Source organism: Oncorhynchus masou, chromosome 5 (genome assembly GCF_036934945.1).
Source record: "Oncorhynchus masou masou isolate Uvic2021 chromosome 5, UVic_Omas_1.1, whole genome shotgun sequence".
Taxonomy (NCBI): Eukaryota; Metazoa; Chordata; class Actinopteri; order Salmoniformes; family Salmonidae; genus Oncorhynchus; species Oncorhynchus masou.
In genome coordinates, this window is record NC_088216.1 from 35,423,554 (window position 1) to 35,550,505 (window position 126,952).

Below are 126,952 nucleotides of genomic sequence, written 5' to 3' on the forward strand. Positions count from 1 at the left end.
GTGAAATAATCTATCTTTAAACAATTGTTTGAAAAATTACTTGTGTCATGCACAAAGTAGAACTATAGTTTGTTAACAAGAAATTTGTGGAGTGGTTGAAAAATGAGTTTTAATGACTCCAACCGAAGGTGGCTCCCCTTCCCGTTCGGGTGGCGCTCGGCGGTCGTCGTCACCGGCCTACTAGCTGCCACTGATTATTTTTTCCCCTCCTTATGTGTTTATTGATTACACCTGTTTTGAGTTGGTTGTATTAGTTAGGCTTTATTAGTCAGCCGGCCCGCCCGTTTCTTTGATCATTGTAACCCTGGTGTTTGCTACAGACGAACGTGTTTGTGTATTTAGTGCTGGACTGTTTTCGTTCCCCGTGTCTGGGACATTTTGTTTGAGGACCCATAAGTGGGGTGGCTGTGGTTCACCGTGTGTGCATTAAAGGAGCACTATATTGAACTCTCTGCTTTTCCTGCGCCTGACTTCAACTTCACGACACCCAGCACCTTACAGGAAGTTAAAACTTGGTCGCAAATGGGTCTTCCAAATTGACAATGATCCCAAGCATACTTCCAAAGTTGTGGCAAAATGGCTTAAGGACAACAAAGTCAAGGTATCGGAGTGGCCATCACAAAGCCCTGACCTCAATCCTACAGAAAATTTGTGAGCAGAACTGAAAAAGCGTGTGTGAGCAAGGAGGCCTACAAACCTGATTCAGTTACACCAGCTCTGTCAGGAGGAATGGGCCAAATTTCACCCAATTTATTGTGTGAAGCTTGTGAAAGGCTTCCTGAAACATTTGACCCAAGTTAAACCATTTAAAGGCAATGCTACCAAATACTAATTAAGTGTATGTAAACTTCTGACCCACTGGGAATGTGATGAAAGAAATGAAAGCTGAAATAAATCATTCTCTCTACTATTATTCTGACATTTCACATTCTTCAAATAAAGTGGCGATCCTAACTGATTTGACGACAAGGAATTTTTACTAGGATTAAATGTCAGGAATTGTTAAACTGAGTTTAAATGTATTTTGCTGAGGTGTATGTAAACTTCTGACTTCAACTGTGTATATATATATATATATATATAATTTATAAATCCAAAAATGGATGGAGCAACTACAGATTGCCTCTTTAGGTCTATCAAAATGGTATGAGTTTGAGCATGTGTCCATCAGGTCTATGGATTTTTTTTTATCAGCATGAATTGGATTGAGCAATAAAAGCCCCACTTTTATTCCATAGGCTGGGATCCGCACTATGCAGCTGTTGCATGGCTGTCCATTGGTTTAAAAAACATTGATTGATAGGCAATTTAAACTTATTGAATTCAACCATTATTGGGTTCCAATACACATTTAGATGTGTGAACAGCCATCCAAAACAACCACAATCAGTAAGGCCCAAATAGCTAAATGAGAGCGCAGCAGTGTGAGTCACGTCAATGTGGTAAGTAGATATCAATAATAAGTGATATCCGTATCGCCGTAGACTATACCACTGCTGTCTCCAAGCGTTTATTCAAGTTGGATAATTTTTGGATGCCGACAGCAGTCACACCATTTGAAGACATAGCTTGGACTGTAGCCTACAAAAACATATTATTGCTCTTTTCCAGCAATCCATCAAACACATTTGGTGTGTCATCATAATGGTCTCTGACTTGTGGTCAGACTCGCTCAGGTGAATTTCTTTTACATTTGCACCTTTTTTCAATGCTGATTCGATTGTCATTGAGAAAACAGAAGTGTCAAATATGTTTTCTTCGCAAACATCCTTTATGAATTTAAAAGTAATCCTGAAGTAATTATCTAGTTTTTCAAAAGTATCTGTAATCTTATTACAATATTTTTGCTGGTAGTGTAACAGATTAGTTACTGTTTTTTTTCTCTAATGCCTTACATGTAACGGATTACATGTCATTCGATACTCCCCAACCATGTATATAAATGGTGGCAACATTATGTGTGAAGTATTTATGTAGTGCTTATGAATACTTTAAGAATGCCCTTGCTATCAAGCTTGTTTTTGCCTTAACGAACCAGGTAAGTCATTGAGAACACATATTTTATAAGAAAACCTGACCAAGAAGAAGCACTGTTATTGTGACATCATGAAAAGTGGTAGAGATGTTAAAATAACTGTTATTGTTGCATTATAAAAGTTATAGCAAAGTTACAATACCAAAGCATATTGTGACATAATGAAAAGTGGTAACAATGTTACAATAACAATGCTTATAGTGACATTCTGTAACAGCTACCCAATATTTAAGATTTTAATTAAGCAATTTTGTATAACTCCGGCATCCTTTGATGGAAATGAAGTCATTTATTTTCAGAAGAGACATCTCATTAGGGAAAGGGCTTCTGTGTGGGGAGGTTGGTAGCACTTCATTTTACAGGCCTACTGTTTCCACTTAGTTTATCTAGTTAGTAGGTGGTTATGCATTAACAATGGATACTTTCATATAGGCCTAGAATTCAGCACAATAATTGTTAACCTGGTACCAATGGTGCATGTGGTGCTTGATTGATTGAATCCCAGAGGAAGTTAGTCATGTGCTACAGTACCAGGATTTGGGATATCAGCAGTGGCTGGATCATGGATGCGAAGGGGGACTGAGCTTCCCCCCCCCCAAAAAAAAGAATGTGTCTTTAGTCTCTCTGTTTCATAATTTTCCTTCATGAATGCAAGGGAAGTCAGCGAGCATCTGGCCTTACTTGACCAAAAAAAGTATCAAAAATGTGCCAATCAGCATTGAGCTAAACTTAGCGACCTCAACTGTGAATGGTCCTGGTGCATCAAAAAAAACTGTCAAGGGAAGCCAGCTTGGCTTTGACATCACTCCTATCAAATCCCATTGAGAGCACATGTCATTCACAAAAAAACTTGAATTGTTGCATCTCATTGTGCTGTTGCCCTCCAGTGGCTAGCTAGGCAGCTAGCTAAAATTGTCCCTTTCCTAAATTATCCATGGATGGAGATAAGAGATTTGGACATGTGGTTCAGATCCAATCGATAATTAATACATTGTTGTGTTTTTGGCCTGAGACGATGGAAGTTCAATATGTAGCTAGATGTAGAAGGCTAATGTTAACTAGCTAAAGTTGCCCATGAATGGAAGTTAGGCTAACGAGCAAGCATTTTAGACAGCTAGCTTAGGACAACAACAAATAAAAGAGTGTACTGTATGACAGAGTGATAGAGTGATAGACCGTTTCATCAACATGAAAGAGAGGAGGGTGGCATTGGCTTTTCTCTACAAGTAGGGTGACTCAACATGTTTTTCAACTTGCACGAACGCGCCCACACAGATATAGGAACCATGGGCAGCCACATCATATTTAGCTTACGTTGATTGGACTATATTGAAATGTTGAAATTAAAATTATGCTGGAATAGTGGAGGCAGCTCCTGTTTTCTTTGCGACTTGTGGTAACTCTGTGTGTTTCTAAATCAAAAGTTCTTTAGTGGTCCGAAGATGTCAGAAACATTAACTTGCTTGATGTCTGTTACTGTACATGCAATGTCCTTTGTAGATATCACTGGAAAGTGGTTACTATCCGGTTTTGTGATTAAACAAAGGTGTGGTTGAATTGATCCTGTCACTGTGTCTGTCTTCTTATTGTCTTGACCTGTAAGCCGATATATCACGGTCGCAAGGCATATGAATTAACAGGTTATAGCGCATACAATGCAATTATCACAACATGTAGGTTGTAATATGTATTTGGGTGGGGGGGGGGCTTGCTACTGAATACCAGTAGAATGGAGAATGAAAGCTGGAATAGGACTACAGACTTAAATGTACTATCCACCTGTAGTCGAGAGGGGCATGGGCAATAAATAATCTTACCTCACCCGTCTCACCTGGTTTATTCATTGTATTCAACTGGTTTTTTCACCTGACTCTATAGCATAGCCAAGAGAAAGTGACAGACAATAATCGAGGTGAACTGTCCAAGCCACTGAATATCTCCCTTGTACAGTAAACCCTAGCCTACAGCAAGGGGAGGCTAAGAAACGAGACAGTGACCTACCTGAGCATTAGCCAGGTAAACCAGGACACCTCACCATACATATGTCCCTATACAAACATGTTTCAAAACAAAGTGTTATGACTGAATGATACTTGTAGGTTTAACTCACAGCAATCTACAACCACCCCATATGGGGAATCACAAAATGTGTCACTAACTCTGAAGACTTCACAGCAGTTAACGGACAAAATACATTTTGCTGATTAAATACTGAAGAATGCCAACGCGTTATAATCCAGGAAATTTCACATCCGGGAAATTAAACATGAGCAAAGACGTGGAATGTTACATTTTTTTTCCTTCAACGAAAGCACCATGATTGGTGAATGCAAGGAAGAAGAAATATAAAACCACCGGAGAGCCGTACAGCAATGAAACCATTAGATTGAGACCACGAAAAAAAAACGTGTTAAACGAAGGACCGAAAACCGAGTGACTTTCATGGCCGAAAAAGGAGGTTTTCGTGCGGTTTTATGGTAAGCGAATTACTACTATACAACCAGTCACATAAAGGGTGCACATCAACGCAAATAACTAAAAGTGCACAATGGTGCTTGCAATATGGGTTAGTGCTATATTAGATCATTGGGACGTCCATATCCTAAATCCTAACCTCATCCCCTACCCTTACCTTAAACATAACCTAGCCATAACCCTAAACATTTACAATTTATATGGTGGTATGGACGTCCCAGTGATCCCAAATAGCAAAGATATGCAATATGTAGCTCTCAGACAAACGTAGAACGGCACTCCTTGTTTGACAGCTGGAGAACCAATGGAAATATCCATCGACCCAGCTGCGCTATGGTGCAGCCAATGAAAAATAGAATGTTACGGGTCCAATTAAGGTTAGGCTGTTGTAGCAGGCGGCCAGTGCTAAACTTCACCAAATAATAGCTGTTTGTATTTTGGCTGCAGCAGTAGCCATTTTAGGTAAGTAGGTTTTTTAACTTTTTTTTTTTTTACTCTGTGTTGTATTGCTGGGTCTTGTGTTGTGGTATGGTTGGGGAGTCTCGAACTCGTGCATCCCTCATGAATGAACTCCTCTGCTCTTGTGCTTTAAGAGGATTAAGAAATTGTACGGAGTTTTTTTCCGCCGTCTCCCACCCCCCCTCAAATTTTGTATGCATTTTTCTAAACTGTCATGGCGTTTTGTGTCCTTGGAAATAAATGCGGGGGTAAAACCCAGTGTTCGGCAGCTGATGGCCTGACTGGTGAGTGTTGCCCGGGTAGGTGAGGTCTTATTGAGGGGTAGCGGCGGTGTCCCTGCGAGGAGTTTAAGGGGGTGTTAACACGTGTAAGGACTGGAATATATAACATCATTGCAGTGACATTAGAGTTAGCAGACTGGCTAGCTCGATAGATTGCTAATATAAATAGGACACGGTTCCCGCCGATGTAGTTTTTTTTTTTGCGGAGATGTTTTGATGATTAACGTGGTCTTAATCATATAAGAACGATCAATTTGCTAGCCAACTTGTAGCAATTATGCTCTATAGGCTACTACTTAATGATAGCCAGCACAAGTCCTTACCATTAAAGGCACGTTCCCAACGGTAGGTACATTATTCCTATGGAATTTTTTGTAGGCGATCTACACCAGGTGCGCCTCTGTGCAACAGAAAACAAAGACCCTGGTTGCACAGGTAAAATAGCCCCCTGCACCACTTAAGGTTCCTTTTGTAAACTTATAAACAAAAAAGCTATCCCCAAATAAGAGCTCGCTATGAGCGAATACATTTTTGTCTGAGTTTAGGGGCAAACTTAATTTAGAAAGCAATAGTGCATTTGGTGGTTATTTTAATCCGATAGTTTGTTTCCTAGTTTGGCTCACTACTTTCAAAGTGTTGTGCTGTAATTTACAAGTGTCTAACTTAAGTTGCACATTTTATTTCACATATAGCCTAGACAAGTTGACACATGAGTCAGACTTGCAGTAATTACATTGTAATTATTCATGGTGCCCAATCATGGAGGCCTAGATTTAATGTCTCACAAAAAGGGCATGGTGTAGTGTAACACAAATCTATCGATGGAGAAATGTGACAAACCAATGATCACCTGTTTATTGTATATTACCTTCAGCTGTGTTTCATTTACATTTTAAGATTACTAATATCAATGATCTTTTATGCAGAAGAACTTTCTACAGGACTAGTCAACTAGAAATACCCCCCCACCCCCTTTGCAAATAATTTGACCAGGTCCTATTAAGGTTAGTGTGTTTTGTTTTTCACTTTAATAAATAAATATATTTCTGTGTCATAGATGCAGCGACGGTGAAGAGAAACATGAAGATACAAAATAAGGACAAACAGGTTTGTATCTTTTTGACCTGCATTGTTGTCTTGTGTCTTTACACGCATATTAAGTTGTAAACAAATGTCTTCAGCAACCTTGAAATATAAAAATCAGGAATAGCACTGCCACTCAGCTCAATTCTGCCTTGAGTTGCCATAGTGTGTGGGTCGATATTTATGATCCTAAGTTCCTTCACAGATGGAATTGAAGGATGAGTCAGTCCTATGTGTCTGACGCATCACACGCGTTACCATACAATGAGTATAGTCTCTTGGTCTCTGCTCATTTCTCACTGAGTTGTCCATGTTCGATGTTGAACCCAGGCCACACACAACTCTGTTCATTAGCCCTAGGGTCCTCAGGGCCTGAGGTGCTGGTTCGTGAGGGCCTTGTTAATGGCAGAATTTCATTCTAAACCATGGCGATAGGCCTATTTGAAGACTCATTCTGTAATGATAGATGCTATTTGTTTTAAAGCCACAGTTTGCAATATGTCCTAAAGTTCAATGGTCATTTCGTAGATGATATACAGATTGTTCCTTGAACGATAGTCCCATTCCTTACCAAACAAGGTGAAGGATCAGCCTTTAGTCAAGTGTGTTATCTGACTATGACAGCTCCAAGTTCCTCCATTCTTCAACAGAATCAATGTGCAGTGTTTCCCCTTTTTGTTCATGTAAATTGTTTAAACAATTTAAATTTTTGCCGCCACCCCAGAAAATATATAGATTTTTTATTTCAGAATGACAAAACATATTTTCAATGTAAACTTAAACAACTAAAACCAGATCTAGATATTGGAGTGCTGTATTTATCTTTGAGAACTAACAACCACCAAATTAAAAACTAGACTTAAATGTAAATGTAGACAGTCCTGGAGAATCTAACATTCCAAAAGTGTCATGTCATGGCCCATTGATTTTGTTTTTATGTTTGAGGGACTTAGCATAAGAACACTGCATAAGCCATGGCAAAATGTGCACAATTGTAGGAAATTAGCTTTTAAACTGTACATCTTTCTCTTTGCCCCATGGCAAAATGTGTAGAATAGCAGGAAAGTAGATTTAAAACATCATAATGTAGTCTCTGCGGCCAAGAGTAGGGCCTCAAATGTTTGGTCAGAGACCGTGCCATTGGCATGCCCGCAATTTCTTATCCTGAGCAGATGATCACACCAACAAGTTGAGATGGGTTAGTGGCTGCTGGAATTCCCATGATACTGCTTATTTACATAGTTGTTTCTTCAAAAGAATATTAACCAAAATCATGAATTTACCTCAGTGGCTGAATAAATATTGTACAATGAGATAAATAGGAAAGTGGCCAAACCTTAACAATTTCGCTTATTGAATTAAAATTAGTAACTGACAACATTACACAACAATGCAATGCCTCTTGCATTTTATTCATCAATCTCACATCCAGTTACTGTAACTCCTGGATTATTATATGTGACTGACCGCCTTGATTCGGTCTTATGTAGCAAAATTTGAAATGGTGTTTTTTTTTTACATTGGATAAAGCAGAGACACAGAGCTGCAAAATGATATATCATACACTGCATTTGAGGAACAATGGGAAAGTCATTCTGCTTTGAAAGTTGATGAACTTGTAACTTCATTTTTGAGAAAATGGCCTTTGAATGTTTTAGTACCTACTGGAGAGCTATTCTTTGTCTACACCCATTCAGCATCATTCACATCCTCTGAAGTGTGGCCTTCAAGGCAGAGTTGCAAAGAAAAAAACTCAATCTCCGATTGCCCAATAACAGTAAAAGATTAAGATGGGCAAAAGAACACAGACACTGGACAGAGGAACTCTACCTAGAAGAAAAGCATTCCCGGAGTCGACCTCTTCACTATTGACATTGAGACCGGTGTTTTGCGGGTACTATTTAATGAAGCTGCCAGTTGAGGACTTGTGAGGCATCTGTTTCTCAAACTAGACACTCTAATGTACTTGTCCTCTTGCTCAGTTGTGCACGGCGGCCTCCCGCTCCTCTTTCGTTTCTGTTTAGTCAGTTTGCGCTGTTCTGTGCAGGGAGTAGTACACAGTCTTGTACGATCTTCAGTTTCTTGGCAATTTCTCGCATGGAATAGCCTTCATTTCTCAGAACAAGAATAGACTGACGAGTTTCAGAAGATAGTTGTTTGTTTCTTGCCATTTTGAGCCTTTAATCGAACCCACAAATGCTGATGTTCAGATACTCAACTAGTCTAAAGAAGGCCAGTTTGAATGCTTCTTTAACCTCTCTGGCCCACCCGACACGCTAGCGTCCCACCTTGCCAACAATAAATGCAAATGCACTACGCCAAATGCTAATAGCACTCGTTAAAACTCAAACGTTCATTAAAACTCACATGCAGGGTACTCAATTCAAGCTACACTCGTTGTGAATCTAGCCAACGAGTCAGATTTGTAAAATGCTTTTCGGCGAAAGCATGAGAAGCTATTATCTGATAGCATGCATCACCCCGAAATACCAGAAGGGGACGTAAACAAAGGAATTAGTGTAGCCGGCGCTACACAAAACGCAGAAATAAAATATAAAACATTCATTACCTTTGACGAGCTTCTTTGCTGGCACTCCTATATGTCCCATAAACATCACAATTGGGTCTTTTTTTTGATTAAATCGGTCCTTCTATACCCAAAATGTCCATTTATGAAGACCGTCAGATCCAGGAAAAACACCATTTTTAAATGCAACGTTATTTTTTTTAAATTAAAAAAGTTGCCTATAAACTTTGACAAAACACTTCAAACTACTTCTGTAATCCAACTTTAGGTATTAGTAAACATTAATAAATGATCAAATTGATCACGGAGCGATCTCTATTCAATAGGCACAAGTTTGGAAAACGTAGCCAGCTTTTCCGGTTCCATTTTTCACAGCTGTGGACCTGAAAACCGGATGTGGCTATTACTCAGATGATCAAGGATTTAGGATTTAGTTGAATCGAAATCACAACACTGGCGACGACATGTGGAAGCTGTAGGAACTGTAATCTCACCCTTTAAGTATTTTTCCTTCCAATAGACAATACATAGACTGGCGGATGGATTTTTTCTCAGTCGATTTTGTGATCAGGTTTCCTTGCGATTTTGACCACGGAACTCGTTCTGTTATAGTCACAGACACCATTGAACCAGTTCTAGAAACTTCAGTGTTTTCAATGCACGCATACTAATCATATGCATATACTATATTCCTGGCATGAGTAGCAGGACGTTGAAATGTTGCGTGATTTTTAACAGAATGTTGAAAAAAGTAGCCCGATCTCTAAGAGGTTTTAATCAGCACAATAGTTTTCGGCTGTGCTAACAGAATTGCCATTGGAACACAGGAGTGATGGTTGCTGATAATGCCTATGTCGATATTCCATAAAAAAACAGCCGTTTCCAGCTATAGTAGTCATTTACAACATTAACAATGTCTACACTATATTTCTGATCAATTCTTTAATACTTCTTATGGTATAGGGAAAATGCAGCGCGGCAAATTCAAATAATGATATAAAATCAAATATTCATTAAATCACACATGTAAGATACTCAATTAAAGCTACACTCGTTGTGAATCCAGCCAACATGTCAGATTTTAAAAAGCCTTTCGGCGAAAACATTAAGAAGCTATTATCTGATGATAGCACTATGTCAATAAAGAGGGTAGCATATTTCAAACCTGCAGGCGCTACACAAAACGCTGAAATAAAATATAAAACATGCATTACCTTTGATGAGCTTCTTTTGTTGGCACTCCAATATGTCCCATGAACATCACAATTGGTCATTTTTTTTTCATTAATTCCGTCCATATATACCCAAAATGTCCATTTATAAAGCGCGTTTAATCCAGAAAAAAACAGCTTACAAAAACGTGACTACAAAATATTTCAAAAGTTGCCTATAAACTTTGCCAAAATATTTCAAACTACTTTTGTAATACAACTTTAGGTATTTTTAAACGTTAATAATCAATCAAATTGTAGGTGGGGCTATCTGTGTTCAATACAGCAAGTAAACAAACCATGCTCCTTTTTACGTCTTGTGCAACTCTCAGTAGGGTAACCCTGTTCCAGGATGTTCTTCTTCTTCTTTGCACAAATGAATAACCTCAACCAAATTCCAAAGACTGGTGATATCCAGTGGAAGTGGTAGGAACTGTAAAATGGTCCCTATCAAATATCCCTTGGCAAAGACAGAGGGAACGGTCAGAGGCAAAAAAGAAAAAAATTCTGAACAGTTAGTCCTCTGGGTTTTGCCTGCTACATAAGTTATGCTATAGTCACAGACATGATTGAAACAGTTTTAGAAACTTCAGAGTGTTTTCTATCCACATCTAATAATCATATGCATATCATATATTCCTGGCATGAGTGTGGCAGGATGTTGAAATTGGGCACGCTATTTATCCAAAAGTGAAAATGCTGCCCCCTATACCTTAATTGATACTACCCTTCCCGGATCCAGGTGCGTAATCATCGCCTGAAACTAATTAGCATAACGCAGCGGACATAAATATCCCTAGAAAATATTCCTATTCGTGAAAATCACAAATTAAATATATTGAGACACAGTTTAGCCTTTTGTTAATCACATTGTCATCTCAGATTTTCAAAATATGCTTTACAGCCAACGCCAGACAAGCATTTGTGTATCATAGCCTAGCATAGCATTATGCCCTGCTAGCAGCAGGAAACATTTTCACGAAAATAAGAAAAGCAATCAAATTAAATCATTTACCTTTGAAGAACTTTGGATGTTTTCACTCACGAGACTCCCAGTTAGATAGCAAATGTTCCTTTTTTCCCAAAATATTATTTTTGTAGGCGAAATAGCTCCCGTTTGTTCTTCATGTTTGGCTGAGAAATCGACCGGAAAATGCAGTCACTACAACGCCAAACTTTTTTCCAAATTAGCTCCATAATATCGACAGAAACATGGCAAACATCGTTTAGAATCACCCTCAAGGTGTTTTTCACATATCTATTTGATAATATATCCACCAGGACAATTGGTTTCTCATTAGAAGCGATTGGAATAATGGCTACTTCTGTACTTTACGCAAGATTTTCTGCGGGAGCCATCATGTGACCACTTGCTCAATGTGGTCCCTTACGGCTATTCTTCAACATAAATGCGTAAAAAGACGTCACAATGCTGTAGACACCTTGGGGAATACGTAGAAAACGTAAGCTCATTCGTAGCCCATGCACAGCCATATAAGGAGTCATTATTGGCATGCAGCGCTTTCAAAATATGGGGCACTTCCTGATTGGATTTTTATCTGGGTTTCGCCTGGAACATCAGTTCTGTTGCACTCACAGACAACATCTTTGCAGTTTTGGAAACGTCAGAGTGTTTTCTATCCAAAGCTGTCAATTATATGCATAGTCGAACATCTTGTCGTGACAAAATATCCCATTTAAAACGGGAACGTTTCTTATCCAAAAATGAAATACTGCCCCCAGAGTTTCAAGATTAAGAGGTTAAAAAACAAGTACATTTCTAAATGAGCCCAAACTTTTGAACGGTAGTGTACATCATGGACGGACGTCTCTCACTGTCTCGGATGCAATGGTTGCCCTTACTTTGAAGATGTATTCCAGAGACAGGCGTTTTCTCCTTAGCTATCATGCTCAAATTCCACTGATTTCAAAACTCGGTCCTCCAGAAAGTGGAGAGGAACACTTGTGTAGTTCTAAAAATAAAAAAAAGCTGCGTTAGACAGGATTACCTACACATACTGACCAGCTCAAATAGACAGAAGCGTGCTATATGGCAGACCAATCCAAACTCATCTCTCGGCATGTCCAGCCCACTCGTTATCTCAGCCAATCATGGCTAGTGGAAAGGTTTCTGCATTTCTGTGGCTAAACCAACTAGGCTCGTAATTTAAAAAAATATATATTCGTAGTTACAGATGGCATACAAGTCTGTAATTAAGGCACATGAAAGTTCACATGTTCCAGAAGGAAAATAAATACATTTACGTTCAAATGTTCTTTGTTTCTTTCTCCTGTAATGTAGTGACCCGCGGCATACGCCTAGTTTCCTGAAATTAGGATAGAAAACTTAGTGAAACGAGAATGGAAATGTTAGTTAGGTTGACAGAAGTGGCACATACCTGATTCTGACAAGTCCATGCTTGTGTCTGGTCCACCATCATGCTACCTCAATGGACTAGACTCGTCTCGAGACTTGACCATAGAGTTTCTAAAAGGACATCCTAGATTCGAGCCAATGTCTTAAGTAGTTGAACATGTTATTACTCTAATTTTGTGAAAGTGACGAACTGACACGTTTTCATTTTTGTCAAAAACAACTATATATCGAAGGAGTGCCTTTGATTTGATGGCCTGCACAAGACGAATGTTAGACCCGGTGATGTGCTCCTACCCATGAAGTTAGCTAGCCAAAATCACCATGACATCGCCTACAAGCTTGATCGGGGATTTCTATTGGAGAAGCAGTTTCTGCCCCTCTTCTTACTCTGTCTTTGACTAGATATCCCATTCAGAAGAATGTCTTAGAAGGACAAGGACATTCTTCACACCCCTGCTATGCCAGATGGTTAGTTAGGCGATTTAGTTAAATTTCAATTCATGTTTCATTGGGTTTTCAGCTGGAAACAGAGCGAGAACAGGGAATGGAAGTCATGATTATGGCTCGGACAGAAAATGTTGCACTTTGTATGGACTAATCTACTGTAGCCCATGGTGATGAGTAGGGACGGGGGACGCTAGATCAGGCTGAAAGATGTGCTTGCTTCTTCATGGAGCACTGTCGCTTGGTTTTGACCTGTTGGACTGTGATGCGGGCAGATGCCCATTAGAATGGGAACTATACACTTGGCCTGTTCTGCCTGTACACATGCACCATGATGAATGCTTTAATGCCGAAACACATTGGTTTAATAAAGGAGCACTTTTATATTGAACTGATATTTTCCTCAGTAGCTGAATAACTATTGCACAATGAGGATAACAGGATCTACGCTATTTTGCTTTTTTGTAATTCATAAGTGGCAACATTACACAACACACTGGCATGGATTAATTCAAGTACATTACACTTACGCATATTTTACAATTTTATTTATTTCGCCTTTATTTAACCAGGTAGGCCAGTTGAGAACAAGTTCTCATTTACAACTGCTACCTGGCCAATATAAAGCAAAGCAGTGTGACAAATACAACACAGTCACACATTCGAACATACAGTCAACAACACAATAGAAAAACCGATGCACAGTGTGTGCAAATGTAGTAAGATTAGGGAGGTAAGGCAATAAATAGGCCATAGTGATGAAATAATAACAATTTAGCATTAACACTGGAGTGATAGATGTGCAGATGATGTGCAAGTAGAGATACCGGGGTGCAAAAAAATAAACGCAATATGGGGATACGGTAGTTGGGTGGGCTATTTACAGATGAGCTGTGTACCTGTGCTGTGATCGGTAAGCAGCTCTGGCAGCTGATGCTTACAGTTAGTGAGGGAGATATAAGACTCCAGCTTCAGTGACTTTTGCAATTCGTTCCAGTCATTGGCAGCAGAGAACTGGAAGGAAAGGTGGCCAAAGGAGATGTTGGCTTTGGGGATGACCAGTGAAATATACCTGCTGGAGCGTGTGCTACAGGTAGGAGTTACTATGGTTACCAGTGAGCTGAGAGAAGGCGGGAGTTTACCTAGCAAAGACTTATAGATGACCTGGAGCCAGTGGGTTTGGCGACGGATATGTAGCGAGTGTCAGCCAACGAGAGCATACAGGTCGCAGTGGTGGGTAGTATATGGTGCTTTAGTGACAAAACGGATGGCACTGTGATAGACTACATACAATTTACTGAGTAGTGTTGGAGGCTATTTTGTAAATGACATTGCCAAAGTCAAGGATCGGTAGGATGGTCAGTTTTATGAGGGTATGAGTGAAGGAGGTTTGTTGTGAAATAGGAAGCCAGTTCTAGATTTAATTTCGGATTGGAGATGCTTAATGTGAGTTTGGAAGGAGAGTTTACAGTCTAACCAGACACTTAGGTATTTGTAGTTGTTCACATATTCTAAGTCAGAACCGTCCAGAGTAGTGATGCAAGTCGGGTGGGTGGGTGAAGAGCATGCATTTAGTTATACTAGCATTTAAGAGCAGTTGGAGTCCACGGAAGGAGTGTTGTATGGCTTTGAAGCTCGTTTAGAGGTTTGTTAACACAGTGTCCAAATAAGGGCCAGATGTATACAGAATGGTGTCATCTGCGTAGAGGTGGATCAGAGATTCACCAGCAGCAAGAGCGACAACATTGATATGTACAGAGAAAAGAGTCGGCCCGAGATCTGAACCCTGTGGGACCCCCATAGAGACTGGCAGAGGTCCGGACAACAGGCCCTCTGATTTGACACACTGAACTCTGTCTGAGAAGTAGTTGGCGAACCAAGCAAGGCAGTCATTTGAGAAACCAAGGCATTGAGTCTGACAATAAGAATGCGGTGATTGACAGAGTCAAAAGCCTTGGCAAGGTCATTGAAGACGGCTGCACAGTACTGTCTTTTATCAATGGCGGTTATGATATTGTTTAGGATCTTGAGCGTGGCTAAGGTGCACCCATGACCAGCTCTGAAACCAGATTGCAAAGAGGAGAAGGGTGGGATTTGAAATGGTCAGTGATCTGTTTGTTAACTTGGCTTTCAAAGACTTTAGAAAGGTAGGGCAGGATGGATTTAGGTCTCTAACAGTTTGGGTCTAGAGTGTCTCCCCCTTTGAAGAGGGGAATGACCGCGGCAGCTTTCCAATCTTTAGGGATCTCAGAGATATGAAAGAGAGGTTGAACAGGCTAGTAATAGGGGTTGCAACAATTTCGGCTGATAATATTGGAGAGGGTCCAGATTGTCTAGCCCAGCTGATTTGTAGGGGTCCAGATTTTGCAGCTCTTTTAGAATGTCAGCTATCTGGATTTGGGTGAAGGAGAAGCGGGTGGGGGGGACTTGGGTAGGGGTAGCCAGGTGGAAAGCATGGCCGACCGTAGAAAATGCTTTTTGAAGTTCTCAATTATCCTAGATTTAATCTAATATGTTTTTGCACTATTGGTTAGAGCCTGTAAGTAAGCATTTCACTGTAAGGTCTTCACCTGTTGTATTCGGCGCACGTAACAAATTAACTTTGATTTGATTTATTTAGTTTCTTAGTCTCAGTGCAGTGGGCAACTGGAAGGAGGTGCTCTTATTCTAAATGGACTTTACAGTGGCCCAAATCCTTTTGTAACTAGTGCTACAGGATGCAAATTTCTGTTAGGAAAGCAAAGACTAGATTTTTCTATCTGACTGTGTATATTGGTTCCTGACTTTTCTGAGAAGTTTCATATCACGGGGACTATTCGATGCTGACACCACAGGATGTTTTTGTGCTGGTCAATGGCAGTCAAGTCGAGTGAACCAGGGGCTATATCTGTTCTTAGTTCTAAATTTTTTGAATGGGGCATGCTTATTTAAGATTGTGAGGCAGTGATTGCTGAGATCCTGGTTGAAGACAGCAGAGGTGTATTTAGAGAGCAAGTTGGTCAGGAGGGTGACCATGTTTACAGATTTGGGGTTGTACCTGGTGGGTTCCTTGATAATTTGTGAGATTGAGGGCATCTAGTTTAGATTGCCGGGGTGTTAAGCATATCTCAGTTTACCTAACAGAACGAACTCTGAAGATAAATGGGGGGCAATCAATTCACATATAGTGTCCAGGGCACAGCTGGGAGCAGAGTGGGGTCTATAACAGGCGGCAACAGTGAGAGATTTATTTCTGGAGAGATTCATTTTTAAAATTAGAAGCTTGAACTGTTTGGGCATAGACCTGGAAAGTATGACAGAACTTTGCAGGCTATCTCTGGAGTTGATAGCAACTCCTCCCATTTTTGGCAGTTATATCTTGACGGAAAATGTTGTAGTTGGGTATGGAAATCGCAGAATTTTTGGTGGCCTTCCTAAACTGGAATTCGGACACGGCAAGGACATCAGGGTTGGCGGAGTGTGCTAAAGCAGTGAGTAAAACAAACTTAGGGAGGAGGCTTCTGATATTAACATGCATGAAACCAAGGCTTTTTCAGTTACAGAAGACAACAATTGAGAGTTCCTGGGGACACGCAGGGTCTTGGTTAACCTCCACATCACCCGAGGAACAGAGGAGGAGTAGGATGAGGGTACAGCTAAAGGCTATCAAAACCGGTCATCTAGTGGGTTTGGGACAGAGAATAAAAGGAGCAGATTTCTGGACGTGGTAGAATAGATTCAGGGCATAATGTACAGACGGGTATGGTGGGGTGTGGGCACAGTGGAGGTAAACCCAGGCACTGGGTGATGATAAGAGAGGTTGCATCTCTGGATGCGCTAGTTATGCTGTGTGAGGTCACTGCATGTGTGGGAGGTGGGACAAAGGAGATGTCTGAGGTATGTTGAGTGGGACTAGGGGCTCCGCAGTAAACTAAAACAATGATAACTATCCTAAACAACAGTATACAAGGCATATTGACATTTGAGAGAGACATAAAGCGAGGCATAAAGCAATCACAGGTGTTGATTGGGAGAGGTATGACAACGGGTAAGACAACATCAGCTAATCAGCTAAGACAGCCACGACAGGTGGTGAATGGGCAGGGAGGGCCGGTTAACTACACGCAGGGCCTGAGTTCGGGGCTGTGGCCGACAGATAAACTCCAAAAAATAAACAAAATGTAGTACTGTGATTAATGAACAGTCCAGCAGGCATCAGCTATGCAGTTATGTAGCCAAGTGAACAGCAATAGATGGAACAGGTAAGCCGCGGGGTAGTCATTACTACGCTAGCACGCGGGAGACACAGCGTTTAAAGTTAGAAGGCCGGTGTTAGTAGAAGCGTCTGTTCCGACGTCCGGCAAAGGCCAGTTGATGGCACAGCGGATGAAGTTCTGTCGGCAGACCAGTTGTGGTGGTACAGTGGGGCGCCGTGTCGACAAAGGGTCCAGGCCAGATGGCGAAAGAGGTATTGTAGTTGTAGTAATTTCGTTTGCTAGCCGGGCTCACAGCTAACTTGTGCTAGCTTTGGGGCAGGAGCGTTAGCCACTATAGCCAATCGGTGGCAGCTAGCTAACAGCGATGATCCGATGCAGAACTTACGGCAAGGATCCGGTGGAGTAGTGGATTCTAGCCGTCTTGGGGTAGAGTCCGCGAGGCATCAGCTGTGTAGCCGAGTGATCACTGAGTAGGCCGGGAGGTGGGCCTGGCTCAGAGCTAGCTTCGGGGCTGGGTCACTCGGTAGCAGGTAGCTAGCTAGCTGTGGTGATCAGGAGTAATGGTCCAGGGCTTACGGCAGGAATCCGGCGTTGTAGTGGAGAGTCTGATACTGGCAGGCTGGCAAGTATTATCCAGGCTAAAAAACGGCAGGTGTCTGTGTGGAGGGTAAAGGCCGCTGGCAGTGGCTGACAATGACTAAATAGCTAGTAGCTAATTAGCTGGTTAGCTTCTGATGGCTAGCTCCCGATGGAGGTTCTGGCTATAAGGTCTAAAAAAAATTGCAGATCCGTATCACATTGGGTGAGGAGGGTTACCGGAAGGTATATTTAATTTATAAATGGAAAAGAGATTGAAAAGAAATGACAAACCACGTCTGCACTGCTACAGCATCTTGGATATTACACAATGAAGTGTAATAAATGAGAACATGGCTACTTAATGGAATAAATCCAAATACTCCTGATACCGTTCTTAAAATATAATTGGAGGAACAATGTTTTTAAGTGTAGGAACAGATTTTTTTTTTTGACAACCTTACAGGTACATTAAGACTAATTTGTGGAAAACATCATCTCATCTCGCTGCAAGCTCATCAAAAGTGCACCATCTTTACATTTTTGTACATTTATGATCAACTATTCAATCTGTGGACCATCTGTTTAGTAGTCCTTTATGTAACATAAAAGAGAAACTGAATATGATGTAGCCTATACCTCATCACTGCACTGATTGTGCTAGCTAGACGCTCCTGTGACCATGTCTGTTTATTTTACCCAATCTTCTAACATTGGCACTAGGTGTACAGTAAAAGGCAATAGACTGGTTGACAAAACACCCAAACGTCATATTGTGGTTTGTCGGTACAGGGCCGGCGCTATGGAGATGACAAAGCTGGAAATGCACTTAACCCTAAATCTTGAGCAAGGCACTTAACCCTAATTGCTCCTGTTGCTGTGTCATGGGGAGTTTGGATATGCTAAAAACACATTTCCATTATACTTGTGTGTAACAAGACAAATATAAGCACCCACACTAAAAATAATAATAATAATTATTGTTAACCTTTTGCATACGTAAGTTCCAAGTATCTTAACGGTTGCCCCAGCGTGAGTTGTTTTATGCACAGGATTTCAGAATGCACTCAATGTTCCAAAATGTGATTATTACAAAACAGAACAGTTAACACGTGCTGCCAGCTAATTATTTATAGGCTATGTTTCAACTTGTCAATTTCAAATGATTTTCTAACAAGTTGTATTTTCTAACAATAGTTTGAATTGAGTTGTGTTCCGCCTCCTCATTAATTCACATAGAAGTAGCCCATTTCAGTGTTGCGGACAATTTGTTTGAAGTTTTACTGACCCGGACAAACCTCCCTCTTCGAGGAGAGCCCTTCCCCATTTTTTCCACACATATAGTATGCAGATATTTGCGCAGTCCTGCACGAATTGGTACATTTTCTGGCTGGTGCTCGCATTGCCTCCATTGTTGTTTCCCTTACAAATAATAACTTTGGACATGTGTGCATTCCTATCAAAGTGACTGGCTTATTTTCTGTATATCATGTAGTTGTTTCTACTGTAGCATGATGTATATATGGAGCATAATGTATTTACAGTTTTATTCACATGTTTTCATGTACCGGTGAGAAATAATGCATTCCTATTATAATGGCAACCTATGTGTTTAAAATACTTTTTTTAAGGTTGTACTGATTATGATGAGCTAATGCTAAGCTATTTGCCAGCTATATGTGTGGTGCCATTATGCAATGCATTCTGGGTGTCACGTAATCTGCGAGACCACCACCTTATAATGAGGTGAAGGAATGGCTCACTCATCTTTCAAGTAAACTTCCGGAAGTGAATGAAGGGAAGTGAATGATCGTAGACGACACCCCCTCCAACATGCAAACTGCAAACAGACCAAACTCATCTAGTCTCTTATTTTTTGTTGACGGGAAAAACCAACAAGGCTGCGCACACTAACTACCCATTGTCAGATTACTTTAGATTTCTATAAAGTGTTTTACTCAATTATTTTGATCAATGTTGAGCTCACCTGTGATGTGATTAATTATAAATAGTAATTGCTATTAGCTAATTAATATTGTGGTTTCTGTCAGCCGAGAGCTGTCTAAATATGACTGTTTGTGTTACGTCAATATTTACTCAGCTTACAATATTTCCTATTGTAGCTTACATTTTCCGGTTTCAAATCAAATTTTATTTGTCACATACACATGGTTAGCAGATGTTAATGCTAGTGTAGTGAAATGCTTGTGCTTCTATTTCAGACAATGCAGTAATAACCGACGAGTGATCAAACCTAACAATTTCACTACAGCTACCTTATACACACAAGTGTAAAGGGATGAAGAATATGTCCATAAAGATATATGAATGAGTGATGGTACAGAACGGCATAGGCAAGATGCAGTAGATGGTATTGAGTACAGTATATACAGTGCCTTGTGAAAGTATTCGTCCCCCTTGAACTTTGCGACCTTTTGCCACATTTCAGGCTTCAAACATAAAGATATAAAACTGTATTTTTTTTGTGAAGAATCAACAACAAGTGGGACACAATCATTGTTTAAAGTGGCTAGTGATACCTTTTTTTATTTTTTACATGTATGGCAGCAGCCACACAATGTTAGTGGTGGCTGTTTAACACTCTGATGGCCTTGAGATAGAAGCTGTTTTTCAGTTTCTCGGTTCCTGCTTTGATGCACCTGTACTGACCTCTCCTTCTGGATGATAGCTGGGTGAACAGGCAGTGGCTCGGGTGGTTGTTGTCCTTGATGATCTTTATGGCCTTCCTGTGACATCGGGTGGTGTAGGTGTCCTGGAGGGCAGGTAGTTTGCCCCCAGTGATGCGTTGTGCAGACCTCACTACCCTCTGGAGAGCCTTACGGTTGTGGGCGGAGCAGCTGCCGTACCAGGCGGGGATACAGCCCGACAGGATGCTCTCGATTGTGCATCTGTAAAAGTTTGAGTGCTTTTGGTGACAAGATTTTACAAAATGAAATCATGACGTGAGCATTTAGGAGACAATGGACATATAGGCTTATTGAAAGAATCAACGAACTCGCACACCCCAGTAAAAGCACCTGTCAATCAAGGCCACCAGGGTATGTCAGGCACAAGCAAATATTTCTCCTGTCCTTAAAATGTATTTAAAAAAGCAAGGCCTACCTTAGGCTTAGCTGAAAGTAGGCTATAAGATAATGAATTGAAAAGGAAAGTTTGAATGGGACAGCTATGCTAGTATGAAGATGAAATTTACAATCATTAAAATGGAAACAAATACTCGTAACATGTCCATAACCTTTTTATCAGCTGATTATCGAGGAGAGAAGTGTTGGAAAGATTTGGGGAAGGGTAACTAAACATTTCTGCAGCGTTGAAGGTCCCTAAGAACACAGTGCCCTCCATCATTCTTAAATGGAAGAACTTTGGAACCACCAAGACTCTACCTAGAGCTGGACGCCCAGCCAAACTGAGCAATTGGGGGAGAAGGGCCTTGGTCAGGTAGGTGACCAAGAACTCGATGGTCACTCTGACAGAGTGACAACCATCTCTGCAGCACTCCACCAATCAGGCCTTTATGGTAGGGTGGCCAGACAGAAGCCACTCCTTAGTAAAAGGCACATGATAGCCTGCTTGGAGTTTGCCAAATGGCACCTAAAGGACTCTGACCATGAGAAACAAGATTCTCTGGTCTGATGAAACACCATCCCTGTGGTGGCAGCAACATGCTATGGGGAAACAGGAAAACGACCCTAAGCACACAGCCAAGACAATACAGGAGTGGCTTTGGGACAAGTCTCTGAATGTCCTTGAGTGGCACTCAGCCCCGGACTTGAACCCGATCGAACATCTCTTGAGACCTGAAATAGCTGGGCAGTGATGCTACCCAGCCAACCTGACAGAGCTTGAGAGGATCTGCCGAGAAGAATGGGAGAAACTCCCCAAATACAGGTGTGCCAAGCTTGTAACGTAATACCCAAGGAGACCCAACGCAGCAATCGCTGCCAAAGGTGCTTCAACAAAATACTGAGTAAATGGTCTGAATACTTATGTAAATGTGATATTTCAGTTGTAATTTTTTATACATTTGCCAAAATGATAGCGTATTGTGTCTAGATTGAGGAGAAAAAACTATTTTAATCCATTTTAGAATAAGGTTATAAATTAACAAAATATGGAAAAGTGAAGGGGTCTGAATCCACATTCAAAGTAAGCTGTTCTCTTCTTCCTCTCCATGTTCCTCTCCCTCTACTTTCCTCTCGCTCCACTCCTCCCTTGAGAATTAAAAAAGGGTATCGTTAGAAAGGTTAAAAAATCACAATCAAACAATTACTTCGATCAGAATTGGATCAGGCTGCCACAGTTCAAGGTTGACATTCTGAGTATATTGCCCATATATTTACTATAGCCTATTTCAATTAATATGTTGTTTTACACAAAGCAAGAGTACAATGTATACAGAGCTAAGTTTCACCAAAGCAGCACAACATAGCTGGTCAGAATGATTATTATATTATATATTTTTCTCTGGTAAATGATCTGGGACAATAGCCAAAGTCCAGTTTTATAGCGGACACTCCGGTCTTATTGTTTGTTGTAGAAGCCCAAATGTTTTATTTTCTCGAAATTTGTTATGAATGACTTGGCATATTAACACTAGAATGGCCACTGACATTTTGATTTTGTACAACAACAAAAAAATCACCCCCTTCCCTGACTGTTCCTAAATGTTTGTATTTTACACTGCTTATTTGTCAGAATTTTGAAATCACAAAGTATTTAGAGCCTTTTTACCTGCTCACACCTATTCCTAACTTAACCTGCCAACCCAATGTGCTGTAGGCTGTGGTACCCAGCCAGGGGCTAATTCATCTCTCACTCCTCACTGAATGAATGACAAATAGATGAATGGGAGATAATTTTGCACCTTATTTCACAATTTAATTTAAATTAGGCATAACTGAATGATAAGGAGGGTGAAGAGGTTGATTTTAATTTAGAAAGACAATAGTGTAATAATGAGTTTATGCCTTCATCAGCAGCAAATAATTTGAAACGCGCCTTGGGGGTTGATACCATTCTCTTTTACATTTTACTTTGTAAAAATAAGCTGTTACAGGACTGTTTTAATTACTGTAACTCTTTAATAATATAATTTATTGTAAGGTAAACAAAAAACATGGTATGTGTTAGAGTGGGCCTTTAGAATAATGCAAAACATATCCTTGACTCTATCCAACTTGATTTGTGGGAAACGAACGATGCCAGTCAGCCTGCGCAGCCGGCCCGTCGAAACAACACCTAAACTATATCACAACTAATTTCACTCATAATAAGAGTTATAGACAATATTTAAATGGACAATCAGTTGTCAAATTGTACATGAAAAGATGGGGGCATCTTGTTATTTACAGATGCAGGGAAAGGGTCATCACTTTGATTTCTATAAAGTATGTGAAAGAGCACATTCTGCTGTTTCTATTACACTTACTTTTGTCAAATAACTCATAATTCAAGAGGTGAGCAGTTTTATTTCTAAATGTCACTTTTTCCAAGGATATCCGTGCTGTCCATGCTTTCAGCACGTTACCACTCACACGGCAGCATTGACATTCGTGTTACACTGTACAGCTTTACCCCATTTCATTGAGCCCCAATCTGTAGGTAAAGCTGTACAGTGCAATATGAATGTCAATATGTGCCTGTACTGTGTCCCTGCCCTCTCTCTCTCTGTCCCTAGCTAGCTCGCTATGAAAGATGCAAGTATCTGTGTTCTCGGAAATATGGCAACTAATCATTCTCATCCGCTCCAAAAATACTGAATCTTAGGAGTCGATTCCGAGTGGAATGAAATCTTGACACTCAGAAATGAGAGTCGAGGAATCAATTATTTTGGAGTTGACTCTACACCACTACATCATCATCATTAACACTGCTGGAAAAATGGCAGATGAAGGCAAGCAACAACAGCAAAGTCCTTTATGGCAATACTTTGAGAAGCAAAATGAGAAGGAAATCCAAACTTTGCGAGGTGGAATTTAGGTACGTTAATGGTAACACATGCAGTGCTTAACCATCTGAAAGGGATGAGACACAAATCATTGCTGGCAGCAGCACAGCTGCATTGTGAATTCATACGGAAAACCGATGGCTTTTTAAACAGGGTCTCAAACCTGAAGGGCTTTCAAACCATGAGAAAACAAGATTCTCTGGTCTGAATAAACCAAGATTGAACCTTTTGGCATGAACGCCTAGCATCACGTCTGGTGGAACCCTGGTACCATCCCTACTGTGAAACATGGTGGCAGCATCATGCTATGAGGATGTTTTTCAGCGGCAGGGACTTTCAGGGTTGAGGGAAAGCTGAACAGAACAAAGTACATAGATCCTTGACGAAAACCTGCACCAGAGCGCTCAGGACCTCAGACGGGGTCAAATGTTCACCTTACAACAGGACAACGACCCTAAGCACACAGCCAGAGCCCTGACTTAAACCAGATCAAACATCTCTTTAGAGACCTGAAAATAGCTGTGAAACGACGCTCCCCATCCAACCTGACAGAGCTTTAAAGGATCTGCAGAGAAGAATGGGAGAAACTCCCCAAAAACAGGTGAGCCAAGCTTGTAGCGTCATTCCCAAGAGACAGCATTCAAACCATGAAAAGATGTCTGGGAATATGGCTGAATATAAACAGTGTAGTTATTCAATCGCTCCCTATCCCAGTCTGCTGTCCCCACATGCTTCAAGATGACCACCCTTGTGTCTTTATCCAAGAAGGCAAAGATAACTGAACTAAGTTACTATCGCCCCATAGCACTCACTTCTGTCATCATGAAGTGCTTGGAGAGACTAGTCAAGGATCATATCACCTCCAGACTTACCTGCCACCCTAGACCCACTTCAGTTTGCATACCCCAACAGGTCCATAGATGATGCAATCGCCATCGCTATCATTGGCCACTTTAATAAATGGATCACTAGTCACTTTAATGACACTGTAATAATGTTTACATATCTTGCATTTCTCATCTCATATGTTTCTACTGTATTTTATACCATGTATTGCATCTTGCCTATGCCGCTCGGCCATCTCTCATCCATATAAATATATGTACATATTCTTATTCCATCCATATTTGTGTGTATAAGGTAGTTGTGAAAATGTTAGATTACTTGTTAGATATGACTGCACTGTCAGAACTAGAAGCACAAGCATTTCGCTACACTCGCATTAACATCTGCTAACCAATAATTTTTTGGGGTGGCACAGCTAGCACTATGACCACTGCGCCACCCGGGAGGCCCCGTGACCAATGCATTTTGATTTGCATTTTGATTTGATTTTGATTTGGACTTAATAGGCTGCCTGTGAAGGGTTTGAATATTTATGTAAAATGATATATTTCAGTTAATTTTTTATTTGTTTTTGCTTTGTCCTTATGGGTGTATTGTGTGTAGATTGATTGCGGGAATTAGTTTTGGGTATAAGGCTGTAACATAACAAAATGTGGAAAAAGTCAAGGGGTCTGAATACTTTCCGAATGCGCAGTAGTAGAATTCGATGGACACTTTTCCACAATGCATTAGAAGAGGTGTGCTGCGAGTGATAGGCCCTAGTTCTCTTCAAGTAGCCAAACTTATTTGGGGAGATACCCAAAGCTTCTACCTTGGTGTTCAAATGTAGGCTAAGTAGCTTTTGTTTTCTTTAAAATGATCACGAGTATTGCATCACAGGCTAGCTTCATCTTTGAAAACAGAAGTGTTATTTTCTTTTTTTCTCACTGAAACGTATTCCTTGTTCTCTTGTCAGAGTTTTAAAACTAAATACTAAAACATCTTTTGATTTCTGAATGTGTCGGCACCAGTGACTCGGGATGTGGCTGTGTTATTGATGTCATGTTAATCAGGCGTATGGATTGTTTTAGTTTGGTAGCCTAATCTACCTATTTCATTTATGGATCAAGCCTCAGCAGTCGTTCTGATCTTGTTTCCAATGATCAGTGCTTTACTTTTTTATTGGGTTGCAGTCTGGCGGTTCTGAGTTTGCGATGCACCTGACTATCAACATTTTTCTGTGCAATAGCATTATGATTTTAATATTTTAAAAGTTTTGGTGTGTGTACTAGGCTTTGATTTAATTAATATGTTGTAGCAGTTTGGTTTCACTAATAAATATGTTGAAATGGAACCAAATGATCTGTTTCTGTCTTCTATCCTATTTTTAAAAAAAATGACTGATGGGATTCATGGTCTGCTACGTTATAGGTCAAATGTGTAATTATGCCTATAACTCCATTCCTATTCTATTCAAAGTTTAGAGAAATTAATCAAATTGGAAATTAGCTATTTTCAGGCTGGTTAGTGCGATGCATGTCTGTTGAATTTGGGAAACTCCATCCACACCCGGCCGTGCCGCAACTACTTAGCCGATCAGAAGCCGCTACTCCGTGATGTATTGTTGTCTCTACCTTGCCCTTTGCTGTTGTCTGTGCCCATTAATGTTTGTACCATGTTTTGTGTTGCTACCATGCTGTGTTGTCATATGTTGCTGCCTTGCTATGTTGTTGTCTTATAGGTCTATCTCTTTATGTTGTGTTGTCTCTCTTGTCGTGATGCTTGTTTTGTCCTATATTTTAATTTAATTGTATATTTTTTTTTATCCCTGTCCCCGCAGGAGGCTTTTTTCCCCTTTTGGTAGGCTGTCATTGTAAATAACAATTTGTTCTTAACTGACTTGCCTAGTTAAATAAAGTAAAATACTGCAGTGCAGGCCGTGGCATACTGTATAATTTTTACTAAACTGTACGTGCTAAATAGTGTGCAACAATGAGTAAATAGTATGTAGTATGGGTATTCGGACACGGCCAATGTCTTTAGGGAGGTAGCATGGGGGAAACATTGACCTGGCTGCAGTTGTGGCGATCGACAGCTCAGAAGGCTGTATTGATTCATAGGGAATTTGATTGCAGGCAGCTTCTGTGTGGTCGACAGAGTTGGCTTGCATGCGAGTACACTGCAGCACGTCACTAGGGGCTGCGTGTGCGTGCCGCCGTGCGTTTGTTTGTGTGTGTGTGTGTGTGTGTGCAGTCGCTAGTACATGGGATACGTAGATCCATGAAGCCTCAGAACAGTGTGCCGGCAGCTTTGTGGTTCTAGAGAGCCTTGCCCATTGTTTGCAAACTGGTGAACGTTCTATGAGTGGGTTAAGACCTCAGTTCGGCTGGCGCCTAGTTGAGCTTGGCTAGGCGAACCGAACGAGTGTACTCGTATCTTTGCTTGAAAAATTTGAAAAAAGTGACAATCTGTCATTCATTTTGACGTTTTTGCCCGAGGAGATCTTAGTCACGCAATTTTGCATCTGACTTGGATGTTTTTGCAGTTTTTCTCAAAAAAATATTTGCACGAGGTCGAGTCATCTCTCATTGAATAACAACAGGCACTTCATTGAGGAATCCCTACTGTTTGTTTAAAAATAATATTTAGGAGATTTTGATTTTCGTACAACGTGATCGGTCGGGAGTGGGCTACACTACTACAGTAAGAGTAAAATAATAAAAACCTTATTGTAACAACAGTTTTGGTAAGTAATACTGAAGTCGTGCACAATTATCAGTTTCTGTTTTAGGTTTATGTCGCCCATTCATTGTCAGTTAGACACAGTAGACCCAAAAGCATAATCAGTGCTCCCCCTTGTAATCAACTCCCCCTTGCGCTGGTCTGGAGCAATGAAGTGGTGACACACAGGGTACCGTACTAAATCACAAATGACCTCAAAGTACCGCAGCATAGTCGCAAAACTTTTAGAGGAGCAACCACTGTACCATGGTATGTTTTCATGTCCTATTAATGACTTTCTGTCTAGGCTATATGAATTGTAGAAAACCCTTACAGTGCTCCTGGGCATTTTCTCTCCGCTCTCTCTAACTCACAAACTCTGGGACACCTTTTCACTTTGCAGAGGAAGGGTAACAATTAATTTTTATTTTTTTAGTACCCTTCCCCAGATCTGTGCCTCGACACAATCCTGTCTCAGAGCGCTACTGACATTTCCTTTGACCTCATGGCTTGATCTTTGCTCTGACATGCACCGTCAACTGTGGGACCTTTTATATAGACAGGTGTGCCTTTCCAAATCCAATGTCCAATTAATTGAGTTTACCACAGGTGGACGCCAATCAAGTTGTAGAAATATCTCAAGGAAGATCAATGGAAACAGGATTCACCTGAGCTCAATTTTGAATCTCATAGCAAAAGGTCTGAATACCTTTGTAAATATGTTATTTCTGTTTTTTATTTTAAAATTTTCAAAGAAATCTAAACCTGTTTTCACTTTGTCATCATGGGGTATTGTGTGTAGAATAATTATTTAATCAATTTTAGAATAAGGCTCTAATGCAACAAAATGTGGAGGGGTCTGAATATTTTTCAGAATATTTCCAAATGCCCTGTATCAGGAGTTCACTTGCTATCGAATGAAGCACATGCAACCTTTACCGTCGATTCATTTCTTTCCTCTCCTTGTCTCTTTTGACCTCACAATCACAAGGCAGGCAATACGCTTGACCTCCTCTTTTACGACAGACTGTTCACCTACTAATCTCACCCCCATCCAGGTCTCTGATCACTACTTTGTTTCCTTTTCTGTCTGCCTCTAGCTACTCAGCCTATAACCCATATGGCCATGCCCCATTGCAATCTTTGCTGTCTCTCTCCCACTACTCTTCTATCTCCCGTCTGCTATATCCTTCCGCCTCTTCGACCCTACTCTCCTTCCTTTCCGCGTCCTATGACTCGCACTGTCCCCTTTCCTCCCGGACAGCTCTGCTCTCCCCTCCTGGCTGAGTGACTGTTTGTGAGTTTACAGAACAGGGCTACAGGCGGCTGAGCAAAAGTTGAGAAAAACGAAACTTCCGATCAACCTTCCACTCCCTCTTCTCAACCTCTGTATGCGCTGCTAAAGCCACTTTCTATCGCTCTAAATTTCAAGCTTCTGCCTCCGAACCTAGGAAACGTTTTTCTTCCGTCTCCCTCCTTAATCCTCTACCCCCCTCCTCCCGTTCTGCGGATGACTTTGTCAACCACTTTGAGAAGAAGGTTGACGACATCCTTTCCTCATTAACTCAGCCTATTGAGTCCGTTTGTCCCATTCACATAGAACTACCCTACGCCTTGACTTCTTTCTCCCCTCTCTCTCTCTCCAGATCCTGCTACTAGTGAGGTCCGGACGCCTGACAACTTGCCCGCTCGACCCCATCCCCTTCTCCCTTTTCCAGACCATCTCTGGAGACCTTTTCCCAATCCTTACTTCCCTCATCAACTCATCCCTAACCACTGGCTGTCTCCACTCTGACTTCAAAATGGTCCAGAGTTGCTCCCCTTCTCAAGAAACCAACACTCGACCCCTCTGACATCAAAAACTACAGACCATTATCCGTTCGTTATTTTCTTACCAAAAAAACGTGACACGTGCTGTCTGACCAACTCTCTCACTCAGAACGATCTTCTTGACCCTAAGCAGTCAGGTTTCAAGCTGGGTCATTCAACCGAGACTGCGCTTCTCTGTGTGTCGGAGGCTCTCCGCACTGCCAAAGCTGACTCTCTCCTCTGTTCTCGTCCTCCTAGATCTCTATCTTCTGCCTTCGACACTGTGAACCATCAGATCCTCCTCTCCACCCTCTTAGGGCTGGGTGTCTCAGGCTATGCACACTCTTGGATTGCATCCTACCTGGCAGGCTGCTCCTACCAGGTGACATAGAGAGGATCTGTGTCTGCACCACGTACTCTCACTACTGGTGTCCCCTAGGGCTCAGTTCTAAGCCCTCTGCTCTTTTCTCTATACACCAAGTCAATCTGCTCCATCATATTCTCACATGGTCTCTCCTATCATTGCTATGCGGATGACACTCAACTTCTTTTCTCCTTCCCCCCTGCGTGCCTGGCAGATATCTAAGCTTGGACGTCGGCCCTCAAGCTCAACCTCGACAAGATGGAGCTGCTCTTCCTCCCTGGGAAGGCCTGCCCGATCCAAGACCTCTCCAACACTCCAGGGTGTCCCCCTCCCAGAGTGCAAAGAACCTTGGCATGACCCTGGATAACACCCTGTCGTTCTCTGAAAACATCATAGCATTGACTCTCTCCTGCAGGCTCATTCTCTACAACATCCATAGAGTATGACCCTACCTCACACAGGAAGCGGCGCAGGTCCTAATCCAGGCTATTGTCCTCTCCCGTCTGGAGTGCTGCAACTCGCTGTAGACTGGGCTTCCCGCTTGTGCCATCAAACCCCAGTAACTTAGGCTGCAGCCCACCTGGTGTTGAACTTTCCCAAGTTCTCCCATGTCACCCCGCTCCTCTGTACACTCCGCTAGCTTCCAGTCTCGCATCCACTACAAGACCATAGTACTTGCCTACGGAGCAGCGAGAGGATCTGCCCCTCCCCACCTTCAGGCTATGCTGAAACCAGAGTTCCCCGTTCTGCCACCTCTGGTCTCATTACGTTTTTCCTTCTTACTAGATCTGGCTTTGCTGATAGCTACTTTATTGAGTAACAATTTACATTTTTTTTTATTTTTTTACCTTTATTTTACTAGGCAAGTCAGTTAAGAACAAATTCTTATTTTCAATGACGGCCTAGGAACAGTGGGTTAACTGCCTGTTCAGGGGCAGAACGAGAGATTTGTACCATGTCAGCTCGGGGATTCGAACTTGCAACCTTTCGGTTACTAGTCCAACGCTCTAACCACTAGGCTACCCTGCCGCCCCATAATATGACTGTGAGGTGTGGTTGTCCCACTTAGCTATCTTAAGATTAATGTACTAACTGTAAGTTGCTCTGGATAAGAGTGTGCTAAATTACTAAAATGTAATGTAGTGTATGCTATTGCCTACTGCTATGGCCTAGCCTTATAGCAGGCCCTGTTCATACTGTGTAGATCACTGTGTTGCTACCACCAGGTACTGCTAATGTCTATACATATTGCATACTATGCTAGTTCACTGCTAATGTACATAGTGTGATTACGGTGCTACGTCCTGCTCGCTAGCCCAGTGCTATTATCCGCTACATGCTAATCCGTAGTCATTTATATTGTGTTGCGGTGCTATTACTGTTAGCCTGTGCTACATGCCTCATTGCTATTAGCCTTTGCTGATGTGTAATAGATTCCCTGTTCTATTCCATTACAGAAAACCACTTCACTTTCATCTATTCCATCAGTCTACTTTCTATTGCCGAGTGTGTATGTGTGTCTGTTTGTTGTGTGGTAATAAATGTGTGTTCTGTACATCTGTCTCCTACTGGTCATTCACCCTTCTAACCCGAGGGCCCAGGCCGATTTGTACCTATAATTTAAACTTTTGAGACCTCCACTATTTGGTGGCACTCTTTCATGAAGGCTGATCCTGTGTGTTTTCCATCTCACAATCCTAAGAGCTCCATTCAAGGTGTGTGTGTGGACAGTGGTTGGCCTTCTCTCTTTCGATGGTTCAACCAAGCCTGAGGACTGGAAAAAGCAGCCGTTGACCGATGCAGGCGATCGGGTAGCGTCTGTCCAATCAAATGCTAAATGGGGGAAATGCCAAATAGTCCCGCGAGCTGGCAACGAAAGAGTTACCACAGAGACTGCGTGTTTACGTTGCTGCTTCCCGCAGCTTGGTACAGACCCTGTTTCCGTGGCAACAGCCCTGATTCCAACTGGCGCTTGGGAGTCTGTTTCATTGACATTATCCTCATACCTGCATGAGGCAGGCTGCAAATAAACGCAGCGCGGCAGAAATTGCATGTCTAAGTCGTCCCATATACCCCTCCACATGTGCTCTGCCTTGGTTTATAAATAACATGTTGCTCAAAATGGGCCCGCGACGATATTAGCCCATATCACATGAATCGTGCCATATCTGCCTTCTCTACACACAATTCTCTGCTGGAAGTGCTCATTCAGTGCTCATGGATACAATTGGTGAAGCTATAAGAACATCATATTGTCACTATATTAAAACTCTCTAACCTTATGTGTCCTTGAGTTTTTATGTGTCCTTGAGTTCTGGGTCTGCTTTTGTATCTTTGTAGCTGTAAAAGTACACCTCTTGGCATGAGTCTTGACTAAAGTTATGGTTTCATGTGATCATAATTCTGTAACAATATTAACACAAAAGCATTGAGGAACAGATTTAGTCAAATTGGGTCAGACTCCAACACCCTGGTGATGCATGCCTATTTCACCTGTGTGTTTGACCTTCACTAATGGATTGATTCATCTCGTGTACAGATGACTATGCATGCCAAAATCATGTTTAATATCTGGACACGCCCATAACAAATAATGCCACCCCCCTCCCACACAACGTCAGGGTTGTGCACATCTTTACTATATCACAGAATTGGTAGACCAGCGCAGGCCCTCTTGACTGACATCTTTCATTTCAAGGGCTAGTCATAATGTGTCATGGGAAGGGTATAGATTTTATTTCTCTGTATAATTAACTGCATTATGACAGCCCAGCAGTGCATTTGAGGAAGGGAGAGGGGAACCTGGAAATGCAGAGGATTGAAGAAATTCAGAACCGTAAAGGAATTCTGAGAATGGAATTAAATATTCCAGAGGATTTGCAGGCTTTGTGGTTTTAACCTCTAATTTGATACATGAACATTTGTCATGTGCCAAATTTTACTGAGAAAGACTACACTTAAAGAAAGCGCAGTGGTAAAATCTGGTGATTTAGTTATTTTTCTAAAGCCATTGTGTATTGATTCTGAACAATGACTGGATTTGCATTTGCAGTAAGCCCACAGTTGTGTTTACTCTCATTATGAGTGGAAGATGGAGGCATGACACCCATTTTATTATTTTATCTTGGGTATTTTCATTGAGTCATTAACACATCTTCTTGTTTTCTTCCAGATGTCTACCATCCACTTACTAAAGCACACTCCAGCTACAGCAGCCTCTACTGCCACTGACCAAAATGCACAAACTCCATTTCCCAGCGGACCTTTAGGCTCCAAGGACCAGATCAGGGTCCTAGGAGGCGGGCAGATCAATCACTGCATGTCCCACGCCAAGCACCCCAGGATGGGCGAGGCGGGCACTAGTTCAGGCAGCCTCAGCCCCTGCGCCCCCTCGTCACCCCTCAATAGCGAGGAGGACGATGGAGGAGGCGGGCGGCGGGCGAAGAAGAAGAAACGAAAGAAAAAAGACAAAAAGGGCGAGCCTGGTGCCGCCTGGCAGCACAAGGGCTTGGAGAAGGACAACAAACCAAAGAAAAAGAGGCAGCAGAAAGAAGGGAAGGAGCTGCTGCCATGCAAGTCTAAGGCGCCCAAGAAGTTGGAGGTCAAGGTGAAGGAGGTGAAGTCGCCGAAAGAGGCACCAAAAGAGGTGAAGAGAGGGAGGAAACCCAAGGTGCAGGCCCCGCCCCTGGCCAAGCCCCCTGCAGAATGCAAGAGCGCCCCATCTCCTCCCAGGCAGAGGGGCCGCAAACCCAGGTGAGGAGCTTTTTACCACTAGTGCTTTCACTCTGTTTCTCGATTGATGGGTCACAACCAGGTTCTCTTGGGTGGGTTGTGGTTAAAGACTTGGTTGTATTTAGTTAGAGACATGGTTGTGTTTTTCTAGTGGGGCGTAATACAATTACATTCATTTAGGTGGGTTATAACTCCATGTTTGGAAGTCAGACTCACTGCTGTAACTCTGCTTCATCTCCCCTCAGTTGGAGAGATTGGATTTTCCCCAAAGGGGGGATTTTTCCAGGTTGTACCATGTCCTTGAACTTTTGTTTTAGCTGATGTAGTCGTGGGAGTTGGGAGTTAATATTTGTCCGGTGCTAATATTTAGCAAAATTCTGTGGTCTGTTTGGAATTTCCATAGCAGAGTGAGGGGCATTTTCATAATCACTCTGCAGGATGGATAGATTTGAGAAATGAATACTGTGGGTAACCTTTTTTTAAACCTATGCACTCTTATCTACACACTAAAAAAAAATGTCCCACTCATCCAGCTGTGGGTATTCTCTGCTAGTATAGCTGCTGAGATGTGAGGAGATAAGGCGGAAAACACACATTGCAGGCATGACCCACTGGTCAGCTGAGTACGGATTACAAACACTCCCTAGTTCCGACCATAGAAATAAAATGACTAGAATAGACATTCTCTAGTATTTATATGGTGCCAACCCTGCTGTGCCTCTACAGAGAGCAAGTCCTACAAGGGCCGGTACCAGTGGAGAAGAAGAAAAAGGGCAAGAGGAAAAGCGTGGCTGTCCTCCAGGAGGCTGGAGAGAGCGACGACGCGGCCTCCCTGTCCACGCTGGTCGTGGGGGGAGAGGAGAGCATCGACCCCCTTGACAACACTGTGAGGAACTGACTAACAGCATGAGGGCTGGGGGAAGGGCAGGATAGGCTGAGTGATACTTGCTTCTCTAAAACCTCACTATTACAATGTTTTTATGTAGTAGTGTACATTAGTATAACTGTGTGTGTATAATTTGTGTAGCCTGTACTGTATTCTTAGATTTTCAGTTTACTTGAAAGTGGTGGTTTGTTTAACACCACAATCTACTTACTTATCATGCTGACACTCCCCAAGTAATACTTTTTATCTGTATACAGTATTTATCTACGTAGTACAGTAGCTATTGCTTGAATCGATTACACTAAGTTAACCCAAACCACCCCTCAACCACCCTCTATCTTTTTTCTCTGGTAGAAGCGTCGCTCAGGGCGACAGGTGAAGCGCAGAAAGTACAACGAGGACCTGGACTTCAAGGTGGTAGATGATGACGGGGAGACCATCGCCGTGCTGGGGACAGGCCGTATCCCTGCCCTCAACGCTGCCACTCTCGCCTGGCAGGCTGAGGTAGCAATCTTGTTCTTTGTCTTTGGCCATGTCTGAATAATTGTACTATCATCCTAATAGGCCTCTTGTGTATGCCAAAAAGTTTTTTTGTTACATTTTGAAAAACTCATTCAGACTTCCTCTACTATGAATTTGTTGCACTATTGAGGAAGAGAATTGTCTTTTCGGACATACGTGTTTGACAACAGCTGATTATGTCATACTCATTTAGACTTTTCATCTAGTATGAATTCGCTGCGCTATTGACGAGGAGAATCATCCTTCGACAACAGCTGATTATCAGATAAGAGAAGGAGCTGTGCCAAAATGAATGAATGGAGGGGAACAACCCAATGGCGCATTAGATGATGACTTCTCATTGTGGATGACTGTATGTTTGTTGCTTTTTGCAGTGGTTCTTAAACCAGTCCTCGGGGACGCCCAGACATTCCATGTATTTGATCTATTCCAGAGCTAGCACACCTGATTCAACTTGCCAACTAATGATCAAGCCCTTGATGAGGTAGTTGAGGGGGTCCCCGAGGAGAGGTTTGAGAACTAGTAGCTTACCGCATACGATTTTACATTTAGTAAGTAGTTGGCTGCAAAGATTTTGGACACAGCCACAGTCTCTCCTCTCCCCCTCTCTCTGCTGTGCCCAACTTCTGTCCCCCTCAGTAAGGTCAAACACACTCTTACCCTGCATAAGTAATCCCCTCTCTCCCCTCTGTCACAGGAGCCCCCTGAAGATGAGGCAAACATCATTGAGAAAATCCTCTCGGTTCGAACTGCGAAGAAAGAGGTACACCGCCCGACACGTTTCCCCTATAACTATTTTCAGCAGTGGATGCTGAGATTTATTTTGTTGAACAACTGAAGGTCATTTCTGGTGACTTTAAAAAATAAATGACATTCTACTCAAGTTTATCTTCCTTTGAAACTCTTCTGAAAATCATGGACAGTTTAATTGTATATCTTGAGCTCAATGACATTACCAGCCAGTTAATCTGTATATTAACCCAAAAAACTATTTAGCTAGCGTAACTTTACTGTATCTTAGCTAACAATTATTGCATACATCTATTAAGAAGGTTAGCTACACTTGCAGGATTACAAGCTAGCTAGCTACCTTGGAGGCTTCTCGGATGATCTGATGAGAATCTGAGCAAGATATGTGACTTGTCTCTCGGATCTTAAACGAAGGTCTCTTGCAAAAAATAATTATATTCAGTACCAGGTAAAAGTTTGGACACCTACTCATTCAAGTGTTTTTCTTTATTTTGACAATTTTCTACATTGTAGAATAATAGTGAAGGCATCAAAACTATGAAATAACACATATGTAATTGTGTAGTAACAAAAAAAGTGTTAAACAAATCAAAATTATATTTTATGTTTGAGATTCTTCAAAGTAGCGACCCTTTTCCGCTTTTCACACTCTTGGCATTTTCTCAACCAGTCTCGGAGGTAGTCACCTGGAATGCATTTGAATTAACAGGTGTGCCTTGTTAAAAGTTAATTTGTGGAATTTCTTTCCTCAATGCGTTTGAGCCAATTAGTTACTTTAAAACATGAAGGTCAGTCAAATGCGCAGTCGCAAAAACCATCAAGCGCTATGATGAAACTGGCTCTCATGAGGACCGCCACAGAAAAAGAAGATCCAGACTTATCTCTGCTGTAGAGGATAAGTTCATTGGAGTTACCAGAAATTGAAGCCCCAAATAAATGCAGAGTTAAAGTAACAGACACATCTCAACATCAGCTGTTCAAAGGAGACTGCGTGAATCAGGCCTTCATGGTCGAATTGCTGCAAAGAAACCACTACTAAAGGACACCAATAAGAAGAAGAAGAGACTTGCTTGGGCCAAGAAACGCGAGTAATGGATATTAGACCGGTGGAAGTCTGTCTTTGGTCTGATTAATCCAAATTTGAGATTTTTGGTTCCTACCACCGTGTCTTTGTTAGATGCAGAGTAGGTGAACAGATCTCCACATGTGTGGTTTCCACCGTGAAGAAAGGAGGAGGTGTGATGGTGTGGGGGTGCTTTGCTGGTGACACTGTCGTGATTTATTTAGAATTCAAGGCACACTTAACCAGCAAGGCCACCACAGCATTCTGCAGCGATACGCCATCCCATCTGGTTTTCTCTTAGTGGGACTATCATTTTTTTTTAACAGGATAATAACCCAACCCACCTCCAGGCAGTGTAAGGGCTATTCAACCGATAAGGGGAGAGATGCATCAGATGACCTGGCCTATACAATCACCTGACCTCAATCCAATTGAGATGGTTTGGGATGAGTTGGACCGCAGAGTGAAGGAAAAGCAGCCAACAAGTGCTCAGCATATGTGGGAACTCTTTCAAGACTGTTGGAAAAGCATTCCTCATGAAGCTGGTTGAGAGCATGCTAAGAATGTGCAAAGCTGTCATCAAGGATTTAATGCTTTTTTGGTTACTTCATGATTCCATATGTGTTATTTCATAGTTTTAATGTCTTCACTATTATTCCACAATGTAAAAAAAAAAAAATGAAAAATAATGAAAAACTTTACAATGAGTAGGTGTGTCCAAACCTTTGACTGGTTGTGTGTGTGTGTGTGTGTGTGTGTGTGTGTGTGTGTGTATATATTTATGTATCACACTCTAACAACAAGGTGCCTGTGGATTAGCAACATGTTTGTATACTTTAGTTGATGTTTTAGTTTTTCTCTATTTTTTTCTCTTTTCTTTTCAGGCATCCCCTGAGGAGGCACCTGAGGAGTCAGAGGAGTTCTATGTCAAGTACAGAAATTTGTAAGTGTGCTTAGCAAGGTGGAAGGTGACATTGGTTATCTGATAACAGATATTCTGTAGCATCAAATAGTCCCAATTCCTTTTGAAGTATTCTTTGTGTATGACATATTATGATGGTATAGCTCTCGAGAGGTTTTCAAAGCTGCGCCCAATCAAAAGGAGGATTTTCTCATGTTGATCTATGTCATACGATGTATTTCCATGTTCTTAAACCCGTACATGTTGTTAAGATACTATGGCCTGTGGGATTGCTTCTTAAATGGTGGACTAGTTTAATTTAGTGCATTGTGTACACACTACTTGAGATGCTTTTCCCCTTGAATTCATAACTTGACCCCCCCCCCCCTTTTACTCTTGCTCACAGCTCCTACCTGCATTGTAAGTGGGCAACCTTAGAGGATTTGGAGAAGGACCCTCGCATACACCAAAAAATCAAGCGCTTCAGGACTAAGCAGGCCCAAATGAAGCACATATTTGTTGAGGTGAGCCTATTCACATCTCACATTTTTCTGAATTTTTGGGGGGGATATTTTTAGTTTGTATATAAAAAATATACTGTTGGCTACTCTGGGACAGTTTTTTTTTATTTGTGGTTATGCACATTTTGTACTTTGCATAAAACATTTATAGCTATGTAAAGTATCACATGAAACACATTTATATTGATTGACGTCTACTCCTCCATGTAGCCTGATGAAGACCTCTTTAACCCTGACTACATAGAGGTGGATCGAATTCTGGAGGTGGCCATCACTACAGACACAGAGACAGGAGAGGTGAGACAGGGAAAGCCAGTTACTCACCACCATTGACCTTTTTTATGCAAGTGTGTGTGTGTGTGTGTGTGTGTGTGTGTGTGTGTGTGTGTGTGTGTGTGTGTGTGTGTGTGTGTGTGCGCGCATTTGCTTCAGTCAGTGTATCTGACTCACTGGCTACATTCTGTATGTATCCGTGTCTGACTGACTCATTGACTGACTGTCACTCTATATCCGTGTGCGTGTATGTTTACAGGAGGTGACACACTACCTAGTGAAATGGTGCTCCCTGTCCTATGAGGAGGCTACATGGGAGCTTCAAGAGGACGTGGACCCGGGGAAGATTCGGGAGTTTGAGGAGATCAAGAGGATTCCTGAATACAAATTTGTGGTGAGTGTAATTAGAAAGTCCCTCACGTGTAATCTACACAATGTAGATTACTGGTTCAGTCGACTTCTCTGTGTGTGTGTGTGGCTCTTATTTGAGATGGGTAGTCATGTCTGTGTGTGTGTGGCTCTTATTTGAGATGGACAGTCATCCCTGTGTGTGTGTGTGTGTGTGTGTGTGTGTGTGTGTGTGTGTGTGTGTGTGTGTGTGTGTGTGTGTGTGTGTGTGTGTGTGTGTGCTCTGAGCAGGAGAGACCGCAGCCAGACAAGTGGCAGAAGCTGGACAAGTCCAAAGACTACCGAAATGGGAATCAGCTGAGAGAGTACCAGCTGGAAGGCATGAACTGGCTGCTCTTCAACTGGTACAACAGGTAGGACACCTATCCCCCTCTTCCTCCTCAAAATCTTGACATCGTCCCAGTGGAGACATGTATAGTAGACTTGCTGTCTTGTCTTAAAGGGATACTTTGGGATTTTAGCTTCTCCAGAGTCAGATGAACTCATGGATACCATTTTTTTTCTGCATCCAGTATGATGGAAGTTAGTGGTAGTTTTGCAAGCTAATGCTACAGTGCCTTGCAAAAGTATTCAGCCCCCTTGAACTTTGCAACCTTTTGCCACGTTTCAGGCTTCAAACATAAAGATATAAAACTGTATTTTTTTGTGAAGAATCAACAACAAGTGGGACACAATCATGAAGTGGAACGACATTTATTGGATATTTCAAACTTTTTTAACAAATCAAAAACTGAAAAATTGGGCGTGCAAAATTATTCAGCCGTTTCTTTTTTTTTGCTGAGTTTAGTTAGCAAGCTAAAAGTTCCCAGATGTCGTACTAAATTCACCAAAATACGAAGTATACAAGCTGTGGACACTGTGCTTTTCTGCAATTCTTCAGAAAATGAGCATAGCTTCACAACGTTTTCAGATTTAAAGAAAAAGGCAGAAAATCTGCAGACGAAGTCCGACTAGAGCGGATACAAATTCCAATACGTAAATTTAAACAAACAAGATATTTGAAAGGATTTTTCTTTTACTTTGATACTTACGTGTATTTGAGCAATTACATTTACTTTTGATATTTAAGTATATTTCAAACCAAATAATTTATTTATTTACGGATAGCCAGGGGCACACTCCAACACTCATCATGTACAAACAAAGCATGTGTTTTTTATTGAGTCCACCAGATCAGAGGCAGTTCGGATGACCAGCAATGTTCTCTTGATAAGTGCGTGAATTGAACGATTTTCGTGTCCTGCTAAGAATTCAAAATGTAAAGGGTACTTTTGGGTGTCAGGGAGTTCATTCTTTTCTTTAGGAATGTAGTGAAGTAAACGTAGTTAAAAATATAAATAGTGAAGTACAGATATCCCCAAAAATGACTTGGAATATTATTTTTTACTGAAGTACTTTACACCACTGACTGGCCCTGAATAAAATAAGTTGCGTCGTGTTTCGGCCAAGGCAATTCCTGTAAAGGCATATTGTTGTTTTCCCTGATCAAGTGTGGAACCTGTGATATTTTTTTTTGTCCACATAAATGACTACGGTAAGTTGTTAAGGTGAAACTCACTTGACTGTCTTGCAATGTTGAACACAATTTAACTTGCAATTGTGCTTCCTGCCACACGCCGTTCTGCATGTCTCTTTCATTGTTGCAAAATGTTAAGAAATAACTTTTTATTGCCCGGAACTGTAAGTCTTAGGAGTTTTTTTTTTTTTTACCATGTTGCCTACATATTGAAAAGTGTCTTAAGAACCTGGAGTGGATTTCATTACTCAAAAGAAAGGCTACAGCTGCTTCTCTGGTAGTGTAACGAAACATCATGTTTGATTTTCTAACGATGAACACAAATCAGATCGAATCTTCAAATGCAGAGAAATTGGTCTGTTTGGGCAGTTGTGTTGGAGTATAATTTTTATGACAGATTTGAGTAGCTCGTTCAAAGTAATTGCCGTGTATCGCTTTTTCTTTTGTTGTTTATCCACTCTGATGGACAATACAGTGGTGTTGCATCCCTTACAAGAGGCTCAGACAGCTGTTCAGTTTGTTCACATCAAAATCACATGGTGATTTGGTGGTTTGTTGTGCCCGGAAATAAATAACACATATTGAAACCATGCAAGATCAAAAGGCGAGATTAGGTGTTCAAATAACCAAATATTTATGGTACACTGATATCAAACAATATTTCCTTGACTGGAGGTTTTTGGGCACAGCCAGTCTTTACGCTAAGCTAGCGCTAACGCTAGTTAGCATTGGCTCACAAAGCGACCTTGAACGTCCATCATACTGGACGTTGTAGGTAAATCATGTAGGTAAATTGTTATTGTCCCGAACTATCCCTTTAATCATTCAAGGCTGAGATGGAGGGTATGACAACTTTTGGTGTGGTGGACTAACTTTAAATTGCTAACCTGTGAAATATTTGCATCAAAAACATTTGTTAGATAACATATAGGTATCATTCAGTGCATCGTGTTTCGCTTGGATTGTAAAACAGGTGGGTTATTGTGAATGGGAGGGGCTGGGGACTGGCTTTGGCAGAGGCTTATTGAGGATTGTTACTTCCGCTCAGAACAGATTTGAAAGCCTTAACTGAGTTGGACAACACATGTGCACACACAGCTGGACAGCACATGTGAGATTTGGTTCTATTTTCCGAGATGATCTTTTACTCGCCTTCTATGGTAAAGGTCATCCCCCGCACCTTTTGTCTTTTTTGATGACATTTTGATTTTGTGTTTGACACCAACGTGATTCCTGCATCTTCCTGTTTATCACAACAGTTTTCCCACCTCTTCCCATACAGGAAGAACTGCATCCTGGCTGACGAGATGGGCCTGGGGAAGACCATCCAGTCCATCACCTTCCTCTTCGAGATGTTTTCCATGGGCCTGCGGGGGCCCTTCCTCATCATCGCCCCCCTCTCCACCATCACCAATTGGGAGAGGGAGTTCCGTACCTGGACGGAGATCAATGTCATCGTCTACCACGGCAGCCAGATCAGCCGCCAGATGATCCACCAGTACGAGATGTACCACAAGGACCAGCAGGTGAGCCAACATGGAGGATGTTTGTGTGATGATGTGTGAGTGCAAGGGTTAAACCTCTTCTTCACTGTCACGGATTTCCGTAAAATGTTTTCTTTGGGGGGGTAAATTAAATGAAATTAGTCAAATACGCAGTTTAATATGTTTACAAAATGATCCTCTTTCCCTAAAAGCATGACGCCCTGGCAACCCCAAGCTTAAGCCAATTTTTTTATGAGATGCTATGCTGCATCTGTTATGCTACATGTTATAACGATTTTAAATTAATTCTATTTGGGGCTCCCAAGTGGTGCATTGCTCTAAGACACTGCATCTCAGTGCAAGAGGCGTACCTGGTTTGAATCCAGGCTGTATGACATCCGGCCGTGATTGAGAGTTCCATCGGGTGGCGCCCAGTGTCGTTCGGGGTAGGCCGTCATTGTGAATAAGAATTTGTTCTTAACTGACTTGCCTAGTTAAATAAAAAATAAAAATAATATTTAATTATTTTAATACATTTTGAAGTAGAATATCCTTTTAAAAAGTCACCCAAAGTGACTTTGTTAAGCAAAAAAATCTGACCAATTCCTGTCCTTTTCAATAAAAATATTAATTAAATTAAAAAATAAGATTCCATATGACGGAAATACGTCGCAGTGATGGAGAACTTTAACTCTGGGTTTCCCATCCGGAGTTACCTAATTGAAACCCCCCAAAAGACTGAATGCATCAAATGCTACAAGTATACGTTGTAACTTGTCACTGATCTTAAAAGTGTATCTCGCTTTTTGTTTACTTTTTAAAATCAGATTGTTTTTTAGGGGCGCCGCTACTAATTAATATAGGGTAAACACTGACGTATGTTTCAATCTACACAAGATATGCAGATGTACTGTGTGTTTTTGTATGAGCCTGCATGGGTCAAACATAAGCTGTGTATGTATGAATCTACAGTAGACAAAAGGGTGAGCCATTGACTGTCTATAGTGTTGGTTTCATGAGCTGAAAAAAGATGGACAAAATGCTTATTTCTCTCCATTTTGTGCAACAAATTTGTTTACATCCCTATTTGTGAGCATTTCTCCTTTGCCAAGTTAATCCATCCACCTGACAGTGTGGCATATCAAGAAGCTGATTAAACAGCAAGATCATTACACAGGTGCACTTTGTGCTGGGGAGAATAAAAGACCACTCTAAAATGTGTAGTTTTGTCACACAACACAATGACACAGAAGTTTTGAGTTAGCGTGCAATTGGCATGCTGACTACAGGAATGTCCACCAGAGCTGTTGCCAGAGAATTTAATGTTAATTTCTCTCAAACATTGTTTTAGAGAGTTTGGCAGTTTGTCCAACCGGCCTCACAACCGCAGAACACGTGTAACCACGCCAGCCCAGGGCCTACACATTCGGCCTCTTCACCTGCGGGATTGTCTTGAGAACAGCCATCCGGACAGCTGATGGAACTGTGGCTTTGCACAACCAAAGAATTTCTGCACAAGCTGCCCGAAACCGTCTCAGGGTTGCTCATCTGCGTGCTCATCGTCCTCACCAAGATCTTGTCCTGATTGCAGTGCGACGTTATAACCGACTTCAGTGGGCGAATGCTCACTTCGATGGCCACTAGCATGCAGCAGCAGTGTGCTCTCAACGGATTTATCCTGGTTTCAAATGTGCTGGGCAGATGGCAGACAGCGTAGTGTGTATGGCGTTGTGTGGGTGAGTGGTTTGCTGATGTCAACAGAGTGCCCCAGGGTTATGGTATGGGCAGGCATAAGCTACAGACAACAAACAATTGCATTTTATTAATGGCAATTTGAATGCATAGAGATACCATGACTAGATCCTGAGGCCCATTGTCGTGCCATTCATCCACCGCCATCACCTCATGTTTCAGCATGATAATTCACGGCCCCATGTCGCAAAGATCTGTACACAATTCCTGGAAGTTGAAAATATCCCAGGCTTGCATACTCACCAGACATGTCACCAATTTAGCATGTTTGGGATGCTCTGGATCGGTGTGTACGACAGCGTATTCCAGTTCCCGCCAATATCCAGCAACTTCACACAGCTATTGAAGAGTGGGATAACATTCCACAGGCCACAATCAACAGCATGATCAACTCTATGTGAAGGAGATGTCGTGCCGCATGAGGCAAATGGTGGTCACACCAGAAGGACTGGTTTTCTCATCCACACCTCTACTTTTGTGATCTTCTAATGTTACAAGATATTTGAATGAGTTCTAATATCAACCCTGCAAAATGTGAGGATTTCATACGAACGACTTCAACGTTTTGATATTTGATCGAATAGGACAGTTGCCATGGCATTGTTTTTAATTTACTGTGGTAGGATTAAATGTTTCGGACAACATAGCGGTTTTCATCCAAGTGTTAAAGCAGTGTTTTAAAGAATGGCTCTAAAAAGTGTGAAAGGTATTCTTAATTATTTAATTTTATTCAAACTTTTGTCTTTCTCTGTGTCTAGGGAAATATAGTGTCGGGCGGGTACAAGTTCCACGGGGTGATCACCACCTTTGAGATGATCATGGCCGACTGTCCAGAGCTGAAGAAGATCCACTGGCGCTGCGTGGTCATCGACGAAGCCCACCGCCTCAAGAACCGCAACTGTAAACTCCTGGAGGGCCTCAAGCTCATGAACCTGGTGAGGGGGTAGCTAGCTAACTCTCTTGCGCGTCTGCATTGTCATTGTAGTCCAATTCAGTGCAGCACCGGCCAAGGCTGATGGTAGCATGGATGCCCTCCCTTGGTCAAGAGGAACATTCCTGCAAATAAATAAACATTGTAATGAGCCAGACTAGCGAGTGGGCATCTCTGAGTTACATGGATGATATGCGTCTTTGAGTGGCATGAAAAGCTCTATAAATGTTTTTATGTATAAAATACTCAAATCTGTGTACCATTTTGTTGTGAAATACACGCATTGTAAATTTGTTGGGCTCTTCCGGCTCTTCCACCTCTACCACCCCCTGTAGGAACACAAAGTCCTCCTGACGGGTACCCCTCTGCAGAACTCGGTGGAGGAGCTCTTCAGTCTTCTCAACTTCCTGGAGCCCCTACAGTTCCCCTCAGAGAGCCTCTTCCTAGAGGAGTTTGGAGATCTGAAGACTGAGGAACAGGTGATTTTTTTTTATTTGTTTATTTATTTTTTCTCTGAGATACCCTTTTCGTGTCGCAAAGTGGGAAACGTACATTTTGGAATTTATGGGAATGTTGATTCTTTCTCAGACACCCTTCAGGAATTTCCTTTTTAAACATTGTATCGTATACTTAATGGCAGTTAACATGCTTCTGAACAAAACGGAAAGCCTGCACTTTACATCATCAAGCAGTTGTTGAATCTGTGTCGGTATCAAGTTGTTGCATCTGCAGTGCAGGTGTGGGCAATTTAAACATATTGTTATGAATAGCGCCACAGTAAACATAATGTTGTGTCCAGGCCAGACTAAACAAACAATTGAATTGTCTAAGTCCAAACTGTATGCTGTTAAGTCTGTAGCTACGCTAGACATTCTAAGTCTCATTACTGCAGACCATCAGATCCTGACCTCTGTCCTCCTTTGACCCCAACCCTGCTCTCCTCTACCCCAGGTGAAGAAGCTGCAGGCCATCCTGAAGCCAATGATGCTGCGGCGGCTGAAGGACGACGTGGAGAAGAACCTGGCACCCAAGGAGGAGACCATCATTGAGGTGGAGCTCACCAACATGCAGAAGAAGTACTACCGTGCCATCCTTGAGAAGAACTTCACCTTCCTGGCCAAGGGGGCCAACCAGCATAACATGCCCAACCTCATCAACACCATGATGGAGCTGCGCAAGTGCTGCAACCACCCCTACCTGATCAAAGGTGACATGTGGAAACATAAGCACACAAAAAAAAACTTAATGTTCACAGTTCATAATAAAATGTCAATTTTTGATGGAAACGTCCAGGTGCAGAGGAGAAGATCCTGGATAGCTTCAGGAAAACACACAGCCCCGATGCCTGGGACTTCAACCTCCAGGCAATGATCCAGGCGGCGGGGAAGCTGGTGCTCATCGACAAACTGCTGCCTAAGCTGATTGCTGGCGGCCACAAGGTGCTGGTCTTCTCCCAGATGGTGCGCTGCCTGGATATCCTGGAGGACTACCTCATCCAGAGGAGGTGAGCCTGGGGCTGAGGATAGAGCCCGGGGTTTGGGGCAGTGATAGTGTAGTAAACAACCAAAGATTTCAGGACTAAAAGTGGTGAAAGTAGTAGCCTACAATAGGATAAAAACTCCAGGTAAAAATACACTTTATCTAGTCCTTGGCCTATATCCTAATCTGACTTTGGTGCAGGTCAAAGTGTATTTGTCACGTGGTACCGTGAAATGGTTACTTGAATATTTGCATTGTCGCAATATCAAAACTAAGAAAGTCTCCAGATAAAAATATTTCATAATTATTAGATTATGTTTACCTAGACACACTTATTTAAATTGATGGGTCATGTGAAAGAAATACTATAACCACCCCCAAGCTACATTCTAGTTAAGTGGATGGGTCACTATTGTCTCGACATGTACACATGCTCATGAAATACAATAAATGGCCGTAATCACCCAGACACACCTGGCTAACTTGATGGGTCCTGTAATCATCTGGCAAAGAGGAGTCTTTTGTTTAGACATGTAGCTAGCTAAACAATGAACCACAACCCCAACCCATAGCTACAGTACAAACGGATTGTCATAGCTAGCCACCATTCATGAAATGCTGTAGTATGAATCTGCAGGTAGCTAAAGCTAACCAACTAGGTTCAATGTCAGCTGGCTAGCTAACATTAGGCTATAACTAGCAATGCAAATGTAATTCTGAGATTACAAATAACATTGCTGCAAAGATAATACACAACGGGCAAACTAACGTTTGCTAGCTAGCTAACAGTACGATTTTAACATGCAACGAAAACTACTTTCTGATAAAATTAGAAACGTATAATATCAAAAAATGTAGCCGGCTAGACTCTTACCTGTATACATGGATGAACACTTTTCTGTTTGTACCTAGCTACAGCTCGTTTGGCCCGTTGTGTCAAGTCACTCCGGTTCACACTGACTGTACAGAAGGTAGTCCATCACAACTTGTCCCCACTGATCTTTGTCGATAGAGCTTGATTCCCATGTTCCAGAAGGCATTTCTATTCTATTTTTTTTATTTTTTATTTTTTTATCATTATATACACTACCGTTCCAAAGTTTGGGGTCACTTAGGAATTTCCTTGTTTTTGAAAGAAAAGCTATTTTTTTGGTCCATTAAAATAACATGAACTTGATCAGAAATACAGTGTAGACATTGTTAATGTTGTAAATGACTACTGTAGCTGGAATATCTATATAGGCATACAGAGGCCCATTATCAGCAACCATCACTCCTGTGTTCCAATGGCCTGTTGTCTTAGCCTTTTAAAATGATGAACTTAGATTAGCTAATTGATCATTTGAAAACCCTTTTGCAATAATGTTAGCACAGCTGAAAATGGTTGTGCTGATTTAAATAAGCAATACAACTGGCCTTCTTTAGACTAGTTGAGTGTCTGGAGCATCAGCATTTGTGGGTTCGATTACAGGCTCAAAATGGCCAGAAACAAAGAACTTTCTTCTGAAACTCATCAGTTTATTCTTGTTCTGAGAAATTAAGGCTATTTGATGTGAGAAATTGCTAAGAAACTGAAGATCTCGTTCAACGCTATGTACTACTTCCTTCACAGAACAGTGCAAACTGGCTCTAATCAGAATAGAAAGAGGAGTGGGAGGCCCCGGTGCACAACTGAGCAAGAGGACAAGTACATTAGACTGTCTAGTTTGAGAAACAGCAGGGCAGAAAATTGAAGAACGGAAAGGTGGCATCCTATGGCGGTGCCACGTTAAAAGATACTGAGCTCTTCAGTAAGGCCATTCTACTGCCAATGTTTGTGTATGGAGATTGCATGACTGTATGCTTGATTTGATATACCTGTCAGCAATGGGTATGGCTGAAATAGGGGAGTGTGTGTTCGTTACAGTACTTTCATATGTTTTATATTTGGTTGCAGGTACACATATGAGCGCATCGATGGCAGAGTGCGGGGGAACCTGCGCCAGGCTGCGATTGACAGGTTCTGTAAGGTGGACTCAGACCGCTTTGTGTTCCTGCTGTGTACTCGTGCTGGGGGCCTAGGCATCAACCTGACCGCTGCAGACACCTGCATCATATTCGACTCGGACTGGAACCCCCAGAATGACCTACAGGTTAGTCAGCACAAAAGTTCAGTACCACTTAGGGCACGTTTTTCGGACCTCGATTAAACCCAGTGCTGGACTTAAAAGTATTATACTAATTTCCTGAAGTGGTTTCATGGCGCAGTAGTTAGCCTAGCTGCTAAGGATTTGGACCTGTAGCCAAAAGGTCGCCTGTTCAAAAAAGAAAAATTTATCTGGTAACTGAATTGCTGCTGGGTTCAGTTCCTAACAACAATCCCCTACTGCTGGGCCCTTCAGAAATTCACTTAACCCCACAACATGCTCTCCAACCACGTGCGCTGCACTGCAGATACAAGACACATTTTCGTTGTGCGCTGTAACCATGGACAGTAAAGTTGTATTGTCATTGTATCAATATCCTGTCTGGCTCAGTCGATAGAGCAATGTCGGGATTGTTGGTTCCGTTCCTGCTGGGTTCACCCCTATGAAAATGTATACACTCTGTAAGTTGCTTCAGATGAAAGGGGCGGCTATATATACTGCCCTACCAAGAAAAAGGGCAGTTACGGCTCATGGCGTGGAACTGAGAAAAATAGATTTTATTTACCTTGGTTTCACAGTAACTTTATGCAGTTGCTGCTAACATGACCTGCATTTTCTCCAAAACACAATACAATAGAGGCAGGATACTTGTCCACATGATTAAGCATGTATTTAATGTTGCAAAAATGACATTTAATTCATGTTTGACCAATTTGCTTGGTAGGGCAGTATATTTCCAGCAGATTTCATGTGTGCATGGAGTATGACATGGCATATAGAAAAAGACTACTCTTCACACACTGTTAATGGCAGTATTAATACAACAAAAACTGCTCTGTGTTTGTCCATGCCAGGCCCAAGCTCGCTGCCACCGCATCGGCCAGAGTAAAGCAGTAAAGGTGTACAGACTGATCACTAGGAACTCCTATGAGAGGGAGATGTTTGACAAAGCCAGTCTGAAGCTGGGTCTAGACAAGGCCGTGCTGCAGGACATCAATCGAAAGGGCAGCCTCAATGGGGTGAGAGACTGTGCTATAACAACCTGGTCCCAGATCTGTTTGTGCTGTCTTGCCAACTCCTATTGTCATTCATCCTGATGCCAGCACAAACTGATCTAGGACCAGGTTAAACTATAAAGGATGAATGTTTGATGTCAGGGTTTTCTTTGTATAAAGATTGTGTTGTCTACCACCTTCATGTAGTAGTCTTTGACATTTGTATGGTCATCCACACTGCACTGCTGTCCCTTAACGCTTTTGTTGCCTGTTTTGCAGTACAACACAAACAGTTGTCAGCGAACTTGATAAACATGTTCCTTTGGACTATCCTGGTTTAGTACCCCTCCATCCGTTCATCAAACTTTCACTACCCGTGTCAGCAGAAGACGGCTTTGATTTTCCACATCCCTACCGAAATATTCCAATAAACACCAATTTTTAGATCTCTCTGCTGTTTCTGATTCCTAAGGATCCCTTATCTAATTCCGGAAATAAATTCAAATGGAATTGACCTCAACTGTAATTGGTTCCAGCTGATCTGAGATCTGTTGCTATAGCTTCCTAACTAATGGGGGGCATGGTGTCCCAAAGATGCAGCAGATGACCAAGATTGAGGTGGAGGACCTGCTGAGGAAGGGGGCATATGGAGCGCTGATGGACGAGGAGGACGAGGGCTCCAAGTTCTGCGAGGAGGACATCGACCAGATCCTGCAGCGCCGCACACAAACCATCACCATTGAGACAGAGGGCAAGGGCTCCACCTTCGCCAAGGTAAACCCTGACCCTTATACCCTGACCTCCAACCCCTGACCCCAATATTCAAACTAGAGAGAGAGAGAGGGCAGGGGCTCCAACTTTGCCAAGGTAAGACCATGACCCTTTGCTCCTAACCTCCTGACCCTGATACCCAGACCATCACCATTCGGACAGAGGGCAAGGGCTCTACCTTCGCTAAGGTAAATCCCAACCTTTATACTCTTACCTCTAACCCCTGACTCTAATACCCAGACCATCACCATCCAGACAGAGGGCAAGGGCTCTACCTTCGCCAAGGTAATTTCTTATCCTTATGCTCCTAACGCCTGACCTCTGATGTGTTTGACATGACCCTGATACCCAGACCATCACCATCCAGCCACATTCGCCAAGGTAAATCCTGACCCTTATACCCTTGACCTCTGACCATTAACCTCTGACCCATATCCAGACCACCACCATCCAGACAGAGTGCTCCACAATTGCCTGAGGTAAACTCAATTGTAAAACTAAACCCTCCCCTTCAACCTAAATCTACAATGAGGTCTAAATGTATTTGGACAGCGATACATTTGTTTTGGCTTTGTACTCCAGCACAATTTTAAATGATACCATTATACAATTAACCTATGAGGTTATAGTGCAGACTGTCAGCTATAAATTGAGGTCATTTTCATCCATATTGGGTCAACTGTTGAGAAATTACAGCACTTTTTGTATATAGTCCCACCATTTTAGGGAACCAAATGTTTTCGGATAGTAGTAGTCAAAAGTTTAGTATTTGGTCCCATATTCCTATCATGCAATGACTACATAATGCTTGTGATTCTACAAACTTTTTGGATACATTTGCAGTTTGTTTTGGTTGTGTTTCAGATTATTTTGTGGCCAATACAAATTAATGCTAAATAACGTATTGTCATTTGAGTCACTTATTGTAATAAGAATAGAATATGTTGCCTCCCGAATGGCGCAGCGGTCTAACACGGAACCCAAACCGGCTGTGTGCATGCGCTGTTGTGCATAACTTTCATGACATGCAGGTTACAATATCAAAACAAACTGAACCGATTACATTAATTTGGGGGAAGGTTGAAAAGCATTAAATCTTTATGGCGATTTGTCCTATTTAGCTAGCTTGCTGTTGCTAGCTAATTTGTCCTGGGACATAAGCATTGAGTTGTTATTTGACCTGAAATGCACAATGTCCTCTACACCGACAATTCATTGACACATAAAACGGTCAACTGAATCGTTTCTAGTCATCTCTCCTCCTACTCGGCTTTTTCTTCTCTTGACCTTATATTGCCAATTGGCAACTTAGGTGCATACCGACCTCGTTCATCTTTGAGTCACCCACGTGGGTATAACCAATGAGGAGATGGCATGTGGGTACCTGCTTCTATAAACCAATGAGGAGATGGGAGAGGCAGGACTTGCAGCGCGATCTGCGTTAGAAATAGAACTGACTTCTATTTTAGCCCTTGGTAACACAAATGCTCATGCAGTGTGGGTGCAAAATGTAATAATATAGATTTATAAATGTCTTTTGCAACGCTCGCACACGCGATGCGAGCGGTGTAGTCAGCCTGTAAGGCACTGCATTGCAGTGGGTTAGGGTTAGGCTGTGTAGCAGCCGGCCGTGACCGGGAGACCCATGAGGCAGTGCACAATTGGTCCAGCATCGTCCGGGTTAGGGGAGGGTTTGCCCGGCCAGGATGTCCTTGTCTCATCACGCTCTAGTGACTCCTTATGGCGGGCCGGGCGCATGCATGCTGACTTCGGTTGCCAGCTGTACGGTGTTTCCTCCGACACATTGGTGCAGCTGGCTTCAGGGTTAAGCAAGCAGTGTGTCAAGAAGCAGCACGGCTTGGCAGGGTCATGTTTCAGAGGATGAAAGGCTCTCGATCTTTGCCTCCCCCGAGTCCGTACGGGAGTTGCAGCGATGCGACAAGACTGTAACTACCAATTGGATAAAACGAATTTGGGGAGAAAAAAGGGTAAAATGTTTTTTTTTTACATACAAATAAGGAATATGTTTCTAAACACTTCTACATTAATCTGGTTTCTACCATGATTACTTATAATCATGAATGAATGGTGAGTAATGATGAGTGCGAAAGTTAGAGGCATAAATATCATAGACCCCAAAAATGCTAACTTCCCCTGTTATTGGTAATGGTGAGAGGTTTCAAGTTTTTAATGACACATGCACAAGTACAGTGAAATGGCTTTCTTGCAATCTCAAAAAACAATAATGCGATAATAAATAACAATGTAATACTAAAAAAAAAAACGAGAAAAAGGAATAAATATGAAGAACACAATAAGTAAGCATACTATATACAGGGTCAGTTCCAATACCATATTTACAATGGGCAGGGATACTGGAGTGATGGCGGTAGATACAGTATGTATAGGGGTAAGGTGACTAGGCAACAGGGTATAAGATAAACAGAGTAGCAGCAGCTTGTATGTGAGTAGGTGTGCGTTTGTTTAGAGTCAGTATATTATTATGTCTTGGTGTATGATCTTTGTGCCTCTAAATGTTTCACTCATCATTATTCACCATTCATTCATGATTATCCATATAATGAATATGGGTCCAAATACTACACACTTGACTACTTTAATACACATAAAGTGAATTTGTCCAAGTTCTTTTGGTTCCCTAAAATGTATTTACATATAGCGCTGTAATTTCAAAACGGTTCACCCGATATGGACAGTATGCACTTTAACCTAATAGTCATTGTATCATTTCAAATCCAAAGTGCTGGACTACAGAGCCAAAACAACATGAAAGGTTTCACTGTCCAAAAACCTCACTATATTACTTTGCTGGGTGGTGGTAGTTTGAGATTAGAGTATTACATTATTGTGCTCAACTACAATGAGGAAATTAAAGTTTGAGTGTCAAGGGCTCCACCTTTGCCAAACCCTACCCCTATTTTATATCTTAAACTCTAATCCTTACATGCTGACCAGACCGGACGCGTCATGTGCACGAGCGATTGCAAAATAAATGTCCATATGCATGTTATTCAGTCATTGCACCCACACTGCTCGCGAGCGTCTGTGTAGCCGGGCGCTAAAATAGAACTTGGTTCTATTTGTGACTATCAACTCGCTGCAAATCCTGCCTCTCCCATCTCCTCGTTGGTTTTTAGGAGCATATACCCACGTGGGTGATTTGAAAGAACTAAATTCCACACTTAAGTCCAGTCGGTTGCGGTAATGCACCTTAAAGTTGGTTGCCAACCGCCATATAAAGTTCAAAGAAGAATACTAGAAAAAAACGTTTACCCTTTTTATCTTTGGATTAATTGTCGGAGTAGAGGACCTTGTGCATTCCAGGTAAAATAACAACCCATTATTTATATTCCAGGACAAATTAGCTATCAACCGAAAGCTAAATTGCCATAAATGTTTAATGGTCCCTAGTCCCCAAATTAATATAATTGGTTCAGAGTATGTTTTCAACCTGCATGTCCTGATCGCGTCTGGTGTGGGTGGACAAAATCAACTTGCGTGCGGTCTGGTCAGCATGTTAGGCTGTACTATTGGATGAATTATATGTTAGCCAGTATCCACAAGTTTCAGTTTCCTATCTTTTACCAATGTCAGATTTCACACCTTATCAGCTTTCTCAGCACATCCCGGTCTATGTTACTTGCATGGATCCAGTCCAGTTGATGCGTGTGTGTGTGTGCATGCTTTTGTTTTCCTTGTCATTTCCAGGCCAGCTTTGTGTCTTCTGGAAACAGAACTGATATTTCCCTGGACGATCCCAACTTCTGGCAGAAATGGGCCAAAATAGCAGAGCTGGAGATTGATTCCAAAGCGGAGAAGGTAAGAGGGGAGGGAAGGAAAGGGTGGGGAACTAGGGAAGGGCGCTGTGGGACGACTGGTGATCCCAGACTAGGGTGTAGCCACTGCCTGGTGTTGGAGGGGCTACAGAAAAAGCTTGTCGCCGCAGATCAAAAGAGCCACTCAGAATGCGGGTTGGATAAGAAAGCAGAATAGGCCTCGCGAAACGGTTTAAATATCTGGCACTCATCAACCTGCCGAACAGATGGGTTGCATTAATGAGATAAAAAAAAACAGCATGCGAAGCAGAGGGAAGAGGAGAGAATTAATTGTGTGTGTATGGTGTGTATTAGAGCTTGCTATGTGTATACAGTGTGTTAGTGTGCTGCATATGCATTTTGTGTGTTGTTTATACTGTACCGTATATGGTGTACATTGTACTGTATATTTGTAATGTGAGTTTTTTTGGCCTGTGTATGTGTGTGCTGTCTGTTAGTCGAGTATGTGTGCACATCTAATGTCTTTACTTCAAATGTATTTGTTTGAAGACTGTACATGGCATGTGGTTGGGTCATGTGTATTATGCTGTATACTGTGTGCCAGTACTATACATGGGTGCCTACGTGGTTACAAAGGGCATCCGTGTCTTAACAGCGCGATTTGCCAAGGCAAGAAACTCTGAGCGCAGCCCTATCCAGAAATCTGGCAGTGGTTTCTGATTTAAATTCAATTTTCACAGAACCGCTTGTTACAATTTCGATGAGGCTCTCTTGTTCAGATATCGGTAAGTGGACTTGGAGGCAGGGCGTGAAAGGGTTAATGAATCCAGTTGTTTGTGTCGTCCGTTTCAAGAAAATACCTGCGTAATTACGCACCCAGCTCACTCAGGTGCTTCGCTATACAGTGGGGCAAAAAAGTATTTGGTCAGCCACCAATTGTGTAAGTCCTCCCACTTAAAAAGACGAGAGAGGCCTGTAATTTTCAACATAGGTACACTTCAACTATGACAGACAAAATGAGAGAAAAAAATCCAGAAAATCACATTGTAGGATTTTTAATGAAGCTATTTGCAAATTATGGTGGAAAATAAGTATTGTGATGTTTGATGAAGACTTTGTCTGTATAATTTTGGGGGCCTTTTCCCCCAGCATTGTCCCAGCCAATTCCGTGGCATCAGGAAGAATTAAGTCCTCCACAATAGCATGGGGCTTGCCTGTCCTACCCCAGTTTGGGAATACTTGACCTAGATTAACAGTGTCCATAAATCAATCAATTTAATTTATTATAGCCTTTTTTACATCAGCAGTTGTAAGCGCTGATATAAGCATAGTGGCTAGGATAAACTCCCTGGAAAGGCAGGAATCTAGGAAGAAACCTAGAGAGGAATCAGGCTTTGAGGGGTGGCAAATCCTCTTCTGGCTGTGCCGGGTGGAGATTATAAGTTGACATGGCCATTAAGGCCAGATCGTTTTACGGTTAGCCTTCAAAATAAAAGTACGGCATAATTCTACTATTTGTATTCATTTACATCACTGTCAATGACATACTTTTTATTTTGAAGGCAAACTGTGCCTAATCCTTATTGTGGCTAGCTTCACAACACAACCCGGTCTGGTCAGGCCTTACTTGTGAGATGAAGCTAGCTGGCTGCTTATAACGTTGGGCAACAAGGTTAAGTAGCTAGCTAGCTATTTATTTTCATGAACGGAAGTTCAATTTCAATAGGCGAACAGCAAGTGACAACCTAGCTAATACTTACTCACAAGGATTCCTAAATCATTGCTAAGAATAATGACGCTAAAGCTAGCTACCCCAGAAGTTGCGGTCGAACAAATGATGCTTTATTACCAACGCGGTATTGTAAACACATTGTTCGTGGCCGGTGTTTGCTTGTTTGCAGACTTTTTGTACAACTTTGACAGTGCTACTGTATCTTTTTTGAAATGCAGAGACACAAACGGCGTCCATAGTATGTATGTTGTGAAGCTAATAGCAGTGATGTAATTACTGTGTAACTCCGGTAGGGCAACATCTGAAAAATAGGGTATTTGGTAGTGTGTACCGGTGCTCGACCAGTTGGCGAAAGCCAACATCACCCACGGCAGAGAACCGTGGGTGTTGAGGGCAATGAAATCCATTATCTTGGTTCTAATGGATTTCGCCTTTGTTGTCTCGCTGAAATGTTCTTACTCTTAAACTCGACATCGGTACAGATGTTGGCATTTTTAGCTAATATCGTCAGATTCCAATATGTTCACAGATTTTATATTGTTTATCCCTAATATTAATATAGGACAAAACGCACATCACGACAAGAGAGACAACACAACACTACATAAAGAGGGACCTAAGACGACGACATAACAAGGCAGCAACACATGACAACACAGCATGGTAGCAACACAACATGATAACTACATGGTAGCAACACAACATGATAGCAGCACAAAACATGATACAAACATTATTGGGCACAGACAACAGCACAAAGGGCAAGAAGCTAGAGACAACAATACATCACGCAAAGCAGCCACAACTGTCAGTAAGAGTGTCCATGATGGAGTCTTTGAATGAAAAGTTGGAGATAAAACTGTTCAGTTTGAGTGTTTGTTGCAGCTCGTTCCAGTCGCTAGCTGCAGCGAACTGAAAAGACGAGCGGCCAATGGATATGTGTGCTTTGGGGACCTTTAACAGAATGTGACTGGCAGAATGGGTGTTGTATGTGGAGGATGAGGGCTGCAGTATACAGAGATGTAGTATACAGAGATGACCAGTTTACAGAGGAGTATAGAGTGCGTTTGGTAACTGTTTGGTAACTGGGGTGAAAGAGGAGCGATAGAGAAAACCAAGTCTAAATTGAACTTTAGCCTGCAGCTTTGATATATGCTGAGAGAAGGACAGTGTACCGTCTAGCCATACTCCTAAGTACCTGTATGATGACTACCTCAAGCTCTAAACCCTCAGAGGTAGTAATAACACCTGTGGGGAGAGGGAAATTCTTCTCCAAAACAAAGGTCATGTGGTTTGGTAAGGTGTTCAGAACAAGGTTAAGGGTAGAGAAAGCTTGTTGGACACAAAGAAAGCTTTGTTGTAGAGCATTTAACACAAAATCCGGGGAGTATAAGACTATCATCTGCATATAAATGGATGAGAGAGCTTCCTACTGCCTGCATTATGTTGTTGATGTAAATTAAGAAGTGTGGGGCCTAGGATTGAGCCTTGGGGTACCCCTTGGTGACAGGCAGTGGCTGAGATGGCAGACATTGTGACTTTATACACTGCACTCTTTGAGAGAGGTAGTTAGCAAACCAGGTCAAAGACCCCTCAGAGACACCAATACTCCTTTGCCGGCCCACAAGAATGTAATGGTCTACCGTATCAAAAGCTTTGGCCAAGTCAATAAATATAGCAGCACAACATTGCTTAGAATCAAGGGCAATGGAGACATCATTAAGGACCTGGTTGCAGTGACACATCCATAACCTGTGCGGAAATCAGATTGCACACCAGAAAGAATACTATAGACATCAAGACAAGATAGCCAGTCAGTTGATTATTGACAAGTTTTTCCAACACGTTTGATGTACCATGTCAAAATAAAAATAAGCTTATAACAGTTAGGATCAGCTTGATCTCCCCTTTAAATAAAGGAAGAACCGTGGCTGCCTTCCACGCAATGGGAACCTCCCCAAAAAGGAGAGATTAAAAGATTGGAGATAAGCTTGGCGATGATAGGGGCAGCAACCTTAAAGAAGAAAGGGTCTGAACCATCTAACCCAGATGTTTTTAGGGGTCAAGTTTCAGGAGCTCCTTTAGCACCTCGGACTGCAGGGAGAAACTTTGTAGCGGGTCAGGAGAAAAATAGGGAGAAGGATTGGGGATAGTCACATTAGAAGGGATGGGAGATGAGTAAATGTTGGACGGGCAAGGAGGCATGGCTGAGTCAAATAGGAATCCTGACTTAATGAAGTGGTGATTAGAGCTCAGCAATATGCTTCTTGTCAGTAACAATCACATCATCAACATTAAGAGACATCGGCAGCTATGAGGAGGAGGGTTTATTCTCCAGGTCTTTAACCGTTTTCCAGAACTTCTTGGGGTTAGACTCACAGAGAGAGAACTGCCCCTTAAAGTAATTAACTTTGTCCTTCTAGATAGCCTGAGTGCACTTATTTCTCATTTGCCTGAACAAGAGCCAGTCAGCCCGAGTATGCGTGTGCCAAGCCTTTCGCCCGAATGAAATTCTTGAGGTGGAGTAACTCTGCAAGATCACGGTCGAACCAGGGGCTGAACCTGTTTTTAATTCAATCTTTTCTTATGGGGGCATGATTGTTAACAATACCACTGAAAATAACAAAAAAGAATGTCAGTGTCTTCGACAGAGGGGATCAAGCTGATTCTATAACATTTTACAGATGCCAGTTCATGAAGGAAGGCTTGCTCATTAAAGTTTTTTAGCAAGCTTCTATGACAAATCAGGACAGGTCATTTCACTGAGCAGCAATTACGAACCCAGGCTGTAATGAGGTGATCACCTAAGGTCATTACAGAAAACACCAGATTGATACCTATCAGGATTATTTGTGAGGATAACATCGGGGAGAGTAGCATTTTCTGGGAGTTTGAAGTCATACCTTGTGGAATTGGTAATAATCTGACAAAGGTTTAGGGAGTCCTGTTGCTTTAGGACATGGTCAGGTGGTTAAAGCATGTTCCAGTTTAGGTCACGTAACAGGACAAATTCAGACTTAGTGTAACACGGAACCCACACCGGCTGCGCGCGTGCACCATCGTGCATACATTTATTTTGTCCGCCCCCACACCAAACGCGATCACGAATTTGGGGACAGGTCGAAAAGCATTAAACCTTTATGGAAATTTAGCTAGCTAGCTTGCACTTGCTAGCTAATTTGTCCTATTTAGCTAGCTTGCTGTTGCTAGCTAATTTGTCATGGGATATAAACATTGAGTTGTTATTTTACCTGAAATGCACAAGGTCATCTACTCTGACAATTAATCCACACATAAAACGGTCAACCGAATTGTTTCTAGTCACCTCTCCTCCTTCCAGGATTTTTCTTCTTTGAACTTTCGTAGTATTACCACAACGACTGACAACACAGTTTGTCTTTCAATCACCCACGTGGGTATAACCAATGAGGAGCTGGCATGTGGGTATCTGCGTCTATAAATCAATGAGGAGATGGGAGGGGCAGGACTTAGAGCGCGAACTGCGTCACAAATAGATCTGACTTCTATTTTAGCCCTTTGCAACACAGACACTCAAGAGCAGTGTGGATGCAAAAAATGTAATAATGTAGATTTCAAAATATATTTTGCAGCGCATGCGGTGTAGTCAGGATGTATGAGGCCAGGAGAGAGCTTAGGACAGGTAGGGTACATGTCGGTGCTGATGAGGGACTATAGCATCCAGCAACAGTCAACAAGAGCCATTTGAAAGTTTAATACTTAACTAGCAAATCAAATTGTTTGGGGACAGACTTGGTGGAGACAACCGAGCACTGAAGGTGGTCCCTGGTAAAGATTGCCACTCCCCCACCTTCGGAAGATCTGTCTTGCCGAAAAAGGTTATAACCAGAAAGGTTAACATCAGTATTCAAAACGCTCTTCCCTAACCACGTCTCAGTAATGACCAACACATCTGGATTGGAGCTGTGAACCCACACTTTCAATTTATCCATTTTAGGTAATAAGCTTCTAGTCTTAATGTGCAGAAACCCCAGGCTTTTATGAGAGCAGAAATCAGTGAAGTAGATATCCGAGCACAAGTCAGAATTGGGGCTAGCAGCAGTAGATGGGCCAGGGTGTACATGCACATTTCCAACAGTAATACAATCAAGGCACATCACAGGACATGGAGAGCTCTGCAGTGCTTGTTTATGACATCTGATTGTGAATTAGATGGCAACAAGATCATATTTTACGGCAATTTCATCGGGTAACATGAATACAAAGCCAGCTAGAGGTGGTTAGAATAGGATGGGATGCCAAAAGTCTGTGAAACCAATAGAGAGTCACAGTCCCGAGTTTGGGAACAAACAGTCTATCCCACGGTTGGGTAAAGAAAGTTCGTAGTCCACATAGCTTGCAGGAGTCATGAGGCAAATAGCAAAATGCACAATAAATAAATGTAAATATATAATGACTTGGGGCTAGCCATTGCAAGTTCAGAGTCACTCACACCAACAGTGTGTGTGAGAGTGAGAGAGGAGTGAGAGTGAGGTGAGGGTACCGATACCAGACAGGGGAAGACAGGCCAGGGCAGACGGTGAACAGATTGGAAAATGGAATCCGTTCAGCAGGCAACGGGAATAGGTGTCACACCCACCTGGGAGAAGATTTGATTTCAGGAGGCAAGGTAGCATGACAGGTGAACAGGTCAAGGTTTCAAAGCCGCAGGTAAAACAGCAGAAACTGGATCACTAGGTGGTCTGGGGACGGGGACAGCCAGGAGTCGACAGGCCAGGTAATCCTGAGGCATGATCCTAGGACTCAGGTCATCCAGGACGGGAGAGAGTGAGAATACCTAAGATCAGACAGGACACCCAGTAAGGAGAATTACACCAGACTGACCCTCGCACAAAGACTATCACAGCATAGATACTGTAGACTGAGACGTCGGGGTCGGGGACTCTGTGGCCCCGTCCAAAGTTAACCCCGGACATGGCCAACCAGGCAGGATATCACCCCACTCACTTTGCCAAAGCACAGCCCCCACACCTGCAGAGGGAAAGCAACAGACCACTAACTTACTGTCCTGAGACAAGGCAGAGTGTAGCCCACGAAGATCTCCCCTGCTGCACGAGCGCAAGGGGGGGGGGGCTCAAAACCGGACAGGAAGATCGCGACAATGACTCAACCCACTCAGGTCGAGTATAGCGACAAAAGCCTGGCACGGCGTGATGCACCCCTCCTAGGGACGGCAATGGAGAGAGCGAGCAAGCCAGTGACTCAGCCCCTGTAATAGGGTCAGAGGCAGAGAATCCCAGTGGAGCAGAGGCAGCAAGGGTGGTTCGTCAATCCAGTACCTTGCCGTTCATCTTCGCACCCCTGTGCCAGACTACACTCAATTATAGTACCTACTGAAAAGTCTTCAGGAAAAATGTAACAGCCTACAATGGTCTTACCCCCGCAGAAATCTAGTTAACAATCCCCATCAAAATCCATTTGTTTAGAATAGAGATGTTTTTTTGCATGAGTTGCGTCTTAATCCATCACATCCGTCGAAATCGCCCATCAGCATCTGCGGTGAAAAGAGGCAGAGCTAGAGTGGTGTTTGCAAACCATGCCACATCCCGAAAATTGGTCTTCTCACAAAATCGTATGTAGCGTCCGAATGGTTTGGCCTAAAAACTATTATGACCACTCTACTGAACGTTGAGACTCTCACTAACACGATGGTGCCTCACAAAGCAAGGTCCATACAGAAATGGTTTGTTGAGATCGGTGTGGAATAATTTGACTGCACAGGCCTGCACAGAGCCCTGAATTGGAATGCCAACTGCGAACCAGGCTTAATTTCCCAACATCAGTGTCCAACCTCACTAATGCTCTTGTGACTGAATGGGAGTAAGTCCCCGCAGCAATGTTCCAACCTCTAGTGGTAAGCCTTCCCAGAAGAGTGGAGGCTATCATTACAGCAAAGGGGGACCAACTCCAAATGAAACCTCATGATTTTGGAATGAGACGTTTGACAAGCAGGTGTCCACCTCTTTTGGTCATGTAGTATATGTACGGCAGGATCAAATCGGCAAGATCGGTAGGAGCAAGTCCATGTAGTGCTTTGTGGGTTAGCAGTAAAACCTTGAAATCAGCCCTAACCTTAACAGTAAGCCAATGTAGATGCTAGCACTGGAGTAATATAATCACATTTTTGGGGTTCTAGTCAAGATTCGAGCAGCCATATTTAGCACTAGCTGAAGTTTATTTAGTGCTTTATCCAAGTTGTTGGAGGGTAGAGGATTGCAGATGTCTAATATTGAAGTGACAAATGCCTGGATCAGCTTTTCTGTGTCATTTTGGGGGAAAAGGTTTCAGATTTTTGCCGTGTTTGCCGTGTTTCAAGGCTGCTCTTGAAATATGTGTTATACAGTTGAAGTCGGAAGCTTACATACACTTAGGTTGGAGTCATTAAAACTTGTTTTTCAACCACTCCACCAATTTATTTGAATAAACTATAGTTTTGGCAAGTCGGTTAGGACATCTACTTTGTGCATGACACAAACAAGCCAGACTACGGTTTGCAACTGCACAAAGATCATACTTTTTGGAGAAATATCCTCTGGTCTGATGAAACAAAAATAGAACTGTTTGGCCGTAATGACCATCGTTATGTTTGGAGGAAAAAGGGGGAGGCTTGCAAGCCGAAGAACACCATCCCAACCGTGAAGCACGGGGGTGGCAGCATCAAGTTGTGAGGGTGCTTTGCTGCAGGAGGGACTGGTGCACATTACAAAATAGATCGCTTCATGAGGGAGGAAAATTATGTGGATATATTGAAGCAACATCTCAAGACATCAGTCAGGAAGTTAAAGCTTGGTTGCAAATGGGTCTTCCAAATGGACAATGACCCCAAGCATACTTCCAAAGTTGTGGCAAAATGGCTTAAGGACAACAAAGTGAAGTTATTGGAGTGGCCATCACAAAGCCCTGACCTAAATCCTATAGGAAATTTGTGGGCAGAACTGAAAAAGCGCGTGCAAGCAAGGACGCCTACAAACCTGACTCCGCTACATCAGCTTTGTCAGGAGGATTGGGCCAAAATCCACTCCACTTACTGTGGGAAGCTTGTGGATGGTTACCCAAAATGTTTGACCCAAGTTAAACAATTTAAAGGCAATGCTACCAGATATTAATTGAGTGCATGAACATTTCTGACCCACCGGGAATGTGATGAAAGAAATAAAAGCTTAAATAAATAATTCTCTACTATTATTTTGACATTTCCAATTCTTCAAATAAGGTGGTGATCCTAACTGACCTAAGACAGGGAATTCTTACTAGGATTAAATGTCAGGATTTGTGAAACACCTTAGCCAAATGCATTTAAACTCAGTTTATGTGAACTTCTGACTTCAACTGTATGTTAATCAAAAGAGTTAAGGGTCAAGAGTAACGCTGAGATCCTCCAGTTTTATTTGAGACGACTGTACAATCATCGAGATTCATTGTCAGATCCGACAGCAGATCTCTTTGTTTCTTGGGACCTACAACTAGCATCTCTGTAGTAAGCCTGAACCTCTTTCCCCTGTCTGTGACAGGAGAGCCTGGTGATTGACACGCCTCGTGTGAGGAAGCAGACACGCCACTATAACTCGTTCGAGGATGACGAGCTGATGGAGTTCTCAGAGCTGGACAGCGACTCAGAAGAGAGGCCCTGTCGCACCCGCCGCCTCAGCGAGAGGAACAGACACTACCTCCGCGCCGAGTGCTTCCGCGTCGAGAAGAACCTGCTCATATTCGGGTCAGATTTACCGCCTCTTACATTTCTCAGTTATACTTTCAATAGCCTTTCTATTGTGCCATGCCGTAAAAATGATTGTGCCTTATGTCTGTATCTCAAATTGTACCTTTTTAGTAAGCAGTCTTACTAATTACTGCAGAGTTACACCAGTGCACCAGTGTTTCCCAAACATCTCAAGTAACCCCCAATAAGTAACATTTATTTTATGTATTCTGGTGCTAGCACACCTTATTCAATTGGTCAACTAATGAAGGGCTTGGTGATTGATTGACAAATTAGTTGTGGAATACATCAAATATGTAGCACTGGCTGGGGGTACTTGAGGAGAGGTTTGGGAAGCACTGCAGTAGGCTACATGATAGTACAGTATTTAGGTATTTTATCCAACTGACTCTGACACTGGTATGGTGTATCGGTCCTCATGCCACCCGCTCCATCTCTCTGTGTGTGCTCACACAGCTGGGGTCGCTGGAAGGACATCCTGACCCACGGGCGCTTCAAGTGGCAACTGGCCGAATGTGACATTGAGGTGCTGTGCCGGTCGCTGCTGGTCTACTGCGTGCGCCACTACAAGGGCGACGACAAGATCAAGAGCTTTATCTGGGACCTCATCACACCCGCCAAGGATGGCCATAAACAGGACTTGCAGAACCACTCTGGTGAGAGACTCACTAACATCCCTTTGATACAAGCTGCCATTCACTCATTCAGATTTGGAGTGGGGGGAAAGAGGACAGGCAATATGGCTAGTTATGTTGACAACACTCAAATGAATAAACAAGCTCTGAAAAGCAACTCGTAGTGCCAGAGTTTGGCATAATGGTCTAGAAAGCTGACTCCAGACCATGCATGGCCCCCTGCGATGGGGGTTTGAATCCACACTCAGTATCTTGTACTACATCTTGTATCTACTCCATCTTCCCTTAGCATAAAAAAAAAAGCTATCCTCACCCTTGTCCGATGGTTTCCTATGGTCTCCAAATGACTGTAGCCATAGCTCCAATTCTGATCCCAAAGTCTGTGCTTTAATTTGGACTGGTGTGCAGTAAGGTGATTACTTGGTATCGTTCAAATCCAACCTTTCCACAAGCAGGTCTGTCGGCCCCAGTGCCCAGGGGACGCAAGGGTAAGAAATTAAAGAACCAGCTGAGTGTGCCTGAGATGAAGCATGCAGACTGGCTGGTAAACTGCAACCCAGAGGTGGTGCTGCATGACGACAGCTACAAGAAACACCTCAAACAGCACTGCAACAAGTGAGTCCCCCATTCCTCACTTTCAGCTGTTGGTGAACAGTCATGTTCTCCTCTGAAGAATGGGATTCCTAAGGTAGCTAAAGCTTACAAAATCTACATAATCTAGTTTTGTTTGAAATTATGATTTTAGGTGCTGAAGCCTGAGGAGTAAATGGCTAGATTTACTAAGCTTTTGCAGCTTTTCTTTACAAATGAAGACAGTTTCATGTTTTAGTTTTGTTTGTTTTATGTCTTCCTAAAAACAGGGGGAAATGCTTTGCAGCTCCACTGGCCCTAAGTGGTTTGGTGTTTTATTGAAAAAGAGACTGATGACTGGTCTATGTGTTGTGTTATGTGCCTTGTTGTGCCAAGGGTACTTCTGAGGGTGAGGATGCTGTACTACCTGAAGGCGGAGGTCCTGGGAGAGGCTGCTGCCCAGTTCCTGGAGGGTATTCCTGCCAGGTACAAAGTGCACCACGAGGGCACCCATTAATCATACCACCTACTTTTCTAGGTCCGGGAAACCAGACTAAAGTTAATGGCTGATTTGTGTGTGTGATCTGTGCAGTAAACTGGAGGTGGCACTGCCTGACATCGACTACATCGAGATCCCAGCAGGCTGGTGGGATGCAGAGGCAGATAAGTCTCTCCTCATAGGGGTACACAAACACGGTAATCCTCTAGTCTAGGGTCTCCTGTTTGTCAGACCCTCATGGCTCTTACTATACAATCCAATTTTATGTACATTGAACCAAAATAGAAATGCAACATGTAACAATTTTAAAGATTTTACTGAGTTACAGTTCATAAAGAAATAAGTCAATTGAAATAAATTCATTAGGCCCTAATCTATGGATTTCACGACTGTGAATAAAGATATGCATGTGTTGGTCACAGATACCTTAAAAATAAAATAAAGGTAGGGGCGTGAAAACCAGTCCGTATCTGGTGTGACCACCATTTGCCTCATGCAGTGCGACATATCTCCTTCGCATAGAGTTGATCAGGCTGTTGATTGTGGCCTGTGGAATGTTGTCAACTCTTCAATGTCTGTGCGAAGTTGTTGGATATTGCCGGGAACTGGAACACGCTGTCGTACACGTCGATCCAGACAGCATCTAAAACATGCTCAGTGGGTGACATGTCTGGTGGTTATGCAGGCCATGGAGAAACTGGGACATTTTCAGCTTCCAGGAATTGTGTACAGATCCTTGCAACGTGGGGCTGTGCATTATCATGCTGACACGAGATAATGGTGGCGGATGAATGGCATGATAATGGGCCTCAGGATCTCGTCAGGTATTGCTAAATTCAAATTGCAATCAATAAAATACAATTGTAGCTTTTGCCTGCCCATACCATAACCCCACTGCCACCATGGGGCACTCTGTTCACAATGTTGACATCAGAAAACCGCACGCTGTCTGCCATCTGCCCGGTACAGTTGATACCTGGATTCATTCGTGAAGAGCACACTTCTCCAGCTTGCCAGTGAGCATTTGCCCACCGAAGTCGGTTACAACGCTGAACTGCAGTCAGGTCAAGAGCCTGGTGAGGACGGCGTGCACAGATGAGCTACCCTGATACGGTTTTGACAGTGTGTAGAAATTCTTCAGTTGTGCAAACCCACAGTTTCATCAGCTGTCCGGGTGGCTGGTCTCAGACGATCCCGCTAGTGAAGAAGCCGGATGTGGAGGTCCTGGGCGTGGTCTGTGGTTGTGATGCCGGTTGGACGTACTGCCAAATTCTCGAAAACGACGTTGTGGTAGAATGTAACATTTTCATTCTCTGGCAAAAGCTCTGATGGACACTCCTGCAGTCAGCATGCCAATTGCACGCTCCCTCAAAACGTAAGACATCTGTGGCATTGTGTTGTGTGACAAAACTGCACATTTTAGAGTGGCCTTTTATTGTCTCCAATAAAAGGCCAGGTTCACCTATGTAATGATTATGCTGTTTAATGAGCTTCTTGATATGTCATACCTGTCAGTTGGATGGAAAAATACTCACTAACATGGAGGTAAACGAATTTGTGCACAAGCGTAAGCTTTTTGCGCGTATGGAACATTCATGGAATTTTTATTTCAGCTCATGAAACATGGGACCAACACTTTGCTTGTTGCATTTATATTTGGGGTCGGTGTATTTTATGTTCCAGTATATTGAAGTCATGGTTTAGCCATTTCAGAAGATCATACATCAACCTTGGTTCTAGAGAATTTCAGGGTGTGCAAGCTTTTTTGTTCGAGGACAACACTAAAACATCTTATTTAACTTATCAAGGTCCTGATGATCAGTGGATTAGAGTCCGCTTTTAAAGGCATGCTCCGGAACATTGGCGACTATGAAGTATTTTTTAAACCTCCCACTTTGGGCTGTGTGTCAATGTGTAAGTCGTACATGCATAATCTATGAGCAGAATTACTAGTTTGACAGTGACTGTTTTTCTGTAAGCTGTGCTTTTCCCTACATTTTCCCAAATTGGGCCAGCCCCCTAGCGATTGGAGTTCCAGCCAATGATCTTCAGCCCCTCGCCATTTGAGTGACAGCGTGCAAAATGCACACACAGCAGAGCGAGAGTAATGATGTGGTGCACATATGTGACGTAGCCTACCACATATCCCAGTTACTAGTCATTGATACATTGATTATACATTTTACATGAATAGTAGATTTAAGTCTAAAGCCACTGCCGTCATCACCATCGGCGCTCAGTAAACCTGGCACCTGGTGTCTCCTCAGGGTACGAGCGGTACAACGCCATGCGGGCCGACCCAGAGCTGTGTTTCTTGGAGAGGGTGGGCATGCCTGATGTCACAGCGCTCTCAGCCGAGCAGAGTGGAGGAGAGGTGATGGCTGACCTCACTGACAGGCAAGAACCACCTCCGCCTTACCGTAGGGCACAAGTCTTATTTGTAGGATGGCTTACAGTAATATGAACATCCGCAGTACCGAATCTCAGGTGCTGTGTACGAATGTGAATGTCAACCAATGTCTGCATGCCTCAAAATGTAATGTATCAGCAATACCTCAAATCTAGTTCCCCTAAATACGTCAATAAATCCTGCGTGGTCAAGCTGACTCTGGTGATGGAGTAAGTGATATCATTTTGTGGTCTTTATCTTAATTGTTGGTTCTTTTTAGTAATTGCAAAAGTGATGACGTGAAAGACGATCCTGAAAGCAAGCAAGAGGAGGGAGAGGAGGGAGTGGAAAGGGTTGATAATAAGGTATGGACTCTCGAGTGACTCAGCTAAATGAAAATTAAGGATTCGGTGTCTGAAAAGGTTGAGTTGTGAAGTTATCATTTATTTTTGCTCCAAAAGGATGAAACCAGCTCCAGCAATGATGCAATGGACAAGCATGACATTGTTGTTCAAGGTAAGTGTTCAGCTACCTTTGAACTTGTCTTTTTGAATAAAATGTCTTACAAACTGGAGAATCTGTGAATGCATATAGATTATCGGGGTTTTACCAACTCCAAGTTCCACCTCAATCATTTTCTGCAGGTAGGTTAATAGGTTAATATTCAAATAGATTGCCTTCAGGGGAAGTGTAATTTTGTCAAAACGTAGTTTTATTTCACCTAACATTCAGTCATAAAAGCATATGTTTAACTTCATAAAAAACAAGATTTCCCATCTCAAAAATGGCTATAAAAGTTACTATATAATGCATGTAAATATATGTAAACAAATCTTTGATCTGATTCTGTTACTTTCCAGACATAGGACACAGGGTCCAGGAGGGCTTTGGCCAGGAAGAATTGGGCCAGGAGGGCATGGAGCTGAAGGGTCGCCCTCTGTGGCCCGCCGGCCCTAATCTTACTGCCAGGCTGCGTCGCCTCATCACAGCTTACCAGCGCTTCATGCGGCGCGAGCCCCTGCGTCATGACTTCTTGCTGCCAGGGGCAAGCCCAGGACCGATGTCCTGGCAACTGGGGGAGGAGCTTAGGCACTGCACGGCAACCGCTGCCAAACCTGACCCTCTCTTCCTGGAGTGGCAGAGAAGGTGGGTGATGATGTCAGAGCAAAGGTGGGTGATGTCATTGATCCCCTACATTATGTGCTGCCTCGGTCCCGTTCCCTTTCGGTTCTTTGCCCCTTCTATGTTCACTGATCTGTAAGGCCTGGGTATATCTTAGCAACACAATGATGTCTCCAGCTAGCATTCCTATAAACTAACTTTCACATAGCATATCCTTCAAGATCTGTCAACACCTGCTAGGCAAGGGGATGAAATTGGACTGGTTCCTTGTTTGTGGCCCTAAAAAATTGTGCGTGTCAAAGACGATATAAAAAATAAAGTCAGAAATGGATTAAGAAATGTGACTTCAATGTGTGTTTCTGAAACCAGACTGCTTTTGGCTGAGAGACCCACAGCTGATGCCTTGGGCAGTCACATGGTCAGTGCATGTCCCCTTTATAAAAGGCTTATGGTAGGCCTGTTTTTTTATGAGCAGGTGGACACGGCGTGAGCAAGCAGATTTCTACCGCACCGTGTCGTCGTTCGGCGTGGTGTACGACCCGGAGAAGAAAACCTTTGACTGGAGTCAGTTCCGCTCCTTCGCCCGGCTGGAGAGGAAAACGGACGAGAGCCTGGAGAGATACTTCAGCAGCTTTGTGTCCATGTGCCGCACCGCCTGTAGATTGCCCCCCAGGAAGGACGAAGGTAACTACTCCACAGGAGGCAGAGCAAGAGAGCTTGCCCTTAAAGGTACAATAAGTAGGAATTTCATCCGCAAATGGACCCACATTTCTATAATATGTAAATAGTTTATTATTAGTGAATGCTAGGGTTGCAAAATACCGGTAGCTTTCCCAAAATCCCCAGGTTTTCCAAAAAATCAAGGAATATGCAGGAAATCAGTAATCATCAAACCAGAATTTTTTAACCCTAGGGAATGTCATAATGTAGTGTAATGTTGTTTTGTTAGATAACACTTTCTATTTGTTGAAATCTTTAATTTTTTAAAAGGCATTTTACATGTTGAGCTAATTGTTTGGTCAGAATCTAGCATGGAAACATGGGAATTTGTAGCTATGCTGACGTTGCCACTTAACCAGAGCTGTGCCAACCGTGGCAAAAGCCAATGTGATAACCTTTCTAGAACACTTGTGCTAAATAAACACTTGAAACTAAATAGACACTTGAAACTAAATAAATAATCCACTTGGAACCACAAAACATATTTTCTACATTCAAAATAGTGTAGTTAGACAAAGCAAGGAAATAATTACATGATGTTGTTTTATTGGTATTTGCAGCTGTTGTTGCTTAGTAGTGCATCCTGCAAGCTTCTACAACATTATACTCAACCTTTAACCTCTACAGGATCGCCCCCCCAAGGGATGGTTAAGCTAACCTAGGCTAATGTGATTAGCATGAGGTTGTAAGTAATCTAACTGCACTGTCCAATTTACAGTACAGTGAAAGAATACCATGCTAGTGTTTGAGGAGAGTGCACAATTATGAACTTGAAAACATATCAATAAGCCAATGATGCACATTTGGGCAGTCTTGATACAACATTTTCAACAGATATGCAATGTTTCATTGGATCAGTGTAAATCTTTGCACATACACTGCTGCCATCTAGTGGACAAAAATTGCACCTGGGCTGGAATAATACATTACAGCCTTACTCTTGCAATTCAAAGATGATTGTACAAAATAAACTGCATATTTTTTTCTTTATATATCTTTGACCAGATCTAATGTGTTATGTGCTCCTACATTTAATTTGACATTTCTACAAATGTCAGTGTTTCCTTTCAAATTGTATCAAGAATATGCATACCCTTGCTTCAGGTCCTGAGCTACAGGCAGTTAGATTTGGGCATGTCATTTTATGTGAACCTTTTTAAAAAGGAGCATGGATCCTTAAATTAGTCTCTGCCAAAGGAAGTTGTGTGAAAAGGATGCTTCACTTCATAGATTTGTTTGCGTATTTTAGCGGTGCTTTCGAAAGCATGGGGAAGATAGGTGGAGGTTAGTAGATTTATGACAGTATTATTTTTACAATAGTAGTGACATTACAATGGCATGATTTGAATGATACAATTATATGAAAGTAAGCCCTCTCCATCTGTCTGTCAGGGCCTCTGGACCACAATCTGTTTGTAGAGCCCATCACGGAGGAGCGAGCAGCACGCACTCTCTACCGCATCGAACTGCTGCGCAAGGTCAGAGAGCAGGTGCTGCGCCACCAGCTGCTGGGCCCACGGCTGCAACTGTGTCGGCCCAGCCTTTACCTGCCCGTGTGGTGGGAGTGTGGCAAACACGACCGCGACCTCCTGATTGGGGCAGCCCGCCACGGTCTTAGCCGCACCGACTACTACATCCTCAACGACCCGCAACTCTCCTTCCTGGAGGCCCACCGCAACTACGTCCAGAAGGAGAATCACAAGGGCTACCATCCTGGGGTGCACCACGCAGGCATGACACCCTTGCCCCACCACCACCCCTGCTGCCTGTACGAAACGGGCCTCGGCCAATGCCACTCTCCCCAGCCGCCGGAGTACCACCACCCAGCCACCCCCTCCTCCTCCTCGTCGATCCATGCCCATTCTCACCCGCACATCCACGTCCATGGTCACCCGCCAGAGATAGTGGGCACGGATCCCGGGGGCAGCCTAGGTATGGTGTCTGGGCCCAGGGAGAGCTTCCTGGACTGCCCCCCTCTGGATGAGTCCTTAGAGTTGGCCTCACTGCAGCAAGAGGGCCTGGCCTCAGATTCCCTCCATTGCAAGTCTGCCAAGGAGGCCTTCAACGGGTTCCCCTTCAACTCAGCGCAGGGTGGCCAGAGCATGCTCAACTCGTATGGTGTGCAGGGGGAGCTGAATGGCGAGCAGTCGACCGAAATGGACCCTATCATCTCGGGCAAGCTGCGCAGCGACGTGTTGGTGGGGGAGCAGGGCTCCTCTGAGGAGACGGGCCTCATGGCGCCCTCGCTGGAGCTGGACCAGGAGCTGCAGGCACCCTGGGAGAGCACGGACCACGCCGGCGCCGCAGACATTTTCAACGACGCTGACCCTATCCTGGGGGCGCCCACCCTTGAGACGGAGTTCCTGGACCCCGAAGAGCAGCCGGAAGATGGGGGAAGGGAGGACAGAGCAGGGGGAGTGCTTGATGACTGCCTGGGTATCCCCCCCTCCCGGAGCGACCCAGGGGAACCGCTACCCTCCAGTTTTATGCTGTTCAAGGACATCGGCGTGAGCGAGGAGGAGCCTGCTGAGGAGCACACCGACCTCTCCACAAGCTGCCCTTCACCCTACGTCCCCCCTCCGCCCCTGTCGCTGTCCCATATGACCTTGTACCCCCACCACCAGGGTGATGCCGAGGAGCCAGAGGAGAAGCTGAGCAACTCGGACGCCGTCGCCCACATGCCCAGCTCCAAGGAGAGAGAGGCAGAGGATGATGTGGACTTTGAGTTTGACAAAGAGATGTCTGTGGACAGTCTGTATCTGGTGGGGCCGGAGCAGGGCCTGGAAGCATCAGGTATATCATGCGAGGACTCTCACCAAGAGGAGCCCTTCGAGGGTGCCTGCGATGGGACGGGAATGGGATCTCCAGTAGAGTCATTTGAGGCTGCTCTAGAGGGGCCAAGGGAAGAGACTTTAGAAAGGGACATGGCCTTAGGGCCAGGGGAGGAGGGGCTTCTCGAAGGGCAGTTTGAAGAACCTCTGGAGATGTCAGCCATGGATCCCCAGGAAGAGGAACCAGTGGAGGGGCCTCTGGAAGACTCTTGTAAAGACCCAGCACCAGAAGAACCATTCGCAGGGCCATTGGAGGAACGTTACGACGTAGAACCAGAAGGGGCCTCCGAGGGGCCTGCCGAAGCAGAGAGCACTTTCAGCGAACACACACTACCCACTGTTGATGCAACAGACTCTCTGCCACCATCCCCCTCAGTCCCCATGTCCCAGCCTGAGCCACAGATCAAACTGGAGTTCCCTCTGGACCCAGAGAGCTCTGAGAGCAAGTCGGACATCCTGGAGCCTGACAGCACTGTCCTCACGCCCAAACTGGAGCAGACAAAGGGGCTGCTGGAAATGAAGGACGAGATCGAGGATAGGCCCCAAAAAAGGGGGAAAACTCCAGGTAACTTACAGCTAGACAGTTGTAAAGATTAAAATATGGTAATTAAATATGGTACAAATTGCTGTGGCTTTTTAGTTTTTTAGCAGTCTTTAAACATGTAGCATTGAAAATGACCTTTCCACGCACCTTCTCCGGATGCCCTGTAGTTGAGATCTTGTGTTATGTACTAACCACTCCACAGCTTCCGTGGTGGACAGCTATGTAGAGGTGGCACGGTTTGCAGCCCCCATGTCCATGTGTGAGATGCCTGACAGTCTGCAGGACGCGAGGGAGCCGACCATCGCCCAACTGCTGCAGGAGAAAGCCCTGTACTCCTTCTCTGAGTGGCCAAAGGTATAGTCCCAGGGAGTTGACCCGCAAACCACTTTTGAAAGCAGTTTGTTTTATGTTTGCCAAGGCAATCGGTTGTCACTGTCGGGTTAGCGTCAGCTGCAAAGCAAGAAGTAAACAAATATATATATTGATTTTTTAACTAATCCTATGCTTAACCATAGCCTTAACCTCATGCTAAACCCTAACCAAAAAGCAGATTTTCTTAATCATACATTTTCACGATATGTTGCCAATTTTGACAGCTAGGCCATCAAATCAATCAAATTTTATTTGTTGCATGCTTTGTAAACAACGGGTTTAAACTAACAGTGAAATGCTTACTTAGGGGTCCTTTTCCAACAATACAAATATTTTTTTATTTAAAAAAATAGAAATCTTGACACAAGGAAGAAATACACAGTGAATAACAATAGTGGTGAGTGGCACAGCGGTCTAAGGCACTGCATGTCAGTACTACATGCCCTGGTTCGATTCCAGGCTGTATCACAACCGGCCGTGATTGGGAGTCTCATAGGGCGGCGCACAATTAGCCCAGCGTCGTCCAGGTTAGGGTTTGGCCGTGGTAGGCCAAAGAATTTATTCTTAAATGACTTGCCTAGTTAAATAAAGGTTAAAAAAAATGAGTAAATAAAAATAACATGGCTATATACAGGGAGTACCAGGTTGATGTTCAGGGGTACGAGTTAATTGAGGTAGAGAAGTACCAGGGATTCCGTTAGCCAGCAATTTGCGGCTTTTGGCCAAAAAAATTATAAATGAAAAGCCAATAAAATAAAACTGTTGCATGCCCCTCAAAAACATCCCATTGCAAAATAATGCTTTTTATTAATTGATGGAAAGGCTAGTCAATTTTTTTAAATTAAATTGGTCTGTGTGTATTTTCATTAGTCATCATCTTATTTATCAGTAGTCGTATCTTATTTATCCAACACAGCTATCACACGCGCACAGCATGCAGATTTTATTTTGAGTGGGATTTCTCCTGCAGCTCCTCAGCTGGTTGCTCCACGAGTAAAACATGTGCTTTTATAAGCCCAGTCATTGCTCAAACATTTCTAGATGCAATTGCATGTTAAAGACAGTTTTGGTGCACAATTAAAAAGAGCTGCTACTTTTATTTCTCAACTGGTAATTGAAGCACGTTTCCCATTTACCATTCAAGTGCAGGCAACAGGCTATCAGCATGTCACCTACCACTTTACAATGTGACCTGCAGGTAGTATGCATTTTGAAAACATACTTATTTGTTTGAAATACTTATTTGTTTGAAACCTGATGGCAATTGTTTTGGGGAAGCTTACAATTTATCCTACCATTTCTACCGTTTTGCGTGCCAGTTATGATTGTCATATGCACATTTTCGTTGAACAGTTTAATTTCCATAATGTTTTTGTTTCTCAAAAACATTGTCACGTGGTTAATAATAAAAATCTGAATTAAAATGATAGAAAAGTTCAAAGTCAACTAATGTGAGATCACCAGCCTCTGACATATGGAGACATTGGTACACCGTGATCCATTAGCGGCTAAAGAAATGAGCGCATTGAACTCATAGCTTTTAGGCCAATGTAGCAGTAGGCTTATAACTTCCATTGCTCTTTCATACCGAGGATTGGTGATCATCGAGGGGGAGATTGTTGGGGAAAAAAATCAAATAGCAAATTTCAAATAGAAACTAGAGTTTTAATATAGTGCCTTCAGAAAGTATTCATACTCCTTGACTTATTCCACATTTTGTTTTTACAGAATTAAATATGGATTTAATACGCACAATACCGCATAATGACAAAGTGAAAACATGCTTTTGGTATTGGGAGCAAATGTATTGAAACTGGCCAGCTGGGATGTCCTTGAGCCATCGCTCTCTAATGACTCCTTTTGGCGGCTGCATGCTGACTAGGCTCGCCAGGTGTACAGTATTTCCTCCGACACATTGGTGCAGCTGGCTTCCGAATTAAGCGAGCAGTGTGTCGAGAAGTAGTGTGGCATGGCGAGGTCATGTTTCGGGGGACGCAAGTCCTTCGCATCTCCCGAGTCCCATCGCTGCGACTCCCGTACGGACAAGACTGTAACTACCAATTGGGGAGAAAAGGGGGTAATAAATCAAATATTAAAAAATCTTTAAGCTGTGTCAAATTGGTTGTTGATCATTGCTAGACAACCATTTTCAGGTCTTGCCATAGATTTTCAAGTAGGTTTAAGTCAAAACTGTAACTCAGGAACATTCACTGTAAGCAACTTCACATCACATACGTCATCCAAGCGCACAACAGAAGAGTGTACTGTCTAGACTCGGTTTGATGTTTCTATGAAATTGTTTTGTTTTACCCCCTAGAGTCGATGTTCGCGCACCCGCAGAAATCTTATTAGTATAATTTAAAACATCCCCAGAAAAATCTGTTTAAGTGAGCGATTTGTTTTTTTGCATTGGATGTGTCTCAATCCGCCGATGTCACACTTCAAATGGCAAAATGATCCTTGGAATGACCTTAAAACAATTCCATATAGATTAGTAGAACCTCCCCCGACTTAGAACAGGGCTTGGACTGTTAAGGGTTAAATCATTTTGAATCATAGCTAGTTTTAATTGCTATGGATTCCACAATGCAGTTTGCCTTTACGGCTGGGACTGTACGTTTGTTCCGGATTCCTGTTGAGTACCAGTTAGCTGCTACCCGTCATGAAAACAGAGGAGGCCTATGCTAGCAGCGCGAGCTCACCTGTGTTTTTATCCACAGCTGGGCACATGCTTTAGGTGTGAAATAATTTCCACTTAATCACAAGATAAGGTGGAACTGAAAAGTGGACAGGGATTTGTCTGCCCTAAATGCAAGAGATCTTCCGGCTGCTCGCTCAGCTGAGAGAAAAGGATATCCTGCTTTCTAAGTACACCGACCTTGCCCAGGCAAACCAAATCTCCATTATAAATGCCTCCTATAGCAAAGCTGTCGATGAGTCGACGCCGTTGATCTTTTCCCAATCCAATGGACAGATGTTAAGCTCAACTCCACGGCCCATGGGAGACTGGATTTTCGCACGGCCCCGGGAGTCAGCACAGATCCTGGGAGTACGATTCCATCACGAGCACCATCATTGTGGGCAGCTCGATGGTGAGAGATTTTGGCCTGCCTACGGTCTGGACCGGCCAAGGTCCACTGTCACCCAGGAGCCTGTGTCCATGACATCAACTCCCTCCTGTATACAGTTCTGGCCAACTACTCCCGAGGCGGCAGGGTAGCCTAGTGGTTAGAGCATTGGACTGGTAACTGAAAGGTTGCAAGTTCAAATCCCCGAGCTAACAAGGTACAAACTCTGTCGTTCTGCCCCTGAACAGGCAGTTACCCCACGGTTCCTAGGCCGTCATTGAAAATAATAATTTGTTCTTAACTGACTTGCCTAGTAATATAATGGTACAAAAAAAATTATATATATTGACACCATTATCTCTCACGAGGGTAAAACAACCTTCGCTTTAGACAATCTGAGGGTGGACTATAACATTTTTTTTTTTAAACACTCGCAAGCACAGGGAAGAAAATAATTATCCCTTGCCCGCTATCGAAGTGGTTCGCAACGTTTCAGCCGACTCGTTTTCCTAAACGAGTACTGGGAAACTCTGCAACAACAAGAAAGTTGTCACAAAAGGAAACAGTGATTTTGCTGTGGGAGCAACCATTTCGCTACACCCGCTATAACATCTGCTAAATATGTGTATGTGACCAATCACATTTGATTTGATTTGAACATGCACTTTTTAAAAGAGACAGGATTCTCCCTAAACACAGGGGTTCCAGGATTATTTCCAGCAACATCGCAAGCTGTTTCAGAGACTAACGGACAGGGTCTGGTATTGCTCCAGTCCTCCCTCTCATCAGTAACATAGGACTTGGAAAGTATATCAACACCCATAGAAATGACACTATAGTTATTGTGGGTAACCTAATTTATGTTCCTCTAACTCCACCTTGTAGTGAGTTTATACAAACTGTCATATCCCACCATTGTGATAGATTGGAGACCGTCAGAAAACGTGGTTATAACATGAATAACTTGATTTGTTATTCCATTGGTTACCTTGAGGCAGATGCCCCAGGGGTGAAGATGGCACTTTTTAAATGCTATTTCTCTTGAATGACCTCGTTACTGAGCTCAAAGTTGGATTACATGTTTCTAACTGAAACATGTTTATCTTCAAACTTTAGGGGCGTACTTATTGAAAACCACCCTGGACTACAGCTTGTCCTTCTCCCATCTCCACATAGGAACGCTGGAGCTCTGTCAGTGACCATCAATTTCTTGGTCCCCTCCCTGACCAAGGCCCTTTCCCCCGACAACCAGCTCTAGGAAGAGTCTTGGTGGTTCCAAACTGCTTCCATTTAAGAATGATGGAGGCCACTGTGTTCTTGGAACTTTCATGCTGCAGAAATGTGTTTTGGTATCCTTCCACAGATCTGTGCCTCGACACCATCCTGTCTCGGAACTTGCTCTGACATGCATTGTCAACTGTGGGACCTTACATAGACAGGTGTGTGCCTTTCCAAATCATGTCCAATCAATTGAATTTACCACAGGTGGACTAATCAAGTTGTAGAAACATCTGAAGGATGATCAATGGAAACAGGATGCACCTGAGCTCAATTTCAAATCTCATAGCAAAGGGTCTGAATATTTATGCAAATAATGTTTAATGTATCTGGAACAAAGTGTGTGTGTGTGTGTGTGTGTGTGTGTGTGTGTGTGTGTGTGTGTGTGTGTGTGTGTGTGTGTGTGTGTGTGTGTGTGTGTGTGTGTGTGTGTGTGTGTGTGTGTGTGTGTGTGTGTGTGTGTGTGTGTGTGTAATGTAATGTAACAAAATGTGGGACAAGTCAAGAGGTCTGAATACTTTCCGAATGCACTGTATCTTTTATCTGATCACCACTGTGTATTTCTTACTGCCTTGTTAGCACAGGGTAATACTGAATGTATTATTAAGAAATGCCATCTTATCTCTGAGGTTGCTACAGATCTTGAGTGTATGAACAATACACCATCACATATTCTGCATTCCTCTTTCTTTTTATTTAGTTGATAAATGTAATACCAAATGAAGGGCAACCATTGATTGCCATAGCTCCAGTAATGTTGAAAAAGACCACATCCCGATGGAGAGCACCTTCGATGAGTGAAGAAACAAATCAGTTAAAGAGAAATTGCAGAAAGGCAGAGCAGAAGTAGAGAATGTCAAAGTCGCAGGTCCATTATGATATTCTGGCAATAGAAATGCCAGACGGGCTACTTTTTCTAACTTGATCACTAATAATGAAAATAATTTGAGAGTGCTATTCTCACCCATTGATGGCCTGATAAATCCTACCCCCGCAAACCTATGTGAACTTTCCTCTTTGAGGCATATTTCTGAAATAAGATTGCAAACATTAGGCAGGGTATCAGTCAAGCAAGAACTGAGACGTTTGATATGTGCCCTAACCTACCACGCAAAGATACTATGGAGTTATTTTCCCTGGTTGACACAGACATGCTCAGGAAAGTGATATCAAACTTAAGCCTTCTGCCTTCTCGATCCTATCCCCACCACAGTCTTCAAAAACAGTTTTTATCTGTCAGTTTTTATTCAAAACAGTCTTATTTGAAGAAATGCAAGCTATTGTTAATCACTCACTTAACCCGCTGCACTAAAAACTGCTATGGTGAAACTCCTTCTGAAGAAAAGTAATCTAGATTCTTAAGATTTTAGCAATTTTGGGCCAATCTCCAACCTTCCATTCTTAAGCAAAATTCTGGAGCAATTGGATTTCAAACAGCTAAATGTTTTCTAAGTGCCAACTGTATTTGAAAAATTCCAATCTGGTTTTCGTGCCCAGCTCAGAGACAGCCTTAGTGAAAGTGGAAAACAATCTTAGAGCCAACACATATGCCAAACAGCTCTCTGTCCTTGTACTCTTGGATTTAGGTGCTGCATTTGACTTTGTTGACCATGACAGACTGGAGAGGTGGGTCTCCGGTCCAGTTCTAAATTGGTTTAGGACCTATTTTACCAGTCAAATTTTTTGTCACGCATAGTGAACAAACACTACATGGCCAAAAGTATGTGAACACCTGCTTGTCGAACATCTCATTCCAAAATTGTGGACATTAACATGAAGCTGGTTGAGAAAATACCAAGAGTGGGCAAAGCTGTCATCAAGGCAAAGGGTGGCTACTTTGAAGAATCTAAAATGTATTTAGATTTGTTTAACAGTTTTTTGGTTACTACATGATTCCATTTGTGTTATTTCATAGGTTTGATGTCTTCACTATTATTCTACAATGTAGAAAATATATATTTTTTTTATGATCAAAGGGTAAACAATTCACACAATGAATGCGCAAGAATTGGCGGAAGACAGCGTAGCCATTCGGAGACAGACTCGCCTATCTTTGCCACACACCCCTCTGCTTCTTGTTTCTGAGTTTATTTTATTTTTCATTTCTACAGGGACATTGGACATTAATCAACATTTCAGTAAAAGTGCCGGTTTTAGCCAGCCGGCTTATTTTCAACTGCAGTCCCTGAGCAGGTTATTAAAAACAATTACAATAACAATACAGACGGGCAGTGAGCACACGCAGAGCAACATACTGTAAGACAAGCAAGACGTATCATGCAGACAGACCAACATAGCACAAAAGAAAGATTTTAAATTATACTCAATTATACTTCACCCATATTTTAGATCCTTTCCACTGAAAGCCGCAACTCAATAATCAGCTAAACCTATTGTGACCGGCTTGGAATTTCGTGATTTTAGGGTCAAGGCCATTTGGCCTTCAAGAGGTGCCCTATCTGCCCGGGCATCAAGGCCATTAACCAAAATAGCCGATTTTAAATTGATTTGAAAACCGAAAAACAGTAGCTATTCTGCCGTGTGTGCATTGCTGCTCTTATAATGTGAAGAAATAGCCTAATAGTTGTATCAACATTTTAAACTTAACTTTCTGATCTGTTGCATCAGCCTCATTGCTTTTAAAAGGTTTTTCGATGTACAGTGGTTGTATTAATTTGAGATCTATAGTGTTCCACAACTGTCCCAGAGTATGTTTGGAATATTTATTTCTCGCACAGACGGACAAGCTGACCAATAGAATAGGTCAACGTTTGTACTATTTTTTTTTTTACCTTTATTTTAATATGCAAGTCAGTTAAGAACAAAGTCTTATTTTCAATGATGGCCTAGGAACAGTGGGTTAACTGCCTGTTCAGGGGCAGAACGACAGATTTGTACCTTGTCAGCTCGGGGACTTGAACTTGCAACCTTTCAATTACTAGTCCAACACTCTAACCACTAGGCTACCCTGCCACCCCATGGGGGATAGTAGATTGACATAGTGCTTTTTCTGTTCGTTAGGCCTGCTCATCTTGTTAGGTAATGAAAAGTATATGTGGACAAATCTTTTAACATCTTCAATAAGCGCCTCGGGAATTCGATAAGGACACGCGCTGTTGCATCCCCGACGTGTCGGTCTTCTCCTTCAGAGCTGCTACGCCTGTGAGAAGGACCCAATCACGTGACGGGCATTTGCTAATAAGAATTGATATATCTGAGAGAGCCATTTAAGTGAGAGGGAACACTGGGCACTTTGGCCGCAAGGCATGCATTTTTTTTAGGGGGCATTACAGAAACCGGGAAATTTTAGGGCTGCTTATTGCTATGTGTGTTGCCCAAATTGCTGCCTTCCCAAATAGGCATAGTCCTACAAGTTTGTGATTTGAAACAAGCCATATCTCATTTTTAAAAGAAGCTAATGATCCTCGATTCCTCTGTAGCTAAGTTATTCTTTCTTTTGAAGTATTTGGAATTATTTTATTTATTTATGTATAGCCTGTAGTAATTATATAATTTTCACAAATGTATTTTATTTTCTTCCCTATTGGACCTGCAACTATGCCATTTCGTTCCTGTTCTATTTGGTTTTCATAGTAACTTTTTTGCGTTGTCCAGAAGCCAAAGGCACAATCCTAGTCAAAATAGCAACCCATCCTAGTGGTTGCATCTTTAGATTCCCCCTCTTTCTAAGTTTTCATCTCTGTCACATATGGAACCACTATCAGTTGCGCTGTTTAGAATGGTGTTTTCCTGCGAATTGCGTTTTGGCAAATGTTTGAAAATTATGCTTTATTGACTCCTTCATTACATGAGTTGCATGTTCTGTTAATATGCATTACCATAATCTAAATGTGATTTCTGTCAATCTGAGCACAATGGGTTATGCACCCAATGCATATGGGTATGCAAAATTTCTCAAATGGACGGTAAATTAATATCTTCCCGGTCACATCTGTCACCACATTTTCCTAATGGAAACCCTGTGATGTACATGCTGCTAGGGTTAAAGTAACTTAGCTTCATGCTAGATAATAGACTGCAGCAGGTGTGTGTGTGTGTGTGTGTGTGTGTGTGTGTGTGTGTGTGTGTGTGTGTGTGTGTGTGTGTGTGTGTGTGTGTGTGTGTGTGTGTGTGTGTGTGTGTGTGTGTGTGTGTGTGTGTGTGTGTGTGTGTCATATACTGGGAACCAGAGGAATGAGACATGGGGCTTTTTTGTGCAACTTTGCCTTGCAGGACCGGGTGATCATCAACCGCCTGGACAGTATATGTCACGCCATCTTGAAGGGGAAGTGGCCCTCGTCCAGCCAGCAGTATGACTCTCCCAGCTCTCTGGCAAACACCTGTGTGCCCAACAGTGTGCACCAGAGGGCTAGCTTCATCTCAACCAGGGTACAGCCATCCCAGAACCTTAACTTCAACATCCCAGCCCCTTCTGTCACCCGCCTGCCCAAGGTGACTATCCCATGTTCATGCTTTGTCCCTTTCTCACATCATAATTCATAACCATTGTTGTGGAAAATCTTCTTTGATGTTTTTGTGGATATTCACCTTTCTATTGTCAGTACTCGTTAATATTCTTCCATTGTTCTTCCATTTCCATGCTGTTCAGTACAAGCAAAGAGGTGCCGGAGAATGCAGCCCAGGAGGCTGGAGGTTGACATCCTTGCCTCTCTTGCAGGAGAGGCTGGTGGCGCCGCCCTATCTGCCCGAACTAAAGCGGGGTAGGCGGTCGTTTGAGTACGAGGGCGTGGTGCTCAGCAAGCAGTGCCACTCAGGGGAGAAGATGCCCCTAACGGTGCCGCACCGAGGCGGGGCGCTGCTGCTCAACGGCTGGCAGGAGGCGGCCATGGACCTCTCCAAGGCCGGGGATCTGGGCATTGGGGGCGAAGTGGCAGCCACTATAGACCACATAAGCCACCAGGTCCACCCTAGTTCCCACAAACTGCCTGCCTTGGGCGCCATGCAGAGTGTCATTCAGAATGCCATGCAGGGCTCGGTGGGAGTAGACATGGCCGGGATCCTGCAAGCAGGTCTTATCCACCCCGTCACCGGCCAAATCGTCAATGGCAACCTGAGGCGCGACGATGCCTTCATGCGCCGAAGGCGAGGCAGACGGAGAAACGTGGAGGCTGTCGACATGGGGTTCGTCAAGAGCAGAGGAATGCACGTGCCGGAACAACAGGTTTGCAAAGTCAGAAGTTCTTTTGTTTTTGTGAACAGCAAAAAGGACAGCTTAATGGTACTAGTTTTCTGCCCCTCCTGGTTTTGATGATAATTACTGTGGACCTCTTCCCCCTACCAAGTTCAGGGGGAAGGACAATAAAGTTGACTCTTGTGGTTTCGTGCTTGGAGGAGGCAAATCATGTGCATTGGTATGCAAGGTTGTGTCTCTAGAGCTTCATACTAGATTTGAGTGGTGAATCAAGGACATCTGATTATGAGTTTTCTCTCATTTTTTTCTCTACAGGGTAGGGTAGAAGTCATCAGCCATTCTGCGGTGTCGTCCACCTCCTCCCCACCGGAGTGCCCCCCGGGACCCTCCACACCCACCCAGCCAGAGGTGGTGGCCATCGACAGAGAGGCTGCCAACAAGGGCCTGATGGAATGGCTGCGGCAGAATCCTAACTACAACATGGAACTGCCCACTTTTGCACCGGTGAGTTGATCATTGTCAAAACAAAGTGTCTCCAGAAATCCAAGTTGGACGATTCCCTCTCCGTTGGAGGATTCCTGGAATCAAAGAGGGAATAAGCAGGTGGAGGGAACCCATATGTTTTCTGAAATTGTGAGAAAGTTCATGTTAAGAGGGTTCAACTCACCAGCGGCTAGGTTTTATAGTAAGAGAATATTGTTTGGTTTAGTTTATTAGGAACCCTATTAGCTACAGCTCATGCAGCAGCTCCACTTCCTGTGGTCCACATAAAACATACAAATAGATGAGAAAGTACAGAATAGTAATAGACAAGAACAACAGAAGATATTACATTTAAAACAATTTATTTGGAATTTTAATTAAATGAGAGACAATATTCAGACCCCTTCCCCTTTTCCACATTTTACAGCCTCATTTTTTTACTCATCAATATACACACAATACCCCATAAAGTGAAAATATATATATTTTTTTCCTAAATTATAAAAAATAGCAAACATACTTTTATTTAGGGCTCCAGAGTGGTGCAGCAGTCTAAGGCACTGCGAGAGGCATCACTACAGACCCTGGTTCGATTCCAGGCTGTATCACAACTGGCTGTGATTGGGAGTCCTATAGGGCTACGCACAATTGGCCCAGTGTCGTCCGGGTTTGGCTGGTAGGCTGTCATTAGGATTTGGCTGGTAGGCTGTCATTCTAAATAAGAATTGGTTCTTAACTGACTTGCCTAGTTAAATAAAGGTTAAATAAAATAAAAAATGTATTACATAAGTATTCAGACCCTTTGCTATGTGACTTGATATTGAGTTTTGGGGAATCCTGTTTCCATAGATTATCCTTGAGCTGTTTCTACAACTTGATTGGAGTCCATCTGTGGTAAATTCAATTAATTAGACGTGATTTGGAAAGGCACACACCTGTCTATATGAAGGTCCCACAGTTCACAGTACATGTCAGAGCAAAAACCAAGCCTTGAGGTCAAAGGAATTGTACATAGAGCTCCGAGACAGTATTGAGTCGAGCCACAGATCTGGGGAAGGGTATCAAAACATTTTGACAGCATCCCCAAGAACACAGTGGCCTCCATCATTCTTACATTGAAGAAGTTTTGAACCACCAAGACTCCTCCTAGAGCTGGCCACCCGGCCAAACAGAGTAAATGGGGGAGAAGGGCCTTGGTCAGGGAGGTGACCAAGAATCCGATGGTTACTCTGACAGAGCTCTGGAGTTCCTCTGTGGAGATGGGAGAACCTTCCAGAAGGACAACCATTTCCGCAGCACTCCACCAATCAGGCCTTTATGTTAGTGGCCAGACAGAAGTCACTCCTCAGTAAAAGGCACATGACAGCCCACTTGGAGTTTTCCAAAAGGCACCTAAAGGACTCTGGTCTGAATGCCAAATGTCACATCTGGAGGAAACCTGGCACCATCAGTGAAGCATGGTGGTGGCAGCATCATGCTGTGGGGATGTTTTTCAGCTACAGGGACTGGGAGACTAGTCAGGATCGAAGAAAAGATGAACAGAGCAAAGTACAGCGAGGTCCTTGATGAAAACCTGTTCCAGAGTGCTCAGGACCTCCACACTGGGGCAAGGGTTCACCTTCCAACAGGATAACAACCCTAAGCACACAACAAAGACAACGCCGGCGTGGCTTCGGGACAAGTCTTTGAATGTCATTGAGTGGCCCACCCAGAGCCCGGACTTCAACCCGATCAAGCATCTCTGGAGAGACCTGAAAATAGCTGTGCAGCGACGCTCCCCATTCAACCTGACAGAGCTTGAGAGGATCTGCAGAGAAAAATGGGAGAAACTCCAAATACAGGTGTGCCAAGCTTGGAGCGTCATGCCTGAGAAGATTCAAGGCTGCTTCAACAAAGTACTGAGTAAAGGGTCATTTTTTTAAATTAGTAATACATTTGCAACAATTCTAAAAACCTGTTTCTGCTTTGTCATAATGGGGTATTGTGTGTAAAAAAAATAATAATATTTTTTTAACCAATTTTAGAAGGAGGCTGTAACGTAACAAAATGTGGAAAAGTCGAGGGGTGTGAATACTTTCCGAAGGCATATGTACAGTACCAGTCAAAAGTTTGGACACACCTACTCATTCAAGGGTTTTTCTTTGTTTTTACTATTTTCTACATTGTTGAAACTATAACTTTTGGTGTGTGTGTGTGTGTGTGTGTGTGTGTGGTGTGTGTGAACACCTCTTCAAATTAGCGAAGTCGGCTATTACTGAAAAACTCTGACTTTCAACGTGGCACCGTCATAGGATGCCAACAAGTCAGTTTGTCATATTTCTGCCTTGCTGGAGCTGCCCCGGTCAACTGTAAGTGCTGTTATTGTGACGTGAAAACATCTAAGAGCAACAACTGCTCAGCCGCGAAGTGGTAGACCACACAAGCTCACAGAACGGGACCGCTGAAACGCGTAGTGCGTAAAAATGGTCTATTCTTGGTTGCAACACTTACTACTGAGTTCCAAACTGCCTCTGGAAGAAACATTAGCACACAAACTGTTCGTCCGGAGCTTCATGAAATGAGTTTCCATAGCCGAGCAGCCGCACACAAGCCGAAGTTCACCATGCGCAATGCCAAGCATCTGCTGGAGTGGTGTAAAGCTCACCGCCATTGGACTCTGGAGCATTGGGAACGCGTTCTCTGGAGTGATGAATCACGATTCACCATCTGACACTCCAGCGGACAAATCTGGATTTGACGGATGCCAGGAGATCTCTACATGCCCCAATGCATAGTGCCAACTAAAGTTTGGTGGAGGAGGAATAATGGTTCAGGCTAGGACCCTTAGTTCCAGTGAAGGGAAATCTTAACTCTACAGCATACAATGACATTCTAGACGATTCTGTGCTTCCAACTTTGTGGCAACAGTTTGGGGAAGGCCCGTTCCTGTTTCAGCATGACAATGCCCCTGTACACAAAGCGAAGTCCATACAGAAATGGTTTGTCGAGATCGGTGTGGAAGAACTTCACTGGTCTGCACAGAGCCCTGACCTCGACAGCATCGAATGCCTTTGGGATGAATTGGAAAGCCGACTGCGAACCAGGCCTAATCGTCCAACATCAGTGCCTGATCTCACTAATGCTCTTGTGGCAGAATGGAAGCAAGTCTCAGCAACAATATTCCAACGTCTAGTGGAAAGTCTTCCCAGAAGAGTGGAGGCTGTTATAGCAGCAAATGGGAGACCACCTCCAACGAGCAGAAGTCCACATACATTTGGTCATGTAGTTTATATACACTGAACAAAAATATAAACGCAACATGGAAAGTGTTGGTCCCAAGTTTCATGACCTGAAATAAAAAGTCCCAGAAATTGTCCATACACACAAAAAGCTTATTTTTCTCAAATGATGTGAACAAATTTGTTTATAACCCTGTTATAATTTCTCCTTTGCCAAGATAATCCATCCACCAGGTGTGGAATATCAAGAAGCTGATAAAACAGCATGGTAATTACACAGTTGCACCTTGTGCTGTGAACAGTGAAAGACCATTTCTTTGATGTGCGCTTTTGTTACACAACACAATGCTGCGGATGTCTCAAGTTTTGAGGGAGCATGCAATTGGCATGCTGACTGCAGGAAAGTCCACCAGAGCTGTTGCCAGAGAATTGAATGTTCATTTCTCAACCATAAACTGCGTCCAATATTGTTTTAGAGAATTTGGCAGTACGTCCAACCGGCCACACAACCGCAGACTACTTCAGCCCAGTACCTCCACATCCGGCTTCTCCATCTGCGGAATCGTCTGAGGAGAGGGTGGAAGGAGGGGGGCCTGGCTACCAAGTCGGTGGGCTTATGGCCCATAAATTAGCCTGCAGCATACCACCCTGCATACCACTGCTGGCTTGCTTCTGAAGCTAAGCAAGGTTGGTCCTGGTCAGTTCCTGGATGGGAGACCAGATGCTGCTGGAAGTGGTGTTGGAGAGCCAGTAGGAGGCACTCTTTCCTCTGGTCTAAAAAAATGTATCCCAATGCCCCAGGGACACTGCCCTGTGTAGGGTGCTGTCTTTCGGATGGGATGTTAAACAGGTGTCCTGACTCTGAGGTCATTAAAAGATCCCATGGCACTTATCGTAAGAGTAGGGGTGTTAACCCCGGTGTCCTGACTAAATTCCCAATCTGGCCCTCAAACCAATTTGGTCACCTAATAATCCCCAGTTTATAATTGGCTCATTAATCCCCCTGCTCTCCCCTGTAACTATTCCCTAGGTCGTTGCTACAAATGAGAATGTGTTCTCAGTCAACTTACCTGGTAAAATAACAGATAAATAAATACATTCATTAGGCTCTAATTTTGTATTTCTTTTGACTGATTTCCTTGTGTACTGTAACTCAGTAAAAAAATATATAATTGTTGCATGTTGCGTTCATATTTTTGTTCAGTATAGTTAAATTCGATCTTTAGAAAGAGGGGCGCTGTGATACTATGGTTTTGTTTTGTATCTGGTACCAGAGCATTCCACGATGACATGGCTCTATATATAACTGAGCTATGCATTAAATCTGTTTTTGGTTTGGGTATCATTTTATTTTTTTTGTACCTTTTTTTTTTATTTAACTAGGCAAGTCAGTTTAGAACAAATTCTTATTTTCAATGACGGCCTAGGAACAGTTGGTTAACTGCCTTGTTCAGGGCAGAACGACAGATTTTTACCTTGTCAGCTCAGGGATTTGATCTTGCAACCTTTAGTGGCGTGTTTGGTGGATTATGTATGTCTGTTTGAAGAGTTTGCTAGATTATACAAGTGGGAGGGCATTTAAAACACACATGTTTCTTATTCAAGACTAGAAGAGAAGTAGTCGATTTCCCCTCAACCATGAAAGACTATCATGCATTTTGTTGATGTTAGTTCTGTGTGTGCAGTTAAGGGCAAGGAGTGCTGCTTTGTTTTGAGGAAACTGCAGCTATACCTGGGTTTTCTTTGCTGCACCTGACCATATTACCGGACAGTTAATGAAAATGAGACCAGATCAAAGCCTCAACAACTAGTACAAAAGAACATATATTTTTATAACAACTTAACTCTCCCCATCTTCACAACAACTTTGTCAATATGACTTGAACATGATAACTGACCATCCAGTGTTGCTCCTAGGAGTTCAACTTCTTGTTCAATGGTCACCCAATTAATGCACAACTTCAGTTGAGGTTTAGGTCTAAGAATGCTTTGAACCAAATACAATGCTTTTGATTTTATGCATTTAAGACCAATGTATTGTTAATTGCCCATTTTGACACTGACTGTAACTCCTTGCTAAGAGTCTCAGTGAGCTCACTGGCAGGTGCTGATGTGTACAGTCGTGGCCAAAGGTTTTGAGAATGATACAAATATACATTTTCACAGTCTGCTGCCTCAGTTTGTATGATGGCAATTTGCATATACTCCAGAATGTTATGAAGAGTGATCAGATGAATTGCAATTAATTGCAAATCCCCCTTTGCCATGCAAAATGTACTGAACCCCCCCCCCCCAAAAAAAAAAAAAAAACATTTCCACTGCATTTCAGCCACAAAGGACCAGCTGACAGTGATTCTCTCGTTAACACAGGTGTGAGAGTGTTGACGATGACAAGGCTGGAGATGTCACTCTGTCATGTTGATTGAGTTCGAATAACAGACTGGACGCTTCAAAAGGAGGGTGGTGCTTGAATCATTGTTCTTCCTCTGTCAACCATGGTTACCTGCCAGGAAACACGTGCCGTCATCATTGCTTTGCACAAAAAGGGCTTCACAGGCAAGGATATTGCTGTCAGTAAGATTGAACCTAAATCAACCATTTATCGGATCATCAAGAACTTCAACGAGAGCGGTTCAATTGTTGTGAAGAAGACTTCAGGGCGCTCGCATCACCAACACTGATGCACGAGCACACTTAACATCACTGACATGAATCATGTTTCCAAGACTTCAGGGTGCCCAAGAAAGTCCAGCAAGCGCCAGGACTGTCTCCTAAAGTTGATTCAGCTGCGGGATCGGGGCACCACCAATACAGAGCTTGCTCAGGAATGGCAGCAGGCAGGTGTGAGTGCATCTGCACGCACAGTGAGGCGAAGACTTTGAGGATGGCCTGGTGTCAGGAAGGGCAGCAAAGAAGCCACTTCTCTCCAGGAAAAACATCAGGGACAGACTGATATTCTGCAAAAGGTACAGGGATTGGACTGCTGAGGACGGGGGTAAAGTAATTTTCTCTGATGAATCCCCTTTCCGATTGTTTGGGGCATCCGGAAAAAAGCTTGTCCGGAGAAGACAAGGTGAGCGCTACAATCAGTCCTGTGTCATGCCAACAGTAAAGCATCCTGAGACCATTCATGTGTGGGATTCTTTCTCAGCCATGGGAGTGGGCTCACTCACAATTTTGCCTTTGAACACAGCCATGAATAAAGAATGGTACCAACACATCCTCTGAGAACAACTTCTCCCAACCATCCAGGAACAGTTTGGTAACGAACGATACCTTTTCCAGCATGATGGAGCACCTTACTATAAGGCAAATGTAATAACTAAGTGGCTCTGGGAACAAAACATCAATATTTTGGGTCCATGGCCAGGAAACTCCCCAGACCTTAATCCCATTGAGAACTTGTGGTCAATCCTCAAGAGGCGGGTGGACAAACAAAAAACAACAAATTCTGACTATCTCCAAGCATTGATTATGCAAGAATGGGCTGCCATCAGTCAGGATGTGGCCCAGAAGTTAATTGACAGCATGCCAGGGCAGATTGCAGAGGTCTTGAAAAAGAAGGGTCAACACTGCAAATATTGACTCTGCATCAACTTCCTGTAATTGTCAATAAAAGCCTTTGACACTTATGAAATGCTTGTAATTATACTTCAGTAGTCCATAGTAACATCTGACATAAATATCTAAAGACACTGAAAGCAGCAAACTTTGTGGAAATTAATATTTGTCATTCTCAACTTTTGGCCACAACTGTAGTGTGCAATTGTCAGCATACATAGTCATTTTAGCTTCTTGTAAGACAAATGGCAAATCATTTGTAAAAAATAGAGAAAAGTAGCTGCACAAGGAAACTGCCCTGAGGGATACTGCACTGTACATATCTGATGTTAGAGAAGCTTTCATTGATGAATACTCTTGAATTCTATTGGATAAGTAACTCTCCAACCACGTGATGACAGGTGATGTTGTAGTGTGCTGACCTTGCCAAATCTGGGGTTTCAGTCTCCTGGCGCAGCGATGTTGCACAGCTTTGTGGAGCGGCCCAAACAGCGGAGACATCGCTGCAAAGACCCCACCAAGCTGGACATCAACTCCCTAACAGGGGAGGAGAGGGTGCCCGTGGTCCACAGAAGCACTGGCCGCAGGGTAACCTTTTTGACACACAACCACACACCAACACTGATGCACGAGCACACTTAACATCACTGACATGAATCATGTTTCCATTCAACCATATGAGAGTAAAGTACCTGTCGGATAACAAAAACTTTTAGCGCAATGTTCCAATGTCTTTTTGGTCTCCTTTCTTTTGCTCCTGTGCTGTGTGCACTGTGCAACTTCCAACAGAATCGGTTGATTCCCCTTCTAACAATACCCTTTTTATGTCTCAACTCCCAGAACAGAGCAGACCCTAATAAAAATGGGAGTATCAGTGAACATGACTGGAATATTAATGCTCAGTTTCTGTCGCACGCAGCATTGCGCTACCACGCACTGCTAGCAGCATTTTAGCCACTTGATTTCAACATCTAAACTAAGTGAACAGGCCATTTTGTTCAAACATTTGCAGACCGACAGGATTCATAACAGTTCCACTGTTATACCTTTGTTAACAAGCAAATAGATCCAAGTTGGCTTTAAATTTAAAGATTAGCTGGCCACTCACTAGCATGTGGGCTTGTGCTTGAGAGATTGTTCATGAGACCTGTGTTAATTTTCTATAATTCCTACTACCAGAAGTTGGTCATTATTAGTGGATGTGCATGGTTCTGAAAAAAATACATTTTTATAGACATACTTGAAAGCCAGATCAGTCATTATTGCAGAAAAGTAGGTTACCTCCTAGAGTCCGTCTGCTCCCCCGCAAAAATATAATTAGCATAATGAAAGTTAAAGCTAGAGTGATCTGTTATTTTTTACATCGGCACCTGCCGATGTCGCACTTCTACATTTGCAGTGAAAGGTGACAGCTAGAGCGTCTATAGCGCCCAAACAGTTTGGGCTACGCAGTTAGTGCTAGGAAAAACTTTATGGAAGTATACAGTACCAGTCAAAAGTTTGGACACCTACTCATTCAAGAGTTTCTTTATTTTTACTATTTTCTACATTGTAGAATAATAGTGAAAGACATCAGGTCTATTAGATAACACATGGAATCATGTAGTAACCAAAAAAGTGTTAAACAAATCTAAATATATTTATATTTTTGATTCTTCAAAGTAGCCACCCTTTTGCCTTGATGACAGCTTTGCACAAATCAAGATGGTGCATTCGGAAAGTATTGAGACCCCTTGACATCTTCCACAATTTGTTACATTGATAGGATTTTAAAAATCATTCAAAAATGTTGTTTTTTTAAAAATTATAAATACCCCATAATGACAAAGATAAAACAGGTTTTTAGACATTTATGCAGATTCATTAAAAATAATAAACTGATCACATTTACATAATTATTCAAACCATTTACTCACTACTTTGTTGATGCACCTTTTGCAGCAATTACAGCCTCAAGTCTAATGGGTATATGATGCTGCAAGCTTGGCACACCTGTATTTGGGGAGTTTCTCCCATTCCTTTCTGCAGAACCTCTTAAACTCTGTCAGATTGGATGGGGAGCATCGCTATTTTTTGGTCTCCAGAGATGCTCGATCGGGTTGAAGTCCAGGCTCTGGCTGGGCCACTCAAGGACATTCAGATACTTGTCCCAAAACTACTCCTGCATTGTTTTGGTACCCTTCCCCAGATCTGTGCCTCGAAACAATCCTATCTCGGAGCTCTAAATCAAGTCCAATAATTGTATTTGTGGCCTCCCGGGTGGCGCAGTGGTTAAGACTGAGTTCGCGCCCAGGCTCTGTCGTAACCGGCCGCGACCGGGAGGTCCGTGGGGCGACGCACAATTGGCCTAGCGTCACCCGGGTTAGGGAGGGTTTGGCCGGTAGGGAAATCCTTGTCTCATCGCGCACCAGCGACTCCTGTGGCTGGCTGGGCACAGTGCGCGCTAACCAAGGTTGACAGGTGCACGGTGTTTCCTCCGACACATTGGTGCGGCTGGCTTCCGGGTTGGATGGCGCTGTGATGAGAAGCAGTGCGGCTTGGTTGGGTTGTGTATCGGAGGACGCATGACTTTCAACCTTCGTCTCTTCCAAGCCCGTACGGTGTTTGTAGCGATGAGACAAGATAGTAGCTACTAAAACAATTGGATACCACGAAATTGGGGAGAAAAAAAGGGGTAAAAAAAATAATAATAATTGTATTTGTCACATGCGCTGAATTACAGTGAAATGCTTATTTACAAGCCCTTAAAGCAACAATGCAGTTTTTATACAAAATAAGTGGTAAAATAATTATTAAAAAGCGAAAATAACGAGGCATACATACATACATACATACATACATACATACATACATACATACATACATACATACATACATACATACAGCGTCAATGTGCAGGGGCACAGGTTAGTCGAGGTAGTTGACGTAACATGTACATGTAGGTAGAGGTAAAGTGAATATGCGTAGACAATAAACAGAGTAGCAGCAGCGTAAAAATGGGGGGGTTAATGCAAATAGTCGGGCTAGCCATAATTTTTTATCTGTTCTTGAGTCTTATGGCTTGGGGATAATAGCTGTTAAGAAGCCTTTTGGACCTAGACTTGGAGCTCCGGTACCGCTTGCCGTGCGGTAGCAGTGCCTTGCCGTAGGAGGCCGAGCAGTTGCCATGCCAGGCGGTAATGCAACCACTCAGGATGCTCTTGATGGTGCAGCTGTAGAACTTTGAGGGTCTGAGGACCCATGCCAAATATTTTCTTTCTCCTGAGGGGGAATAGGCTTTGTCATACCCTCTTCACGACTGTCTTGGTGTGTTTTGGACCATGAAAGTTTGTTGGGGATATGGACACCAATGAACTTGAAGCGCTCAACCTGCTCCACTACAGCCTTATCGATGAGAATGGGGGATGCTCGGCCACCCTTTTCCTGTTGTCCACGATCATCTCCTTTGTCTTGATCACAGTGAGGGAGAGGTTGTTATCCTTGTACCACAATGCCAGGTCTCTGACCTCCTCCCTATAAGCTGTCTCATCGTTGTCTGTGATCATGCCTACCACTGTTGTGTCGTCTGCAAACTTAATGATAGTGTTGGAGTCATGCATGGCCATGCAGTCATGGGTGAACATGGAGTACAGGCGGGGGACTGAGCACGCACCTCTGAGGGGCCCCGTGTTGAGGATCAGCGTGGCAGATGTTGTTACCTACCCTTACCACCTGGGGGCGGCCTGTCAGGAAGTGTAGGATCCTGTTGCAGAGGGAGGTGTTTATTCCCAGGGTCCTTAGCTTAGTGATGAACTTTAAGGGCACTATGGTGTTGAACGCTGAGCTGTAGCCAATGAATAGTATTCTCACGTAGGTGTTGCTTTAGTCTAGGTGGGAAAAGGGCAGTGTGAAATGCAATAGAGATTGCATCATTTGGGGCTGTATGCAAATTGGAGTGAGTCTAGGGTTTCTAATGGTGTTGATGTGAGCCATTACCAGCCTTTCAAAGCACTTAATGAATACAGATGTGAGTGCTACGGGTTGGTAGTCATTTAGGCCAGTTACCTTGGTGTTCTTTGGCACAGGGACTATGGTGATCTGCTTGAAACGTGTTGGTATTACAGACTCGGTCAGGGACAGGTTAAAAATGTCAGTGAAGCCACTTGCCAGCTGGTCAGCGCATGCTCGGAGTACACTTCCTGATAATTTGTCTGGCCCTGCAGCCTTGAAAGTTGACCTGTTTAAAGTTCTTACTCAGATCGGCTACGGAGAGCGTGATCACACAGTCGTCCGGAACAGCTGGTGCTCTCATGCATGCTTCAGTGTTGCTTGCCTCGAAACGCGAATAGAAGTAATTTAGCTCGTCTGGTAGGCTCGTGTAAGTAGGCAGCTCACGGCTGTGCTTTCCCTTGCAGTCCGTAATAGTTTGCAAGCCGTGCAAGTTTGTAATCCATGACTTCTGGTTGGGCTATGTACGTAGAGTCACTGTGGGGATGATGTCATCGATGCACTTATTGATGAAGCCAGTGACTGATGTGGTGTGCTCCTCAATGCCATTGGAAGAATTCTGAAACATATTCCTGTCTGTGCTAGTAAAACAGTCTTGTAGCTTAGCATCTGTGTCATCTGACCACTTCTGTATTGCATGAGTCACTGGTACTTCCTGCTTTAGTTTTTTCTTGTGAGCAGGAATCAGGAGGGTAGAATTATGGTCAGATCTGCCAAATGGAGGGCGATGGAGAGCTTTGTACGCATCTCTGTGTGGAGTAAAGTTGGGTTTTCCCCCCCCCCCTCTGGTTGCAGATGTAACATGCTGGTAGAAATTAGGTAAAATTGTTTTGTTTCCCAGCATTAAAGTTCCCAACCACTAGGAGCGCCACCTCTGGATGAGCATTTACTTGTTTTCTTATGGCCGTATACAGCTCGTTGAGTGCGGTCTTAGTGTCAGCATCGGTTTGTGGTGGTCAATAGACAGCTATGAAAAATATAGTTCAAAACTCTCTTGATAAATATTGCGGTCTACAGCTTATCATGCGATACTTTACCTCAGGCGAGCAAAACATAGAGACTTCATTAATATTAGATTTCGTGCACCAACTGTTATTGTCAAATATACACAGACCGCCACCCCTTGTCTTACCGGAGGCAGCTACTCTATCTTGCCGATGCACGGAAAATCCAGCAAGCATGTCGTCATTCAGCCACGAATCGGTGAAACATAAGATATTACCGTTTTGAATTTCCCGTTGTTGGGATAGTCTTGATCAGAGCTCATCCAGTTTATTATCCAATGATTGCACATTGGCTAATAGGACTGACATTAGAGGCGGGTTACCCACTCTGATTCTTACAATGCACCCCGACCTACGACCCCTATATCTCTTGACTTTTCTTCATACAAATGACGGGGATTTGGGCCTTGTCCGGTGTCTGAAGTAAATCCTTTGCGTCCGACTCATTAAAGAGCAAAAATCTTTGTCCAGTACGAGGTGAGTAATCGCTGTTTTGATTATCAGAAACAATTTTTGGTCATAAGAGACGGTGGCAGAAACATTATGTACAAAATAAGTTAGAAAAAATACACAATAGCACAATTGGTTAGGAGCCTGTAAAACAGCAGCCATTCTACTACTGTACGGACACATTTTTTCGACCTCATTGCTTGGTTTTTGCTCTGACAATGTACTGTCAACTGTGGGACCTTATATGGACAGGTGTGTGCCTTTCCTCATGTCCAATCAATTGAATTTACCACAGGTGGACGCCAATCAAGTTGTTGAAACATCTCAAGGATGATCAATGGAAACAGGATGCACCTGAGCTCAATTTCAAGTCTCATAGCAAAGGATCTGAATACTTTTGTAAATAAGGTATCTGTTTTTTGTTATAATACATCTTCAGAAAAAACATTTTTTCGCTTTGTCATGAGGGGTTTTGTTGTATTTAAACCATTTTAGAATAAGGCTGTAATGTAACAAAATGTGGGAAAAGTCAAGGGGTCTGAGTACTTTCCCAATGCACTGTATATTGTGAATCGCCCATAAGTTTGAAAAAAATCAAGATACGATTTTCAAGCCATATCGCCCAGCCCTACGACAGGCCTGATGGAAACAATGTCATCAAATCAAAATACATTCCTCAGTGGTGGATAATGTTTTTGGTATGTGAATTAGATAAATTGCCTTCACTGTACTGTAACGGTTTTCTTTAGTTGAAGGAGAGGTGGACCAAAACGCAGCGTGGTGGTTATTCATGGTACTTTAATAAAGACTCTACACATGAACAGACTAACAAAACAATAAACGTGAAAACCTAAAACAGCCCTATCTGGTACAAAGACAGGAACAATCACCCACCAACACACAGTGAAACCCAGGCTACCTAAGTATGATTCTCAATCAGAGACAACTAATGACACCTGCCTCTGATTGAGAACCATACTAGGCCGAAACATAGAAATACCCAAATCATAGAAAAACAAACATAGACTGCCCACCCCAACTCACGCCCTGACCATACTAAATAATGACAAAACAAAGGAAATAAAGGTCAGAACGTGACATGTACTCCTTGACATTCTACATTTTGTTGTGTTGCAGCCTGAATTCAAAATGTATTAAATATGCCTTTTTTTATCTAACCAATCTACTACACACAGTACCCCATAATGACAAAGTAAAAACATATTTTTTGCAAACTTATTGAAAGTGAAATACAGATATATCTCATTTATGTATGTATTCATACCCAAGTCAATACTTTGTAGAATCACCTTTGGCAATGATTACAAATGTAAGTCTCTAGGATCTTTCCACACCTGGATTGTGCAACATTTGCCCATTATTCTTTCAAAATTCTTTAAACAAACCATTTTTTAAAACAACCATTTTCTGGGATTGCCATAGATTTTCGAGTCCTGTCAAAACTGTAACTCAGCCATTCAGTAACATTCACTGTTTTCTTGGTAAACAATTCCAGTGTAGATTGGTCTTGTGTTTTAGATTATTGTCCTGCTGAACAGTGAATTAATCTCTGTTTGATGAAAAGCAGACTGAATCAGGTTTTCTGCTTGTAATTTGCCTTTGAATAGCTCCATTCCATTTATTTTTTATCTTGAGAAACTCCCCACGATTACAGGCATAGTCATAACATGATGCAGCCACCAATATGCTTGAAAATATGCAGAGTGGTACTCCGTAATGTGATGTATTGGATTTGCCCCAAACATAACACTTTGTATTCAGTTTATTGCTTTGACACATTTTTTGCTATATTACTTTATTGCCTTGTTGCAAACAGGATGCATGTTATGGAATATTTTTATTCTTCCTTTTCACTGTCATTTAGGTTAGTATTGTGGCGCAACTACAATGTTGTTAATCCATCCTCAGTTTTCTCCTACCACAGCCTTAAAGTCACCATTTGCCTCATAGTGAAATCCCTGAGTGGTTTCTTTCCTCTCCGGCAACTGAGTTAGGAAGAACACCTGTATCTTTGTGGTGACTGGGTGTATTGATACACCATCCAAAGTGTAATTAATTACTTTACCATGCTCAAAGGGATATTTAATGTCTGCTTTTCAAATGTTTTACCCATCTACCAATAGATGTCCTTTTTGCGAGGCAATGGAAAACCTCCCTGCTCTTTTTGGTTGAATCTGTGTTTGAAATTCATTGCTTGACTGCGGGACCTTAAAGATAATTGTATGTGCGGGGTACAGAGATGAGGATGTCATTCAGAAATCATGTTAAACACTATAATTGCACACAGAATGAGTCCATGCAACTTATTATGTGACTTGTTAAGCAAATGTTTACTGCTGAACTTATTTAGGCTTGCCATAACAAAGGGGTTGAATACTTAGTGACTTAAGACATTTCAGCTTTTCTGTTTAATTTGACTGGCAAAAAAATGAAATAAAAAAAATACATCCACTTTGACATTATGGGGTATTGTGTGTAGGCGAGTGACAACATAATCTCTAATCTCAAAATCTCTTTAATCTATTTTAAATTCAGGCTGTATCACAAAATGTGGGAAAAGGGGTGAAAACTTCCTGAAGGCACTGTATGTGACAAATGGCAGTGGAAATACTTTTTTGCGCAAATGTTAATAGAATAACCATGTCACACTAAACTTGCAGTCATGTGATGTTGCGTGTTCCTCCCACAATTACTTTTTACATATTTTATGTTAGAGCCTTATTCTAAAATGGATTAAATAAATAAAAATCCTCATCAATCTACACACAATACCGCATAATGACAAAGTGTAAAAAAGGTTTAGACATTTTTGCAAATGTATTACAATTTGTTTAAATGATTTATTTACATAAGTATTCAGACCCTTTGTTATGAGACTCGAAATTAAGCTCAGGTGCATCCTGTTTCCATGGATCTTCCTTGATGTTTCTACAACTTGATTTGAGTCCACCTGTGGTAATTTCAATTGATTGGACATGAAAGGCACACACCTGTCTATATAAGGTCCCACAGTACATGTCAGAGCAAAAACCAAGCAATGAGGTCGAAGCAACTGTCCGTAGAGCTCCGAGACAGGATTTGGTCGAGGCACAGATCTGGGGAAAGGTACCAAAAAAATGTCTGCGGCATTTATTTATTTTTTACCTTGGCAAGTCAGTTAAGAACAAATTCTTATTGTCAATGACGGCCTAGGAACAGTGGGTTAACTGCCTGTTCAGGGGCAGAACGACAGATTTGTACCTTGTCAGCTCGGGGGTTTGAACTTGCAACCTTCTGATTACTAGTCCAACGCTCTAACCACTAGGCTACGCTGCCTTGTCAGCTTGAGGGTTTGAACTTGCAACCTTCCGGTTACTAGTCCAACGCTCTAACCACTAGGCTACGCTGCCGCCCCGATGTCCTGAGTTCATATTTCCCTCGATCCTGACTAAAGTGACCAAGAACACAGTGGCCTCCATCATTCTTAAATGGAAGAAGTTTGGAACCACCAAGACTCTTCCTAGAGCTGGCCGCCCAGCCAAACTGAGCAATCGAGTTAGAAGGGCCTTGATCAAGGAGGTGACCAAGAATGGTTACTCTGACACAAGAATGGTTACTCTGACAGAGCTCCAGAGTTCCTCTGTGGAGGTGGGAGAACCTTCCAGAAGTGCCACCATCTCTGCAGCACTCCACCAATAAAGGCCACCAATCAGGCCTTTATGGCAGAGTGGCCAGATGGAAGCCACTCCTCAGTAAAAGGCACATGACAGCCCGCTTAGAGTTTGCCAAAGGGCATCTAAAGGACTCTCAGACCATGAGAGCGTCATGCTGTGGGGATGTTTTTCCGCGGCAGGGACTGGGAGACTAGTCAGGATCGAGGGAAATATGAACTCAGGACCTCAGACTAGGGGCAAAGGTTCACCTTCCAATAGGATAACGACCCTAAGCACACAGCCAAGACAATGCAGGAGTGGCTTCGGGTCAAGTCTCTGAAAGTCATTGTGTGGCCCAGTCAGAGCCTGGACTTGAACCCGTTCGAACATCTTTGAAGAGACCTAAAAATAGTTGTGCAACGATCCTCCCCATCCAACCTGACAGAGCTTGAGAGGAATTGCAGAGAATAATGGGAGAAACTCCCCAAATACAGGTGTGCCAAGCTTGTAGCATCATACCCAAGAAGACTCAAGGCTGTAATTGCTGCCAGAGGTGCTTCAACAAAGTACTGAGTAAAGGGTCTGACTACTAATGTAAATGTGATATTTCAGTTTTTTATTTGTAATGCATTTGCAAAATGTTATAAAAACCTGTCTTTGCATTGTAGTTATGGGGTATTGTGTGTCAATTGATGTGGGGGGGAAAACTATTTAGAATAAGGCTGTAACGTATAAAAATATGGAAAATGTCAAGGGGTCTGAATACTTTCCGAATGCACTGTTCAGTTTATTAGGCTGCAGAGGAAATAAGAACTTCCCAGGGTGGTGAAAGTGCACGCTGAGCAGAATGGTCTTCATTTGTATGATGGTGGCGGTGTTTGGCTGCCAATTGACAAATACAAATTATCTTGCTCTTATCCATAATTTGATCACCCTCTGCATTGTATCCTTTCTGGAAATTGTTAGCTACACCATACCAGAGTTGGCACATTTGTTGTTTGTGGCAAAACCATCAACTGTTAAAAAATAGGATGGAAACTCATAACTTGTTTTTTATTTGGTAAATGAGGAGTTATTATACGATACAAAGTTATTTGGTGGAAACTTTACAATATTCGCTTGAAAATCTAGCTACTTAAACAGGTGAATGAAGACACTTCTCCCCACCCAACTGTACTACTTCACATTGATCAAATACACTCCTTTGATAAGACATAACTTTCAGGAATTTGCATGAAATGTCATGCTTGACTTGCTTTGACAAGATTACAACCTGAATTACACACAAATGCATCAGTTATATTTATGGTATGTGTGTGTACAACTGATTAAGGGCTGTATATTCCTGTTCTGTAGCTTGGGGGTGCTATGGCTCCAGCAATCAAGGAGCTCTCCCGATGGCTGGACGCGAATACTGAGTACTACGTGGCACCCGACTGGGCAGATGTTGTGAAACACTCTGTGAGTAGCATGGAATTTTCACTCTCTCTCATCCATACAAGTGTCTCATCAAATAGTTTCATTAGAATGCCATTTTTAATTTGGCATTTGTACATCTTGAGTAGCACAGACAGTTCTCAGAACCTACTGCCTTACAAAAAGTACAGATGTCCTTCAAAACACTTCCTGCATTTTCCTCAAGCTAATGCCTTGTGTTTCCAGGGCTTTCTTCCCGAGGGAAAGTACACGCGCATACTCACAGAGCCCGTGTGCCGTGACCAAGGGCCCCGCCGCCGGGGCCGTCGTCCTCGCAGCGAGATGCCCAAGCCCCTCCTCTCGGAGTCACCCATGGGCCCACTCTTCATGAACGGCAGCCTGATCGGCAGCATGGACTTGGTCAGCCTCCAGAACCTCCGCAATGTCCAGGGCATCCCACTCACGGGCCTGATGGGATTCCCCCATGGCTTCGCCGTGTCCGCTGGTGAAGATGCCAAGAACGGCCTGAGCATGCTTCCCATGATGCTCCACGGCATACATGGCTCCCCCCACATGTTCAGTGTTCAGGGGCTGATGGGGCAGCCGCCCACAAGCTCCGCTCCCACCTCCTCAGCGGCTGCAGTTAGCACCACTACGGCTTCCTCCACGGCCAGTAGCCCCTCACGAGGCCCCAGCCAGGCGTCTTCGAGCACACAGGCAGATGGCTCCGGCATGCAGTCTGACGGAGAGAGAAAGAGGGAGGACAAGCAGTCGACAGAGGAAAAGCAGCTAGGTGCGATAGGCAGCCACAGCATCGCAGCCATCACCACTGCGGCGGCCAGCAGCAGCAGTGGCGTCAGCAGTAGCAGTGGCAGCCACCTGGCCTTCAACCCTTTCCTTGTTCCAGGGTTGTCCCATGGACTGCTGTACCCCCACATGTTCCTCCCACATGGGGGCATCATGGCGCTGCCAGGCATGCAGCCCACAGAGTCCTCCGGCAGCCCTAAGAGGAAGAAGAAAAGAACAAGGGAGGAAGGGGTGGTGGAGGAGGCAAGCAGCCACTTACAGACAGACAGTGGGCCTCCGAAAACACCCAGCGATGGTCAGACTGGGGAGAGTACGGTTGACCAGGCCGGGCCGGAGGCTAGGGAGCATCAGATGGAGGACAACGTTCAGGAGGAGGTCACGGGACACGACTCCCATGAGTCTCCAGAGGTCAACCCAGAGAAGAGCATTGAAGAGGAGAGAGAAACAAAGGAGAATAGAGTGATGGAGGAGGAAAAACTGCCTGGAGATGAGGAGGAGAGAGAGCCAAGGAGGGCACAGGATTCACAATAGACATCTCCCTCTTTCTTACCGTGCAAAAGTGTAAAGTTTGTGGTGTGTAAGTTAATGTTCCTGTAAAGACTTTTATTATCCACTTAATGTTTATAGAGCTCCTGCCCTGTAGCAAACTTGTGATTATGTTATACTGTATATACCCACACATGCTCCATTCAAGAACTTCATGAAAGTGATGGACACTCCTGCATGCAAACACACACTTGCAAGCAACTGAAGGGAGGACCTGCTAATCAGTATTACATGGTTGTCACAGATCAAGCAGCCTTGACGGTCTGCTGTATCATGATCGTGGCACTTTAAAGCTGCAGTATGTAACTTTTTGGGCAACCTGACCAAATTCACATAGAAATGGGAGATATAGATCTGTCATTGTCATTGAAAGCAAGTCTAAGAAGCGGTAGATCTGTTCTGTGCACTACTTCTATGCTCCCCGTTCTTAAGTTTTGTTTTTTGCGTCTTTTATTTTGTTTTGTACACCAGCTTCAAACAGCTGAAAATAAAACATTTTTGGTTATTGAAAGTACACTATCGTTCAAAAGTTTGGGGTAGAAATGTCCTTGTTTTTTAAATAAAAGTGCAGTATTGACATTGTTAATGTTGTAAATTACTATTGTAGCTGGAAACGGCTGATTTAAAAATATATATATAAAAACATTTATGGAATATCTACATAGGCGTACAGAGGCCCATTATCAGCAACCATCACTCCTGTGTTCCAATGGCACGTTGTGTTAGCTAATCCAAGTTTATCCTTTTAAAAGGCTAATTGATCATTAGAAAACCCTTTTGCAATTATGTTAGCACAGCTGAAAACACAGGAGTGATGGTTGCTGATAATGGGCCTCTGTACGCCTATGTAGATATTCCATAAAAATAAGCAGTTTCCAGTTTCCAGCTACAAAAGTCATTTACAACATTAAATGTAATGTCTACACTGTATTTCTGATCAATTTGTTATTTTAATGGTCAGCTTTTCTTTCAAAAACAAGGACATTTCTAAGTGACCCCAAACTTTTGAACGGTAATGTATATTTCACAGCGGTTTAGATTGATCAATGATTCTGTACACAATACATTGCTTGTTTTGTCACGTAAATGGAAATTAGACAAACTATTAGAATTTTAGCAAACCGAAAATGGCGGAGCAATTTCTGCGTATTACACCATTTTAAGACGCTGGTTGCTAAAAGGTGAATCTGGGGGAGGATGTGTAAATATTTTTTCCAACCAAAATATGCTGACAGCACTCTTGGGTTCAAAGGCAGCTACAGTATAGGGCTCGGTTGTGTTCATTAAAAGGCACGCAATGGGAAAACATTGTAAAACATTTTGCAGTGGAAAATGAAAATGAGCGTTTCTTATCGGACAAGTCCAGGTATTCCCTCCCTGTATGTCCGTTTTGTTTTAATCCATTTTGTTGCCTAATGAACAAACCAGAATGATGTAGCTGCCCAGGGACTACTGACCCCTCAGTTTCCTTGGTGTTAACAGGATTATATGAATATCCCCCTAAAATTGTTTCACATCCTAAAGCCTGAAACTAATGGCAATTTGAATTGACGGTCCTTCAAAATGTGTTTAATATAATAATTCATGAATAATTATATCATTTTAAAAGCAATGCGTGCAAGGTCACTTGCAGCCCCAAGGTGTACTGCTGCAAGTAAGTTATTAATAGGACAGTTTTGTCCATCCCTATTTGTTTTATTGTTGCTGCTTTGTAAAAAAAAATATTAAAAAAAAGACAAATTTTGAGAAAACAATGTTACTATACCCGATCGAGAGAACACATTGAGTACAACAAAAACATATATATATATATGTGTGTATGTTGTCAGTGTATATATATATATATTAAACGGAAGGCAAAGAACAATCCTGAGGTTTGATAATGTTTTTTTTTTTTAATGTTATTTTCACACAATAGCCACTTTGAAGGAGGACCTATTTCCAGTCTCACTGGGACTACTAGTCATGTTATTAGGTGGGCAATAGCTTGGGACTTGGTCAGCTGTGCCAGTGTGCGGGAGCAGTGAAGAGGTGCCATAGACAAATCTGTCACAGAGGGCTCTGTTGAGAGCCAGTGCCTCACCGTTGAGGGACAAGCACACAGAGGGTATTCTAGGGGAGAGGGGGGTATGCAAAATGAATCTGTCCATTGCCATCTGTCTGTGTTAGGGAAAAGTTTGTCATTTGATCAGATAGATACTGTGTGCAAAGCAGTCGCAGAGTGCCTCGTTGTTTTAAAGGGTTCGTGGTCTCCTTTTCTTTCCTCAGATGCATTTTAAACTCCTGTAGACTAGCTCATATTAATATTTTTTTTAAATGTAAATCTATTTAGCTGTATATTGCTGTTACTTTTTGTTTACAAGCACATCACATTTTTAGTTTACGACATATTGGGGCAAATAGCTACTAGCTTCAGTACCAGTGTTTTCTTGTATTTCACAAAAATTGGTTCTGTGAAAGTTCCCAGAACATTCGTTAGGTTGCGGCAAATGTTCTCATAAGACAAAAACTGTACAGTTATGCTGAGGATTATACAATGTTTGTATAAAACATTCGCCTGATGTTGCAAGAACGTTCCTAGAACGTTGAGTTCTCATCATTCCCAGAACATTGAGTTCTCATTCATCCCAAAAACATTAACAGAATGTTTTTGGGATGTTATCATCCTAATAATAGATAAAACCCTAACTCGAACTTAATGGGAATCTTTGCTAATGTTCTGGAAATCTTCACGGTTTTCTGGGTATACTGTACTGTACTACACTAAATGGATGCAAAAGCAGATTTTAATCTAAATTTCGTAACAGGGTCTGTTTTTTTATGGGGGGGTTATGTTTAAGACTTCGCTTCTAAGCGTAACAACTTCTGACTTCACATTTTGTTTGTTTTCTAATATGAAAACAATTTTTGCACAGTGTCCTTTTAGTGACTGTTTACCTGTATTCTGCCTATTAATCTTTTATTTGTGTGCGTGGATGTGCACACTTATACAACCTGGCCCGTGGGGGACATTTCCTTGTTGAGCTGTATTTCTAGCTCGTGTTGCTTTAGCGTCAAATTTCTTCGTCGAAAGACATTATTTTTGCCTTGTCACAACTTTACTATATAATTTATTTGTTTTGCTTTGCCAAACCTTCACCAAATATGACACTTCTTTTTTTTTTTACTTTGTTGATTATATTAAAAGTAAAATGCCTTATTTAGCTAGTGTTTTATATATGGATGTTTTGTTACATCTCCATATTGGAAATTATATATAGCAACGTATTTTGTTTGTTTTAAAATGCCCCTTGAATTGTATGCATACATGAAAAACCAAGATTTGGACTTAGTGTGGCATCAGTCAGTGCATTGTTATGAGATAATCTTCCAATGTTGTTTTCATGGTCCAAATCAAAAAGTTATTCAATCAATCATAAAAAAGCACAATATGGAGAACAACAAATTACTTTTCTCATCAGTGCCTCTGAGGTTTGATATTTTCCTCATTTGTCAAACTTCCGCTGATTACATGTATGTACAATGCATATGGAAATGAATCAGAACCCTTCCTTTTTCCACATTTTGTTACATTACAGCCTAATTCTAAAATTGATCGGATGTATTCTTTTGTCATCAATCTACACATAATGGATGCCCCAAAATGACAAAGCAACAACAGGTGCATCCTGTTTCCATTGATCATCCTTGAGATGTTTCTATAACTTGATTGGAGTCTACTTGTGTTAAATTCAATTGATTGGACATGATTTGGAAAGGCACACACCTGTCTATATAAAAGGTCCCACAGTTGACAGTGCATGTCAGAGCAAAAACCAAGCCATGAGGTTGAAGGAATTGTCCGTAGAGTTCCGAGACAGGATTGTGTCGAGGCACAGATCTGGGGAAGGGTACCAAAAAATGTTTGCAGCATTGAAGGTCCCCAAGAACACAGTGGCCTCCATCATTCTTAAATGGAATAAGCTTTGAACCACCAAGACTTTTCAAGAGATGGCAAACTGAGCAATCGTGGGGAGAAGGTCCTTGGTAAGGGAGGTGGTAAACCCGATGGTTACTCTGACATAGGTCCTCTGTGGAGATGGGAGAACCTTCCAGAAGGACAACCATCTCTGCAGCACACACCAATCAGGCCTTTATGGTAGAGTGGCCAGATGGAAACCACTCTTCAGTAAAAGGCATATGACAGCCTGCTTGGAGTTTGTTAGAAGGAACCTAAAGGTCTCTCAGGCCATGAGAAACAAGATTCTCTGGTCTAATGAAACCAAGATTTCTGAATGTCAAGTGTCACGTCTGGAGGAAACCTGGCACCATCCCTACGGTGAAGTATGGTGATTGCAGCATCATGTTGTGGGGATTTTGTTCAGCAGCAGGGACTGAGAGACTGGTCAGGATCGAGGGAAAGATGAACGGAGAAAAATAGAGAGAGATCTTTGATGAAAACCTGCTCCAGAGCGCTCAGACCGGGGCGAAGGTTCACCTTCCAACGGGACAACAACCTCAGCACACATCCAAGACAATGCAGGAGTGGCTTCAGGATAAGTCTTTGAATGTCTTTGAGTGGCCAGATCCCAGACTTGAACCCAATCGAACATCTCTGGAGAGACCTGAAAATATCTGCAACGACTCTCCCGATCCAACCTGACAGCACTTGAGAGGATCTGCAGAGAAGAATGGGAGAAACTCCCCAAATACAGGTGTGCCAAGCTTGTAGCATCATACCCAAGAAGACTTTAGGCTGTAATTGCTGCCGAAGGTGCTCCAACAAAGAGCCGTGTATAAATGGTCTGAATACTTATGTAAATATGATTTGTGTTTTTTTTTATTATAAATGTGCAAACATTTCTAAAAACCTGTTTTTGCTTTCTCATTATGGGGTATTGTGTGTAAATTGATGAAAAGCGGAACAACAATTGAATCAATTTTAGAATAAGGCTGTAACGTAACAAAATGTGGAAAAACTCAGGCCTGAATAGTTTCCGAATGCTCTGTATATCCAGGCCGAAGTTACTCATGCATAAACATCCCTGAACGTATTCAAACCTCATGTCATGTAATCAATGTGAAGGATACCATGCAATTCCTGATTGATCATGTCTGATAAGTGGCCCCTTATTTCACTCAAACGACACGTTTTTCACATGCTTATATTCACATGAGGCCTTCAGTTTTCGTAAGGAGGTCAGGGGAACACAGTATGTATACAACTGAAGTGGGTGTGATGTTAACCTATGATCATCCAATTGTAGACATATTCAGCATGTTGGATCCAATATTCCACTAACATTTGCTGAGCAATGTGTATTCAGATAGACAAGCAAACTGTTTTGGGGAAACAAGTAATATCCAACTCGTTAGTTTAATTGATCAATCTTATAATCTCATCAACACACCAGCCCACACCTATTTCCTATTACTTTGCTTGTATGTGAAAACTTGGAAAAACAACTAATTGGTGCAGTTGAAGGTCAATTAATATTTATTCAGTCTTCATGTCATAAATGTTTTTACTGTGTGTTTTCTTTTCAGTTAGTCTTTGGTAATTTATGGTAAAGTCAGATTGATTTCAAGCATGTATCTCATATGTATTTATTGTACAAGTCTTATCTAAGCATTTTCATGTTTATGCCTGGTTTGTAACGTCAAAGGGTTCAGAGGGACAACAGTCCCGCTTCTAAGGCTTGCTGGCTCTTTTCAAATTGTAGAATGTGTATTGTATCTTTTTGCCATCACCTGCGGCAAGAATAGTTGAAAAAACAAATGACAACTCGATTTCCTGAAAAAAAGTGTAATGCACTTAACGTGCCATAGATTGTGGGTCATTGGGATGGGGTCAGTTGTATCCATGTGAACTTTGGGCTGAATTGTACTATAACCTATTTCTGCTGTCAGGTCAGACACTAGGTGTCAGACCCTATACATAAATTCTGTAAAGTATTTGCACTTCAGGGGAAATATACAGGCTCTGGCTTGCCAATACCATGCTGTGTGTGTTGTGATTGCATGCCTGGACATGCTGGTTATATAGGCCCTGACAATTGCCACAATCCAAGTTACAGAGATGGCAGACCACTCTGACTGTGTGTGTCTGCATGCACGCTTCAAGGTTCTGTTCAACAGCTGCTTGAATAAGGACCTTTGACAGATTAGGACATTCATTTTCAGCTCATGCAGTCAAAGCCAGCGTTCACTAAATGGGTGTACTGAAGCTCTAGCTACATTGTGGGAATATCATGCTACAAAACAAAAGTACTGTCTGACATCGGCAACATTCACAGTTGTGGATTACATTTTTTTTTTTTGAAATAGGTCCAATATTCCCATATGGACCAATCACTTAACTCAAAACATGGTATGTGATATTTTATTGTGCAATAAAAGATTACTTTCAACTTTCATCAAGTGAAGGGGTATTCATTTCTCATCATACTGATAGCAGCAGCTAGCCTGGCTGACGCACGACCCACGTGACTAACACAGTGAACTCAAGTCAGGAAGACTCTTAAGAGCATGGCTCAAAAGTATCTCTGCTGGGGTGCATTCATTACAGAAACCGTTTAAGAACCAAATGGAGAAAACGAAATGGGGAGGGACCTACCTAAATTTGTCTAATAGAAACTTGTTTGCGTTTTCCGTTTGTTGCAAAACATTTGATCTCAATAGAGTTGCAAAGGATTTTGCAACCGAATCGGCGTAATGATTATACCCATGGTGTCAGCCAAAGCAGCAACTACACAGATGGAACAATGAGACAAATGTTTCACCGGATGTATAAATCTGAAGCATCTGGCTGGTATTTAAAATCACCACCAAATTTTCTCATCGATGAAACATTTGATCTCAATACTGTTCTGTTTCGAAAACCAAAATATGTTAAAAGAAGTGGACTAAGTTTTGTAGACTTTACCGTTTGCCAAAGTTTTTTTTAAATCTTATAGGTTTTGTCTATGCGACTCTTCATCAGGTAAAGTCACTTTTTGTGTATTTTGAAGCATTTATGTAATAAGAAAAGCACAAAGGCTTCATAAAGGTTATGTTCAGTGACATCTCTGAACAAAACGTTATTTCCCTTATGCCTGTGTTAACCACAGACCTTATTCTCAACATTTATCCCAAAACCTTTCCCCATAGGGATGGTTGAATGAACCAGAGGTAACTCATTTCCAGGTTTTAGGACTACAAAATGATGTCACTCGTCATTCCTAATTCTCCAATGGGCGCGCAATATAGGCTATTTAGTGTGGTTTCCAGGCCTCGAATTTCCCGGTGGCATACCGTTGATGCCGCCTTGCGTGGCCAGAATTCCCCCTAAAAGAAATCCATGCCTCGTGACCGCTGTGCCCTTGGGCTGAATATAATTATACACCGAACAAAAATATAAACGCTACAGTGTTGATCACATTTTTCATGAGCTGAAATGAAAGATCCATAAAATTTTCCATAAAATTCGCAAAGCCAATGAGACAGCCGCTATTTTGAAAGTGGTCTACCCAGTGCACTAGCACCGTGACACACAAACAATTGAGGTGATGACCTAATCATCGTTGTGCACTGCACGTAGCACGCCAAGGCGCTCTACAAACTCCTTGATGGTGGCAGGTGAGCACTGTTTGTCAAGTATGAACTGTAAGAAAGAATGCACACTCTCAACCTGACAGCACACGGGGTCCACATTCTCTGTGGCACACTATTGTGAAAACTATCTATCTGCTGGCATACTGCCGCCTAAGACGTTGCGTCCTCTCGAAGTGGAATTGGCCATGATGGCACAATCAACATTTGAGTCATCTCCGCATACCACGGATCCCCTGGGTGATCGGGGGCTATCAATATGATTGACAGCCCTCCTGTTCTCACGCAGGCTAGCAGTGGGAGAATGCAGGAGAGCGGTGGAAATGCGTACAGGAGAACGTCTGTCCACTGGTGAGCAAAAGCGTCTATCCATAGTGGCGGTTCATCCTGGGCTCGTAGAGAAAGGCATAGGGGACATTGCACATTTACACATGACGCGAACACATCCACCTTCTCCTGAATCTTTGTCATATTTGGAGAACGTCGGGGTGCAGTTGCCACTCGTCGTCTCAGGGACCCCCTCGAGACATGAGGGCTCTTGAGACCCAAAAGTGTAATGATGGAGTGCGCCGTCACCATGTGATTCGGATAAAACCTTCTTAGGGATAGCAGCCCGTCGAGGATCCGAAATTCGAACCTTCATAGTCCTCGTGTCTAGTTGTAATCAATCCCAGGTAGACAATCTGCTGACTGGGCCAGGGTGCACTCTTTTCCCAATTCACAGCGAACCCCACATGTGTGAGATGAATCACTGTCTGTGTCGTGTGTGATCGCCAGCTCTGCTGACGGGGTCAAGACCAGTAGGCCGTCTAGGTAGACTAGTAGCCTTATCCCCTGACGGCGCAATGGTTCCAATGCCGCCTCCACACATTTGGAAAAGGTGCAAGGTGCCAGGGCGTACCCGAATGGCATTCTTGCATACTCGTACGCCAGCCCTTGAAAGGCGAAACGCAGAAACTTCCTGTGATGCGGATGGACCGGCACATGAAAGTATGCGTCCTTTAGGTCTATGCTTACACAAAAGTCCCTGTTGTGAATACGTTCCAGAGACGTTTTGTCGTAAGCATTCGGAAGGGCCGTTTGGCTCCACTCTCGTTGAGAGTGCATAAATCCAATGTTGGCCTCGGTCGGTCTTTTTTGGCCCTAGGAAATAGGGCGAATATAGCCCGCTGTTCCTTTGCTCTTGGGGAACTACTGTGACCTCCTCCTTTACCAAAAGTTCCATAATCTCTTTCACAAGAGCTACTTTCTCTGGCGTCTTCTTCACCGTCTCTACCACACCCGAAAACTAGGGCTTCTCCAGCATCCGACTTAGCTGCACCCACTCCTCCTGGCTTCGTTGCCACTCCCAATAGTGCTCTGAGAGCGGGAGAGCGCGAAGCTGTGGTACAGACAGTAGGAAGGACCTGTATTCCTCTATGACCCAAGCCGCCGCTGTCCCCCAACACTGAAGTGGTGGGACAGTCCAGGGTGGGCCCCCTTTGAAAGGGGGAGGGAATACTAATGCCTTCTGTGAGAATCGGGTGCGCCGACACTTCGGTTATACGTGTAACCTTGTGGTGCCAGCCCTCCGTGAACGCAGCACGGGTCTGAGCTACACTAACTGAGGCGTCTGCCTCATGACAGTGATTGTGTCACCGGCCCAACATGGGGTTGTGTACGCAGCTGCTCTTTAAACCCTTAGCTACTTCACTCCTAAGAGTGTGTAGTGTCGGGTTTTTATGAGGTATAGCCTGACGGCTCATTAAGAGCGTCCATCTTGCTTTCCTCATGTCATTCCCACTAACAACGTCCTTCTGTGTGTGCTCAGCTACGCACCCATTGTGGGCTGTGGGTGGTGAGAGGAAGAGAGAGAGAAAGAGAAGGCATCCGAGCGGTCTCAGTATTCTTTATTAACCACAGACACACTGACTCCACCATCCCTTTGCAGGGGTGGGGGATGAACAGTAAGCGCCGTCACATGAAGTGCTGCGCACTCTTCCGTCCTCTCCCTCTCGTTCCATCATGGTCGTAGTCTCTTCTGACTGCCTCTCGGCTGCCAGGGCAACGAAATGAACACCTCTCCTGTCGGTTGAGCTGCCGTCTTCTCTGGTGCTGCCGGAGGTGCGGGGCCGGTCTCTGTACACCAGTTGTTGCTGCTCGATGGGCTCTCCATCTGGCCATAGACCCGGGTCTACTGGAGACGGTGGAGAGCGGGCCCCGCCCCTCCAATGGCAGGTGTCTAGACTGCTGCTTAATCTCCTCCTCAAGCTTGCCAAAATGCGCCGTCACATCTTTGAAGGCGCTTCTGAAGAGACTGCTGTCAGAGATGGAGGCGTTCAATAGGGCGGCTTTGTCGGTTTCCTTCATAGCTGTCAAAGACAGCCAGAGTTGTAGCTCCATGACCACAGAAGTGGCCATGGACCTCCCCGCGCACACAGCCCATGCATGTGTGAGATCATTTATGAATTATTATTTTGAGTATTTCTGTTTTTGAATTTGGTGCGCTGCTATTTCACTGGGTGTTGTCAAATGAATCCCGTTAAGGTATTTTTCAGCAGGGCACTGTGGAATGACTCCAGAAAAAGGTTAAAAAGGTTAAAAGAGAAAGGGGAACACCAAATTGATTACATGGTCTGGAAGGTACTCTGTTGTCCTCAGGCTACCTCTAACCACATGTAACCCCATAACACAAACTATACAAACACTACCCATTTCATATTTATATCATGCTTACTGTAAATTGAGCTATCTTAGCCATCAGCTTGTAAATATTTTGGCCAATTTACTTTGTGCAGTTAGGGGTTGGAAGCGCATGTTGGTGGAATCAGATTCTGTACCACCTACAACAAAATATACAACAATACACAATATTTTAATCTCTATTAGACTGGCTATGTAAGCATAGCTAACATGGGCATTTCCATATTGTCAGCTTGCTGTTAGATAAGTAGCGTCACTAAATTGGCAGCAACATTGCTAGCCAGCTGAGACTGGCTGAGAACGAACTAATCAACGATAGACGATTCATACACATTCATCATTGCTACTAACACAGAGTGAGTTAGCTATATCAACAATTCTATTTTTAGTAACGGAGGGTTTTAGATGGCTACCAAATTGAGATGACTCTTATTTGGTAACATTAGCTAGCTTACGTTAGGTAACGTCAGTCAAAGATAGAACAAACAAACATGTTTCCTCTGCTTCAGGTAGCTACCAGTCTAGCAGTGACTACCATGGCATATGTGAAATTGATTGACAGTGTGTACACAAAAAGAAAGCTATATGATTTAGCTGATTAGCTAGCAGCGGTCTAAGGCACTGCATCTCAGTGCTAAAGACGTCACTACAGACCCTGGTTCGATCCCGGGCTGTATCAAAACCGGCTGTGATCGGGCGTCCCATAGAGCGGCGCACAATTGGCCCAGCATCGTCCGGGTTAGGGGAGGCGTTTGGCCGGGGTAGGCCGTCATTGTAAAATAAGAATTAGTTCTTATTAACTGACTTGCCCAGTTAAATAAAGGTTAAATAAATGGGTTTCAGAGTTCAATACAGGACTGCAACTTACCCAGCTAGTCCAGCTAGGCTAGCAAGCTAGGTAACATTAGATTATCGTATATTGAGAATCTTCTGTTGTTGTGAGGGGGAAAAAAAGATGGTGATTGCATCACTTCTCAGCTGTTGTCGAAATGGATTCCCCATCAGTTCAGCCTGAAAATCCCTCTGAAAATCTTTTGTCACTGCATCATTCTTGATAGGGGGTAATCTCTGGTAGGTAGAACGATGAAAGATAACTCATTTTCACGTTTGTTTGTAATTAGCACAACTAGGCACAAAACACAACACAGGCATGATGACAAACATTAGTGAAAAACAAAGACTTTCAAAAAAAATCTGGCCAAGAGAAGTTGAGGTTACAACCAGTGCGCCCACACATTGGCTAACTGGGCTATCTGCATTGTCCCGCCACCCACCAACCCCTCTTTTACGCTACTGCTACCCTCTGTTCATCACATATGCATAGTCACTTTAACCATATCTACATATACATACTACCTCAATCAGCCTGACGAACCAGGGTCTGTACAACTGAATGCCTTCAACTGAAATGTGTATTCCGCATTTAACCCAACCCCTCTGAATCAGAGAGGTGCTGCCTTAATTGACATCCACATCTTCGGTTTGTCCTTCTGTGTGAAAAATAAATATTCCTTTTGGTCGTTCGAAGTAGACTCCATTATTCAAGTTTGTGGGCACGCCCCCTCTACCTAGCGGGCGGTATCAGCATTTGCTATTAATGCCAGACTTTGTGGTTCACTATGAGCAGATGAATACACAGAGTTAACTACCAATTCTACTAATGAAATTAAAATGTGCGAGTTCTAGCTTATGGTTTGGATAAATGTGATGTTTATGATGAAAACGTAATGTTGTTAATATAGTAACTACTAAAAAACGAAAGAATGGTGATTGGTTGGGTATATAACGCAAACATCTAGCAACCCAAAGGTTGTGAGTTTGAATCTCATCATGGACAACTTTAGCTAATTAGCAACTTCTCAAATACTTACTACATTTTTTCTACTTAGCATGTTAGCTAACCCTTCCCCTAACCTTAATCATTTTAGCTAACCCTAACCCTTTAACCTAACTTCTAAACTTAACCCTAACCTCTAACCCTAGATAACGTTAGCCAGCTAGCTAACAAATTGTCATTCGTAACATATACAAAATGGGTGTTGGACATCTACAAATGAATACATACCATACGAAATATAACATATACCAATGGAGTGTCTCGGATTTACATACAGAATAATACGAAATGCTCTGAGACCAGGTTAACAACCTATCCCTCAACGTAACCAAGACTAAGGAGAAAATTGTGGACAACAGGAAAAGGAGGACCGACCACGCCCCCATTCTCATCGATGGGGCTGTAGTGGAGCAGGTTGAGAGCTTCAAGTTCCTTGGTGTCCACATCACCAACAAACTAGAATGGTCCAAACACATCAAGACAGTTGTGAAGAGGGCACGACAAAGCCTATTCCCCCTCAGGAAGCTAAAAAGATTTGGCATGGGTCCTGAGATCCTCAAAATGTTCTACAGCTGCAACATCGAGAGCATCCTGACTTGTTGCATCACTGCCTGGTACGGCAATTGCTCGGCCTCCGACCACACGGCACTACAGAGGATAGTGCGTACGGTCCTGTACATCACTGGGGCTAAGCTGCCTGCCATCCAGGACCTCTACACTAGGCGGTGTCAGAGGAAGGCCCTAAAAATTGTCAAAGATCCCAGCCACCCCAGTCATAGACTGTTCTCTCTACTACCGCATGGCAAGTGGTACCGGAGTGCCAAGTCTAGGACAGAAAGGCTTCTCAACAGTTTTTACTCCCAAGCCATAAGACTCCTGAACAGGGAACCAAATGGTTACCCGGACTATTTGCATTGTGTGTTAAATTGGCCCGGCCGAACGAGTGCTCCCGCACATTGGCTAACCAGGCTATCTGCATTGGGTCCTGCCACCCACCAACTCCTCTTTTACGCTACTGCTACTCTCTGTTCATCATATATGCATAGTCACTTTAACCATATCTACATGTACATACTACCTCAATCAGCATGACTAACCTGTGTCTGTATGTAGCCTCGCTATTTTTATAGCCTTGCTACTGTATGTAGCCTCGCTAATATTATTTTTCACTGTCTTTTTACAGTCATTTTTATTTCTTTACTTACCTATTGTTCACCTAATACATGTTTTGCACTATTGGTTAGAGCCTGTAAGTAAGCATTTCACTGCAAGGTCTAAACCTGTTATATTCGGCGCACGTGACAAATAAACTTTGATTTAATTTCATTCTATTGGTCAGTTTAGGGAAAAGGGAAAGGGGGATATCTCGTCAGTTGTACAACTGAATGCCTTCAACTGAAATGTCTTCCGCATTTAACCCAACTCCTCTGAATCAGAGAGTTGCGGGGGCTGCCTTAATCGACATTCACATCTTCGGTTTGTCCTTCTGTGTGAAAAATAAATATTCCTTTCTGTTTTCCATAAGTTGGCCTACAACTCCAGCACCTGCGGAAAGTCCCTGGATGTGCATATGTTCTTCAGCTGTTGTAAATAAATATTCCATACAGCCACTTTAGATCCAAAAACCTTTTGAAAGCAATGAGGCTGATGCAACAGATCAGAACGTTTAGCTTCAAATGTCTATTTCTTCACATTATAAGTACAGCAATGTGCACATGGCAGTGAACTATAAGAGCAAATATTCCAAAATGCATCTGTTCTTGCACTGCAAATGCCAGCGGTTTCATATGACAGAGATGAAAATATCCTTCAGAAAGAAGAAAGATCTAAAGACGCAACAACAAGCATGGGTTGTTAATATGACTAGGATTGTGTATTTGGCTGCTGGACAACAAAAGAAAGTTGAGAACATGAGATAAATACTGGTTTCAATGGTATATGAGGAAGTGTTTCTATCCCCTTAAACATTCCTATGCCAAGCCTCATAAAATTACAAAAAAATCCAGGTTTTAAACAATTACCTTGATGGTTAAATGTTATCACAAAATTGACTGCCTCCGCACAGATTGCAAGGTGAGTGATGTTGCAGTGCGTAACAGGCACTGGTCTTTCTCTCCTATCTGAAAGAGAAGTACCTCAAATTTGCTGACAGAATCAAGCTTTTAGATATTAATAATGATCCTACATCATATTTGTCAAACATGACTGGTGTTTAAGTCCATACGTACAGTGAGAGTCTATAGAATTCAACTGACACAACCATCTTCCTGAAATTGAGAGCTGTAAAGGTTTTCATAAAAGAAATTGACAAATTATGATATTGTAATGGGATCTTTGCATAAAACATTGTTAATTTTGAGTGCAGTTATAGATTTTCTTTTGTAGTTTCTCTTTTCAAGTGCAAAAAAGTAACTAGTGTTTGTTTCCCCCTCTTCAATCCATTTGGCTCTTGACCTTACAAAGGCGCCTTTTGCCAGATCCGTGTAAGTCTGTTCTAGTTCTAGTTGTAAAGACCTGAACACAGACTCTTCTTCTTCAGATAGATTATCTTTCTTTAGAAAACTGTCAAGCTTGCTCATCATCTCCTTTTCTCTATGGTTCTTTAAGTGCATCAGCTCTTTGGCGCGTTTAATGGCTACCACTCTGACTTTATATTTGAAAAATTCCCATCTACTTCCATGACCCAAGTCTTTTCTTGCAAAAATATCTTTAGCTAATGATTTGATGTTTTCAATGAGATCAGTATCTTTAAGAAGTGTATTGTTTAATTTCCAATATATATATCCTCGAGTACCTTTTGATTTTTTAGTAGCTTGTAAATTCAGGGAAATCAAGTGATGATCAGAAAAGGGAGCCAACTGATGAGCTACATCTATAACAAATTGTAACAAAAAAGGGGAAATTAGGAATAAATCTATTCTAGATTTACGTGACATAGTTTTGTTGGTCCAGGTATAATCCTTAGCATCCGGATTGAAATAATGCCAGGCATCCTCAACACAGAGATCCTTCCATAATGTAATGATAATGTTACTATTTTGAGGGTTTTGTCTCGTTCTAGGAGGAAAACGATCAGCAGATGCATGAGGTGTTTCATTAAAATCCCCTGAAATAATTAGAAAAGCCTCTGAGTATTTGTTGTTTAAATCCTGTACTTTCCTGGTAAATTGGGTGAAAAGGGTCTTATTAGGAGCATGTGAATTATGTCCGTATACATTACAGATGATGAAAATAGCATTGTCAAGTTTAACAGTTACTATGACCCATCTGCCATCTTGTGAAGATGTGGATTCTAGAATGTCACCTTTAAACTTGTGAATAAGGATCAAAACACCAGCAGAATGGTTTGATCCATGACTGAAATAGGCCATATCTCCCCATTGTGCTTTCCAAAATTTCAAATCACCATCACCCGAATGAGTTTCCTGAAGAAGGACAAAATCTGCATTACTGCGTTTACAGTATAAAAATAAAGCTCTCCTTTTTGTAGGATTTCTGAAACCCCTAGCATTCAGACTAACGATTTTGAGTGAATTGAAAACGAACTCCTACATTAAAAAAGAAAGAACACTAATTAGATAACAAGTATTAATGTGAACAATAAAACAAACAGTGAACCTTGAGAGGATGACTCGACGGAAAACTACGCTCAGATGAGGTAGCGGTGGTTAACAGAATAACAAATCTATTTACTTCCTTTTCTTTGGCAAGTGTTCATTAGTTGTAGATTGAACATTACATGTATAATTGGCAGTACATTAACTGTACTCATGGTAGTACTCACAGTTCCAATTTGGTTTATGTCAACAGAGTTACCCAGTAATCATTCTTCCTTCGATAAACGCATGTGGGCCCTTGAACCCCGCCTTCTTTCCTTCTTGTCGCCCCTTCTGTATAAGTGGCCACAGTTTCTCTCTGGCAGCCTGATCCTGCGGTATCAGAGCTTCTTTGATGCGGAGTTTCTTCTCGTCCAGAAACTTGTTCCCCTTGGCCATTTTCCATATGATGTCCCTGTAATGGCGCATAGTTAAGCGCATGATGATATTGCGAGGGGGTCCATCAGATCTTCGTTTCCTAAGTCGATGTACCACATCAATCACGTCTCTCAGTCTGTCTTTGATGCATGGTGCCACTTTTCCCTGGATATTAATGACTACTTCTCTAATATCCTCTACCTCTTTTACACCTTGGATTTTCAGATTCCACCTGCGAGAGTACATTTGAAGTTCAACAACATTCTCACACAGCTCATTATTTTTGGATTGCATTTTCTTCAGCTCATTCTCTAGGAACGTTATCTTTTCCTTGTTCTCGCTCACAATTTTGTGTAGTTGATTGACAGTTTCGGACAAATTATCAATCTTCTTTGATGTTTCTTCTGTAGCCCGCTCTATGATGGACACCTTGGAGAGCATGGCGTCTTTTTTAATAGACAGGGACTGGATTGCAGAGAAAAATTCCGACATGGAAATGTCTTTTACTTTTTTCACCGGTGGATTTTTACTTGGGGTCTGAGGTAAAGAGGTTGCAAGGATTTCATCCTGGTCAGTTTTGTTCTTTCCCTTGCTTGAGATCGCGGCTTCTTGTGTATCCCTGCTGCTCTGGTCCTCGTTGTGGCTAGCTAGCATGTCAGCCGTCTTCTGTGAGACTTGGATATTTCGTCTACTTTTGTCTTTCTGTCGTGTTCTTCCCATTCAACTTGACAAAAACTAACTAAACTTATCCCATGTCCATAAAAAAACTTATAGTTAGTTTCTTTCAATATTAATAGCCAATATTTGACTGTTAACCACCTAACCCTCAATATTGCTTTGAAGAGTGCGAAAACACTCCCTCTCACAGCGACGCCATCTTGGCCTTCCTTTTTTTTTGGGGGGGGGGTTCAAAATGTTCTCCCCTATCAGTGACGCAACAATGCCAATATGGCGATTTACAGTTACAGTTAGCTGGCGTTCTAAATCCTAGTGTTTCCATTCCCCTTTCAGGTACACTCGGATGGGACGAGTCAAAACGTCATTGAAGAGCTAAGGGTTTAGGGCGGAGAAGACGGCTGGATGACACCTGACTGTCTATGGGGAAATGAAGTCCCTAGAGAAGGCAAGAACAAGATTGGTGTCAGGAGTGGTGCAGCAGTATTATCATAAGGAGACGTATACTTGGAAAACAGAGGATGAATGGAGGGAAGAAGAGGGGGAGCTTGAGTCGGAAAAAAATGGTGGAAAAAAGGCCGATGGTATGTTAAAGAAGAATGGTAGAAAGTGTAAGCAGAGGGAGCTGAAGGCAGGAGGAGAAATGGAAGTGAATGAGGGTGAAGTATTGTGGTGGTTGGTGGTGTGAATTCATCTGAGACTGAGGTATGCACCGAAGATCAGGAAAAAGAAGAGTCTGTGACCAAAGTTTATGGAAGAAGTTGACTCTTGTCTTTTGGCGGATCCATTTGTGGTTTCACGGTGGGTGAAAAAACAGTTGGGTCGTGTGGAATCGGTGAGGGTAACCAGAAGTGGTCTAGTGATAATTGTTTGTGTTTCTGTTGGGCAGAGGGAGAATGCGCTTGGAGTAAAACGAATGGGGGTAAGAAAGGGCCACCAATGAAAGGAGCACCAAGAAAGGAGTGATAACTGGGGTAGCAGCAATATAAAAGTTGACCAGCTGAGGGGAAAGATTCCCGGTGTATGTGATGCTCGTCATTTGATGTGACGCAGACAGGGTGGCGAGAGTGGGGAAACAGAAGAGTCATTGTCGGTTCTTTTGAGTTTAGAAGTTGAGTCTTTGCCCGACAAAGTGAAGTTAGGATATATAAGTTATCCTGTACGAGCGTATGTGCCGAATACATTACGATGTTACAGGTGTCAAGCTTATGGGCATGTGGCAGCCGTGTGTAGAAGGGAGGGACCAATGTGTGAGAAATGTGCCGAAGGGAATGAGACAAATGAATGTGTAGTATTGGGGAAAATAATGGAATGTGTTAATTGTAGGGGAGCAGAAATGCCCCGTGCGAGAGGAGCAGGTTGAGGTTTCCAGGTTTAGAGTAGTGCAGAAGTTGCCATATGCTGAGGCAGTGAAGAAAGTACAGGAAGATGGGTTTAAGGGGGAGGATTGGTGAGAGTAGTAGAGACATACCAGTACAGAGTACAGTACATCGTTTTGAAATTAGTGAGTGTAGTGTTAGATGGTAGGGTATTTATTTAGTACATTATTTTTTTCAAGCAAAGTATAAGGGAGTTGTACTCCAGTCTAGTAGGTGGCGGTAATGCAACAAATTGGATGCCAACCGCTGTTATACCTCATAGAAGAAGAGGGTTTAGGGCGGAGGTCTGTCTACGGTCCAAACACTTAAAAGACACATCCTTGTCCACTTATGATCCCCGTCGCCAACTTGGAGTGTGGTCCAAATGATTAACCAAGCAAGGGAAGTTTGCAACGTAAACTCCCCAGCCCTCGTTTTCAGTTGGCTTTGTGAGTGTTCACTCCGGGGTCTGAAACTCCCCATAATTCAACTTGCAACGATTGTACATCCGCTAAGAAAAGTCAGGGAAAACTTAAAAATAACATCAATGGAGAAGTCAACATACAGGTGTAAGTCAAAACTAATGCAAATAAGTTAGAAATGTTGCTACTACGTAAAAAGTAAATATATTTTTGTTTGGTTATCTGTTGGAAACATTTCCCTTCTTCAGAGGTTCCAGCTAGGCAGGATAGTGTTAGTTAGCTAGTTAATTTTCTAGCTATCATATAGAGGCGTATATTAATAATTATATATTTAATATAAGTAGACATGCTCTCGTAATTTTTACGTAGCACATATAAAGCACCCACAAGCCACCAGTGGCTGAAAATACAATCATTGCTGCATAAAGGAGTGACAATTTCCGGCCAAGGATGGTCCATTGCCTTGCAAGTGTATACTCGTCAGACGTCATTATACGTCATCAGAAGTGTCCACTTAATTTGTTGGCTGAGGGGATAGGAAGGCGGCTTGAACAGAGTTTTTTTTACCGAGCTCCGCACCAAACTTCAGAAAGATTGTGAAGAAAACAAGTTTACAGTCATTACTATTACTGTTTTTATTTGTTCAAGATATAAGAACTTTCCTGTGACTGGAATAAGAATTGGATCATTTATTTCGGCATGTCCATGCAAAGTCATGACAAAAAAAGAAAGGAAGCTAGCCGTTCTCTTGCTAATCAACAAAAGAGAAAGTGCTTATAGACAACTGCCATAACTATGCTTGCCCTATGGATAATATCATGCTTTCGAATGCTGTTAAAGATGACGAATTCCCCTCTTTACCGGTTACTCCATGCAAACCTCCACGCTCCAACAAACCCAACATGAACTCTGACATTGTGGCTACCCTCTCCTGGCTCATCAACTCCAGGTCTGACGCCATTGAGAAAAGGCACGAACACCATGGTTATCGAAGGCTTGAAAAAGACTGTGGAGTTCGCATGTGGTGAAATCAAGGATGTGGAAATGAGAGTGGCAAAAGTTGAAAAAAGTGTGGAAAAGGTGGAAAAGAATAACAATGTCTAGCATAGATGTCTCACTGATCTGGAACAATACACAAGAAGATGGAACCTGAGACTCAATGGCTTGCCAGGGGTGGAGAATGAGGATGTGCGAGGGAAGCTATCCGCATCTGCCAAGAAGTTCCGCCTGCAGAGAAGAACAAAGTTGGTAATACCATTGACGTTGTGCATCGCCTCGGCAAGAAGCAACAGCAAAACGATTCAAGACCAAGGGGTATCATCATCCTCTTCACTGCCAGATTCTACAGGGATGCTGTCTTGAAAGATGCTAGGAAAAACGCCTTCCTTCAGAGCCATGGTATGCGTTTCACCAAACATCTCAGCCCAGAGGACATAGAAAGAAGGAACAAGTTGTGGTCAACGATCAGGAAAGCACGAAATGAGGGAAAGGCTGCTTATTGGCGTCCAATTTGTCTTCTTAATAATGACTATAAGATATTAGCCTTACTACTTGCAAAAATAATTAAAGAAGTCCTGGATGCAATCATTGATGAAACAGTCTGGCTTTATGAGGAACAGACATATTTCTAACAATATCAGACTAGTATTAGACATACTTGACTACTCAGACCTAATAACCGAGGATAGCTTCATATTATTTTTAGATTTTTATAAAGCATTTGACACAGTAGAGCACCAGTTCCTCTTCCACTCCCTTGAAAGACTTGGCTTTGGGGATTTTTTTCTGTAAGGCTATTAAGACTCTCTATACAAATGGTAACAGCTCTATCAAATTGAAATATAGCACCTCACCTAGATTTGCGTTAAAGAGAGGATTTAGGCAAGGTTGTCCTATCTCTCCGTACCTGTTTTTTATTAATCACCCAACTTCTTACAAATAATTTAAATAATAGACCTGTACAAGGTATTTCCATAGCTGGTAAAGGAATTATTATAAGCCAGCTGGCTGACGATACTAGACTTTTTCTGGAAGATGCTAACCAAATTCCCATATCAATCAATGTGATACAATCCTTTTCCAAAGCATCTGGTCTATATCTTAACATTAATACATGTGAACTCATGACTGTCAAAGATTGTGTGACACATTCATATTATGGCATTCCAGTAAAAGAAGAACTTACATATTTAGGCATAACCATTACAAAGGATCAGAAGTCTAGAGGCTTACTCAAGTTTAACCCTCTTATTAAAAACCCCAAGAAGAAGCAAAATCAATGGCTACAGAGGGACTTATCTGTAAGAGTCCTAATAACCAAGGCTGAAGAGATGGTCGCCTCGCTTCGCGTTCCTAGGAAACTATGCAGTTTTTTTTACGTGTTTTTTCTTACATTGGTACCCCAGGTCATCTTAGGTTTCATAACATACAGTCAAGAAGAACTACTGAATATAAGAGCAGCGTCAACTCACCATCAGTACGACCAAGAATATGACTTTCGCGAATTGGATCCTGTGTTCTGCCTTCCACCCAGGACAACGGAATGGATCCCAGCCGGCGACCCAAAAAAACAACTTCGTAAAAGGGGGAAACGAAGCGGTCTTCTGGTCAGGCTCCGGAGACGGGCACATCGCGCGCCACTCCCTAGCATTCTACTCGCCAATGTCCAGTCTCTTGACAACAAGGTTGATGAAATCCGAGCAAGGGTAGCATTCCAGAGGGAACTTAGAGACTGTAACGTTCTTTGCTTCACGGAAACATGGCTCACTGGAGAGACGCTATCGGAGGCGGTGCAGCCAGCTGGTTTCTCCACGCATCGCGCCGACAGAAACAAACATCTTTCTGGTAAGAAGAGGGGTTGGGGCGTATGCTTCATGGTTAACGAGACGTGGTGTCGTCACAACAACATACAGGAACTCAAGTCCTTCTGTTCACCTGATTTAGAATTCCTCACAATCAAATGTCGACCACATTATCTACCAAGGGAATTCTCTTTGATTATAATCACAGTCGTATATATTTCCCCCCAAGCAGACACATCGATAGCTCTGAACGAACTTTACTTGACTCTTTGCAAACTGGAATCCATATATTCTGAGGCTGCATTCATTGTAGCTGGGGATTTTAACAAGGCTAATCTGAAAACAAGACTGCCTAAATTGTATCAGCATATCGATTGCGCAACCAGTGCTGGAAAAACCTTGGATCATTGCTATTCTAACTTCTGCGACGCATATAAGGCCCTGCCCCGCTCTCCTTTCGGAAAAGCTGACCACGACTCCATTTTGTTGATCCCTGCCTACAGACAGAAACTAAAACAAGAAGCTCCCGCGCTGAGGTCTGTTCAACGCTGGTCCGACCAATCTGATTCCACACTCCAAGACTGCTTCCATCACGTGGACTGGGATATGTTTCGTATTGCATCAAACAACAACATTGACGAATACGCTGATTCGGTGAGCAAGTTCATTAGAAAGTGCGTTGAAGATGTCGTTCCCATAGCAACGATTAAAACATTCCCAAACCAGAAACCATGGATTGATGGCAGCATTCGCGTGAAACTGAAAGCGCGAACGACTGCTTTTAATCACGGCAAGGTGACCGGAAACATGACCGAATACAAACATTGTAGCTATTCCCTCCGCAAGGCAATCAAACAAGCTAAGCGTCAGTATAGAGACAAAGTAGAATCTCAATTCAACGGCTCAGACACGAGGTATGTGGCAAGGTCTACAGTCAATCACGGATTACAAAAAGAAAACCAGCCCCGTCACGGACCAGGATGTCTTGCTCTCAGGCAGACTAAATAACTTATTTGCCCGCTTTGAGGACAATACAGTGCCATGACACGGCCCGCAACCAAAACATGCGGACTCTCCTTCACTGCAGCCGACGTGAGGAAAACATTTCAACTTGTTAACCCTCGCAAGGCTGCAGGCCCAGACGGCATCCCCAGCCGCGCCCTCAGAGCATGCGCAGACCAGCTGGCTGGTGTGTTTACGGACATATTCAATCAATCCCTATCCCAGTCTGTTGTTCCCACATGCTTCAAGAGGGCCACCATTGTTCCTGTTCCCATGTTTAGCTCAGTTACCTTAGCTTTCGACTACCGCCCCGTAGCACTCACTTCCGTCATCATGAAGTGCTTTGAGAGACTAGTCAAGGACCATATCACCTCCACCCTACCTGACACCCTAGACCAACTCCAATTTGCTTACCGCCCAAATAGGTCCACAGACGATGCAATCTCAACCACACTGCACACTGCCCTAACCCATCTGGACAAGAGGAATACCTATGTGAGAATGCTGTTCATCGACTACAGCTCGGCATTTAACACCATAGTGCCCTCCAAGCTCGTCATCAAGCTTGAGACCCTGGGTCTCGACCCCGCCATGTGCAACTGGGTACTGGACTTCCTGACGGGCCGCCCCCAGGTGGTGAGGGTAGGCAACAACATCTCCACCCCGCTGATCCTCAACACTGGGGCCCCACAAGGGTGCGTTCTGAGCCCTCTCCTGTACTCCCTGTTCACCCACGACTGTGTGGCCACGCACGCCTCCAACTCAATCATCAAGTTTGCGGACGACACAACAGTAGTAGGCTTGATTACCAACAACGACGAGACGGCCTACAGGGAGGAGGTGAGGGCCCTCGGAGTGTGGTGTCAGGAAAACAATCTCACACTCAACGTCAACAAAACTAAGGAGAACACCCCCCTATCCACATAGATGGAACAGTAGTGGAGAGGGTAGTAAGTGGGAGGGTAGTAAGTTTTAAGTTAAGTTTTAAGTTCCTCGGCATACACATCACAGACAAACTGAATTGGTCCACCCACACAGACAGCATCGTGAAGAAGGCGCAGCAGCGCCTCTTCAACCTCAGGAGGCTGAAGAAATTTGGCTTGTCACAAAAAGCACTCACAAACTTCTACAGATGCACAATCGAGAGCATCCTGTCGGGCTGTATCACCGCCTGGTACGGCAACTGCTCCGCCCACAACCGTAAGGCTCTCCAGAGGGTAGTGAGGTCTGCACAACGCATCACCGGGGGCAAACTACCTGCCCTCCAGGACACCCACACCACCCGATGTCACAGGAAGGCCATAAAGATCATCAAAGACAACAACCACCCGAGCCACTGCCTGTTCACTGACATTAACACTGACTCAACTCCAGCCACTTTAATCATGGGAATTGATGGGAAATTATGTAAAATATATCACTAGCCACTTTAAACAATGCTACCTAATATAATGTTTACATACCCTACATTATTCATCTCATATGTATATGTATATACTGTACTTTATATCATCTACTGCATCTTTATGTAATACATGTATCACTAGCCACTTTCACTATGCCACTTTGTTTACATACTCATCTCATATGTATATACTGTACTCGATACGATCTTCTGTATCTTGCCTATGCTGCTCTGTACCATCACTCATTCATATATCCTTATGTACATATTCTTTATCCCCTTACACTTGAGTCTATAAGGTAGTAGTTTTGGAATTGTTAGCTAGATTACTTGTTGGTATTACTGCATTGTCGGAACTAGAAGCACAAGCATTTCGCTACACTCGCATTAACATCTGCTAACCATGTGTATGTGACAAATAAAATTGGATTTGATTTGAAGGTATCTCTAGACTAAAATATGGCGCTCTATCTTTATATCTTGACAGTAAAATTATCAAGGAGATAGACCAGATGCTTTTGAACTTTTCGTGGCAGAAACCGTACCCATTACATTAGGAAAACTGTTGTAATGAACACTTATAAGAATGGTGGGCTGAATTTTCTGGACTTTACTACCTTAAATAATACTTTTAAGATCAATTGGATAAAGCAATTCCTAAGAAGACCCACTTCTATATGGAATTTTATTCCTCATTATGTCTTCTCTACTTTTGATGGCCTTAACTTCATGTTCGTTTGCAATTACAGTATTGACAAAGTTCCAGTGAAACTTTCTGCTTTTCATCGGCAGGGTTTCTTGTCATGGTCCTTAATTTTTAGCATTATTTTTCTCCACACAGATATTATATATGGAATAATCAGGATACACTGTATATTGTATAAAAATACTTCTTTGTTTTTAGAATATTGGTTCCGAAATAATATCCTATTGGTGAGCCAACTGGTAAATGCAGAGGGTCTTTTACTCAGTTATAAGGAATTATTTTCACTTTACAAGGTCCCTGTAACGCCTAAAGATTTTACAATTGTTTTAGATGCCATTCCCTCAGGTGTTGCTTTATTATTCAGGAATGTGTCAAGACCTGACCCTCAGAGCCTACCTTCCATTGACCCTGTTGACTCGTCAGTAGGAAAGATTTGTTTATCTTTTCATCCATTCAACAACAGAGTGATACGAACATTGTTTCAGCAGGATGTTGTATCTCTATACCTTATGTCATGCCTTATTGGAATGGATTTATTGATAATTTACATTTACATTTAAGTCATTTGGCAGACGCTCTTATCCAGAGCGACTTACAAATTGGTGAATTCACCTTATGACATCCAGTGGAACAGCCACTTTACAATAGTGCATCTAAATCATTTAAGGGGGGGGGTGAGAAGGATTACTTTATCCTATCCTAGGTATTCCTTAAAGAGGTGGGGTTTCAGGTGTCTCCGGAAGGTGGTGATTGACTCCGCTGTCCTGGCGTCGTGAGGGAGTTTGTTCCACCATTGGAGGGCCAGAGCAGCGAACAGTTTTGACTGGGCTGAGCGGGAATTGTACTTCCTCAGTGGTAGGGAGGCGAGCAGGCCAGAGGTGGATGAACGCAGTGCCCTTGTTTGGGTGTAGGGCCTGATCAGAGCCTGGAGGTACTGCGGTGCCGTTCCCCTCACAGCTCCGTAGGCAAGCACCATGGTCTTGTAGCGGATGCGAGCTTCAACTGGAAGCCAGTGGAGAGAGCGGAGGAGCGGGGTGACGTGAGAGAACTTGGGAAGGTTGAACACCAGACGGGCTGCGGCGTTCTGGATGAGTTGTAGGGGTTTAATGGCACAGGCAGGGAGCCCAGCCAACAGCGAGTTGCAGTAATCCAGACGGGAGATGACAAGTGCCTGGATTAGGACCTGGATTATCTGTTGGAAAAAAGTTTGGATGTTGCTACACACATACCTACTTGTTAACAAAATGAAGGAAGTTTCCTTTAAAATTATTCAGAAATATTATCCTGCCAACCACGATATGAAGAAGTTTAAGGAAAACATCAACTCAAATTGCTCCTTTTGTAACGACCACCCAGAAACCATGTTGCATCTTTTTTGGCATTGTATTCATGTAAGAAAACTGTGGCAAGACATCAGTAGATTTATAATTGAACACATTAATGAAGATCTTACACTATTGTGGAGATATG

At 42.8% G+C, this 126,952-nt stretch overlaps 1 protein-coding gene across 10 annotated transcripts; it reads left to right on the forward strand.

The window, feature by feature from the left end:
- Positions 1–4,294: 4,294 nt before the first annotated feature.
- On the forward strand, positions 4,295–107,446 carry chd6 (chromodomain helicase DNA binding protein 6). 10 transcript variants are annotated; one of them, XM_064965453.1, is made up of 38 exons: positions 4,295–4,512; positions 6,308–6,357; positions 32,524–33,104; positions 33,810–33,969; positions 34,324–34,473; positions 35,189–35,254; positions 37,189–37,247; positions 37,612–37,729; positions 37,937–38,023; positions 38,259–38,393; positions 38,639–38,760; positions 41,206–41,449; positions 43,918–44,094; positions 44,426–44,569; positions 45,042–45,297; positions 45,384–45,594; positions 47,506–47,701; positions 48,550–48,714; positions 49,285–49,464; positions 53,191–53,301; positions 62,541–62,743; positions 63,203–63,402; positions 63,834–63,996; positions 64,348–64,437; positions 64,544–64,647; positions 66,718–66,847; positions 67,120–67,204; positions 67,301–67,355; positions 67,700–68,009; positions 68,437–68,645; positions 70,074–72,077; positions 72,259–72,410; positions 81,008–81,226; positions 81,384–81,956; positions 82,242–82,430; positions 89,633–89,776; positions 99,639–99,743; positions 99,945–107,446. In XM_064965453.1, the coding sequence occupies exons 2-38, from the start codon at positions 6,331–6,333 to the stop codon at positions 101,034–101,036; spliced, it is 9,216 nt and encodes a 3,071-aa protein (XP_064821525.1). In that variant the 5' UTR covers positions 4,295–4,512; positions 6,308–6,330; the 3' UTR covers positions 101,037–107,446. The 10 variants fall into 10 exon arrangements, with proteins under 10 accessions (XP_064821525.1, XP_064821524.1, XP_064821518.1 ...); XM_064965452.1 differs by lacking the exon at positions 4,295–4,512 and adding an exon at positions 4,887–4,972; XM_064965446.1 differs by lacking the exon at positions 4,295–4,512 and adding an exon at positions 5,051–5,253.
- The last annotated feature ends 19,506 nt before the right edge of the window (positions 107,447–126,952 follow it).

Coding starts and splice junctions, on each gene's coding strand:
- chd6 (XM_064965446.1), top strand. CDS start 5,184: ATGGCGTTTTGTGTCCTTGGAAATAAATGCGGGGGTAAAACCCAGTGT. Junction 34,474..35,188: donor CTCTCGCCTGGCAGGCTGAG/GTAGCAATCTTG, acceptor CCTCTGTCACAG/GAGCCCCCTGAAGATGAGGC. Junction 67,356..67,699: donor GCATGACATTGTTGTTCAAG/GTAAGTGTTCAG, acceptor GTTACTTTCCAG/ACATAGGACACAGGGTCCAG.